Source organism: Malaclemys terrapin, chromosome 25, assembly GCF_027887155.1.
Source record: "Malaclemys terrapin pileata isolate rMalTer1 chromosome 25, rMalTer1.hap1, whole genome shotgun sequence".
NCBI classification, from domain to species: domain Eukaryota; kingdom Metazoa; phylum Chordata; order Testudines; family Emydidae; genus Malaclemys; species Malaclemys terrapin.
Window position 1 is genome coordinate 3,032,819 of NC_071529.1, and position 143,238 is coordinate 3,176,056.

The 143,238-nt window shown below is 50.9% G+C and overlaps 1 protein-coding gene across 1 annotated transcript; it reads right to left on the reverse strand.

Moving 5' to 3' along the window:
• Positions 1 to 795: 795 nt before the first annotated feature.
• On the reverse strand, positions 796 to 115,639 carry SCN4A (sodium voltage-gated channel alpha subunit 4). The gene is made up of 25 exons (XM_054014154.1): positions 115,359 to 115,639; positions 103,764 to 103,882; positions 98,163 to 98,252; positions 97,245 to 97,373; positions 95,673 to 95,764; positions 90,725 to 91,009; positions 89,070 to 89,133; positions 81,812 to 81,953; positions 80,431 to 80,643; positions 77,243 to 77,407; positions 76,583 to 76,706; positions 74,263 to 74,501; positions 68,050 to 68,223; positions 67,041 to 67,397; positions 55,903 to 56,331; positions 27,645 to 27,774; positions 25,964 to 26,118; positions 22,879 to 23,052; positions 19,649 to 19,771; positions 18,113 to 18,391; positions 16,888 to 16,941; positions 14,895 to 15,032; positions 12,137 to 12,241; positions 8,023 to 8,293; positions 796 to 5,523 (listed from the first exon to the last, which is right to left on the reverse strand). Exons 1-25 carry the CDS (start codon positions 115,620 to 115,622, stop codon positions 4,328 to 4,330), a joined length of 5,511 nt encoding a protein of 1,836 aa, XP_053870129.1. The 5' UTR covers positions 115,623 to 115,639; the 3' UTR covers positions 796 to 4,327.
• Between the last annotated feature and the right edge of the window lie 27,599 nt (positions 115,640 to 143,238).

Consider the following 143,238-nt stretch of genomic DNA (forward strand, 5'->3'; position numbering starts at 1 on the left):
TGCCGCTGCCTCACCCTAGAACCACAGGATATGACTACACTGCATGGGAGCCCAGGGCTGCGGGACCTGGGCTTGCGCGTCCACACTGCATTGCAAACCTGGGTTTACAGTCGCAGGTCTCACATCTGTGTGCTGATGCGTTCACATTGCACAGTGCACTGCTGCGTAGGGTCTGCGGCTCCAGCTGCATCCACACTGCACAATGACAGGGCTTGGACCTGAGTCACAGCAGGACTTGGACTCTGACCTCTCCTACCCCAGCAGGGGCCCAGGAGCTGGCTGACCCAAGTCAGACTGATTTGTGTGTGGACAGAAGTGGGGACTTGGGCTCAAACCTGAGTCAGTCCTGGGCTTAGTGTGCCATGTAGACACACTGAGCCCTGTGCTCTGGCCTGCGTTAGGGACTCTGCAGGGTGGGCCCCTCTGCAGCTGTGCACTGGGCTGTGCTGAGCCAGGGGCTGGCTGAGGGGAGGCGAGGAGCTACCGCAACCAGAGCTCAAGCATTAGCCATGCAGGGGCTGAGCTGTCCTGCTAGTTCCAAGCCCTGAAGAATGAAGCTACTTCTCTAGTCCCCCTGCCCTCCCCAAACCCTTTCTCTTTTAAACGGACCTGGCAAATTAAAACACTCTGCTAATGCTCCAAGTATCCAAGCTAAGTAGCTCAGGGGGATGGGGGAGGCCAGCTCGGGTTAGCAGGCCAGCAAGTGATGTGTGGTGGATTGGACCCCAAGGGGTTAATGGGAATGTTGGCAGCCGATGTAACACAAATCAGACACGTTTCTAAACGGGATTGAGCATTTCCAGTTTTTATTTTAAGAAATATACAAAGAGAAATTGCTCTAGCGCATTGACTGAAACTCCTTGGTATTCTCCCACCCCTGCCCAACACGTATGTACAAGCAGCAGTGGCTGTAAACCAGGCTTGGGGGCCAGGACCGCACCCCCTTTCTCCCCGGACGGACGTTCACAGGTAAACACACTGGAACCCATCCTCTCAAGCAGTGAATAGCCCCAGCGCCCTGCGCATGCCGACATCACAGAGTGCTGCTGATGAGCGGAAAACGTTATTGTCTGCAGCAAAGATGCTCACCCTGCCACCCCAGCCCCCAAGAGGATTTGAACCCTAACCGTCTGCTGCTGGTTTGAGGCAAGTACACTCAGAGGAAGAGCCTGCAGGACCAGGGGCAGCAAGTTATATGGGTCCGTGATGCCTGTGCTCCAGGAATATTCAGAGCACGGGGACCCAGCTCCCCCAATGTTTGGGACTGGGTCTCTCCCCTATCCCCGCCTGCTGCCCCTGCATGCCTTCCCCTGGAGCATCTCCCAGCCCCACCTGCCGCCCCCAGGCGATTTAAAAGGGCAGTGCAGCGGGGCTAAAGCGGCTTCCTGCCCGCCCTCGCTTCACATGGCGCGCCACTCCCGGAAGCAGCCGGCACGTCCCTGCAGCCCCTGGGGGGAGGGGTGTCTCCACGCGCCACCCCCGCCCCAAGCGCCGACTCTGCCATTGGAACTGCAGCCAATGGGAGCTGTGGGGGCGGTGCCTGCGGGCAATGACTCATGGAGACCCCTGTCCCCCCATCTAGGAGCCGCTGCCAGAGGGATGTGCGGGTCCTTTTCGGGAGCTGCCCAAGGTAAACGCTGCCCCCCTCACCCTCTCCTGCATTCCAACCCTCTGCCCCAGCCCAGAGCCCGCCCCCAAACTCCCTCCCAGAGCCTTAGACATGGGGGGGGGGGGCAGGGGGATGGGATTTGGACCGTTCTGGGCACCACCAAAAATTACACAGCCCTGCGGCTCCTGCGCAGAACCCTGCATTAGGAGAAATCGCCCTTTTGCTACTGGACAAGCCCTTGGGAAAGTTATTGGGGACAATAACCCAGACAAGGCCGGGCAGAAGAACAATGCCTGTTCATTAACAGCAGGTCTCTACTGTGGGCAGCTGGCTCCCAGCCTGGTTGCTGCATACTCTGGGTGGAATTGCAGCCCTAGTTAAGTCAGTGGCAAAACACTGATTGGCTCCCACAGGCCGGGATTTCCCCTTGCTTGGTTCCTGAATCGCAGTCACAACATCCACCCGACGGGAAGGAAGAACAGTTCTATCAGCACAGAAATCATGCAGGGCCAAATCCCTGCCTGCCTCCAGAGGGGCTTCCAGCTTCTGCCTGGGGACGCAGTCCTGCCTCGTTCCATGCCATGACGCCCCGGCAGAGTCCCTCTACAGCTGCTACAGCCATTGGAATGGACGCACCAGCAGCCGCACGGCCCTGTGCAGGGGACCTGTGAGCAGGGCCCTTGTGCTCAGTGAATCTTCAGGTTATGTCCCTGCCTCCCCCAATCCACCCAGCCTGGTGCTCCGGAGGGGCTGGCTCTCCACCGCCTTCCACCCTCTGCAGCAGCACCATTCCCTTTGCTCTCAGGCTGTGCGCGCCCACGCCAGCGGGGAGGGAAGGGCAGGAGTCATGGCTTGAGCCTGCACCAATGGAAGCTTTTGCCATTGGCTTCAGTAAGGGCAAGTTCAAGTGATACAGCTCCAGCCCAACGCGTGCGTAACCTTGAGCCTGTGAGCGGTCCCATTGAAACCCACTGAGCGACTCCCAGGCTTAAAGCTAAGCACGGGCTGGGGCGTGTTTTGTGGTAGCAGGGGAATGCAGCGAGACCCGTGCTGAGTGTGCCATGCTGCCCCCATGCTCACTGCCTGCCAGGGAGTCGCTAGGAGCTTGGCCTGAGCTGGGGCTGCAAGATCAGGCCCCCACTTCCACAGGAGTCTGGAAAACAAATCTCAAGAGAGTGGCCCAGCTGCCCAGGGCTGGCTAGACCCAGGACCCTTCGTGATGGCCACTGGTGATGCTCAGTGACCCTTTGGCACCTCTGACACTTCATCTGAACAGAGCGAACAGAAGAGCGTGATTCCATTAGCCAAAGCTGAGCTGGTTACAGCTTACGTTACACAGCGCGACTGCTGCTCTAGTTCACAGCTCGACACCAGATGGTGCGGCTCTGAGCGAATCCACAGACCGATCAAGACAAAGGCTTCGGAGTCAAAACTAATCAGATAGGAAGGCCTGTTTTGAAACTCTACCCCATCTGTTTCCACAGCAGAAAGTCCAACTCCACACTAAAGAGATGTGATAGAAAAGTCTCCCCGCCCAGTCAGAGGTCACTGTGTATCGGAGGAGTTGGCAATAAGATTTAGAAAAGGGAAACAGTATTTCTAAGGTGACTTTTTGCTTTACTATTTTAGACTTTGCACATATGTTTTGCCCTGATATATACTGTCCTCCCGGAGGACTGTTAATTCATAAGGTGGGAGGAAAGTATTGATCACCAAGAAAGCACAAGGTTTTCCACGAGTAGATAGCAATTCTGTAAATGTACCTGATCAAGCAATTCATTATAAATATTCCAGTGCAACCAAACTGTTTTATCACCTGATCTGGCTCCACATGGCAGCCCGTGACCTGATGGGAACAAAGATTTCCTGCTCCAGGAGATGTGCATTAGTTAAGATTTGGTGAAGCTGGACTAGAGGTATTTCTGTAGAGAGAAGTGGGAATATTTGGGAACTAGTCCCCATACACCATATTTTGGTAGCTATTTTCCTTTCACATAATCTAGTTCCTAGACTAAATGGGAACCCAGAAAAGCAGCATGGAAATAACTAGTTGACGTTCCTACTGTTCAGAGCTGAATGCTTTCTGGTGGAGATGAGTGTTAAAAGCTGGCATTTCACCCTGAGAATAGAGCTGCAGATTATTTTTACTATGCAAACAAATCTTTAAGACATAATTGCACTTTTACTGTATATAACAAAAATCCTTAACGCCTATTCAAAAGAAAGGTGCTACTTTTAAGACATTGGAGATTTTTGTTCACAAAACCTTGTCATTTCTGCAATTATTTTTAATATTATTTCACTTGGCTCATCTCTCTCCTCGAATTCATTGCACTTCAGGAACAATAATGGGGCAAATACCTCAAGTGTGAAATAATATTAAGAAATAATTTTGAAAATAAAAGGAGAGCCATACCCAGTCGTTAACTTCTGAAACACATCGCTACCATGGTTCTATCGTTTTCAAACGTACAGTGCTTCTCTTTCACCAGCAATAGAGAGATTTCACATTTACCTCAGAAGAAAAATACTCAATGCCGCAAGTCGCGGTGAATTATAAAACCTGTGATGAATATGAGGTTCTGGTTAAAAAGTTGAGATGGGTCTGAAATACGGTACTATGGCGTTAGCTGTCTACAGAGAGGGATATGGAAGCGTTCTTGCAGAAGAGATACAAATGGAGTCTTTGCAGGATAGGAAGATGAAAAGTGCTTTCTGTTATACTAATGACTCTTTCACCTCTCGCTCCCCATCCCGTTTTTTTGCCTCACTAGGAGCAGCTCGAGTCTCTGGGCTTGCAACTGGTGCTGCAAGAGCCAGGCCTGAGGCCATTTCCAGGTGCGTATCACCGTTCCCATAAATCTTGTTCATTTTGTCTACAATTAGTCCTTCTTTTTCTGGTGCTCCCTCTGCAAAGATGCCCTCCTCTTGACTATGCCTGTACAGATAAGACGCCTGTTTCATCGACCGCTTTAGTAAATACCTTCGGAAGGCTCTTTGGATTTTTATGGCACAGACTTCTTCGTGCTTCCTTTTCAAAGTCGTAGTGATGGGTTCATAGGAAACCTTGGATGGGTTGGCAGCCATGAATTTCTCCTCCATTGTGGCTTTCAAGCCGTCCATTTCCCCTGAGTCACCCAGCACTTCTTTAGTCAGCGCAAAGAGAATATCCAGACAGTGGATTTTATCTCCGACAACCATCGGTAAATCCATGGTGATTAATTTAATCTTGTTTGGTTTGGCAATCTTGAGTGGCTCTTGCAGGGTGTCTACAAAATCCGACAACACGCTGTACGTGATAAACTGGGTGGCATCTGGATCAAACTTCTCCCACGTTTCATAGAACATTTCAAAGTCATCTTCACAGAGCGGTTCGCTGCTCTCCTCTGTAGCCACATTGAAGTTCTCCAGGATGATGGCGATGTACATGTTCACAACGATCAGAAAGGAGATGATGATGTAGGTGCAGAAAAAGCAGATGCCAATAGACGGGTTGCCACAGTCTCCTTTTACTGAACTTCCGGGATTCTCCAAGTTAGGGTCGCAGTCCGGTGGGCCACTGTTCAGGATAGGGTTGAGGAGACCATCCCACCCGGCAGACGTTGTGATCTGAAACAAACAGATGATGCTGTTTCCAAACGTCTCGAAATTGAAGATGTCGTCGATCCCAGACTCCTTCTTGACGTAAGCAAAGTTGGACATCCCGAAGATGGAGTAGATGAACATCACCAAGAACAGCAGGAGGCCGATATTGAACAAAGCAGGGAGAGACATCATTAAAGCAAACAAGAGAGTCCGGATTCCTTTTGCTCCTCGGATCAGCCGCAGAACACGCCCAATTCTTGCCAACCTGATCACCCTGAAGAGGGTGGGGGACACAAAGTACTTCTCTATGATGTCGGAAAGGACAATACCTGAAAAGGGGTGAAAAGAAGGTAAGCGTGGCTCGCTCCATGAGCTGAAGTAGTGAAGCAATGGGTAACCTGCTCTGGGTCTATATGCACCCTCTGTGCTGGAGAACTGAGGAGGTGAATGCATGTGAAGGCAAGGGTGCTTAGCAGAGGACCATAAACTCACATGGGCTGGAAAAGGCCTCAGGAAAGTTCCCTAGCCAGTGCTGCTGCACAATCCTATGTTCCCTGCGATTTGCCATCCAGCCACCATCTAAGAATCCACCATGTCCCATTGCTACTTGCCCCATTGCCTGGTGTGTTTCATGGTTGAAAGGTTTTGCTTACTGCTCAGTCTAACCCTTGCTCTTTTCTGTTGCCCCCGGTACTTCTCTCTTGCTAAAGGTGACAATCATGCTTTAGCCCCTATTCTTCCACACAGGGAGAACAGGAAGAGGCTGGTGAGCAAAGATAGTGTGGCAGTTAGGGCAGTCGCATTCTGGCTTCGAATCCCAGCTGTGCCACAGACGTCCTGTGTGATCTTGGCCTCATCTGCCTGTCTGTAACGGGGGGAATTGCCCTGCGCCCCAAGGATGTTCTGAGGATACTGTGGGAACAGGCAGCCCTTATTATTTTGAATGTATGAGTTTATCTAAAACAGCCTTGTAGTGCACATGCAAAGATTAAAATGTAGCCAACTCGTCGCTAATGAGACGCCCTCCCAGAAACAACGAGCCCCCCTGAGCCCTTGCTGCACCCCAGTCCATGCTAGAGGGGTGTGCCACACAGTTCCTCCTGAAGGCTGAAAGAGGGGAGCAAGGGAGCCCTCTGCGAGGTGCCTGGGGTTGCAGACAGACCTTAGCCCCTTGGAGAAGGGGAGGTCTGCCCATGTAGGATCCCTTTATGCATGGAACCCAGGGAGTTGCTTGCGGTGAGAACGTGGGGTAGGATTTGCAGGAAGCACTTTAGGGTGCGCGCTCAGGGAAGGTTTTAGTGAGCACACAGGAAGGAGTTTTTTAGGGGGAGCACCTGGGAAGCAGGACCTAGGGTTACCATATTCAAACATTTAAAAAAGAGGACACTCCACGGGGCCCCGGTCCCGCCCCCGGCCCTGCCCCCAGCCCCACCCCAACCCCACCCCTGCTCCGCCCCCATTCCAACCCCTTCCCCAAAGTCCCTGCCCCAACTCTGCCCCCTCCTCTGAGCACCCCGCATTTCCCCCTCCTCCCTCCCGCTCTGATCTTGGTTGGGGGATGCTAAGTGCTTCCCTGCTCCCCACTTGCCCTGCAGCCTCTATGCCCTTGCCTGCCCTGCTCCTCCTCACCTTGCAGCCTCTGCACCCCCCCGCCCCTGCAGCCTCTGTGCCCCCTGCTCCCCACTCGCCCTGCAGCCTCTGCACCCCCTGCTCCCCACTCACCCTGCAGCCTCTGCACCCCCCCGCCCCTGCAGCCTCTGTGCCCCCTGCTCCACACTCGCCCTGCAGCCTCTGCACCCCCCCGCCCCTGCAGCCTCTGTGCCCCCTGCTCCCCACTCGCCCTGCAGCCTCTACACACACCCCCGCCTGCCCTGCTCCCCCCACTCACCCGGCAGAGGGAGAAATGCGAGCTCCACGTGGACTCAAACACTTCCACGCTGCTCTGTGGGGGAGGAGGCAGCGGGGGAGGGGGAGGGACTCTGGCTGCTAGAGGCCCTAGTGGCTGCGAGCGGCTTTCAATCAGGCCAGGCGTCCAATCAGCCGCGCCGCACTTCGCAGGAGGGGAAATCCCGGACATTTCTACTTCATTAGAAATCCCCCCCGGACGGCCATTTAAGGCTGAAAAAGCCGGACATGTCCGGGGAAACCCGGACGGATGGTAACCCTACAGGACCAGGTTAAGGCATAAGCATAGTGGGCCCCTGCACCTGGAGTCATGTGAATCTCAGCTTTAATATATATAAATAATCATGTTTCTAGCTCTCCTGGTTGTGAAGAAAGTCTTGAAAACATGCACTGAGCATGACAATGCAGCAACAGCTATCTGAGTCTAGAGACAGCCTGAGACAGTTGCTCTAAAAGGGTTGAAATGTCCCATGCATCCCTATGGGCTGTTAACTCTGAAACCTACTGCTTTGGGGGCCCTGCCACCCGCCCACCTCTTCTGGGGTGACTGATGTTGGTAGGGTCCCCCCACACTGAGTCCTCTATCTGGGGAGGGAGGCAGGGTGGAGATGTGTCCTCCCTCCTATGGGGTGGACTTCTGCCCATCTGAACAGTGCTCAGGGAGGCCCAGTCTGTCCAAAGAGGAATGGTGGTGGGTTTCTCGAAGTGGCTCATAGAGAGTGTCCACACCTACCACCACTCTAGCAGGCACAGGAACAGTGGCAGAGCTAGGGCTCCAAGGCAGGGCCATGGGTCTCCCAGGTAGGGAGTGCCACCAAACCCATATTTCCCATCTAGGCATTTCTTCTCTATCTTGATTGCTACAGAACCCACTTGGAGGCTTGCCTGAGTCAATGGAAATGCAGCTGGCGTCCAGTGCTTACCTCCGATGGAGAGGATGACCACCACAAAGTCGAAGATGTTCCAGCCAATGGTGAAGTAGTAATAGCGCAAGGCGAACATTTTGAGCAAGCACTCGCCCGTGAAGATGACGATGAAAATCATGTTGATGTTGTAGAGGACGTTGATTTTGGTTGGGCTTTGGTCGTCTGTTTCAACCATCATGGTCACCATGTTAAGACAAATCAGGACCATGATGATGATGTCAAAAGCTTGCTTTGTCACAAAGTCAAAAACCAGCCCCTGACATTTGTTCTTTAATTCATGGAACGTGGGTGAAGATGGAGGCAGAAGGGCAAGCCAGGAGGTGGAATGGACAGACAGGGCACAGTGGAGAATGAAGACAAAAATGGAAAGAGAGAGAGAGAAACAGTGTTTAGAAGAGGACAGAGACCCATCTGTCTTATCCCTCGTGCAGTGTGATCATGCAACAAGGATGTGGGCCCAGAGCCTCCCATGGGAGTTAGGCACCTAAATATCTTTGAGGATCTGGGCCGTGCTGCCTGGAGTGCTGTGGGCCCCTCACCTGCTGCTTAGGTCAGTGGGTGTTGCAAGATGGAGCCTAGCTGGCACATGCCAACGTCTCATATATTATGGTGTAATAATGACATGTCTCCCAAGCGCCAGGCTCAATGACTGGGCCTCCCCACGATGGATCATTATTGAACCCTAATTAATGCCAGTTGCTTATCATGGCAAAAATGGGAAAGGTCATCATTTGAGTTAAGGGGAGGGAATGTCTTTTATTGGACCAAGTTGTGTGGTGAAAGAGACAAGCTTTCGAGCTACACAGAGCTGTGACACTCTCAGGACCTTTCCCAGACCTGAAAAGGAGCTCTGTGTGGCTCCGAAAGCTTGTCTCTTTCACCAACACAAGTTGGTCCACTAAAAGACAATCCTTCCCCTACCTTGTCTCTCTAATATCCTGGTACCGACATGGCTACAACAACACTGCAAACAGCATTTGAGTTGTACCTGTTCAAAAAAGTCAAAGTCACAATCGTCTAATTATTAACCACCCCCATTTTCTATTCCAGGACTGTTAACAGCTGCCAGGAATAGGGAAAAGCTGGGGATTTTCAGAAGAGCGGCCACACTGGGTCAGACCAATGGTCCATCTAGCCCAGTATCCTGTCTCCAAGAGCAACCAGTAAAGAGCTTCAGGGGGAGTGCACAGAACAGGCCAATTCTGGAGTGATCCACTCCTTGTCTTCCCCTCCTGGCTTCTGCCAGTCAGAGGTTTAGGGAGACCCAGGGTATGGGGTTGCATCCCTGGCCATCTTGGCTAATAGCCATTGATGGACCTGTCCGCCATGAACTGATTAATTCTTGTTTGAAACCAGTTATACTTTTGGCCGTCACAACATCGCCTGGCAATGAGCTCCACAGGTTAGTTGTACAATGTGGTGAAAAAATCCTTCCTCTTGTTTGTATTAAACCTGCTGCTTATTAATTTTATCGGGTGACCCCTGGTGTTTGTATTGTGGGAAAAGGTAATTAACACGTCTCTCTTCTTTTTTGCTACACCAGTCCTCATTTTATAGACCTCTGTCATATCCCCTCTTAATCGTCTCTTTTCTAAGCTGAACAGCCCAAATCTTTTTAAACTCTCCTCGTATGGTAGCTAGGCCAGACCCTTGATTACCTTTGTTGCCCTTCTCTGAACTTTTTCCAGTTCCACTATCTCCTTTTTGACATGGGGTGACCAGAACTGCACGCAGTATTCAAGGGCTGGATTTAGATAGTGGCATTGTGATATTTTTGTCTTGGTTTCTATTCCTTTCCTAATGGTTCCTAACATCCTGGTCGCTTTTTTAACCGCTGCTGCGCACTGAGCAGATGTTTTCAGAGAACTCTCCAGTGACTCCAAGATCTCTTTCTTGAGTGGTAACAGCTAATTTAGACCAGTGGTTCTCAACCAGGGGCCCGGGGCCCCCTGGGGGCCGCAAGCAGGTTTCAGGGGGTCCACCAAGCAGGGCCAGTGTTAGACTCGCTGGGGCCCTGGGCAGAAAGCTGAAGCCCCACCGCCTGGGGCTGAAGCCAAAGCCTGAGCAACTCAGCTCTGCAGGGCCTCCTATGATCTGGGTCCCGGGCAATTGCTCTGCTTGCTACCCCCTAACACTGACCCTGGCTTTTATATGCAGAAAAACCAGCTGTTGTGGCCCAGGTGGGCTGTGGGTTCTTATAGCATGTTGGGGGGGCCTCAGAAAGAAAAAGCTTGAGCACCCCTGATTTACACCCCATCATTAGAAGCACTTGACTATCCTCGGCACCTTTGAAAATCTGAACCCGAATGCTTGGCAGAGCCAAATGTGTAGCAATTCCTGGGGAGGTAAAAGACCAGAGGTGAAATGCTGCTCCCAGGGAAATCAATGGGAGTTTTGCCTTTGGCTTCAATGTGGCCAGGATTTCACCCCAGGCCCATGCCTGAGCAAACCCTGAGCGTTGTCACAAAACTCACTGGCCATTATGAACATCAAGCTGTAACACTGACACATATCTGGGAGTGTGACAGGAGGCTCACGCAGAAAGGAAAATACATGCACTACGAGAAATGACAGTTCGAAGATGGAGCAGTGACAGAATTGTGTTTGCTAGAAGGAGAACTGCCGCGAGCCGTTTGGAAGTTTTAAGGAAAGGAAAACTTAAAGAAATCCAAACGAGCAAGTGATTTATAAAGCTGAAGTAGAAACTGCTAACAGGAAAAGGGGATTTGGGAGGTGGTGTCACAGGAATAACAATCTCTCAGAGTGCTTTACAAAGCACATCAGTATCAGTATCATTATCCCTATTTTACCAATGGGAAAACTGAGGCACAAGCAGGTGAAGTGACTTGTCCAAGATCGCCCAGCAGGCCAGGGTCAGAATTGGGACGAGAACTGGGTCTCCTGAGCCCCGGTGACTGCTCTAGCCACTAGACCACGCTGCCTCTTCCCCTCACAGAGCTGATGGGCTCAGCCAGATTCAAAATTCAAAGAAAGTGGCATTTTTAAAACCGCTGCCACTCTCACCATTCCAACAACCAAGGGGCTGTGCTCGCAGTCCCAGCAGGGCCCTTCTGTCCTAGCAGCATTTGCAATGGCTGGGGACATCTAATGCGCTCAGCATGCGCTCTCCAGCATGTCCTGTCAGATGCCCACCCGTCCTGGCTCGGCCTCCAGAACAGCATGGGCTAAACTGGTTTTTTTCTGCTTTGCGGGTTTTGAGCCTTCTGGGGGGAAGCTGCCTGCTTTCCCACAAGTGCTCCCCTTGGCTGCTCAGAGGGGTCACCACATGCCTTCCCCTGTCTTCTGGGCTGGGGGCTGCCTCTCCACCATTAGCCATTGTCCTCCATTATCACTGCCCTGCCTCCTCCCCACACCTTTCTTCCTCCCTTTCGCCTAGGAACCACGGGCAGGGGGATGGAATCACCTGGGCTGGACGGTAACCAGGGCACGGGGCGAACACTCGGTTATGAAAAGGGCTATGGGACGACAGGTGGGCAGGACGTTGGGGCACGTCTCAGCCGAGAGACAGCAGCAGGAGGACTCTAGCGCCATGGGGGACCACAGAGGAACCCCCCACCTAGTTTCCTGGGAGGTTTCCTCTCCACAGGGCTGATTCTGGGAGATGCTAAGCGCCCCCCTGCGACACGCTGAGAACGCTCAGCTCCCAGCGAGGAAGTCAGTCCTTGGCGCTTCTCAGGGTCAGGCACTCGGCAGTACTCAGGGTACCTGGGCAAATACTCAGGGTCAGGTCCTGGTCCCTTGGGGGTAAGCCCTCAGTTAGAGGCAGTTCTCCTGAAGTCAGAGCAGGAGACCATAACAAAAAGAAACCAGTCTATGGTGCATTAAATACTCCACTAGTACTGTATGGCTAAAGGGCTTGGTTTCCCAGGGCGCTCACCCAACACGCTGCCACTCTGAAACTCCATCCTGGCTGCTTGTTGCCAGATGTAAAAGCATAGGAGCTCTATGTGGAGCGGAAACAGTGATCCGAGGCGCATCACAAAACCTGATTCGCCCGCTGGACACCTGGCCCCGGCTCATGCTTGTCGGCACCATTTCTGTTTCTAAACACCCCCCCTACTAGCCCGCAAACGCTTTTAACATGTCATACGTGGGGCCTGGGGATTGGCTTCTGGGGCTTCTTTGATCCAAGCTTTTTCATGGCGTTGTAGTATTTCTTCTGCTCCTCCGTCATGAAGATGTCCTTCCCTCCAAAGTATAAAAGGAATCACAATTATTAGACTTGGATACATTTTGGTTTTTAACAAGCATCTGCACCAGCTTCCAGTAACACTGGGAGGAATTTGCAGCTCCTGGCAAGTCTTGGGGCTTGGCTGCACTACAAAATTAAGCTGACTTAAGTCAAAGTACAGCCACCGCAGTAATTATGTCCACACTACGCTCCTTCTGTCAGCGGTGCCTGTCCTCCTCAGGAGTGCTTCTACCGACTGAAGGGAGGCATTGTGGGGAACTGACAGCTGGAGTCTCCCTGCCCCAGTTGTCAGCCAGGCGCATGGCTCACAGTTGCCCCCGCCCTGGCGCTGACAGCCAACAGGCGATGTAAGTAATGCAATCTCTACACGGACACTGCATCGCCCTGACTACATTGATCTAAGCACTACACCGCTCACAGGGTGGAGTTATTAGGGCGGGGTAGTGGGTGACTTACATCGCCGGGAGTACCGTTGTGGTGTAGACACTGACACAGTGAGGTTGACGTTAGCTGCCTTACGCCCACCTAGCTCTGTAGTGTAGACCAGGCCTTGCTCTGCTGGGGCAGCTTCTCCTCGAGCTCAGACTCCCTGTCCTCTGGCTTTTAGAGTCTTTTCTGCCCTGCTTTTCTTTACTCCACCCAGGAATGGAGCTTGCTTGAACTGCAGCCATGTTTTAGCCAGAGCTACCCGCAGTGGCTCATGTCTCTTTCCTTGGAGGATCCCATCAGCTCAGCAAACACTGCTGGCTCCTGAATCCCAGCTGCCCTGGTGCTTCCCCGTAATCCTCTACGTCTTTTCCTAATGGAAGCAGCTCATTGTCATCACCCATCACCCGGCCCCTCCCTCCCCGCTCCGCGTTTCACTGGAGTGCAGGGGATCCATGGGTGCTATGGCTCTGTCCTCCTAGGGGCTCTGTGCCTCCACAACACCCCTGCCCAGGCCCAGGCCCCTGGCCCCCCAGCGACCCCAGCAGAGCACGGCGGGCCAGGCGTGGCAATGCTGATGCTTCTGGGGTCAAAATCGAATAGAAAAGAGACTCCCTCCCTGCACCTTCTTTGGTTTTGCTGAGTACTTCCCAGGCCCCCTTTACACACCGTACATGAGAAACCCCCAGGCACAAAGCCCAGGATGTGACTTCTCAGGTTCCCATAGGGAGCTCATGTAGCAACCCCAGTGATCGGGAAGCGTGGGCGCCGGCACGGCAGGGAACTGCCCAGGGGATTCTCAGCTCATGCACGGCAGCTTCGCTGCTCCTAGGCTGGGTCTGCTCCTATGTCTGACCTTTCACTGTGACCCCACGCCCCCGGTCTGCGCCCTTGCCCAGGCAGGGCCGGCTTTAAGCCCATTCACCCAATTCCCCGTGCCGAAAAGGGCCCGTGCCCACGCCTAAGGGGACCCCGCTCCGGGGGTCTTCGGCGGCATTTCGGCGGCGGGGGGTCCGCTCCGGGAGTCTTCAGCGGCATTTCGGCGGCGGGGGGTCCGCTCCGGGGGTCTTCGGCGGCATTTTGGCGGCGGGGGGTCCGCTCCGGGGGTCTTCGGCGGCATTTCAGAGGCGGGGGGTCCGCTCCGGGGGTCTTCGGCGGCATTTCGGCGGCGGGGGGTCCGCTCCGGGGGTCTTCGGCGGCATTTCGGCACTGGGGGTCTTTCGGTGCTGCGGAAAACCCGGAGCGGATCCCCCGCCGCCAAAGTGCTGCCGAAGCCCTGGACTGCTGCCGAGTATTCCAATCGGGCCCCGCGGGTTATAAAGCCGGCCCTGCACCCAGGAGCTGCAATTCACCGCCCGCCACAGAGCGCTCTTTCCTGGCCTGCCTCCTGAAGCTCTGTGCTAGGAATGACTGCGGGGCAGTGCTCTGGGTTATGCAGGAGGCCAGACCAGGGGCGGCTCTAGCTTTTTTGCTGCCCCAAGCATGGTAGGCAGGCTGCCTTCGGTGGCATGCCTGCGGGAGGTCCCCGGTCCCGCGGATTCGGCGGCATGCCTGCGGGAGGTCCGCCGGTCCCGTGGATTCGGTAGCATGCCTGCGGGAGGTCCCTGGTCCCGTGGATTCAGTGGCATGCCTGCGGGAGGTCCCCGGTCCCGCGGATTCGGTGGCATGCCTGCGGGAGGTCCGCCGGTCCCGTGGATTCGGCGGCATGCCTGCCGGAGGTCCCTGGTCCCGTGGATTCAGTGGCATGTCTGCGGGAGGTCCCCGGTCCCGCGGATTCAGTGGCATGCCTGCGGGAGGTCCCCGGTCCCGCGGATTCGGCGGCATGCCTGCGGGAGGTCCGCCGGTCCCGTGGATTCAGTGGCATGCCTGCGGGAGGTCCGCTGGTCCCGTGGATTCGGTAGCATGCCTGCGGGAGGTCCCTGGTCCCGTGGATTCAGTGGCATGCCTGCGGGAGGTCCCCGGTCCCGCGGATTCGGTGGCATGCCTGCGGGAGGTGCGCTGGTCCCGCGGATTCGGCGGCATGCCTGCGGGAGGTCTGCCAGTACCGCGGATTCGGCGTACCCGCCACAGAATTGCCACCGAATCCGCGGGACCAGTGGACCTCCTGCAGGCAAGCCACCGAAGGCTGCCTGACTGATGCCCCAGCCAGACTAGCTGATCCCAATGGCCCCGTCCAGATCTCCAGGGCTACGGAAATGCCAGGAGCCCAGGCGGGCCAGAAGATACTTATCTTTTTCTTTTGCTGGTTGAAGTTGTCGATAATGACGCCGATGAAGAGGTTGAGGGTGAAGAAGGCGCCGAAGATGATGAAGATGACGAAGTAGATGTACATGTAGAGGTTGGTCTCATACAGTGGCTGTTCTTCGATCTGAGTGAGGAGAAGGGGACGTGTGAGTGGCAGGGCACAGCCCACTCCCTCCCCCCCAGGCATGGGGTCACTGCTGCACTGCAGGAGACTGGGAATGCTGACAACCCAGCCTCCCCCTGCCCTGACACTGGGGCCCTGGCACAAAGAACAAAGAACGCACTGCTCCTCCTCTTCCCCCAAGGCCCTGCCCTCTGGCCAGGCTGGAAGCTGGAGCCAGCCTGTGGTAAATGCTGCCCAGGGAGCCTGGTCCACTCTGGGAGCCCCGGACCCTCCACCTGCCCTGGAGACGCTCTGAAAAGCTCCGTGCCGCAGAACGTCAGTCTGCCCCCAGCTGCAGATGTCATGAGGGAAGGTCAAGAGCAGCTCCCGGGACAGACTTGGCTATGGGAAAGAAGTGGGAGCATAGGGTGGGGGGACAAAGCTTCTGTCATAAACATACAGCTAAGAATAGCATAAAATCCCTCCTTTACCTGTAAAGGGTTAAGAAACTCAAATAATCTGGTTGGCACCTGACCAAAAGGACCAATGAGGGGAGAAGATACTTTCAAATCTGTGGGGGAAGGTTTTTGTTTTGTCTCTCTTTGTGTCCTCTCCGGGTTAGTGAGAAACCAGGGCAGGGAAAATACATCTCTTAAAGCCATACCTGAACTAAGCATGTAAGATTACAAATTGTAAGTATGGAATATCAGGGTTAGAAGGGACCTCAGGAAGTCACCTATTCCAACGCCCAGCTCAAAGCAGGTCTAATCCCCTGACAGATTTTTGCCCCAGATCCCTAAATGGTCCCCTCAAGGACTGAACGCATAACCCTGGGTTTAGCAGGCTAATGCGCAAACCACTGAACTATCCCTCCCCTGAGAAAGAGAATGCATTATAGCCCCTCTCCTTAGGAAGGAAATGACCACCCCGCCTTAGGAAGGAAATGCATTATATTATCTTTTGTTTTAGCTTGTGAATTTTCCCTAGGCTAAGAGGGAGGTTTATTTCTGTTTTTTTTGGTAACTTTAAATTTTTGCCTAGAGGGGAATCCTCTGTGTTTTGAATCTGATTACCCTGTAAAATTACCTTCCATTCTGATTTTACAGAAGTGCTTCTTTTTACTTTTTCTTTATAATAAAGTTTTGCTTTTAAGAACCTGATTGGTTTTTAGTGTCCACTTTGTTAACCTATTTGGTTGGTATATTATTCTCAAGCCTCCCCAGGAAAGGGGGTGAAAGGGTTTGGGGGATATATTGGGGAAACAGGACTTCCAAGTGGTTCTTTTCCTAAATCTTTGTCTAACTCACTTGGTGGTGGCAGCGATACCGTTCCAAGGACAAGGAAGAATTTGTGCCTTGGGGAAGTTTTTAACCTAAGCTGGTAGAGATAAGCTTAGGGGGTCTTTCATGCGGGTCCCCACATCTATACCCTAGAGTTCAGAGTGGGGAGGGAACCCTGACAGCTTCTGTCCCAGAAAAGAGGGGGAGATCTGACAGTTTGGGGTCAGTGTGGAGTACTTTTGGGGGGTCTGGTTTCTGGGGGGCGCTGGCAAGGCAAAGGGGGAGGGTGGCGCTTGCAGAATGTGTGATCAATGAAACATCAGGCCATGTCCTGTTCCCATGGTTCACTGCTCAGCTATGGGACAGGGTGAGAGCTCCACCCCTCGACCTGCCCAAGCCCCCCAGCTGGGTGAGTGGGGCCTGGATCAGTCTGTCAGTGCCAGGGAGCAGAGCACAGAGAAAGTGCCCCTCAAAGCCCTAAGCCGGCCCCAGGGCCATGCTGAACCATGCAGGACAGGGCTCCTTGTCCCAGCATGCCCTGTAAGCATGTTGGCGAGACAGCTGCAGTACACGCTCCTTGCTCTGTGTCACCTCACCTCGCGGGAGTCCACGGCCGCATACATGATGTCCATCCAGCCTTTGAAGGTGGCCTGCCGGGACAGCACAGAGCAGTGGAGTCAGTCCCCAGGGGAGCTCAGCACGTTGGCTACTGAACATCTGGCCCCTGGGCTGTGGAATAACCAGGCTTAAATTCCTGCCCTAACTCAGGCAGAGCAAGGATGTAAGCCTAGGGCTCCTGCATCCCTCAGAAGTGCGCTAACTACGGGGCGCTCATAGGGTCTAGCACAGCCTCTCCCGCTTGGACCAGAGAGTCCAGCCGAGATGTGAGGAGCCTTCCCAATGAATGGGTCACTGAAACCGAGACATTTCCAGGGGAAGTTCCCCCTTCGACGAATCGCCATTTGGACAAAAAACCTCATGTTGAAAAATTCCCAAGCAGCCTGCCGTGGAACAACCAACCCCCCCCCCACTCCATTCGGGGGAGAAGCTACACTGATCCCTGGAGATGGTGCTTGACGTCGGGCTGGGGAGCCCAGAAAATTGCAGTGTCACGCGATGGGGCAGGCTGGTGTCAACCACTGAGCTGGGCCAGGAGCTATTTCTAGCTCCAGCTTTGCTAACCAGAAGTCTAGCTGACTCCTTGGCTTCCCAGTTAGCTTCCGGGCTGCATTTGTACAACACACAGCTAACTGATCACTGCCTAGCTATTAACCTGTAGCACCTGATCCTGAGTCTCTGGCAATCGGGGGGGTTGGACCATTCACTCCACCAGGAGCTGGCGTGGGCTTGGTGGTTGTGACTGAACAAAAGAGGGTGCATGTCTCGTTTCCTGCATTAGATGGCATGACACCACTGCAGGGGAAGCTGAGCACCAGACTGGTGATCAGCTAGGGCTGCACTGGGTGCCAATCTGACCTGGAGGGGGTGACCTTGGGCAAGTCCCTTCCCCTTTCTGTGCCTCAGTTTGCCCCACCCCCTTCTGTAAAATGGGGCTAATCATTTGGTCGTATCTATTTTTCCTGTAAGCTCTTTGGGACAGGGACAGTCACTCACTCTGCACTAGCACAGCAGAGCCCTGATCTTGGTCAAGACTCTAGGTGCTACTGTCAGGTACATAATGATAAAATAAAGCCCAGCAGCCTGGTGCCTAGGGACTGCAGGGGAGCCTCTCACTCGGCGTCTGGCAGCTGCTCTATCTGGGGAGCTGTGCCAGCCTGGGGTTCCCCCGGGCCAAGAGCTGCCGCGCGGTGGAGTCCTTACCACCTGCAGCAGGGACAGGTAGCCCAAGCCCACGTTGTCGAAGTTGACCTTGACGTTGACCCAGCGCGCCTGGTTGGTGTGGAGCAGCGCCAGGCAGTCGCTTTTGTTGTTCACCTCGCTGATGTCAAAGAGCTCGTCCGTAGTGGTGTTGATGCACCGGTAGTACTTCCCCGCAAACAGGTTCACCCCCATGATGCTGAATATCAGCCAGAAGATCAAGCAGACCAGCAGGACGTTCATAATGGAGGGGATGGCACCCAGCAGGGCGTTCACCACCACCTGCAACGGGAAGGGAGAGGGGGCTGGGTTGGCCTGGGGGAAACAGCTCAGGACCTGGTGAGTGGCAGTTCTGTGGCTGGGTGCTAGCTCTGCTGCTTGGATGGAATTACAGCTACCCCTCACCTGGGAGCAGATGTGTCTCCTCAAAGCCACCTGGACAGGTTACTGTGCCGCAGGTGCAATTACCTGGAGTTCCTGTGTGAGGCACACCCCACCACGGCCAGATTTGAGCCTCCCCACTCCACATAGCCGAAGAGCACACGGGATGCGCCACTCGGAAGAGATGGGACCTCGTCTAGCTGGAACAGGATTGTCAGGGACTGTCTACACTGCAGTCAGAGGTGTGATTGCAGCATGTGTAGACATACCCACCCTGGCTCTGCTGTAGCTAGATCACTGAGTGCCAAACAGCAGGAAAGCCATGGTAGCACGGGCGGTGGCACAGGTTAGTACCATGGCCTCCTGGGCCTGCCCCCTCCTCTTCCATTTCGAAGCTCTAGGCCGGCACTGCGGCGGAGAGAGGAGCGGGCAGCAGGCCAGGCACGGACCAGGTGTGGTGCAATCCAGGGCTGCACTTTGAGGGCATTAAAGTCCCTCGTTGGAGCAACTGGGCTTCAAAGAGTGAGGCCCAGAGGAGAACATCTACCCAGCAGGCTGCGTTACCTCCATGCACCACCAACGCCAGCTGGAGACCAAGCCTGAGTCTACTGAATACAATATGGGGGCCTGGCCTCTCTGTGCCCACCCTGTCCTTCCCTCAGCTCTGTGCAGGTAGCCACAAGCCAGGCAGGAAGTCCTGTCCCTTGCCCTCTGTGAGCACTCCGCACTCCCCATCGCTGGGTCTGTAAGGGAGCGAGTCTCAGGATAGTTGAGGATCTTGTTAAAGTCCCAGCTCCTGGAATCTGGTGATTTCATGAGAATTCTCGGCTTTCAGTAAAGAAGCAATGTGTCTAGCCCTTGTGATTGCAGAGGAAAGCTTCCACACGTGACCCCAAAAGACCAGCAAAGGAACTTGCCAAAGTTACTAGCTTTAGAATCTCATGATTTTAGGCCGATCTCCAATTTCCGAAGGCTGGGCTTTGGCAACGCGGGGCACCCATTTCCTCTGAAAAGCCCTTTCTAGAAGCACCGGGGCACAGCTGGCTCTGTGTCCAACACATTGGTTCCCTTGGCCCTCACACCGAGAAGTACCTAGCGGTTCTGGGTCTACCAGGTGCCAACGTCACACCTAGCCAAGAGTCCTGGCGAAGGACCTACCCTCATGCCTTCGAATCTTGACAGAGCCCGCAGTGGTCGCAAAGCCCTCAGAGTCCTCAGTGATTTGATGGCACCCAGTTCGGAATAGCCCAGCCAGTTTGCTGTCAAGCTGATAATGGAAACCTTGGGAGAAACCCAGAGCCGTTAACAGCGGCACCGATAGACCCAAGGCAGCTCCAGAGGAGATGGCAACCTACATAGGCGCTGATATCCTCTGTTCCCAGGGAAGTGCTCGACCCCTGCTCTGCCCCAGGCCCCGCCCCCACTCCACCCCTTCCCCCAAGTCCCCACCCCGCCTCTTCCCACCCCTGCTCTTCCCCAGGCCCCGCCCCCACTCCACTCCTCCCCCCAAGCTCCCACCCCACGTCTTCTGCCCCCTCCTCTGCCTCTTCCTGCACCTGCTCCTTCCCTACCCCCCCAGCGCCTCCTGCATGCCACTGAACAGCTGATCGTGGGGGGTGAAGGTGCTGGCAGGGAGGGGGTGGAGCTGATTGGTGGGCCGCTGGCGGGTGGGAGGCGCTGGGGCGGGGAGGAGGCACTGATCCATGGGGCTGCCGGTGGGTGCTGAGCACCCACTACTTTTTTTCCATGGGTGTTCCAGCCCTGGAGTACCCATGGAGTCAGCACCTATGGCAACATGCCCTCTTCCCCTGCAGGGCCTGCGCCTCATTCCCCATCCCTGATGGACATTTCCCACCAGGACTGGTGTTCAGAGGCTCAGCCCACTGGTTACAGGGTGAGCCTGGGGTTCAAGGGACCCTGCTTCTTTGCACATGCCCTGGGTGACCGTGGGCCAGTCCCTTGGGGGCGATCTACATAGCCTGGGCACCATAGGTGGTGCATGACTCTTGTGTTAGGGGAGGCTGGGTGCGAGCGCTGGAAGCTCCCAAGAAATAGGGGAGGTCACTGGCACCTGGACCATGGCCCCACCTCCTGCTCCGCCCTGAGGCCCCTCCCAGTCAGCCTTTTCCCCTGAGGCCCTGCCCCCACTCCGCCTCTTCCTGAGGCTCCCCCACCCGCCGCTTGCTCCTCTCCTCCGCGAAGGACCCCCTGCCTGCTGCTTGCTCCTCTCCTTTCCTGAGGTCCCCCCTCTCACCCACTGCTCACTCTCTCCTCTCTGCCCCCACCCCAAAGACTGCCCCACCCGCTGCTCATGCCTCATCACCCCCTCCCCCAAGGCCCTGCCACTCGTGTCTCTCTGCCTCCTCCCCTAAGGAGGCGTAAGCAGTGGGCAGGGGGGTCTAGGGGGGCAGAGGCAGAGCAGGGGCAGGAAGAGGTGCAGCGCGGGCGAGGCCTCGGGGCAGAGTGCAGGCAGGGCCACGGTCCGGGCACCAATGATGCCCCCACTTCTCAGGAGCTTCCAGCGTAGGGTTACCATATTCTGTGCCTCCAAATGGAGGACACTCCACGGCCCCCGGCCCCGCCCCCAGCCCCGCCCCCTCCCCAAAGTCTCCGCCCCCTCCCCTGCTTCCCGCGAACATTTGATTCGCGGGAAGCCTGAAGCAGGTAATGGGGGTGTGGGGGGAGGCGCGGCCCAGGCTGGCCCCCCCGGTGTTTCCAGCCTGGGTCGGCTCGGGCCCTGGGGTGCCGGCCCCAGCCCCCGGCCGACCACCCCCGGCCCGCCCAGCACTGCCGGCCCCCGGCGGCCCGGCGCACCCCCCGGCTCCCCGCCCCGCGGGCTCGGCTCCCCGCGGGCCCGGCTCCCCGCGGGCCCGGCTGACCAGCTCCCCGCGGGCCCGGCTCCCCGCGGGCCTGGCTGACCGGCTCCCCGCGGGCCCGGCTCCCCGCGGGCCCGGCTGATCGGCTCCCCGGGCCCGGCTCCCAGCCCGGACCCCGGCCCGGCACCGCGCCCCCGGCTCCCCGTCCGGCCCCGCGCCCGGCCCGGCACTGTGACCCTGGCCCGGCACTGCGCCCCTGGTTCCCGGCCCGGCACCATGCCCCCGGCACCGCACCGCCGGCCCCAGCCGAGCACCACCAAGCCCTCCCGATTTTCCCGGACATGCCCGGCTTTTGGGGATTTCCCCCTGGACGGGGATTTGAGCCCCCAAAAGCTGGACATGTCCGGGAAAATCCGGACGTATGGTAACCCTATTCCAGCGGAAGCGCTTCACAGGCAGTGGGCCCACATCCGCCATTTCTTCCCTCTTATACCCACTGCCTATGCCAGGCAACGAGCCTCTGAGCTGGGGCCGACAGACTCAGGCTTGCTCTGCCGTGCTAAAGAGCTCTGTGGATGCCGCAGGCCGGGCTCTGGCACCTTGGGAGGGCTTCACAGTCCAAGCCCTGCCCTGAGCTGCCGCTTCAGTGCCGGGGTTTGTGGGTAGAAGGGGGCCAGTGCTGGGTTTGGGGGAGAAAAGGGGTCAGTGCTGGGGAGGGGGAAAAGGGGGGCCAGTGCTGGAGATGCAAGGGGGGGGATCAGTTCTGGGTTTGGGTGGAGAAGGGGGGTCAGTGCTGGGTTTGGGGCAAAGGGGTTCAGTGCTGGGGTTTGGGGATGCAAGAGGGGGCAGTGCTGGGGTTGGGGGGGCAAAAGGGGAGTCAGTGCTGGGGTTGGGGGGAGAAGGGGGTCAGTGCTGGGGTTGGGGGAAAAGGGGGGGTCAATGCTGGGGTTAGGAGAGAGAATGGGGTCAGTGCTGGGGTTAGGGGGAGAAGAGGGGTCAGTGCTGGGTTTGGGGGTGCAAGGGGCAGTCAGTGCTGGGGTTTGGGGGGAGAAGAGGGGGTCAGTGCTGGGGTTTGGGGGTGCAAGGGGAGTAGTGTTGGGGTAAAAGGAGAAGTCAGTGTTGTGAGTGTCACTCTTAGGGTGGAAAGGCCTTTTCGAATGGAACGGTTTTCAGTGCTCCCTATAGCCTCCACTCTGCATTTGCCTGCTCTCTGGACGCCTGTCCCACAGCCAGGTCCCCAAACGTGGATCTGGGCCATGTCAGAGCACTATGTGCTGGAACCGCATTGTAAAACTGCACCATGGAACACTGCTGGGAGCACCCCATCAAGCCCAGGCCCCCATCCCACTCAGTGTGGGAGCAGCCTGGGCTGCGGCCTCTTTTAGAGCCTGCATGGAGCAGAGATTCTGCATTCACAGACCCAAATGGCCCTTGACCCAGAGATTGCTACATTTCCCATGCCCCAGAGCTGTCCCTTTGCCCTTTGCTGCAGAAATATCTGCTGATGGCTAATGTAAAGCTCCAAATCATGGAGATGCTCTTTCCTGCTCCATGGCTCGAGCAGCAACTTACATCCACGATGAGAAAATCGAGCCAGCACCAGGCGTTGGTGAAATACACCTTGAAACCATAGGCCACCCACTTGAGTAGCATCTCGAGGACAAACACGAAGGAGAAGACCTTGTCAGCGTACTCCAGGATTGTGCGGATCACCTTCCGCTGCTCAATGTAGATGTCTTCGAAAGCCTAGAAGAGATGCAGAGCGAGATGAGTCGGGCTTCTGTGAGATGGGCTCCAAGCAGAGGCATTCACGGCTACAGTGGGACAGGAGAGCAGCAGCCGGACTGAGGCCTTTCTCCTTTTGCTACATTTAAAGGGTTCTGGTGGTTTTAAAGGGCAAAAATTTCCAAAGCACTTCAGTGACTTAGGAGCCTAGAGCCCATTTTAAAAAGTGACAGACACTTAGTGCCGGATTTTGAAAGGTAGTTGAGCACCCAAAGGTGCCAATGAAATCAATGGGAGATAGGCGCAGAGGCAATTTGAAAATCCCACTGAGTGCCTATTTGCATCTTTAGGCACCTAAATACCTCTGAAATTCTGAGGCCTTGGAGCCTATGTCCATTGACAGTGGCACTCCTAAGTGCTTAAACCACTTCTGAAAATTGGACTCAGGCCCCTAAGTCACTTAGACACATATGAAAATGTTACCCCCCGAGTTGCAGGGAGGAAGGTCTCAGGAATGTAAACAAGGTCTGATTTTTGCAGCCCAGATGTATTCAGTCCAAATATTTAAAGGGGAACCAAAACCAAGCTGATCCATGACTTACTGTCTGACCAACTTCAAACTCAAGCACTAGGATAGCAAAGCAATAACCAGCTGCTAATGCTAATACAATAATCTTGTCTAATGAGTGTCCCCTGACAGCCAGGGCCACAGAGCTGATGAAAAGTGATAAAACCATCCCCGTAAAATCAAGCCACCATTACGAAAAAGTTCTCTGGCAATGTCGAAGAGTGGGTGGTATTTGCCAAGGGAGAATTGACTATACGCCCTGCAGCCCGGCCACCCGAGCAGACCCACAGTCATTTAAGACATGCGAGGGGGATGGATCTGCAAAAGCTGTGATTTGGCTCTGACACCCTCTTTCAAAGAGCAGGGTCCTGGCACAGTGGGGAGGAAGGGTGTTTCCCAGAGCATTGGGAGTCCCTAGGAATGGCCAATTTTGGGGCCATTCGAGGCTTTTATACTCTAGTTTGCAAATCTTTGGGAATTATAGAAATCCCTTCCAAATGGGAACAAATGAAATGAAGTTTCCTGGAGTGGGCGGGAGTTGTGAACAATCTCATTTATTCATCTAAATGAATCATTAATACTGAACATAAGAACATAAGAACGGCCACACTGGGTCAGACCAAAGGTCCATCTAGCCCAGTGTCCTGTCTTCCAACAGCGGCCAATGCCAGGTGCCCCAGAGGGAATGAACAGAACAGGTAATCATCAAGTGATCCATCCCCTGTCGCCCATTCCCAGCTTCTGGCAAACAGAGGCTAGGGACACTCTCTCTGCCCATCCTGGCTAATAGCCATTGATGGACCTATCCTCCATGAATTTATCTAGTTCTTTTTTGAACCCTGTTATAGTCTTGGCCTTCACAACATCCTCTGGCAAGGAGTTCCACAGGTTAACTGTGCATTGTGTGAAAAAATACTTCCTTTTGTTTGTTTTAAACCTGCTGCCTATTCATTTCATTTGGTGATCCCTAGTTCTTGTGTTATGAGAAGGAGTAAATAACACTTCCTTATTTACTTTCTCTACATCAGTCATGATTTTATATACTTCTATCATATCCTCCCTTAGTCGTCTCTTTTCCAAGATGAAAAGTCCCAGTTTTATTAATCTCTCCTCATACGGAAGCCGTTCCATACCACTAATCATTTTTGTTTCCCTTTTCTGAACCTTTTCCAATTCCAATATATCTTTTTTTGAGATGGGGCGACCACATCTGCACGCAGTATTCAAGGTTTGGGCGTACCATGGATTTATATAGAGGCAACATGATATTTTCTGTCTTATTATCTACATCTTTCTTAATGATTCCCAACATTCTGTTCACTTTTTTGACTGATGTTTTGACTGATGCACTGAGCGGATGTTTTCAGAGAACTATCCACAATGACTCTAAGATCTCTCTCTTGAGTGGTAACAATTAATTTAGACCCCATCATTTTACATGTATAGTTGGAAGTATGTTTTCCAACGCGCATTACTTTGCATTTATCAACATTAAATTTCATCTGCCATTTTGTTGCCCAGTCACCCAGTTTTGTGAGATCCTTTTGTAGCTCTTCGCAGTCTGCCTGGGACTTAACTATCTTGAATAATTTTGTATCATCTGCAAATGTTGCCACCTCACTGTTTACCCCTTTTTCCAGCTCATTTATGAATATGTTGAATAGGACTGGTCCCAGAACAGACCCCTGGGGGACATCACTATTTACCTCTCTCCATTCTGAAAACTGACCTACTCTTTGTTCCCTACCTTTTAACCAGTTACCAATCTATGAGAGAACCTTCCCTCTTATCCTATGACAGCTTACTTTACATGAGAGCCTTTGGTGAGGGACCTTGTCAAAGACTTTCTGAAAATCTAAGTACTCTATGTCTACTGGATCCCCCTTGTCCACATGCTTGTTGACCCCCTCAAAGAATTCTAGGAGATTGGTGGGGCATGATTTCCCTTTACAAAAACCATGTTGACTCTTCCCCAACAGATCGTGTTCATCTGTGTGTCTGATAATTTTGTTCTTTACTATAGTTTCAACCAGTTTGCCCTGTACTGAAGTTAGGTTTACTGGCCTGAAACCTACTGATGGCATTTTACTGTTCAACATTAAGTATTTTGCCACTGATCAAAGCAAAACATCCCCAGTTGTGGTGCTTAGCCCACAGCCCCAAACTGCCTCCCTCACCTGGCCAGGTGCCAAAGCACTGAATGCTGATCCTTTAGCTTAATATCCAATTCACCCCTCCTTTTAGGGAGTATCTGGTGCTGCCACAAAGCCTGCATGCAGAGTGCCATTCCGGGGCCCCACAATCCAGGGGGCTCGGTGCAGGGCACATGGGGGCTTCGGTGAGGGACTGAAACCTGTGACTCACCAGTGCTCCGCTACTGAGCAGGATCATGAAGATGATAAAGGTCTCGAACCAGTTGTGCTCGACGATCTTGAAACAGGTTTTCCGAAGGTTCCACCAGATCTTCCCCTTGTCGGTTGTGATGTCGACATAGAGGAAAGGAAAGCGCCGCACGCAGGCTGGGAGGGGGGTGCAGAGAGGCACCTGTTAGCGCCTGAGCCACAGCGTGGCACACGCAGACGCAGGGCCAGCACCCCCTCTGGGGAGCTGCAGGTGGCAGAGTCGTCTTCCGGTGCAGCGAGCCAGCCAGGTGCTGCTCTGCCAGGGCACACAGCAGGGCAAGCTGGGCCTGGATGGGCAGAGCCGGTCCAGCCTGGAGACAGGGGAATTCGACTCATCTGCCAGGAACCTGCCCAGCGGGACGGACTAGGCCAGGGTGTCAGGACGCTGTGGCATTGCCGCATGCCCTCGCCTGGGGGAGCACCTCCTCTGGGGCATACGGCCCAAACCCATACACCCTATCAGCTCCCTGCTGCTCCCCTCCACCGGCCCCCCTGGCTGCTCCTCTGACCTCTCCCCTCCACCGGCCCCTGCCCTCCACCCCTCCTCTGCACCAGCCCCCTTGATCCCTCCCCTGCACTGGCCCCCCGCCTCTCCCCTCCCCTCCACCAGTCCCCGCCCCCATCCCTCCCCTGCACCAGCCCCTCTGACCCATCCTCTAGGTGCCCCCCACCCCACCCTAACACCAGTTCTTTCCTCACTCCACTCCCTCTCATGCCTCTCTTTTCTGCTCCTTAACACCAGCCCCTCCTTTTCTTCCCTCTTTCTTTCTCTGTCCCCCACAACAGCCCCTCCCCCCGCTTCCCCTTTGCCTGCCCCCTCCAGGCCTTGCCTTCCCCATCGTTTTTCTTTGACCTGGTCCATGTACAATTCCTGACCCACTGCAGGGCCCCTGCCTCCCACCACCATCCCTGGCTAGCGCTGGCCATGCTGCACCCTCCACCCCTGGGAAAACTATCAATGGAGGGGGCTGGTGCCCTTTGGGCCAGGGGCCTGTCTCAGCCTGGGAAGCATTGTGCTTGTGAGTTGCCATGTGAGTTCTGGGGTGGGATCTGGTGTGGCACTGCATGAGTTTGGGGTGGGATTCCTGGAGGGGGGTGGGATCCCAGGGGGGTTGGGATCCCTGGAGGGCTGTGTGAATTTGGGATGGAATCCCATGGGTGTTGGAAACCAGAGGGGTTGGGATTCCATGGGGGCTTTGTGAGTTTGGGGTGTGATCCCAGGGGGGATGGGATCCATGGGGGCTGTGAGTTTGGGATGGGATCCTATGGGTGTTGGGAACCAGAGGGGTTGGGATTCCATGGGGGCTCTGTGAGTTTGGGGTGGGATCTGACCATGTTAGACCTTTCTCTGCTACATTGAAGAGCCCATGATTAAATATTTGTTCCCTAGGTAGGTACTTATAGACAGTGATCAAGTCACCCCTTAACTGTCCCTTTGTTAATCTAACTAGATTGAGCTCCTGGGGTCTATCACCGCAGGGCTAGTTCTCTACCCTTGGCCCATTCTCTGTTGGTTTCAGGGCAGTTGTGCTGTGTTTTGCAGGCACAGCTGGTGCTCTGGGACCGTACCAGGACGGGGTAACCCTCCACCCTCCTGCTCCCCTGGTGTCTCTCTCTACAGGGTCACTGCGTGGCTCCCTTACCCTCGGTGAAGCACTCCTCAGGCCCCTGGCCATCGGCAGCCTCGTCTGCAGCCTCCTCTGCCTCCACCTCTGGCGCCTTGTAATCCACAGTGCTGCACATGGATGACGTGCTGCCGCCAGACAGCGGCTTCTGTGGAGAGCAGGGACAGAGACAGGCTCAGCCCAGGGCTCCAGCAGGCACCAGGGACAGATTCACAAACAGGAGACACCCTGAATGCCGGGAGTGGCTAATGCACCAGCAACAAACAGCTTCACAAGTTGGAGACCAAATGCTTTCAGGGAGTAATAGAGGCCTCATCTTGGGCAGGGACGGGGGTGGCTACAGCACAGGTCGGGCAGGGCTGGGTTAGTGCAATTCTAAGAGACGTAGTTAAAACCAACCTAAGCCCTGAGGTAGACACTGGGAGGTCAGTGGAAGAACTCCTCCTTTGACCTTGCTACTGTCTCTCAAGGAGGTGAACTAACTACAGCAATGGCCAAACCCCTTCTGTCTCTGTAGCAAGTGGCTACGCGATAGTAGCGAAGCTGCCGCAGTGCCACTGTAGCACTTGTAGTCTAGACATGCCACAATTCCATGCCCGGGCATGGCAGGTGGGCGGCGAGGAGCCCTGGTGGGGTGTGCCGTGGGGTCTTGCCTCCCCAAGGCAGGGCTCGGGGAGTGGTTCTGGGTGAGTGGGCTGCACTAGTGGCTCTCCACCTTTCCAGACTACTGCACCCCTTTCGGGAGTCTGATCTGTATGGTGTACCCCCAAGTTTCACCTCACTTCAAATCTACTTGCTTACAAAATGAGACATAAAAATACAACGGTGTCCCAGCACACTAGTACTGAAATATTGCTGACTTTCTCCTTTTTACCATGCAATTAGAAAATCAATTGGAATATAAACATTGCACTTACATGTCAGTGCATAGTATATAGAGCAGGATAAACACGTCATTGTCAGTATGAAATTTTAGTTTGTACGGACTTCGCTAGTGCTTTTCATGTAGCCTCTTGTAAAACTAGGCAAATATTTAGATGAGTTAATGTACCCTCTGGAAGACCTCTGCGTACTCCCAGGGGTAAACGTACCCCTGGCTGAGAACCACTGAGCTGTGCTACGCCCAGGGGGATCAGGGATAGGGTGACCAGACGTCCCGATTTTATCAGGACTGTCCCGATATTTCCTTCTTTGTCCTGGACAAAAAAGCAATTTTGCCCCCCGCTCTGGCGCTCACCCCCCCACACACCCTGACTCCGCCCCCTCCTTCCCCCATTGGATCCCTCCATGGAGGGAGAAGGTTAGGAGGAGGCCCTGGCTCCCACCCGTTGCCCAGCCTGGAGCCCCGGGGAGCCCCTCGGGAGACCGGCCGCCGCTGTGGCTCGGCTGTGCCAGCCCCGGTCCCCTGCATGCCCGCGCTGCACCGCCCCCGGGGTCCCCGGCTCACATGCACCGCCACTGCCCCGTGGCCAGCCCCGGGCTCGGGGGCTCCTGCAGCCACTTCCATGGGAGAGACAGCTTTATCCCTGCCCGGTCCTGCTACAGGGCTCTGCCTCCATGCACCCATCCAGCCTGTGCCCTGCCCGGGTCCCCACTGGAGCCGTACGCCCTTGCCCTTCTTTGCTTCCCAGCGCTTCTTATCGGTCCCCCCCCCATGCCCTCTTTATCCCCAGCCCCCTCTGTATCGGGGCCACCTTTTGCCCTGGGGTGGGCAGGGCGTGCGGCCGGCGCGGCTGGGGCCTGCTAATGCCCCCCGCCCCTGTGAAACTGCTTTTTTTTGCTCCGCCGCCATTTTTTTTTGCTCCGCCCCACCCCCGTCCCCCGCGTCCCGATATTTCATCCCTGTGATCTGGTCACCCTAATCAGGGAGTGGGGGTGATTGAAACTTTTGGAAACAGGAGTTTGTTAGTCCAAAAATGGCAATTTTTAAAATGAATATTTTCACCAAAAATTGTCATTTTAAATAAAAAGTTCTTGGAGAATTTTCTCGGGATATTTTTATTCACTTTTGTTTTTAATCAACAACATGATGGAAGTGGATACTGATGTCTGCAAATGATTTTTTTTAATTTTTATGTTTTGGATAAAAATGGCAATAAACATTTGTTGCAAAAAATGTGGAAACCCACAAAACTGCTGGGAACTCTGCAAAACGAAAACCGCCATGAAATGCCCATGCTGTTGGCCATGTTCTTTTTCTGTGTATTGACCAACTCATTCAAAGACCCGCTCTGTTGCCCCCGCAGGCAGCTACAGGATCAGACTTTTTCAGTTTAAATCGAAGTGGCCACCCACTTCAGCTTCAGGTGAGATGTTACAAGTATCTGAAGAAGTGGGCAGTAGCCCACGAAAGCTTATGTTCAAATAAATTTGTTAGTCTCTAAGGTGCCACAAGTACTCCTATTCTTTGAGTAAGAATCAGGAAGCCAGAAGCTGCAGAATCAAAGGAAGGAAGCAGCACAATTCCTGGTGTGGCTTGCATCAGAGAGCTTGTCCCAGAAATGGTGGTGCAGGGGGAGAGCCGTGTCACAGCCCATGGGGGCACTGATCATATGGAGAGAGCTCACCCCTGCAAAGGGGTTGCCACTTTTGATGAGCTGTGTTTCTCGAGCATTTCCCAAGTCCCAAAACGCCAGCTGGTCGGGAATTTTCTAAAGAAACATTATTTTCATTGGAAAAATGCTGATTTGACAAAAGCGAAACTGTTGGTGAGAAAGGGTGAATCTCCCACTTAGAATTTTTTTTGAAAAAATAAACAAACGTTTGGAAGTGTCAAAATGTCACGTTTTGATAATTTCGAGTCAAAAACCTTGGTTTCCCAGTTTAAAACAAGTTGTCTGCTTGCAATTTTAGTTACTTTATACTAAAAAAAAATGAAAAAAGGTAAAAAAATTGAAACATTTGAAATGAGCGAAATGACACGTTTCATTTGACCTTGTCCGGATTCTTTCTGGGATGATCCGTGTGCAAAATTTGTCGAGATTCTGCTTTTTGTTCCAATGCAGAACAGAAAAACTTCCAAAAGCTCACAAGATCTTGCAGGACGGAAAAGCCATTTCCCACCCAGTTCTATCCAAAATCTCCGAATGCTTCTCATTGCCCTGGTCCTGTCCCTGGGCTACCAACCCCACTGAAATCCCCGACAAATGCCCTTTGTTATAATTAGACCAGCAGAAACCTGGGCTCCCGGAATTCTGTTTATCTCAAATATTTCTGGCTCCTCTTACTCTGAAGAGCTTTTAGGACAAAGTTCACTCCAGTGCAAAACCTGGATTCCAAATAGTTTTCACCCAGTAGAACTGACTCTGAATCTTGACTTGGCTGGGCTCCCAGAAAGCACTCTGCAACCTCCAGTGGGTTAGATAAGAAGAGAAAAATCTTAGCAAATCTCCAGGGATCCTCCTATTTTTATCTGTCTTTCCAGCTTGAATAGCCAGCTTTATCCAATGTGCTGAGCAGCCATGTGGTAGGTAGAGACACATCTACAGACCTTTACATTCTACACAGCAACAAGAGACTCCACGACAAGGACCTGATATGAAGGGGTATCTTGTGTGCAATTGGCATGTGCACTGTAGGGCTAATCTCCCCCAAGGTCACTAGCAAGTGTCAGTGCATTCAATCAATCACAGATGAGACACAGATTCTGGAGCCAAGGGGCGCAGGTGGCAACTTCTGGCCCCAAAAGTTCCAGTCATCGCTCATACAGGGTATTGTATCCACCAGGGGGTGAGATACGCCAGCTGATCTACGTTGATTCACTGGACACCGCAGCCAACAAGGTAGCCAGTAGCCAGCCAATTTGGCCATGTTGCACTGTGGAACTAACATGCCCCAGTCTCCCACTGGGGCTAAACTGGAGTTCAGAAAGGGTGGGAAAGGAAGGAAGCAGAGGGGGATCAGAAGAGCTGGGACAGAGCTAAGCTCACCCATGCTCCCACATATGAGGGCCACACATGAGCCATTTGCCACAGGAGCTAGTCCGGCCAAGGTACACGGTGAGATATACAAACTGTTCCGAATGCCTGTGAAGGGATCCAGAAAGGCAAGAGAGATGCATGAGCCAGGCTGGTGAGACTGACAACAGATGTCTCCATCACAGCCAGTGCTCCAGCCAATGCTTGGAACAGCTTCTGAATGTGGGTCACTAGAATACCCAGCTGCTCCAAACACAAGTAGAAACAATTCCCTTCCAGCAGCCGCAGCACTTCCCGCTCTCTACACTTTGTTAATAAATTTGTTACAATTTGTTAATAAATTTGTTATGCTCTAATAAATTTGTTAGTCTCTAAGGTGCCACAAGTACTCCTGTTCTTCTTTTTGCGGATACAGACTAACACGGCTGTTACTCTGAAACTTCTCTACACTTTGCCGCCAGTAGGCAGAACCCCACATGGAGAGCTGTGGTTGGAATCACATACATGGCTTCAGAGAATGCTCGGTATTGTTCTGTTCTTCCCTTCCCTATCCCCGTTGGCTGCCTTGCCCCAGTGGCTCGAAATGTTGAAAAATTTCATTTTGGCTATGATCGACATTAACCCATATCCTCTGAACTGCCCCAGTGCCTCATGGGAATTGTAGTATCTATGTAGACTAGCACAGAACAGAATGCTTCTTGCCCCCATTCACTTACGTGAGCCAGGATCCCTGGCTAGACTTTATCTCCCTTGATGCACTACAGTCATGTGACTCCCAAGAGGCACTGCAACCATTCAAACAAACGGAAGGCTGTAGTGCATCATGCATGATGTAGTCCAGCCAGGGAGCCTTCCCCATAGAGGAGAACGGGAGCATGAGGTATCTGAACTATACCTCCCAGGAGTCACCTGCATATTTTGTTATCTTGCTGTTTATTTCCTCTCTAGACTGCTCATGAAAATGCTACAAAGAGCCCATGGGAGAGCTGCCCCAGCACACTGCAGTTTAGAATGACCCTTTCTTTAGGACTTTCTGGTCAGCTTTCAGTCCCCTGTTTGAATGGATTTTTCAAGGCAGATCCTGTGAGACGCAGTATCCAATGCTTCTCCTATACTAATGTATACTTACATCACAGTTACTATCGAAAGTGTAATCAATGTAGAATGCAGAGTGTATTATAAGAGAGGCAACAGCCACTCCATAACTAAGTCTCCTGCAAGATCCCCCTGTGCAGTCCCTATGATAACTTTGCCTTGGAACATGACTTTGCCTCGGAAAGTACCATATTTACTGTGAAGGCAAAGAAGAATGTTTCTGCAAAGTTTGAGAAAAATCTGTCAAGTATTTTTGAGTAACAGCCCATGAGCAAATTCCCTCAGCTGTGAAATAGCCTGGTAGCCTAATGTTCCCTCTGGCTCAAAAGCAGCTGATCCTGGAACTAACAGATTGTAAGTGAGAAAAGTTATTAATGATTTTTGTTGAGGTTCAATCCTGTTCCAAGATATCAGTGGGAGTTATGGGGCTAATCCTGCTCTTGTTGTTTTATCCCTGAGAGCTGGAGCGGGCTGTGTGATCAGAATTTTCAAAAGTGGATGCTGAGGATTTTTGAAAACTTGGCCCCGGTTTAAATATTTCTAACTTTTATTTTCTTTTATTCTTCGGCTCCTGTCTCTAGTTTTTAAAGTGGAACCAATCACTGTTATTCTAAAAGCAGCTTAACCATCAAATAATGATAACAACATTTCAGGTTGAGGAGCAGGGTATGAGTTGGAGACACAAGGGGTCAAATTTTCAAACGTGCCTAAGTGACTTAAGAACCTAAGAGCTATTTTCAAATCAATGGGAGTCAGGCGCCTAAATGGGACTCATTAAAAATCAGTGGGACTCAGGTTCTTAAGTGCCTAAAGCACTTTTGAAAATGAGTCTCAGGCTCCGAATCATGCAGATAACTTTTGAAAATTTGACCCAAAGTCTTTGTCTTTACAGCCCCTTTAACTGTTCACAAATTGCCTGAGATTCAATGGGATTCTGACAGATCTGTTCACAGTTTGAGATGATTTGCCAGGTATTTTCTGTGATCGTCCATCAGGTGGTTGGTTGCTCACAGGCTATCCTGATAGCTTTGCTTTGAGCACTTGATATTCACAGTACAAGGGCCAGACTGTGATATCCTGATTTCCAATAGCTCAGACCTTGCTGGAGGAGAACTATTGAAATCTATGGGGCACAAGTGGCCACAGATGCTGTTCGATGTGAGAAAAGAGAGCACAGTCCATCCTCCAGTGCCAAGTTCTTTCGACTGGACACCTGCATGCAATGCTAAGTGTAGAAGAGCTGAGCTAGGCATTTCTTGAGTCATTCCTTGTTTCTGTTCCCTGATTGGATGGCTTACTTTTAAACCAAGGCCCCTGGTGTGTTAGCAATACAATTCCAAAATGCTGTGCTTACATGTCTGCCACTAGATGTCATCCTAACACAGTGGGAGAGCCCTGGACTTCGAATTAGGGCTCATCTACACTGGAAACGCATAGCTACGTCTCCGCCGTGTGAAATCCGCGCCGCCCAGGGATGCAGATATGCTGACCTCACCTCCAGTTCTTGGACGACCTGTCGACCGCCTCTTGGGAGGTGTCTGAATGACAGTGATGGGAGAACCCTACCCATCACGGTAGTGACTGTCTACACAACCGTGATGCAGCTGTGCCACCGTAGTGTTTCAGGAGCAGCCTTTTAGAGTCACAGGGGTTAAAAAGGCCAGCCAGGACCCCCAGATCACCTAGTCCCTGCAAAGCACAGGCCACCGACACCACCCAGCACCCGCACACTGACCCCCAACAACCAAAATGAGCCCAAAGCATCACAGCCCTCAGGAGACTGGACTATGACATGGCACAGGCAGAGACCAGGAGGCACTGAGGTGCACCAGTGCCCGAGGGCAGGGGAATGATGAAGTGAGATACACCCAGTGACCTGCCCCCCACACTCCAGGCGAAGGCAACACCCCCTGCCCCAAGCTCACTGCCAACCTGACCTGGGGGGAAATTCCTGCCCCACCTCACATACAGCACTCGGTTAGACCCTGAGCTTGTGAGCTAGACTCACCAGCCAAGCACCGGAAAGAGAGAGAATGGCCCTGGCCTGCCCCCAGTACTGGGTTTGCAATGGTGCCAGTGGCGCCAGGCCCACACCTGCTTGGCTTCCGCCCCCTGAGGCCCTGCCTGACGCTCGCCCCTCTCTGCCCCCTCCTTCCCATGACCCCCGCTCACTCCTCTCCCCAGGCCAGGGCCCACAAAAGGTTAATCCGGCTCTGTCCTTCAATCTCCAGCCATGCCCCTCTCTGATGCTTTAGGAGATCACCCCCTGCCCCCAAAATACGCTGGAGGGAGGGAGCGAAATCTCTTCCTGACCCCTGCAGATGGCTAGCTAAAGCCATGAAGCATGAGGGTTCTTTAGTTTATTGTTGGTGCCACCACCAGAATCCATCCATAGAACTGGAGATGCAGCAAGTAGCATGGAGGGAGAAAGACATGGGCACTGACCATGTTAGTGACCATTGAAGGCCACCTACTTCAATCCTACAGCCAGGCTACGGCAGTGAGAATAGTGCCAGCCATTATTTCAAGGGTGAATAACCCCCAGCTTTGGGAGGGAAGTAGCCATCCAGGGCACTGCCAGAGAAATAATGACTCAAACTGAGCTACTGAGTTTCTCAGAAGCAGTAGAAGAATCTGTTCCTTGTGTGGAGTAACAAGGAGAAAAGCTTAGTAGCTGATCACACCCATTCCTTGTAATTCCCCCACCGGGAACTGCAGCTATTCAAGGCTAAGGGCAGGGTGAGTAGCCCAGAGAGCATGCAGGCCTGGTGCACAATTTGAAGCTAGGTCAGTGTAACTAGGGAGCTAAGGTGGAGAAAAAGCCACACTCCTGAGCGCAGTAGCTATGCTGACCGAACCCCGGTGGAGATGCAGCTATGGAAGAATGCTTCTGGCTCCCTTCCTATCATCACTCGGGGAGGTGGATGGAAAAACAGTGATGGAAAAATCCCTTCTATGCTACTGAGCTTTTAGGTCACATGTGGGTCATGTGAAGTCCAGCTTTTCTGTGCAATTACAAGGGCTAGAAACGTACTTCTTTAAAAACGTGAAAGCAGAGATTCTCACCTAACCACATGACTCCAGGAGCTGGTGCTTTAAGACATAAAATATGATGGGACTCTTGATAAAAATTGTGACAGTTGGCAATACTGAGTGCTGGAGGCAGTTTTGCCTCTTGGCGTTCCCATGTGCACACTGCTTCGTCCCTTGTAGAGGCACCGTATACCCCTGTCCCGCTTGGTTGCTCAGCTCCGCTGCCCTGTCCCGCCTCTGGAACTCAATGTCCGCCTGAGGCAGCCTCGGTGCAGGGTCTGCAGTTCTCCCCAGCCCCTACACAAGCCACACAAGGTGGGGAGGATGTTCTCTTGCTCCTGCCATCTTCTGCTCTCTAGACCCTGCTCCCACAGATGCGCTTGGCAGACTCTAGTGGCAGTGATGAAATCCATGATGTGTCTGCCCCTGAGAACGCCTGCAGGAGAAGCAGGTGTGCCAATGGATGGTGGTTGTGGGCTCCATGGGTGTTGTGAACTGTCTCCAATCAATTTCTCCCGCTGTCACAAGTACTATTTGAAATAGGTCATGAATAGCGGGCTGGGGGCAGGAACCTGTCACTGGGGTTGGGTGAGGAGGCAGGAGCAGAGAAGCAGCCCAAGGCACCTGCTAGGTGTCCCAGGCACAGGGCCTGGGAGCGAGCACTGGTCTGACAAGAGAGGAAGGAGGAGTCAGTGGTTAAGGTGTCTGCCTGGGGTTAAATCCCTGCTCCACAGCAGAGCCTGGGGCAGATCACTGAGATTCTGTGTACAGTAATGGCCTGCCCCACCTGGCAGGGGGTGGGGAGTGTAAAGACATTAGAAGACTGTGGGGTGCTAAGACCCCCTTGGCAAAGACGGGGCTGTAAAAGTACTGGGCGCAGGGCCTGGGGAGAGCGTTCTGGAGGGTCATGCGCAGTGGGTGTGAAGTGCTGTTCATTTTTGTGGTGGAGGCAGATTGGGTGCAGGTGGGAATTTATTTCTGTGCATGACATTCCTCCCTTCCCCAGCCAGTCAGCCAACCAGTCACACCCGCAGCGGATTAAAGTCCACGTGTGCTAGGCAGGGGCCATGGGCCTGGTGTCCCAGGAGGGGGTCAGAATCTCAGTTTTCATTACAAAGGAAAACTTGAACCTCAGCCCCGAGTGGAACTGCTCTGGGGATGTCTTCCTGAGTCTGCAGACAGCCTGAAGCAGTAGCTCTGAGGGGGGGGGGGGGGGAACGGCCCTATGCATTGCCATGGAGTGTTAGCACTCAGACCCCATTGCTTAAACCAGTCCAGTATGTGTATGTTTTTTTTTTGGGGGGGGGGGGAATCCACTGCCTCCCCACATTGGCCCTGCTGGGGTGGTGTCAGCAGGGCCTCATCTGCTTGGGTGGGTGGGAGCTGAGTCCTCCCTCCTCTGGGACAGCCCCCAGTCCGCCTGAGATCGGGGACACTGGGAATGGTGGGAGGTCTTGGCTGGCCCAAAGAGGAGTAGAGGTGAGACCCATGCTGGCCTATGGCTCTTCTCTGTGTGTGTTTGGGGTGGGACTGTCGCTTTCCACCCTCACCCCAAGCAGGGAAGGGACCATGAAGTGTGGGTGAGGGGCACAGAGCTTCTATCCGAGCTGCTGCCTCATGCAGCACCCCAGACTCTGCTCCGCTCCCCCACACGCTGGCACCACCCACGCATTCGCCCATCCATCATGTACATGGGGGGCCTGTGTCTGTCAGGAAGCAGAGCCTGGGCTGGGATTTGCGGGGGTCCAGGGAGCAGCAGATGGAGAAACTCTGGGGTGGTGTGTCTGGGGAAGTCTAGAAGCTGGGGAGGGGCTAGGAGAAGTCACAGGGGGCATGGATCCTCCAGCACCGGTTGCAGTTCCTTGTAGGGACAGGCTCAGAGCGGCTTTGACAGAGCCAGGCCAGTGGGAAGGGACGGGCAGGTGGTGGGGGCAATATGGGAAGTAGTGGGGATGGGAGGGCAGAGGCAGCCCCATGGGCATGGGCTCCGGGGACTCAGACTTCCCCAGCCCCACTGTCACTGTACCCCCAGCCCCAGAGACACTCCCAAACCTACTGACTCCCACTGCACCTCCAGCCCCCTATCCCCAGAGAGACCCCCAAATCACACAGACTCTAAGCCCCAGAGAGCCTCCAAACCTCACTGCTATTTCACCCCCAGAGAGACCTCCAAACCCACTGAATCTCACTGCACCCCAGCCCCCTATCCCCAGAGAGACCCCCCAAATCACAAACCACAAATGCCAAAGAGACCCCCAAGCCCATTGAATGCCACTACACCCAGTCCCAGAGAACCCCAACCCCACTGAATCTCACTGTACTTGTATCCCCAGAGACCCCCCAGCCCCACTGAATTTCATTGTACCTCTATTCCTAGAGACCCCCCAGCCCCACTGAATCTCGCTGCACCCCCACCCCATATTCCCAGAGACCCCCCACCCCCATTGAATCTCACTGTACCTCTATCCCCAGAGACCCCCCAGCCCCACTGAATTTCACTGTACCTCTATCACCAGAGACCCCCCAACCCCACTGAATCTCACTGCACCCCACCCCATATTCCCAGAGACCCCCCAACTCCAGTAAATCTCACTGTAGCCATATCCCCAGAGATCCCCCAGCTCCACCGAATTTCGCGGCACCCCCATTCCCATATCCCCCTCAACTCACAGGATGTATTTAATTTTAATAATTTGTATGAAGCCTGCAGCCTCTTTTAAAACAAATATGTGCAAATGGCTTCATGAGTGAAAGGTTGAAGGTGTTGATGTGATGTGTTTATCAAAGAACTTGTGAATTGTCTGTATCAAGTGTGTAAAACTTTAAATCGGCTGGGTTATGACAGACTCCCCCCCTCCTTTTCTCCAGGCCGTGTTAAGCTTAGGAAGGAAAAATCAGTTTCACACATACAGAATGGGAAGAGACTGTCTAGGAAGGAGTACGGCAGAAAGGGATCTAGGGGTTATAGTGGACCACAAGCTAAATATGAGTCAACAGTGTGATGCTGTTGCAAAAAAAGCAAACATGATTCTGGGATGTATTAACAGGTGTGTTGTGAGCAAGACACGAGAAGTCATTCTTCTGCTCTACTCTGCTCTGGTTAGGCCTCAGCTGGAGTATTGTGTCCAGTTCTGGGCGCCGCATTTTAAAAAAGATGTGGAGAAATTAGAAAGGGTCCAGAGAAGAGCAACAAGAATTATTAAAGGTCTTGAGAACATGACCTATGAAGGAAGGCTGAAAGAATTGGGTTTGTTTAGTTTGGAGAAGAGAAGACTGAGAGGGGACATGATAGCAGTTTTCAGGTATCTAAAAGGGTGTCATAAGGAGGAGGGAGAAAACTTGTTCACCTTAGCCTCTAAGGATAGAACCAGAAGCAATGGGCTTAAACTGCAGCAAGGGAGGTCTAGGTTGGACATTAGGAAAAAGTTCCTAACTGTCAGGGTGGTTAAACACTGGAATAAATTGCCTAGGGAGGTTGTGGAATCTCCATCTCTGGAGATATTTAAGAGTAGGTTAGATAAATGTCTATCAGGGATGGTCTAGACAGTATTTGGTCCTGCCATGCGGGCAGGGGACTGGACTCGATGACCTCTCGAGGTCCCTTCCAGTCCTAGAATCTATGAATCTATAAGCACTGGGGAGCCGGGCTCTACCATGGAACCGGAGCAAGGGGGATATTGATGGGGCACAACCCTGAAAAGGATTCCTTACAGAAATGGCCAGTGTCTGCCACTGCCCAGCTCATGTGGGCGGAACTTAGCCCCATCCTTTACCCTACTCCTGCCCCAGCTTGACATGTTTGTTTAAGGGGGGAGCAGCTCTGTGTGGCCCTTCTTGCCTCCATCCCCCCCCAGGTTCATTAGCTTGGCATCAGACGCTGGAAGAAAACAAGCCCCAGCGTCCAGCCAGTTACGAGAGATTCCAATTCTCCAGGTGAAATCCTGGCCCACTGAAGTCAATGGCAAAGCTACCAATGACTTCAACGGGGACTTCATCTGGAACCTTTATCTCTGGGCCAGTGTCTGTATGACTCTTGGCATGGCCCAAGCTTCTCAGAAAGGCTAGCAGGAATATGGGGATCTCCCTGCTGGGTATGGCGTGTGGCTGCCTGTGATTGGTTGGATAACAGAACCCCGCCCCCCCGGGAGCTGCCGCCCGATGTACCAAGACTACTTCTGCCCCCTGCTTTCCCTGCCAGCTCGGGACCCAGCACCCTGTCTTGTTGATCCAGACACACCCATCTGCTCCAACAAAGACCCAGGGTCTGAATTACTTGCCCCAAAGCTGCAGGTTTACCTGAAAGCAGCTAACAGAAGTGTTCCTGAGTAACCAGATCACACATCCCTTCGAAGCTTGTAATGCCTTTCCCCCGCACCCACTTATCTACCAAATCTCTCATTTCATTGGCATAAACCACATTACTCAATCCAGATCCCCTCTTAAGACTTCTGAATTTAACCCTGTAGGTTTCAGGTGTAACCTGAAACTGTTTCAAAACCAGATCCTTAAATTTACCATAGTTTGAAGCATCATCAATAGACATCTTATTGAATATGTCCAGAGCTCTGCCAGTCAATTTTGCTATCAATGTGGTCATCTTCTGATCTTCAGGGATGGCATGGATGGTGCACAGTCTCTCAAAGGTGATGAAATATTTGGCAATATCGCTGGACTTATACTGTGGACATAGTCGCTCCGATTTGTGGATTTTTGGGGAAGTGGAGCCAGCAGGTGGAGGGTTTTGTCTCTTCAATTCCCTAACAGACAGTTCATGTTTCTGGGCCTCCATAACTCTCTTGTGGGCAGTTTCCTCTGCCTCCACCCTTGCTGTCTCTGCCTCCATAGCTCTCTTGTGGGCAGCCTCTTCCCTGGCTTTTCCTGCCTCCACAGCATTAATTTCTAATTGTCTTAGTTCTAGCCGTCTCTTATGTTCGTTTTCTTTCTCTTTTGCTTCCAGTCTAGCCAGCTCTAGTTTATTAGCGGCGTCACTGGGTACTCATTTTCCTGCTTTCTTGTGCTGGGCCACAACCCCCCTTTTGCGAACAGGGGCTGCTAACAGGGAGTTTCGCAAGGGAGTTCTCCAGGTGAAGGAGGAGCAAATACAGGACCCTTGGGGTAAGTGACTGTCTGTAGTGTGTGTGTGTTTGTGTTTGGGGGTTACTTGCTGTGTGCTGAGCTTGTGTTTGTCAGTCTGTTTGTTTGGTTGGTTGTTTGAAGGACCGTGTGCTGTGGCTGGCAGTTGGAAGCTGTGAGCTTCAAAGGAAGGTCTGAAGGCTAGAAGCCTCTGGTAATTGGCTGAGCCTTAATCAGTGGGCGGGGCATTAACCCAGGCCAGGGCTTTATAAAGCAGCGCACAAGCGACCAGGGTGCATTTGCGAACAGGGACTGCTAACAGGGAGTTTCGCAAGGGAGTTAGGAAGGGAGCGGGGTCCCTTGCCGGTTCTGTCTTAAACTCTTTATTCCCCTTAAAACCTATAGCCCAAACTACATTCAAAACTTCTTGCTTTAAACAACCCCTTCATTAACTAGGAGAAAATGCAGGCAGAAGCCCAGCTGCAGAGTGGGGGCTATCCAGTTTATTGCACTGAGTGTAGCATGTATAATTACCTGCCCCGTGGGCGGGTGGCGTATGTGTGCATTCGGTGCAAGGAGCTCTTGGCCCTCAGAGACCACGTACGGACTCTGGAGGCAAGGGTGGCGGAACTGGAGGAGCTAAGGGAGGCAGAGAGGTATGCTGATGAGGCTTTCCGGGACACTGTAGAATTGTCCCACCTCCGGTCAGACAGCCCCTGCGCTGTTGAGGAGGATGAAAGGCCTAGGGAAGCAGAGCAGTCAACGGGAGCAGAGGGAAACCTTCCCATAGTTGGGACCCTCCTTCCAGACGGTGCTGGGGTTGCCTCTCGCACTGAGGTTACCTCTCCGGGGGAGGGATCTCCAGTTGCTAGGAAAAGGCAGGTATTAGTATTGGGAGATTTGATCATTAGAAACGTAGATAGCTGGGTTTGTGATGACCGGGAGAACCGTATGGTGACTTGCCTGCCTGGTGCGAAGGTTGCGGATCTCTCGAGGCATCTAGACAGACTTATGTGTAGTGCTGGGGAGGAGCCGGTGGTCGTGGTACATGTATGTACCAATGACCTAGGGAAGGGTAGGAGAGATGTCCTGGAGGCCAAATTTAGGCTGCTAGGGAAGAGACTGAAATCCAGGACCTCTATGGTGGCATTCTCAGAAATGCTCCCAGTTCCACGTGCAGGGCCAGGTAGGCAGGCAGAGCTTCAGAGTCTCAATGCGGGGATGAGACAATGGTGTAGAGAGGAGGGGTTTACATTCATTAGGAACTGGGGAAACTTCTGGAATGGGGGGAGCCTATACAGGAAGGATGGGCTCCACCTAAACCAAAGTGGAACCAGATTGCTGGCACTAAACATTAAAAAGGTTGTAGAGCAGTTTTTAAACTAGGAGATGGGGGAAAGCCGACTGCTGCAGAGGAGCATGTGGATCGGACAGAGACTTCTCTTAGGGGAGAGTCTAATGATAGAGATTCTCCAGGTTATAGTCAGGAGCAGAGGATGGAAGAGGATAAAGTAGGGGCCAGATCAGATGATAAACATTCACATAAAAAAGAATCTAACACATCAGAAAAGGGCAGACAAATAAACAGTGACAAGTTTTTAAAGTGCTTGTACACAAATGCTAGAAGTCTAAATAATAAGTTGGGTGAACTAGAGTGCCTTGTGATAAAGGAGGATATCGATATAATAGGCATCACAGAAACCTGGTGGACTGAGAGCAATCAATGGGACACAATCATTCCGGGGTACAAAATATATCGGAAGGACAGAACAGGTCGTGCAGGGGGGGAGTGGCACTATATGTGAAAGAAAATGTACAATCAAATGAAGTAAAAATCTTAAGCATATCCGCATGTTCCATAGAATCTCTATGGATAGAAATGTCATGCTCTAATAAGAATATAACATTAGGGATCTATTATCGATCACCTGACCAGGACGGTGATAGTGATGATGAAATGTTAAGGGAAATTAGAGAGGCTATCAAAATTAAGAACTCAATAATAGTGGGGGATTTCAATTATCCCCATATTGACTGGGGGAACATTTCACTTCAGGACGAAATGCAGAGATAAAATTTCTCGATACTTTAAATGACTGCCTCATGGAGCAGCTGGTACGGGAACCCACAAGGGGAGAAGCAACTCTAGATTTAGCCCTGAGTGGAGCGCAGGAGCTGGTCCAAGAGGTAACTACAGCAGGACCGCTTGGAAATAGTGACCATAATACAATAGCGTTCAACATCCCTGTGGTGGGAAGAACATCTCAACAGCCCAGCACTGTGGCATTTAATTTCAAAAGGGGGAACTATGCAAAAATGAGGGGGTTAGTTAAACAGAAGTTAAAAGGTACAGCGACTAAAGTGAAATCCCTGCAAGCTGCATGGGCGCTTTTTAAAGACACCATAATAGAGGCCCAACTTCAATGTATACCCCAAATTAAGAAACACAGTAAAAGAACTAAAAAAGAGCCACCGTGGCTTAACAACCATGTAAAAGAAGCAGTGAGAGATAAAAGTGGAAGTCAAATCCTAGTGAGGCAAATAGAAAGGAGCATAAACGCTGCCAAATTAAGTGCAAGAATGTAATAAGAAAAGCCAAAGAGGAGTTTGAAGAATGGCTAGCCAAAAACTCCAAAGGTAATAACAAAATGTTTTTTAAGTACACCAGAAGCAGGAAGCCTGCTAAACAACCAGTGGGGCCCCTTGATGATCGAGATACAAAAGGAGCACTTAAAGACGATAAAGTCATTGCGGAGAAACTAAATGGATTCTTTGCTTCAGTCTTCACAGCTGAGGATGTTAGGGAGATTCCCAAACCTGAGCTGGCTTTTGTAGGTGACAAATCTGAGGAACTGTCACGGATTGAAGTGTCACTAGAGGAGGTTTTGGAATTAATTGATAAACTTAACATTAACAAGTCACCGGGACCAGATGCCGTTCACCCAAGTGTTCTGAAAGAACTCAAATGTGAAGTTGCGGAACTGTTAACTAAGGTTTGTAACCTGTCCTTTAAATCAGCTTCTGTACCCAATGACTGGAAGTTAGCTAATGTAATGCCAATATTTAAAAAGGGCTCTAGAGGTGATCCCGGCAATTACAGACCGGTAAGTCTAACGTCTGTACCGGGCAAATTAGTCGAAACAATAGTTAAGAATAAAATTGTCCGACACATAGAAAAACAAACTGTTGAGCAATAGTCAACATGGTTTCTGTAAAGGGAAATCGTGTCTTACTAATCTATTAGAATTCTTTGAAGGGGTCAACAAACATGTGGACAAGGGGGATCCAGTGGACATAGTGTACTTAGATTTCCAGAAAGCCTTTGACAAGGTCCCTCACCAAAGGCTCTTATGTAAATTAAGCTGCCATGGGATAAAAGGGAAGGTCCTTTCATGGATTGAGAACAACTGGTTAAAAGACAGGGAACAAAGGGTAGGAATTAATGGTAAATTCTCAGAATGGAGAGGGGTAACTAGTGGTGTTCCCCAAGGATCAGTCCTCGGACCGATCCTATTCAACTTATTCATAAATGATCTGGAGAAAGGGGTAAACAGTGAGGTGGCAAAGTTTGCAGAGGATACTAAACTGCTAAAGATAGTTAAGTCCAAAGCAGACTGTGAAGAACTTCAAAAAGATCTCACATAACTAAGTGATTGGGCAACAATATGGCAAATGAAATTTAATGTGGATAAATGTAAAGTAATGCACATTGGAAAAAATAACCCCAACTATACATACAATATGATGGGGGCTAATTTAGCTACAACAAGTCAGGAAAAAGATCTTGGAGTCCTCGTGGATAGTTCTCTGAAAATGTCCACGCAGTATGCAGAGGCGGTCAAAAAAGCAAACAGGATGTTAGGAATCATTAAAAAGGGAGAGAATAAGACTGAGAATATATTATTGCCCTTATATAAATCGATGGTACACCCTCATCTCGAATTCTGCGTACAGATGTGGTCTCCTCATCTCAAAAAAGATATACTGGCATTAGAAAAGGTTCAGAAAAGGGCAACTAAAATGATTAGGGGTTTGGAACGGGTCCCATATGAGGAGAGATTAAAGAGGCTAGGACTCTTCAGCTTGGAAAAGAGGAGACTAAGGGGGGATATAATAGAGGTATATAAAATCATGAGTGATGTGGAGAAAGTGGATAAGGAAAAGTTATTTACTTATTCCCATAATACAAGAACTAGGGGTCATCAAATGAAATTAATAGGCAGCAGGTTTAAAACAAATACAAGGAAGTTCTTCTTCACGCAGCGCACAGTCAACTTGTGGAACTCCTTACCTGAGAAGGTTGTGAAGGCTAGGACTATAACAGCGTTTAAAAGAGAACTGGAAACATTCATGGTGGTTAAGTCCATTAATGGCTATTAGCCAGGACGGGTAAGGAATGGTGTCCCTAGCCTCTGTCTGTCAGAGGATGGAGATGGATGGCAGGAGAGAGATCACTTGATCACTGCCTGTTAGGTTCACTCCCTTTGGGGCACCTGGCATTGGCCACTGTTGGTAGACAAGATACTGGGCTAGATGGACCTTTGGTCTGACCCGGTACGGCCTTTCTTATGTTCTTATGTTCTTATGACAAATTAGAGGATTGGGCCAAAAAAAACCTGATGAGGTTCAACAAGGACAAGTGCAGAGTCCTGCACTTAGGACGGAAGGATCCCATGCACTGTTACAGACTAGGGACCGATTGACTAGGTAGCAGTTCTGCAGAAAAGGACCTAGGGGTCACAGTGGACGAGAAGCTGGATATGAGTCAACAGTGTGCTCTTGTTGCCAAGAAGGCTTATGGCATTTTGGGCTGTATAAGTAGGGGCATTGCCAGCAGATCGAGGAACGTGATCGTTCCCCTTTATTCGACATTGGTGAGGCCTCAGCTGGAGTACAGTGTCTAGTTTTGGGCCCCACACTACAAGAAGGATGTGGAAAAATTGGAAAGAGTCCAGCGGAGGGCAACAAAAATGATTAGGGGGCTGAAGCACATGATTTATGAGGAGAGGCTGAAGGAATTGGGATTGTTTAGTCTCCAGAAGAGAAGAATGAGGGGGGATTTGATAGCTGCTTTCAACTACCTGAGGGGGGGGTTCCAAAGAGGATGCAGCTCGGCTGTTCTCAGTGGTGGCAGATGACAGAACAAGGAGCAATGGTCTCAAGTTGCAGTGGGGGAGGTCTAGGTTGGATATTAGGAAACACTATTTCACTAGGAGGGTGGTGAAGCACTGGAATGCGTTACCTAGGGAGGTGGTGGAGTCTCCTTCCTTGGAGGTTTTTAAGGCCTGGTTTGACAAAGCTCTGGCTGGTATGATTTAGTTGGGAATTGGTCCTGCTTTGAGCAGGGGGTTGGACTAGATGACCTCCTGAGGTCCCTTCCAACCCTGATATTCTATGATTCTATGAAACTGGGATGCACTCAGCTCAGGGGATGCTTAGTTAACAGAGCATAAGAGTGCCCAGTGTTCAGCCTTTCTGGATAATTTGCAACCAGTGCAGTTTTAGCTTCTTCTGACCTTCAATCTTATTTATTTTGCTTCCTTTTCTGTCCTTACTTCCCTTACCCAAAATAAGCAAACAGAAAATAACAAACCAGTAACCACTTTGTCTGTTCTCCAGACACCACACTTAAAACTCACTTAAAATCACTACCAGTATCTCAAAGCAATCAGCTGTGCACAGATCCTGTCGACTATGCCACTGTGACGGGTTGGATCACAGAAACCCACTGGGTGCTGCCACCTGATGTGCCAAGACTACCTCTGCTCCCGTTTTCCCTGCCAGCTCAGGACTCCAGCACCCTGTCTTGCTGAGCCAGACACTCCCATTTGCTCCAACAAAGACCCAGGGTCTGAATTACTTGCCCCAAAGCTGCAGGTTTACCTGAAAACAGCTCACAGAAGTGTGCTTGTCTTTAGCACTCAGATGCCCAAATCCCAATGGGGTCTAAACCCAAATAAATCCCTTTTACCCTGCATAAAGCTTATGCAGGGTAAACTCATAAATTGTTCGCCCTCTATAACACCGATAGAGAGATATGCACAGTTGTTTGCTGCCCCAGGTATTGATATATACTCTGAGTTAATTAATAAGTAAAAAGTGATTTTATTAGATACAGAAAGTAGGATTTAAGTGGTTCCAAGTAGTAACCGACAGAACAAAGTAAGTCACCAAGCAAAATAAAATAAAATGCGCAAATCTATGTCTAATCAAACTGAACACAGATAAGATCCTCACCAGTTCCAGAATGCTTCCTTTTACAGACTAATCTCCTTTTAGCCTGGGTCCAGCAATCACTAACACCCCTTTGTTCCAGTTTCTTCCAAGTATCCTGGGGGGTGGAGAGGCTCCCTCTTTAGTCAGCCGAAGACAAAATGGAGGGGTCTCCCAGGGGTTTAAATAGACTTTCTCTTGCAGGTGGAGACCCCCTCCTCACTCCTATGCAAAGTCCAGCTCCAAGTCCATGCATGACTCACAGTCTTTACAGGTAGAAGCCATTGTTCACATGGTATCTTGTATGTCTCCAGGAAGACTTCTTATGTGGATTGGAGCATTCCAAGATGCATTGTTCCCCAAGTGCTTCCTGATCGGGTACTTAACCTTGCGAATTCCTTCCTAAAGAAGCTGACCAAATGCCTCACAAAGCTTACTTAGAAATCAAGCAAGCATACAGCCAACATTCTTAACCTCAAGTAGAAAATGAGATAGATGTACAAATAGGATGAATAGATACAGTAGACCATAACCTTTACAGAGATATGTTACATGGCACCGGCAGTACAAAACATATTCCAGTTATGTCATATTCCCATAAAGCCTCATGGGAAGTACCGTCACACGGCCAATGACAGAATTACCCACTGGAGCATCCCTCTTGCATGGGTCTCACAAGTGCCAGGGACACTCGGCAGCAGCTGCACACCTGGAGCATGTCATTGCCCAGAGATTCGCCTCCCAACTCTGCAGCAGTGAACAGTCAAGGAGTAGGCTGCAAGTGAGAGACTCAGAGGAAGCGTCTCTGATATCTGGGCCTGGGGAGCTTTTTGCACCCAGCTCCAGGCTGTGCCTACAGGATCAGCACCATGTGTAGTGCTGGCTGGAGAAACTTCACCGGAACTATAGTCCATGCAGGCCCGGTGCAAGGATATTTTGTGGCCTAGGCAAAACTTCCACCTTGCACCACCTCCCCATCCCCCAGAGCATCGCTTATTATAAACTTTCAAAAATGAATACAGTGGAGTCACATCTTACGCAGGGGTTAGGTTCTAAGGTCAGCGCGTACGAGGAAAATTGCTTATAGTGAAAATTACCATAAAGTACAGTACACACAGCATACACACAGTATACACAGTACACACAGTATACACTAGAACAGGGGTCCTCAACCTACGGCACGCGTGCCACCTTTGGTGATTTTTTTTTAATGGCAGGCTGCGGGTCCCGGACGCTGCTGAGCCCGCTGCCGGCCTGGGGTTCCGTTCACTCAGCCAGCAGCGTCCAGGGGACGTTACTGAGCAGCAAGCTGGCGTGCTGTCAATTCACACCCTGGCTTGCTGCACTGTACCTTCCCAAGAAGCCAAGCCCCACGTGGGACGTGGCTAACGCTACAGAGAAGCAACAACTGCACACAAACAAATGAGCACAGCGAAGGAACTGGACAGTGATTTGGAATGTGAGCTGAAATCAAACAAAACATTTTGCTCAACCTGAAGCAATTTTTTTTCAGACATTTCAGAATTGCCAGTGAACTGGAAAATCCATGATTCACTCACCTGCACATCTCACGTAGCCAACGGAAGCCCTTCAAAGGCCTGGTATACAGGTGTGAAAATTCGATTGACCTAGCTATATTGCTCAGGACTATGAAATGTGGTTAGGTTGACACTGGCATCCGATGAAGTGGGTTTTAGCCCACGAAAGCTTATGCTCAAATAAATTTGTTAGTCTCTAAGGTGCCACAAGTACTCCTCATTCTTTATAACCACCACTGTAGATGCAGCTGGATGGGCAGAAGAATTCTGTCGACCTAGCTACTGCCTCTCGGAGAAGTGGATTACCAACCCCTCCTGTCAACGTAGGAAGCAGGGTATGGCCTCTGTAGTGTAGCCATACCCTGAGTCTCCAGAATGCACACGTCGTAGCTGTTCACTCTCTTGACATAGGCAAACCCCTCCGTAACACTGATCAGTCCAGTAGCTTTTCTCCCTGCACAGCAGATATGGTGGACCAAATTCAGTGCTCCATGAAAGCGGTCCCTGTTATGATCTGACAGACTGGTATAATTTCTAGGGCTGTCAAGTGATTAAAAAAATGAATCGTGATTAATCGCACTGTTAATAATAGAATACCATTTATTTCAATATTTTTGGATGTTTTCTACATTTTCAAATATATTGATTTCAGTTATAACACAGGATTCAAAGTGTACAGTGCTCACTTTATATTTATTTTTGATTAGAAATATTTGCACTGTAAAAAATAAAAGAAATAGTGTTCTTCAATTCACCCAAGACGAGTACTGTAGTGCAATCTCTTTATCATGAAAGTTGAACTTATAAATGTAGAATTATGAACAAAAAATAATTGTGTTCAAAAATAAAAAACAACGTAAAACTTTAGCGCCTGCAAGTCCACTCAGTCCTATTTCTTGTTCAGCCAATCAAGTTTGTTTACATTTGCAGGAGATAATGCTGCCCATGTCACCTGAAAGTGAGAACAGGCGTTCGCATGGCACTTTTGTAGACGACGTCACAAGATATTCACGTGCCAGATGAGCTAAAGATTCATATGTACCTTCATATTTCAACCACCATTCCAGAGGACATGCATCCATGCTGATGACGGGTTCTGCTCGATAACGATCCAAAGCAGTGCGGACCGATGCATGTTCATTTTCATCATCTGAGTCAGATGCCACCAGCAGAGGGCTGATTTTTTTATTTGGTGGTTCAGGTTCTGTAGTTTCTGCATCAGAGTGTTGCTCGTTTAAGACTTCTGAAAGCATGCTCCACATCTCATCCCTCTCAGATTTTGGACAGCACTTCAGATTCTTAAACCTTGGGTCAAGTGCTGTAGTTATCTTTAGAAATCTCACATTGGTACCTTCCTTGCGTTTTATCAAATCTGCCATGGAAGTGTTCTTAAAACGAACAACATGTCTTGGGTCATCATCCGAGACTGCTATAAAATGAAATATATGGCAGAATAGAGGTAAAACAGCAGGAGACATACAATTCTCCCCCAAGGAATTGAGTCACAAATTTAATTAATGCATTATTTTTTAACGAGCATCATCAGCATGGAAGCATATCCTCTGGAATGGTGGTCAAAGCATAAAGGGGCATACGAATCTTTAGCATATTTGGTATGTAAATACCTTGCAATGCTGGCTACAAAAGTGCCATGCGAATGCCTGTTCTCACTTTCAGGTGACGTGAATAAGAAGCAGGCAGCATTATCTCCCATAAATTTAAACAAATTCATTTGTCTTAATGATTGGCTGAACAAGAAGTAGAACTGAGTGGACTTTTAGGCTCTAAAGTTTTACATTGGTTTCAGAGTAGCAGTCGTGTTAGTCTATATCCGCAAAAAGAACAGGAGTCCTTGTGGCACCTTAGAGACTAACACATTTATTTGAGCATCAGCTTTCGTGGGCTACAGCCCACTTCTTCGGATGCATAGAATGGAACATATATTGAGGAGATATATATACACATACAGAGAGCATGAACAGGGGGAGTTTTACCTTGCTTTGTTTTTGAGTGCAGTTATGTAACAAAAAAAAAATCTACATTTGTAAGTTGCACTTTCACAATAAAGAGATTGCACTCCAGTACTTGTATGAGGTGAATTGAAAAATATGTTTTCTTTTGTTTATCATTTTTACAGTGCAAACATTTGTAATTAGAAATAATAATATAAAGTGAGCACTGTACACTTTGTATTCTGTGTTTTAACTGAAATAAATATTTTTGAAAATGTAGAAAAACATCCAACAATATTTAAAAAATTTCAATTGGTAGTCTATTGTTTAACAGTGTGATTAAAACTGCGATTAATTGTAATTAATTTTTTTAATCACAATTAATTTTTTGAGTGAATTGCATGAGTTAACTGCGATTAATCGACAGCCCTAGTAATTTCCCCTGGGCTTGTTTATTAGACTCATTTTCATGCAGGCTCAAATCTTAATAGGATTTTTTCCTTGCTTGTCTCTCCATTGTTATGTTACTGCAGCCCATGTGATTCCCTGCGTCGCACTCGCTGTCAGTGCCTTCTAGGGCATTAGCCAGCAACACAGACATCAGAAACCTTGTGACTTTTAGCTCTAAGATGCATCGTTTAACGATTACCCATGTTAAACTTCCTCCGCTTCGTCTCAGGCCCCCGCTGCCCCCATGCCATGGGAGCCTGGCTACAGCTGATCCTTTCTAAGGTATTAACAGTGGATCCAATTTTAGTGGCGTCAGCAAATTTCACCACCTTCCCCCAAGTCATTTATAATCGAATTGGAAAGCTACATCCCTGGCACTGACTCTGCGGCCGCCCACTGGTATCTGCTGATATCAACAACGACCTGATGTCCTTTCAACCAGGTAGCTTTCGGGTTTATATCCCTGTACTCCACAGCAGCAGGGGTTCTCTGTGTATTAGTTAAATCACACTGTTTACAGGGTGCCATAATCACAGTCTATAAGTATTTACATGAGGAACAAATATTTAATAATGGGCTCTTTGGTCTAGCAGAGGAAGATCTAACACGACCAGCTAAGGAGAGAAGAGAAGAATGAGGGGGGATTTGATAGCAGCCTTCAACTACCTGAAGGGGGGTTCCAAAGAGGATGGAGCTCGGCTGTTCTCAGTGGTGGCAGATGACAGAACAAGGAGCAATGGTCTCAAGTTGCAGTGGGGGAGGTCCAGGTTGGATATCAGGAAAAACTATTTCACTAGGAGGGTGGTGAAACACTGGAATGGGTTCCCTAGGGAGGTGGTGGAGTCTCCTTCCTTGGAGGTTTTTAAGGCCCGGCTTGACAAAGCCCTGGCTGGGATGATTTAGCTGGGAATTGGTCCTGCTTTGAGCAGGGGGTTGGACTAGATGACCTCTTGAGGTCCCTTCCAACTCTGATATTCTATGATTCTATGATTCTATGACCCCATGGCTGAAAGTTGAGGCTAGACAGATTCAGACTGGAGATAAGGTGTATGTTTTTAACAGGGAGGGTAATTAACCATTGGAGCTGTTTAGCAAGGGTCATGGTGGATTCTCCATCACTGACAATATTTAAATCAAGATGGGATGTTTTTACTAAAAGACCTGCTCTAGTTCAAACAGCAGTTATTTCAGGGAAGTTCTCTGGGTGTGTCGTACAGGAGGCCAGACTGTGTAATCACCGTGGCCCCTACTATGAATTTCCATTTGTAACCCATCTCCTTAGCAAGTCCCACTGGGCTGCAGTTCATAAGAGATCCAGAATCTGACTTGGGGGATGGGGGTTCCTGGGTTTGTATGAGCCAGAAGCTCACACAGGAAAAAGGGTTGAAGTCTAAGAGGGTGTAAATGTCAAGGAGTCCAGGAGGAATTACCCAGAGTGTGAAAGGGGCCCAGGAGGGGGTTAGGATGAGAAGTGATGGGGAAAGGAAAGAAGGGAACATGTGGATCATCCCCAAGGGGTGGAAGCCCCCCGTACTGCAACATTAAAAAGAAGCCAGCACCAAGCCAGGGGAACTGACTGTGCCCTTGGTTCTCACAGCTCCCGCAGGAGCCATGCTGCCAGGGGCTCCACGCAGCCCCACATCACAGAGGGGTGAGGAGCACAAAGGGCTGGGGAGGATGGGGCAAGAAATTGTTGGAGGCTGGATGAGCACTGATGAGGCAGGGTCTAGTGGAAAAAACAGTCTGTGATCATGTAATTAACGAGTGTCTCATGGTGTCTTCGCACAAGAGGGATGAATGAAAGTAGCACAAGCAGCCTTAATTCTGTCATTTACTAATTTCTGAGTGCTCGACATTGCAACCTGAATTGCATTTTTAACATAGGGCGTTTGTGTTTTAATGTCATTTCTTAAGTTTTTAAAAAAGTAAATAGAATAAACAGAAATTCCATCATGCAGAACCACGCTGTCACCAGTACAAGTAGTCATCAGGGCTAGAACTTTTAGACCCTCCAGCACTCAAGCTAATAGAATAACCGGTAGCAGTAGAAGGCTTGCCGGGGGATGAGACACATGCTTTGTCAGTAGGTTTCACAACTGCTGGCTGACACCAGAGGACTGTTGGGACTCAGGAATGTTGGGTTTGATTCCAAGTTCTGGAGAGGAGTGCGTTCTAGTGGTTATAACCTTTCTGCCCATGCTCCCTGCCCTTGCCTCCTCATCTGCTCCTATTCCTGCTCCTAGCCCCCATTCCTTATCCCTCTGCCTTAAAGAGAAGCTACTTCTTCCTTCATCTCCATGTTGCCGGGGCACCAGCTGGAGCAGCAACTTGAAGAGCACTGAGAGATGGTCTGCCTTCCTTCTTTCAGTTTCAGTGGATCAGCAGCTTCCAGCAGCCTGGAGGACCAATTGCACATAAAGTCTGGCTAAGCCCCTGCAGCCCTAGAAGGGAGCATGCTCAGTCACTCTGGGGGGATGGCACATGTGCAGCTAGGGTGACCAGATGTCCTGATTTTAGTGCAGTCCACTCATACCAAGGAGGCGTGGGGAGCTGGAGCATGCTCAGTGTGGACGGAATATTTGGGAAATGTAGCTGCCAAACTAAGAAACCATTAGTGAACATGTGCTTACTGTATTTGTCAGGGGCTTATCACTTGCCTGATTTTCATCGGGATGGCAAAAGGCACCTTGCTGACCTTAGGGCAACTCCCCTTACCAAATTTCAAGTTCAAAGCACAGAGGCCCTGGACCTTCTCAATGAAACAGTTGTAAGGATTTTTTAACACGGACAAACTGATGTATTAGTCCCTAATCTTATTCTTGGAAATGGCTGAACATTTTTTTGCAGAACTGTTCCAGAATAACTCCTCCTGAGGCATATGCCCAGCATGGAAAACTTTAGCCAGAAAGGTCACATTTTGGAACAGTTAGAAGCAACTGAAAATAGGGTCTTCTTACGGAGAGCGTCAGGCAACTTCAACTGTAGGTGGCACTACCAACTTTTCCTATAATGAGAGTCATGTGGCCAAATCCCAGTTCATTGCCTATCACATGGAGAACTTCTACCTTGGTCTTTTAGGGCTGAGAAAAGAGGAATTTATCCCTATGAACAGCAATTGGGGGGAAAAATAAGGCCAAACATTTTGAGTCTGTTGCTTAAAGTTAAGCACCTAAAGAAGTGGCCAGGTTCTCAGAGGAGGAGCCCCAGCAGTGGCCACTGACTCCAACGGGGCCAAGTGTGGAAGGTGGTGGGTAAAAGCCACAGTCAGTGAGCACTCATCCTTGCCTAGTGACAGGTTGTCACATCCCACAGAGCCATCCAGAGGCAGCACTGCCTTTGTGGTGAATGGAGTTAAGAGGTAGATGGATATGGCGGAGTGTGCCCCTAGAGAGGACAATAGCTGAGAGCTGTCATATCCCAGTGGTTCTCTGCTGCTGCTGTAGAGTGTGCAACCTCTACAGGACAATTTTTTCCACCTGATTGTACCTAAAAAGGGGAACAACCTGCTAAACTGCCCCCATCCCAAAACAGGATGTCGGGATAAACCTTCCTTCCACTCACCACTGTCTCTCATCCTTCTGACTTCTACTGCCGTGGGTTTGACCCAAGTACCAGTGGACTCCCAGTTGCAGACGCACTGGCATAAATAGACCATCTAACAGACATGCAGAATACTGTTCAATTGTATTGCTATGTTCCTATGCTGCACCCATCCCTGTGGGATCTGGGATCATGCAACACTAGAGCCGTGGCTTTCATAGCATAAAGCACAGCTCATTTTCCCACAGGGAGATGAAAAAAATGAAAGAAGAAGGAGACAACAAGGGAGCAGATGTTTCCATTTGGTTTTAGTCCAGGACTTTAACCACTGCAGAGACATATACTCCCTGCTCCCATCCCCACCCCAGACTGCAGAGCCGGAGACAGCCAGATGTTGCCATCACAAAGAACGTTCCTTTGGCCAGAAATGGCTCATACTCAGGGCTGCATAGCTCTGCCAGTTAGGAGTGAGATTTTTTGCTGATATCATTATGCTGGTAAAAGCTCTCTTGTAGATGCACTTAATCCAGGATAATGGTGCTTATACCAGGATAGCTTAGGACAGATCTACACTACACAGTTTTGGTGTCATAGCTATGTTGGTTAGGAGTGTGAAAAAATTACCCCCAACAGACAGGGCAAACCCCCTCATTTAGATGCAACTTACCCCTAGAAAGCAGAGTTGTTTGCCAGTGCAGTGCATGGCATTCAGGGCAGTGGTTTAACTAGATCGGCAAAGGATCTCCATGGTTAGAGCTCAACTGACAACACCACTGACGAGAAGACTAGCCCCCACTCCGGTTCCTCAGCTTCCATCAGTCCCCTGGCCTGAGCACTTCTACACCAGTATCATGGCGTCTGCACCAGAGGTGGGGCTTTGCTGCTTTCTCTAGGCTGGTATAGTTAAAGCAGCAACATTTGTAAGTATAGACGAGGCCACAGTCTCACGTACCGAGTGACTTTTATAGACAGAGTTTCAGCCAAATGGTGACTAGCCATTGTTGAGTATACCAGTGGGACAAAGATCCTGACCAAATGCTCCTCTTCCGTCTGCTTATCTGAGTGGAGGAGGGGGCCCAGTTGGGGGCTGGTGAGTGGGGGGGGAGGTTTGGTTTGAAGTCTTCAGCATGATTCCTTCCTCCCCCACTTCCCCATGGTTGCCACTTAATGTTCAAAATGCAGGAAGAGTAAAGAGCTGCCTGGGGCAACTGCAATGATTTAGCAAACCTAGTGCATCTGCTCCTTTGTCTGCAGCACAGACCACTGACATCCCAGTTTGGGCAACTGAATGTGCATGCAATTCCCATCAGGCTTGTCGCTGCAGCCCTAGGAAACAATCCTGCAACATGCAATGCAACTCCCACTCCAGTCCCCCCTCTGCCTTGAATGGGAGTGCTGGACAACAGGACATGGCCCATTACCATCCGTGAGGCTGGCTGGCTAAAGCAAAGACGGATATGCCTACCTTGGTGTCTTCTGTGTCTGACTGAGTGCTCGTTTCTTCATCATAGAGGTCGGACTCCTCCGAGGCAATGGGCACTTGGACAGTCAGGTTGGGATTGTTAATGAAATTCATGTGGTCCAGCTCATCCACAAACAACTGCTCTTTCCCAGCTACTCCATCCATATACTCCGACTTGGAATCCTGGCCTGAATCCATGTGGTTTAGCACATAGTTGTCTTTCTTATTATCCTCTTGTTCCTCGGCTGGCTCTCTCTTCTCCTTCCACCGCAGGTGAAGTAGCATGAGGACAGTTCTCTTTACAAAGTCAATCGCCCTGGTGATCCTGCCAATAGCAATCTGCAAATTGTTCATCTCGCCATCATCATCAGAAGCCGCAAGGCTATCGGCGCTGAAGGAGCTCAGCAGCAAAGCTAAGAAAAGGTTCAGGACCTGGAGGGGACAAAAGCAAACAACAGGTTTCGTGTCAGACATGAGCACAGTCCTAGGGTCTAGATCAGGTGGGGATCTCAATATTTTCCATGGTGTGGACCACGCCTTACTCAGACAAAATCTCATATGAACACCACCCTCCCGTTTGTGACTGTGTGGACCTGACCCTCCCATCCACAATTGCATGTGGCCCTGACAGCAATTGCTACCCTCTGGAGGAGTCACAGTAGGAAACTGCAGATCCATTTGTAAGGGAAGGTCTTTGCAGCTTGGTTGACCCAGGTGATCAGCACCCAGGTCTGAGCATCCGGTGAGCCTAGCCCAAGAGTGAGCATCCCGGCTGCAAAGTGACGTGCCCTTCCTTGGCTGAGGCGCCCTGGAGTCTTTCCCATGCAGGTATCCATTGTGGGAGAACTCGTCTGTCCTGAGGGAGCGGGGGATTGTGAGAAGATAGCGCACTATTTTCCTGTGTCCTCACCGCAAAGCGGGTGGGTTCCAGCTCGAGTTAAAGCAGAGCCCAGGTTAACTGCACTGTGCAGATATAGCTTCAGTATCTGTAATGCAACAGTGTGGTGTTGCTTCTGTAAAAAGGTCTGTCACCCCATCACCTCCTGCTGTTCTGTGCTGCTATTTCGTCTCCATGCCCAATCTCCCCTGCCTGGTCTGTTCCCAGAACTGGTGCCTTTCTTCCCATGTTCCCTTGGACATGCTGCCCAGCTGCCTCATTCCTTCCTCCCTAGTTGGGAATTGGTCCTGCTTTGAGCAGGGGGTTGGACTAGATGACCTCTTGAGGTCCCTTCCAACCCTGATATTCTATGATTCTATGATTCTCCCCTGCTGGTGGCCACCATTTCTCCTTCTTGGTTCCATCTGCCTTTCCAGCCCCACAGGCTCTCCTCTGCAGTGAAGAGCCTGAGAGCTGTAGAAGCAACTGGAGATGAAGGGAGAAAAACCAGCACCATGTGACCAGACAGCTCTCCACAGACCACTGGCTCCATGTGTAACACCAACAGATCCCGGTCGTCATCGGGCGGGATTGATCTGGGACCTCTGGAGCTTAGTGCATGAGCCTCTACAGCATGAGCTAAAAGGCAACTGCCTCTTCGCTAAGGCTGCAGAGCAAACTCATTAATCTCTCTAAGTGAGCTTGGTGCCACCAGATGGGATAGAACACCACACCCAGGAGGTGTGTGGGTTACACTGGCACCACACTTTGGCTCCCTCCTGAGCCAGCAGAAGTAACATAGGCCCTGAGTCAAGCATGTGTCTGACATTCAGTATGTGAGTGGTTCACTACTCTACTAGAACTATTCACAGAGTTGTAGCAGGGTCACCAACTCTCACGATTTTATCGTGATTCTCACGATATTTGGTGGTTTTTTGTAAATCCCCAGCTCCTGGATCACGTGATTACATGGGAATCTTGGCTTTTATTTCAATGAAAGTGAGCTTCTAGCCCTCATAGCTACAGAGAAAAGCTTCAAAATGTGGCCCGGGTGCCTCCACTGAGCATTTTTGACCCCATCAATGAGGACTAACAACTTACTTTTCATTTTTTGTTTGCAATGTTGTTGTAGCTGTGTTGGCCCCAGGATATGAGAGAGACAAGTTGGGTGAGGCAATACCTTTTATTGGACCAGCTTCTGTTGGTGAGAGAGACAAGCTTTTGAGCTGCACAGAGCTCTTCTTTGCTGTCTCTTTCACCAACAGAAGTTGATCCAATTAAAGATATTACAGCACTCACCTTGTATCTCTTTTAAATTTTTGTAATACAAGCTGAGATTCATGTGGACTCACGTGACTCCAGAAGCTGGAGCTTACAAAACCAAAACCAATAGCGTGAGACTCATGATAACTCAACTCGGGAGAGTTGGTAATGCTGCAGTGCTCAAGGACCGCCCTGGGTCATCCATGGGAGACTGAAAGTGTGAGAGTTTTCAAAACAGGTGAATGTTGCATGAACCTTTTGGTACAAAGAGGCTTTTCCTTGCACTGGGCACAGAACCATCCAATTCATGCATTCATCTGTTTCTTTATGGATCTGCACTACTGGCAACCCCTAGCATTCAAAAATCCTGAATTAACCTAATGGGAGCAAGCTCCATGACTTCCCACCATCCTTGTCTTGACTCATCACCTTGGGTGGAGCTTTGGGGGCTGAGGAGCTGTGCCCCAGGCCCTAATCTACTGGTGATTGCTCCCCTCCACACTGCGCAGTAGTGAAGACCCTGGGGCCCTGCGCACGGACCCTCTCATGGGATGCCCTGCCTCAGTCCCATATTGCACTGGCTGCATTCCCACCATTGTCTTCGCTCCAGAGGACGCCCCATTGCACAAAGAGCTAATTGGTCCAACCACAGCTTTTGCACCAGTATCGTGCATGGGGCCGAATCCAGTGACTCTGACCCTCCGCAGAGAAAGGCTAGCCTCGCTGCGCAATGGGAGTGGCTGGTGCTTTACAGGGTACAGCATCCGAAGAAGTGGGCTGTAGCCCACGAAAGCTTATGCTCTAATAAATTTGTTAGTCTCTAAGGTGCCACAAGGACTCCTGTTCTTTTTGAGGGTACAGCAGCATCGCCCAGAACGTGAAATGCATTTGCTGTGAAAAACTGACCCCTCCAGTCCAGCCCCCACAGCTGTTGATATTTGTGCCTCCCGGTGCCAGGAGCACATTTGAGAAGGGAATTAGCTGCTATTCAAGGTCACTGCTGTTTTCGCATGGCTCATGCCATATGACTTAAACAGAGTCTTTAAATAAATCCTGGGGACCACACCAGTTTAATACTCACGTTAAGTACCAATTACAGCTAATCATTTCTGTTGCCGTTGTCTCCGGAGTGTTTCGGCAGGAGTTGATTACCTTGTCACCTGAGTGACTTCCTCCCTTCCCCCTTTAATAATGCCAAAGGAAATGCCCAAAGGGTCATTACTAGTAAAGGGCAATGGCATTATCTGGGGGGAGGGCTCCATAAATATACATCACTGTAGCCAGAATGCTTAGTTTATACATCCCCTGGTTTACGCTCCAGGACCTGAAACACAGTACTGGGCTGGTTTCCCTACGCACAGAGAGGGCATGGAAGCGGGCCCAGGCTGCGCCCCTTTCCCTGGGACTCTGCAGAAGTGTCTGCTCGAGCTCGGTGGGCTGTTGTGGGTCTTAAGCGCGGAGCAGCCACCCTCTGAGGTTTGGTCTCCCACGGGAAATCAGGTTGATTGCTAGTGGGGCTTAGGGTGACCAGATGTCCCGATTTTATAGGGACAGTCCCGATTTGGGGGGCTTTTTCTTATATAGCCACCTATTACCCCCTCACCCTCGTCCCGATTTTTTACACTTGCTATCTGGTCACCTTATGGGGCTTCAGTGTGAGCACTCTGCAACCTGGGGAAGGGGCATCCTGCCCCCTCTCCATGCAGTAATAAGGCACAAACCAGTGAATCGAAATTCAGGATTCAGGAAAAGCCATGACATTGCAGCCCCTCCCCTGCCTCCAGCACTGCCCTCTGCAGTGTCAGCACCCAGGCCTGATGGCGCTCGTTATGCATCTCACACCCTGTCTCGCACTGATCCACCGGCCAGCTCTGGGGCTGTGCCTGGCATGGAACCTGAGCTGTGACTTTCCATCCTGGAGGTGAGCTCAGCCACACTGACAGATCCCAGAGCTGCCCAACCCCACTGGCCTCCAGGGCCTTCTCCCTTCTTATACCAGGGTTGAATTTGGCCCCCGGGGAGCTGTGGGGGCCCCAGGATGGCAGGAACATCTTTAGTGATGCCCACAAAGTGCCGTGACGCAGAAGGAGATGCAGTCAGCTCTCTCCTAGATAGTTTTCAAAGTGAATTCCAACAGGCTTACACAATTCTGAGAAGTAATAGAAGCAATTAGACAAGCCACCAGGATGCCTGCTGCCGCCTTGCTCCTTTGGAGGAGAGAACAGGACCCATGCAGCCAGTAAAATAACTTTCAAAGCCAGCGGGTAGAAGGGGACCAAGGTTAGAAAGGATTTCACACTTCCCTGGAACTTAGGGGTTACGTGTGCAATTCAGGAATGTTATCAGGGAAGTGAGCAGCTCGGTCATCGAGGGAGGTAAACAGGGGGGCGGAGGAGATGCAGCCTCTGGCTGCATGGCTCCCGTGTGGAAATCCAACAGAAGGGGGCGCTGTGGAGAGGAGGAAAATGAGGGGAAATACAGGGTGTATTGGGGAGGTGTCAGGATTTGTCATGTGGATGAGGGTGGGAAGGAGAGCAGGTGACATTTCTGTGCTAATCGTTTTTTTACCAAAAAATGCAATTTTAGGTTGAATTCAGTGACTAGTTTCTGCCGAAACAAAATGGAAAAACCTGTAAATGTCCAAACGAAACATTTCAACATGTCACTTCGGAAAGCCGTTTCGTTTCAGTGTTGACCTACATTTTGTTTAAAAAATATCACAAACATTTCAAACCCTTTGAAAATTAAATGAAATGGTTCATTTGACCCCAGAGTAAATCATTTGGAGTTTTGTTTCAGCCCAAAAAAACAAAAATGTATCATTTTGGTTTCATCCAGAATGCCTTTTAAAAAAAACCATTTCAGTTCGCCCAGTAAGTGAGAAAAGCTGGAACTCGCCCAGCTCAAGAGCAGAGGGAAGGGAAGGCAGGGAAGGACCTGCCCATTGCAAAGGTATCTAGTGCCTCGGGGGGATGGTGATGCTGTATGGAATATGGGCGACCATTTATAATATTATCAATACCAAATTGCAATGACTCTTATACCAGATATGCCACATAAGGTAACCGTGGAAAAGGTATGATTTCCTAAACATGATAAGCTTGTTTATATGTAAGAGAGAAGTATGATTGCTCAGAGCTCCAGTATGAAACTGGAGAAAATCCTGTTGAGAGTCTTTGGGTTAAGTTTAGAGGTGAGAGCAACAAGGGTGATGTCGTGGTGGGCGTCTGCTATAGGCCATCAGACCAGGAGGATGAGATAGACGAGGCTTTCTTCAAACAACAGACATTTCCAGATCACAGGCCCTGGTTCTCATGGGGGACTTCAATCACCCTGACATCTGCTGGGAGAGCAATACAGCAGTGCACAGACAAGCTTTTGGAGAGTGTTGGGGACAACTTCCTGGTGCAAGTGCTGGAGGAACCAACTAGGGGCCGTGCTCCTCTTGACCTGCTGCTCACAAACAGGGAAGAATTGGGAGGGGAAGTAGAAGTGGGTGGCAACCTGGGCAGCAGTGACCATGAGATGGTTGTATTCAGGATCCTGACAAAAGGAAGAAAAGAGAGCAGCAGAATACGGACCCTGGACTTCAGAAAAGCAGACTTTGACTCCCTCAGGGAACTGATGGGCAGGAACCCATGAGAGGCTAATATGAGGGGGAAAGGAACCCAGAGAGCTGGCTGTATTTTAAAGAAGCCTTATTGAGGGCACAGGAACAAAGCATCCCAATGTGCAGAAAGAATAGCAAATATGGCAGGCGACCAGCTTGGCTTAACAGTGAAATCTTCAGTGAGCTTAAACACAAAAAGGAAGCTTACAAGAAGTGGAAACTTGGACAGATGACTAGGGAGGAATATAAAAATATTGCTCAAGCATGCAGGGGTGTAATCAGGAAGGCCAAAGCACAACTGGAGTTACAGCTAGCAAGGGATGTGAAGGGTAACAAGAAGGGTTTCTACAGGTATGTTAGCAACAAGAAGACGGTCAAGGAAAGTGTGGGACCCTTACTGAATGGGGGAGGCAACCTAGTGACAGGTGATGTGGAAAAGCTGAAGTACTCAATGCTTTTTTTTGCCTCGGTCTTCACAGACAAGATCAGCTCCCAGACTGCTGCACTGGGCAACACAGTATGGGGAGGAGATGAGCAGCCCTCAGTGGTGAAGGAACAGGTTAAGGACTATTTAGAAAAGCTGGACATGCACAAGTCTATGGGTCCGGATCTAATGCATCCAAGGGTGCTGAGGGAGTTGGCTGATGTGATTGCAGAGTCATTAGCCATTATCTTTGAAAACTAGTGGCGATCAGGAGAGGATCCCAGATGATTGAAAAAAGCAAATACAGTGCCCATCTTTAAAAAGGGAAGAAGGAGAATCTGGGGAAATACAGCATCACCTCAGTCCCTGGAAACATCATGGAGCAGGTCCTCAAGGAATCCATTTTGAAGCACTTGGAGGACAGGAAGGTGATCGGGAACAGTCAATATGGATTTCACCAAGGGCAAGTCATGCCTGACCAACCTGATTGCCTTCTATGATGAGATAACTGGCTCTGTGGATATGGAGAAAGTGGTGGACATGATATATCTTGACCATAGCAAAGCTTTTGATACAATCTCCCATAGTATTCTTGCCAGCAAGTTAAAAAAGAATAGATTGGCTGAATGGACTATAAGATGGATAGAAAGCTGGTTGGATCATCAGGCTCAATGGGTAGTGATCAACGACTCGATGTCTAGTTAGCAGCCGGTATCAAGTGGAGTTCCCCAGGAGTCGGTCCTGGGGACGGTTTTGTTCAACATCTTCATTAATGATTAGGATGATGGGATGGATTGCACCCTCAGCAAGTTCCCGGATGACACTAAGCTGGGAGGAGAAGTAGATTTTCTGGAGGTTAGGGATAGGATCTAGAGTGACCTAGACAAATTGGAGGATTGGGCCAAAAGAAATCTGATGAGGTTCAACAAGGACAAGTGCAGAGTCCTGCACTTAGGACGGAAGAATCCGAGGCACTGCTACAGACTGGGGACCGAGTGGCTAGGAAGCAGTTCTGCAGAAAAGGACCTGGGGATTACAGTGGACAAGAAGCTGGATATGAGTCAGCAGTGTGCCCTTGTTGCCAAAAAGGCTAACGGCATATTGGGCTGCATTACTAGGAGCATTGCCAGCAGATCGAGGGAAGTGATTATTCCCCTCTATTTGGTACTGGTGAGGCCACATTTGGAGTATTGAGTCCAGTTTTGGACTCCCCGCTACAGAAAAGATGTGGACGAATTGGAGAGAGTCCAGCGGAGGGCAACGAAAATGATTAGGGAGCTGGGGCACATGACTTACGATGTGAGGCTAAGGGAACTGGGCTGATTTAGTCTCCAGAAGAGAAGAGTGAGGGGGGATTTGATAGCTGCCTTCAACAACCTGAAGGGGGGTTCCAAAGAGGATGGAGCTCGGCTGTTCTCAGTGGTGGCAGATGACAGAACAAGGAGCAATGGTCTCAAGTTGCAGTGGGGGAGGTCTAGGTTGGATATTAGGAAACACTGTTTCACTAGGAGGGTGGTGAAGCACTGGAATGGGTTACCTAGGGAGGTGGTGGACTCTCCATCTTTAGAGGTTTTTAAGGCCCGGCTTGACAGAGCCCTGGCTGGGATGATTTAGTTGGGGTTGGTCCTGCTTTGAGCAGGGGGTTGGACTAGATGACCTTCTGAGGTCTGTTCCAACCCTAATCTTCTATGATTCTATACGCTTATATGAATGTATCATCTTTGTATCATGAGTTATAAATATGTGTGGTATATTGATATCTCAAACTTGTGCTGTGCAGCTGGGTGACACCCACAGACAGATTGGCATCAGCACTGTCCAGCCTGTTCGATAGCCCATCATGGGAAATCATCTATACAATGAACCCATTGAGAGAAGCCAGGGGCTATGCCTATGAATCAGCAGGACATGGCCGTGGACATGGGACTCCATGTGCTCTTCCATGCCATGTGCTGTGAGCTTGTGTTTGGGACAAAGGATGCACAAGCCACATGACAATTGGCAAAGATATAAAAAGGCAGCTGCATCACCTCCTTTTAATCTTCAATCCTGCTTCTCAGCTCTCGAGTAACTTCTCTACAAACTGAAGCTTTGAACGAAGGACTGACAGACCTATCCAAGCTGTGGATGTGTTCCAGAGGGACTTTACAAGCCAGCAAACTCACCAATGCTGCTAAGAACCTGATATGTGGACTCTGAAGTCATATATATGTATCTGATTGCTTGACTATTTAACAACTCTCTTCTCGTTCTTTTCTTTTATAATAAAACCAGGGCCAGCTCCAGGTTTTCTGCCGCCCCAAGCGGCGGGAAAAAAAGAAAAAGGAAATCAGCGGCAGCACCATTCTTCGGCGGCAGTTCGGCGGTGGGTCCTTTGCTCCCTCTCTTCCTCTTCGGCGGCACTTTGGCAGCAGCTCAAGGTGAGGGACTGAGGGACCCGCCGCCGAATTCCCGCCGAAGACCCAGATGGGCTGCCCCAATGGCGGACAGAGTGCCACCCCTTTGTATTGGCCGCCCCAAGCACCTGCTTCCTTCGTTGGTGCCTGGAGCCGGCCCTGAATAAAACTGTTAGTTTTAGATACTAAAGGATTGGCTGGCAGCGTGGCAGCTTGGGTAAGATCCAAACCAATTTGCTGATTGTGAGCTGGCGACTGGAATGTAATAAAGGGGGCTGTGTGATTTCTTGATAACCAGTGTGGGGGATCAGGGGCACAGTCTGCGACTGGTTGGTGAATTTAACTACAGTGTTAACCACCAGTTTTGGGGGAATCAGCTCTCCTTTTTGAAGCCTGCCTTGGCCTTGGCATTTCCAGTGTGGGCTACTCTAAGCACCTCGGGTCACAGGGATATCACAGAGTTTAAGGCCACAAGGGACCACCAGATTATCCAGTCTGACCTCCTATACATCGCAGGTCACTGACACCACCCAGCACCCGCATGCTGAACCCAGTAACCAAAATTAAACCAAAATATCACAGCCCACTGGAGACTAAGCTATTGTGTGCCCCAGGCAGAAAATAGAAGGGACTGAGATGCGCCAATGTTGAAGGCCCCTGCAGTGGCAGGGAAGTGATGAAGTGAGCTACACCCAGAGGATACAATCCAGGCCTAGCTTTAAACCACAGCACCTGCCTGCCATGTGATGTGCCCAGCAGCTTGAGAGAACGTTTAGAGCAGATGGAGCCTCCGTTGCTTTTGCTAGAGGAGAGGCTGGGGAATGGCACAAACGAAACACCCAGGCTGGATGAAACCAGGAACCTCGGTGCCCTACCAGAAGAGGGATGGTCCGGGAAGACCCAGCTTGGTGAAGATGAGCACAAAGAGACCACCCAGACAAAGGGGCTTGGTGGAAATAGACACGGGGACGCACTCATCTGCCTCACCACAAGGGGTCACAAAAAGGGGCAGGTAGGCTTTAAAATTCACCCAGGGGGCGGAGAGGGGAGGGAACAACTGCTCATGGGATGTTCTTTTCTGCCCCCGAGTCCACTTCTAGCCACCCTTGCCCCAAAGTCCACCATCCCCCCCTGCAAAACAGACTAGACCCCTCCCCAGCCCTAGCCATCGTGCACACACCCAGCTGTTGGATGGGGGCTGCCCAAAAGCTGCCAGGCCCCTTACAGCGCTTTTGTCTACCCATACGTGGACTGAAGCCAGGCACTCTGAGACACAGCCTCTCCTTGTGTGCCGCCCCCAAAGCTCTGTTCAACAGGGACATGGAGATCAACAGAGCCCAGGGGCAAACCTGAGGAGGCGGGAGGCAGGGCATTCCCTGGGCTGTGGAATCCGCTGCTGGTCCTGAGCAGCTGAGCCAGAGTCCTGCCCCCAAGGGGTAATGCCCCAAACTCCTGCCATTAGATTCCAAGACCAGAAGGGACTGTTGTGATCACCTGTATAGCCCAGGCCAGGGGACTGACCCAGAATACATTCCTAGAGCAGATCTTCTAGAAAAGCATCCAGTCTTGAGATTGCCACGCCCTTTCGCCCACAAGCCAATGCTGCAACATGGCCCCAGTCAAGTGCTGCTAGAAATAAACAGCCTGGAGCACAGGGCAGGAGTTAGGTGGTGTGGTCATGGGATGGAGCCCTAAGTTCTAGTCTTGGTTCTACCAGGAGAGAGATATCTCAGTGGTTTGAGCATTGGCCTGCTAAACCCAGGGTTGTAAGCTCAATCCTTGAGGGGGCCCACTTAGGGATCTGGGGCAAAATCAGTACTTGGTCCTGCTAGTGAAGGCAGGGGGCTAGACTCAATGACCTTTCAGCTCTATGAGATAGGTATATCATGGGGATGGAAGGGACCTCAGGAGGTCATCTAGTCCAACCCCCTACTTAAAGCAGGACCAATCCCCAGACAGATTTTTGCCCCAGACCCCTAAATGGCCCCCTCAAGGATTGAACTCACAACCCTGGGTTTAGCAGGCCAATGCTCAAACCACTGAGCTATCCCTCCCCCCCAATAGATGGTATCTCCATATATACCACCCTAGTCCTGGTTCTTTCTCTAGGACATTGGCAAGTCCTGTCTCCCTGTGCCTTAGCTTTCCCTCTCTTTGTTTGAATTGTAAGCTCTTCAAAGCAGGGACTGTCTTTTGCTCTGTGTTTGTACAGCAGCTAGCGCAATGGGCCTGAACCCCAGCTGGTGCCTGTATGGGCTACTGTAAGATAAGTAATGCAGGACTGTTGTACTTCTGTACATTTGTAATGGGGCACAGATCCTGTAGGGATGGCGCCTTGGATATGTTTATCCTAATAACAATACTAACTGGTGGCTGGGCAGCTAGAGAGTGAGGAGCCGAGAGCGAGTATTTGATGGCTTGGGCGTCTTCCTTACATGGATTTCAGATAAGAACACAGGAACATAAGAATGGCCATACTGGGTCAGACCAAAGATCCATCTAACCCAGTATCCATTGCTCTCCCTTTGGTCCCATTTTATCAACGGACGCTACCATGAGCCAGCAACTCACCACGAGGTTCCCGATGACCATGACCATCAAGAAGACAATGAGGCACATGGGCTGGCCAGCCACCTGCATGCAGTCCCACATGGTCTCGATCCACTCCCCGCACAGGATGCGGAAGATGATGAGGAAGGCATGGAAGAAGTCGTGCATGTGCCAGCGGGGCAGCGTGCAGTCCAGAGAGATCTTGCACACGCACTCCTTATAGCTCTTCCCAAACAGCTGCATGCCCACCACGGCAAAGATGAAGACGATGATGGCCAGTACCAGGGTGAGGTTTCCTAGAGCCCCCACGGAGTTGCCGATGATCTTTATGAGCATGCTGAGGGTCGGCCAGGACTTGGCAAGCTTGAAAACTCGCAACTGCAAGGAGATGGAAACAGAAACCTTGATTGGCCTGTGGAACTCATTGCCACAAGATATCACTGACATCAAGAGGATGCAGGATTCTGAGTGATAGCATTCAAATAGTATCCAGAGTGATAGTGGTAAATACTAAAAACACAAGTGTTTTGGAAGGGGTACAAAGCTTCCACGCCTAACCCAACCTCTAACCACTGTGGGTTAGGAGGAAACTGTCATGGGGCAGATAGCTAACTACCTCCTGCATGGCTTCCTGCATCTTTCGCTGTAGCATCTGGTGCTGGCCTCTGATAGAGACAGGACACTGGTCTGGACGGACCTCGGGTCTGATCCAGCCAGCCTGGCTGTTCCTATATTAGCTCAGAGGGAATGCAGATGTCCCTGTGAGTTTAGCTACTGCCCCAATAAGGCTAGGGGAGCTGCTGTTGCCATTTCATCTAAAATGGACAGTACAGACATGCCTTCCTCGCACCCGCCATGCTAACAGCTCCGCCAGGGCACGCGGAACGTTCAACCTGGGCTGCACCAGCCTCATCTTTGAACCCAATGTGATTCAGTGAGCGTCACCGCCCGGGAGTTAGAAATGACCCTTCTCTGGATATGGCACTTGCCATGAAGCCCCTCAGCACAGCAGAGCCACTGGGCAACCTACCAGGCGGAAGGATCGGAGCACAGAGAGCCCCTGCACATTGGCCAGGCCCAGCTCCACCAAGCTCAGGGTGACAATGATGCTGTCAAATATGTTCCACCCCTGCTGGAAGTAGTCGTAGGGATCCAGGGCTATGAGCTTTAGCACCATCTCCGCGGTGAAGATCCCAGTGAAGACCTTTGAAAACAGACCCCGTTAGTGCTCATCACACAATCTGCACATCACAGTGCCCCGAGGGAGGGGGATGGGCCCAAGGGGGATCTAGCACCAGAGCCCACCCCGGCATAGAAAGCAGCAGTGGGCAGCTGACTGAGATCATGCCACGGCACAAGAGGGCCTGATCCAAAGCCTACAGAGTCTGCGCTGCTGCCAATGGACCCTGGCTTGGGGCCTTAATGCAGTGCACTCTGGCCCCCGGTGCCGACCACCCATCACATGAACATTCAGTGCTTTTCCTTTCAGGGCATATGATCAAAGCTACAGGTGCTGCTGCAGCTCCCCCTGACTTTGTTGTGTAAAAGTACGGGCTCAGGGCCATCTCCTGCATCGCCTCCAGGCTGGTTTCGGGGTGTGCTGAACAAGGCAGGACTGGGCCAGCCCTCGCCCACCCCGTCCCCAGTTATGATAGGGATCACAGGGCTCGCCATAGGCTCGGCCTCACACATGGATGGGAAAGCAGGTTTGCGTTTTAGCACGTCTGAGGGCATAGAAACAGCACAGATCCAGAAGAGGGAGGCTCCATCCTGCGACAGCCCCTTGGCCCTTACCCAACCTGGGAACAATTCCCCCCATGCGGTCCCTGGCAATGGGGGCAGGCCAATGGCAGGGCCAGAGCACACAGCGCTGTGGGGATTCTGAGCAATGGCAGAGCTCCTCCGAGGCAGCCCAGGCAGGGCGGAGGTAACTTACAGCAGACCTCCAGGGGCTAGTTACACTGGGGGCCGGTCACTCCCAGAGCAGCCCAGGGTTAAAGAGCTGCAAGTTTGATGCTGTGCCTCTGAGAGTCTGTCTGCACTGCTGTTGGGCGGTGCGACGGCAACATGCATCAACATATCCGAGTCAGCTTCGCTCTAGCTTTGCCAGGGGCTGTTGTAAAGGACCAAAGTGTAACTGAGTTAAAAAAAGAATTAGGTAAGTTGATGGAGGATAGGCCCAACAATGGCTATTAGCCAGGATGGGCAGGGATGCAAACCCATGCTCTGGGGTCCCTAACCTCTGACTGCCAGCCCCTGGGAGTGCATGACAGCAGATGGATCACTTATAATTGCCCTGTTCTGTTCACTCCCACTGAAGCAACTGCCTCTGCCTACTGTCGGCAGACAGGTTACTGGGCTAGATGGACCATTGGTCTGAGCCAGTGTGGCCATTTGTATCTTCTCTAGCTAGATGAAAGCTACCTCAGGTAATAATAGCAGTGAAGCTGTGGCAGCATGGAGGGTGGCGTGGGCTAGCCCTGCTCACCCAGGCCCCTGGGGACAGAGTGGAGCAGCCGCTGCCCATGCTACTGCCGTTGCACTGCTATTGTCACTCAGACAAAGCTAGCTCGGCTATGTCTCCACACTGTGCATCACACCCCGAGCGCAGTGTAGACAGGCCCTAACGGCAGAGCATAAAATGGCACGCACCAGGCATGACAGCACAGGAAAAGTAAAACTAAAGCAGATAGTCCAAGAGCCTCAGGAGACGCAGAGCCCTGGAATTCTCTTCCTGGGAGCCCAGAGAGGCCGAGTGCACTGGAGCTCTTTCGCTGGAAGCCGTGTGGGAGTGCGACGGGCTCCAGGAGACCCCGAACGAAGGTAGTGTCGCTGCTATGCGGCAGCTCTGGGCTGACTGGGAACGGGAGAAAGAGCACTATTGTGTGTGAGCCCTGGGTGAACGCTTTCGCCACCAATTGCCTTCAGAAATACTTGGGATGCGGGGATGTTGTCACAACAAAATAAAATCCAGTTGACCAAGTAGCACCCTCAAGTTACTTTCAACTCAGGAGGAAACCCAGGGGTCCTGTCCAGCGCTCTGCCTCTGTCATTCCTCCTGAGGTCAGCTGCTGGGTAAAGCGATCTGGCTTTTACACATTACTGTCTTATTGGGACTATAACGATGCTCTGCATTATCGCATTACCTCAGTACAGTAGCAATTATGTGACAATTAGCCACCTACTACAAGTGTTTGCATTTCATGGCCCTGAGTTCTGGGTGTGCAGAGCTGGGCTGATGGTAGGTTGCACACACGACATGTGTTCAGCTCAGCAATGCTCATTTTGCTGACTTTAGTTTCCATTTGTATTTGACTCCTGCTGGGCTTCATCTCCTCACCGGCCAGACTGATTATAATCATATTGTCTCGTCGAGCCACAGGGTGCTGGGCCAGATGCAGGAATTCCTGGGTGAAATCCGCTGGTCTGTGCTAGGCAGGAGGTCAGACAAGATGATCATGCGAGCCCAATGAGAAGGTCTCTTCATTCTAACTCCCTTACCTCTCTCTCCCACAAGGTTTTCTTCAGAGATTCTGCCTGGGCTCAGTCCAAAAGGGAGTTTGCTGGGAAGGGGAGGGAGCGTGGGTCTTGTGGAATCCATTCGGCTGCTTTCTGAGCTGGAGACAAACACTTTCTCTTACAGTTCTGACTGAGTTTGGCACTCAAATGGCAGCAAGCGTTACCGTCACCATGGGCCAGATTTTCAAAAGAGTTCTGTGCCCCAGTGTGCTGAGCTCTGGCAAATCTGGCCACTGATTTTGGTGCCCAAACTGTAACCGAGCTCTGAGGATCCGGCTGCATGAGGCTGGGAGAAGCTATCTCTGATACGTTTAAATCAGCGAATCCGTCTCTGAAGGGCTAGTGGGCTAGCTGACCTTTCCGCTCATGCTCAATACCCGGTTTCCCCCTCATCCCAAGTGTCTACAGCAGGAAGAGGTTTTATTCCAACTCTCCAACTTTCGGTCATGGCCCACAAAGTCACGTCTGTGCCCTGAGTCTAGGCACACGGTGTATGTAACTCCCGTGGGCAATCCACCAGCGGGCGGAAGCGCTGGCTTCCTGCCATGCTCCCCCACCTCGGAATTCATGGACCATCCTTCACTGGAGTTCCATAAGGTCGGGGGGAGCAGGATGGGAGGGGAGAGAGTGAGGAGCAGCTGGGGTCCCTGGCAGGCCTTGGTCTGGAGCAGGATCACATCCTGCTCTGCTGCTGGAGGCAAGCGGTTTGCAAATGTGCTGAGGTCTGATCCTTGAGAGAATGGTTTGAATCCCTGGGCTCCCACGGCACGAATGACAGGCACGAGGTGCAGGCAGGGGGCAAGGCCGAGTGGGTGCTTGGCAGCAGCAATGTGGATGCTTAGGCCATTGGGAGCATGCTCACTCTCTCTGCATGCACAGCCCTGCCTGGGGAAGGCACTGGCAGGGCTCTCTGCCTCCCCCACCCCCCGCTGTCCTCCTGGACTTAACCTCTGCAGGAGGATTGTAAATAGACTAAAGGAAAAGCCAGAGCTGGTTTTGTGGATAGCCTGTGCTAAACCCAATAGTCTATTAATCCCCTTGTATTTCCTGAATGAAATCAGATACAAAGCCGGTATGTGACTAGCGTCATTCTGCCTAGGGCTGCTGGCCCCCACGCCGTGTCCGTTCAGCAGCTATGCACAGAGGCTCTGGGAGTGAGACTAACCTAGCCATGTGAGGGAAGGCGGAGAAGGTTGGGGCCTGCTTTATGTTCCAATGCAAAGGGAAATGGAGTGAAGTCATAACATACTGGGTCCCCTGCATGGAGGGAGAGCCAGGGACAGAGAGTGCCTGGACACGCACAGTCTGCTCTGGGGGGTGAGATGGCAAGGGTTGTGCACACAAAGGGAAACAGGTAGATATTGACCCCAGTTCCCTTCGGCTCCCCCCGGTCTTACGGCAAGGTGACAACAAGAATTGCTGGGTGCTTGCCTCTCTGCCATGTAGCACCTAATGCAGGCCTGCTCTGCTCACGCTGAAAGCCACGGGGCAGGGAGGGGGAGCTAATGCAGGCTTTGCAGTGACACACGTACAGGATATGGCTACCTTGCAATGGGGGGTGACTGCGGCATGCATCGCCCAATAGCAGTGAAGCCGCGGCAGCACAGGCCTTAGTGCGGGCAAGCTGCCCAGGGTCTGGGCTGGGCTCGTATCAGATCTAGCTCAGGGCTGTCTGCCTGTCCTGCCCTCCCGCCCCAAATGTCGCACTCACACAGCGCTGGCTTCTCATCTCTTTGCCGTTTTGGGATGGTCTCTTCCTCACTCTCGATGCCCAGATGACGTTTCCTTCGGCCCAGGGATCAGAGCCCCCTGGCTGTACCACTCAGTTGTGCCCCATTCTCTCAGGCACCTGGCCGTCTCTCACCTTCGGCATCAAGCTCACAACCTTCTTGGCCAGCATAGTGCGATCTTCTTCCATCTCTGCTACACCTGCTCCTGCTCCCCTTTATCCAACGCCAGCCTCCTGTCTCACCGCTCCTTCTTCCTCCTCCTGCCTGGTGCTCCCTTCCCCTCCTGTTGCCTGGACCTGGCAGTTCCCAAGGAGTCTGCCCTTACAGTCACACTTGGACGCTGTTCTCGCCGCCCTGCCCCTCAGTTCTGAATCGATTTCCGGGGCTGCTGTCTTGAGCCCTGCATGAGCTGGGAGCTGCGCTGTGCTGCGCCCTGCCCAGAGAGCCAGGGGTCCAGCTTCCAGGCTGTTTATTGAGGCTGCAGCATTTCCAAAAGTGGCCTCCAATCTGTCTGCCTAGAACCTGATTCTCCAAAGAACGGCACACACAGACCCCAGGGCATTTGTGGGGCTGTGGGCACTCAGCGCCTCCGAGCATCACACCAATTGGTTTCAAGGCAGGCTCCCAGAAACAGTGGTATGTGTGCCTGACAGCTCCCCCTCTGTGCCTGATCCACAGAGCCTGTTACAGCCCAGCTCTTTAGCACCAGCTGGGACAGCTCTTGAGGTCCCCAGTTTGTCTGGGTTTGCTACGACAAACAATGGGCTGTAACAGACTGACCTGCTCTGCAGATCGGGCGCAGAGGGCCACCGGTACCACACCCTCACGAGTGGGCTGCAGGGCCACCAGGATCAGTAGCCCCCTTTAAAATGATGGGCCTTCATTGGCCTCTTGAGGAGTTTGTGAGAACATGGCTGGGTGAAACATGCATCCTCCGCTGTATGGCAACATTTTAACCTGGGGTTCAGGGGAGCCAAGGGGAGTTAGCAATTTGATGGGGGCTGGCCATGCCCCAGTGAAATTCCCAGGCAGGATGGCAATTGTGTGGCACGTTCCAGTGGTCTGTGAAGAGCTACAGGAATGTTAACATTTGCCCCTCAGCAGGGCCCCCCCATACCCAGCAAAGTGCCTTGGAGTCTCCTGCTTCTGCTGACAGCTAAGAGGATCCCGTGTCCAGATGCAAGAGTTCAAATGGCCCTGTGCAGCCCAGCGAGGAGAAAATACCCGATTCAGAAGACACAAGGGAATGAAATCATCATTTTGCCCCCCGGGGCCATGGGGACACCTCGCAACATGTAAACAGAAGCGGCTTGGGCTCAGACTCCGGCTTTGCTGGGGAGGAGATCACAGCTAGGTGACAAATACGGAGTCTTCTCAGGCTTGGGATTACCAGGGAGCCAACAGGAGTTAGGTGCTTACTTCACAGATTCCAGTGGGATTTGGGTGCCTATCTCCTTTCGACTCCTTGGGAAATCCCACCTGCACAGCCACGTGAACACCCAGACGGGTAACAAGCAAGGCCGGTGGCTGACATCCAGGATTTGCCAGGGCAGAGAACAGGCTGGTAGGACCAGTCTTCAGGGCTGTGCCTTGATGGACAGCCTGGCTGTCTGGGGTCTCATCTTCACTTGGAATTGCCCATGCTGGCAGTGGTCTTTTTGACCAGGCTCCCTACAGTGGGCTGGGACTCGTCCACAGGGCTGTGATGCACAGTTGCATCAAGGATGACAAGGAGGTGTCAGGCCACATGAGCTTCTCCAGGGAAGCTCCAGCAGGAGAAATGGGCGGCCCCTGGTCCCCTTCTGCCTCTCGTGGTAGCTTTCCTTGAGTTGGTGCAGTCACGCTGCAATCCAACCCTGCTCAGCACCGTCCCTGCAGTACGGCAGGGGGCTGTCCACACGCCCGCAGTCACTGCTCATACGTCCCTCGCCGAGCTCTGGAGCAGAGCTGTAAAGGGTGATCAATGGAAAAATCAAAGCCAGGCAATTTCCTACCAGGTTCCCCACAGTTAGCACGTTCTCAAACTCTTCGGTCATCGGGTAGTGCTCCATGGCCATGAACAGCGTGTTGAGAACAATGCAGATTGTGATCCCCAGGTCAACAAACGGGTCCATCACGATCAGCCGTACAAACGCCTTCAGCTTCAGCCAGAGAGGGCAGCAGTCCCAGACCAGGAATGTATGGGCGAATTTATACCACCAGGGCGGACATTTCTGGTGAGCTTCCTCTAGCTCTGAAAACAAGAGACAAAGACCCCGTGTCATTGCCCAGGTGCCTCCAGAGAAGAGTCACATGCTAAGTCAACAGATGGGAGCTTGGCTGAGGATTCTTGATCCAGTCTAGTGGTGGCAACAAGACTAGTGCATTGGGACACTGGGCATAGAGTGGGTGCAAAAGGGTGCCAAACTCTTTGTTATGGTTGTGCAAAGGACTGTTTGGGGCACACAGATGTGGTAGGCGTCATGAAGGTGTAACAGAAACACAGGCATCTGTGGGACACAGGCATTATCTTCGTCCTCGAGAATGTGCTCATTAGGCTGTATGCAAACCCACTGGCAGACACCTGTCTGCTCCTGTCCAGGATGTGACGTTTCCCAGCGCAGCACAGGAAAACAACTTGGTGGAGAAAAGTGTCTGAACCCAGCTTGGCTGGGCTGACATTCAAAAATGCAGCTGATCTAAGCTGGGGCTTCCAAATGAGCCGAGAGTTCAGTACCCAAATCCCACTGAACTGGTTATTTATATATTTATTTGTATTACCGTAGCAACCAGGAGCTCCACTCCTGGCCCTGAACCCTATTGTACTATGTGCTGAACAAACAGATGATCCCTGCCCTAAGTGGCTTACAATCGGAGACAGCCATTGCAACTGAGTGCCTAACTCCCTTGGGCCTCTGAATAGCCCAGCCCCAATGATTGTTGAACAGCTGCATCTCTGATGGAACAGATCCAGGGGAAATGCAGCTGATCCACTAAACCAAAGAGGACCGGAAAGGGCCAGGAGTCAATGAATAAACTATTCCTGGTCTAGCAGACCTTTCCTGTGCTTTGGATCTTGGCTATCTTCATGGGGGCCCGTCCCCCAGGGCACGTGGGGTCAGCTGGAATGCCCGAACTGACAGTGCCTTTGCTGGACCAGCTTGCAGCTTTCCTATTGATGTTCACAGATGGGATTGGCTAAGGGCTGGCGTCGAAGAGACATGCCTTAGCCAGGAGGGTAAATCAGTGAATGAATAGAGTGCGCTTTTATTTAGGAAGTCACCGAATCACTCCTGGCTGCACTTGCTATAAAGACTGAATAGCAGCTCTGGCTGGGTCCATAACGCAAACCGTTGCCGAGGAGTCTATGGGACATCTTACTCGAGTCAAGAAAAACGTCCCATGTGGGCCTGGCCGTGGAACCAGGCGGCCAGGAGCTAAGAGATGAATCTGGGGTTTGAAGTGATATTATGACTGTTTGCAATCTCGCTGTGCTCATTTTCTCATCTCTTTGGAATCCTGGCCACAGCCACCAAAATACACAGCCTCTGCCTCAAAGGCCTTGGGCAACAAGCACTGTTCACAGGTTATCAGCAGGGATTGACAGCACGCTTTTCTGTGGAGAGCATGCACTACTGTCACCTAAGCTAAAGGAGCAACTTCTTGAGCAGCTACTTTGGGGGACCAGGCACTAGAGGAGATTGGACCTACATGGACCTACACTAAACAGTCTTACAATCTAAGACAAGCAGCAGACAAAGGATGGGGAAGAGGGGAACAGCATAGCATAGCTAGATTGGAGCTGGGATAGCACTGAATTGTGTTGATAGCAAACCTTGGGGGGGGGGGGAACCCCAGGGAGGGAGAATGTTGGCACAAGAACTAAAGGGGAGAAAACTGTCTGGGAATAAATTTAGCCTAGAAATTAGAAGAAGATTTCTAACCATCCGAGGTGGGAGGGTCTGGCACAGCCCCTCACCCCCACCCCAGTGGGCGCAGTGGGGGAAGCCAACCTCACTAATTTTAAGATGGAGCTTGCTAAGTTTATGCACAGAATAAAAGGTCGGGTTGCGGGCGATATAGCGAGGGCCGCACTCACTGACCCGACAGGTCCCTTCCAATCCTATGTTCCTATTCTCTGGTTTATATTAAGCAACATTTGTCCTGAAAATCCTTTTTGCTTCTCAGAGTCTTTATGGATCTGACATTGATTGTCAGCATTACAGTCAATCCATACTGAGCTCTCTGTGACACATGGGAGCATGTCCTCAGCTTGGCATTTTCCAGCTGAACAGTACCCAGCACAGCCCCTGCTTTATCAGGGCGGGAATCTACCTTCCATGGTGTTAGAGATCATGCTGACTGCGCTCTCTGCTCTCTGCTGGAGACCAGGCCCGTCTTGGCTGCCTGCTAGCACGTGATCAGGATCGGACTTGCCTTGCTCATCCACAGGACTTGGCTACAAAAAGGAGAGCAGGTCATAGTATGAGAACATGGGTCACAGCAGTCCGTTAAATGCACTTCGAGGGAGGGCAGCATAACAAATAACATGGGTCCTCGTGGCACAGCCTGGACTGTACTAAAAGGAAGAACTAGGTAGGTAATAACCAGATGGGTCTGGGGCTACTGTGGGAAGCTCCTTAAACCATCAGATAACTCTATGGCTGCAGTAAAGGCAGGTCATTAGTCTCCTGAGGGATGTCTTAGGCTGAAAGCTGTATAAAAGGGAAGTGATTGGAGCTGGGGACAGGACAGGGTCTTGGCTGGAGTGTTAGCCCCAGATGTTCTGCTTGCTGCAATGGCTGTGATGGACTGTTACAGCCCAGCAGAACAAGTTGGAGCAGCCCTCGGACAGTGGCTCCCTTCAGCCCCAGGACAGACAAGTCCAACCTCTCCCCACTTGGTCCCTCTGCTGGGCTCTGCAGCAGTGCAGAGACAAATCCAGCCCGCCATGCACAGACAGCACCAGAGAGAGGAAACATAACCAGTATATACTTCCTCAACCGTCGCCGAGCGCTCCAGCATGACCCTGGGTATGACTCGCCCGTTGCAGTCTTTGGATTTGCCTTGGTTGTTAGCCGCAGCTGGGGCAGAGTCCCCTGTCTTCTTCTCCACTGCGCTGCTGCTCTGGGAGCTGCCGCTTGATTTACGGTCTCGTAACTGCAAAGAAACCAGAGACTTTTGGGGTGGGAGCTTCCTCAGTGGGATGCAGTGTGTGTGTGTGTGTTGGGGGGAGGGGAGGGAATCTTTCTGCGGAGACTGAGGCAATGGTTTGATAACACATTTCTCTTTGCTTAATGCTTAGTCTTTCCTCATGTAAACAGGTCAGGATGCACCTTGGAAATGACGCAGCCCGTGCTGCCTCCCTGCCAGTTCCACACAGGAAGGGACATGGTTATCTCCTTGGGGAATGGAAATGGTGCAGCCTCTCCCACTGCTGACGTGCCTTTTCTCCTCGGGCCCCAGAGCTACCGCTGTGGGCAAACAGTTCTCCCCTCTCAGCTGAGGTGACCAGAGAGCAAGTGTGAAAAATCAGGACGGGGGTGGGGGGTAATAGGCACCCATAAAAGGCAAAGCCCCGAATATCGGGACTGTCCCTATAAAATCGGGACATCTGGTCACCCGACTCTCAGCACATTCTCAGATCAAAGCAAACCAAACTCAAAGCAGAGTGACTTAGACAAATTGGAGGATTGGGCCAAAAGAAATCTGATGAGGTTCAACAAGGACAAGTGCAGAGACCTGCACTTAGGACGGAAGAATCCCATGCGCCACTACAGGCTGGGGACTGACTGGCTAAGCAGCAGTTCTGCAGAAAAGGACCTGGGGATTACAGTGGATGAGAAGCTGGATATGCGTCAGCAGTGTGCTCTTGTTGCCAAGAAGGCTAACGGCATATTGGGCTGCATTAGTAGGGGCATTGCCAGCAGATCGAGGGAAGTGATTCTTCCCCTCTATTCGGCAATGATGAGGCCACATCTGGAATATTGCGTCCAGGTTTGGGCCCCACATTACAGAAAGGATGTGGGACAAATTGTAGAGAGTCCAGCACAGGGAAATTAAAATGATCAGGGGGCTGGGGCATATGACTTATGAGGAGAGGCTGAGGGAACTGGGATTGTTTAGTCTGCAGAAGAGAAGAGTGAGGGGGGATTTGATAGCTGCTTTCAACAACCTGAAGGGGGGTTCCAAAGAGGATGGAGCTCGGCTGTTCTCAGTGGTGGCAGATGACAGAACAAGGAGCAATGGTCTCAAGTTGCAGTGGGGGAGGTCTAGGTTGGATATTAGGAAACAGTGTTTCACTAGGAGAGTGGTGAAGCTGGTAGGAAGAGAAGCTGGATATGACCTTTTGGCAGGACATGGATTAGCCACTTCCTTATCTGAATGAATGTGGGGGGAAAGCAAGTTGGGGGTGTATTTAATGATTGCACACTTGGCCCTTATGAAGGTCTCTTGCCAAAGGTGGGTGAGCATTAGAGTTCAGCTATGAACTTTGCACCTTAGGCCCTCCCTGCAGAGAACAATGATGGGCAGACACCAAGGTCTTCAAGAGAAAGTGAACCATCTCCACGTAGGACACAGTAGCTAAACATGGGCTGGAAACAGACATCCTGGTTCAAATGCTGGGGGATCAGAGGCAGATGACTGAGACAGCAAAACACAATTTTGCATTTTTCTTGATCAGTGAGGAAGTTGGTCATTTGCCCAACCAAAAATTAGATTTTCAGGGATGGGTCATGGAGAAAAATCGGAAAGAAGCCAGCAAGGGCCAAAATGGTGATTAGAGGATATTAAAAATGACAAGTACCTGGAGCAGACACAGGCAAGGCAGCTGTGTCAGGTGCTGGAGAAGCTTTTGCCCATGTTTTACAGGCTTGCTATGTTTAGGGAGTGGATGAAGGGATGGGCTCGCCGAGGGGAAGGGAAGATGAGGAAGAGCAGAGGGAGAGAGGCTCACTGGGCAGAAGAGTGAACTGACCCAGTGGCAATGGTAAGGGGAGGTGGGAACTAACAGCCAACAGCAACACAGCAAACGAGACAAGAGATCCTAGGCTGCAGCTAAGGAGACCTTGTCACAACAGAGGACGGGGGTTCAAACGTGACCTTAAGCCACCTCCCCGCCCCCAGGTCCTGGGCCATTCCTTCAGAGTAAGATAGACCTGTCTGAGGGTCACTCTGACGTGCACCTGCTGCAATGCCTGACAGCACCAGGATGCCTAGGCCACACCCCTATTGCTCTGACCACACCCCTATTGCTCTGACCACACCCCTATCGCTCTGACCACACCCCCTAGGCGAGCTGCAGGGCAGAGCAGCCACAGTGCAACCAGTAAGGTTGCCAACCCTCCGGGATTGTCCTGGAGTCTCCAGGAATTAAAGATGAATCTTTAATGAAAGATTATGTCATGTGATGAAACCTCCAGGAACACTTCCCACCAAAACTGGCAACCCTACAGCCCAGGATTGGAGCCCCAGAGGCTGCATTACAGAGCGGAGTGAAGGATGGTGCCAGAAGGCCGTGAAGGCCCTTCCCATCTGCTGCTCACAATGTGGGCAGGACCCCTGAGGCTGCTGGGCCTGGTGCCTAGGGGTGGGTCCAATGGGGAGGTGGGAGGAGGTAGGACTGGACATCCCTAATTTTACTTCCTTCAGGTCTGCCTGGCACTGGCTGCTTTGAGAAAGGAGCCATGAGGATTTGGGGACTTCAGCCCAGCCCTGCAAGCTCCTCCCAGCTCCGGCAGGGAATGGCCATACAGAACTGCCAGGCTTCTTCTGAGCCACGTTTGCACCCTGTCCTCTGTTGTGCCGGGGGCTCCTTAGCTTCAGTGGAGGACCCCATAGCCTGGATCTCTCGTCTCATTTTTTGGGATGACGTTGGCTGTTAGTTATCTGTAATCCCACCCCTCCCTACCACTGCCACTGGCTGAGCTTGCTCTTCTGCCCAGTGCCTCTCCTCTTCCTCATCTTCCCTTCCCCTCGGTGCCCCCTTCCTTTGATCCTTTCCACCCAACCCCCTACACTTGGTAGCCTGAGCTGCAGAGTCCACTCTGGCACTAGTTCCAGCCCTGCCCTGTCGACCTGGTCCGGGTGGCTTGCTCCCAGCTTCAGTTCAGACCTAGACTCCGGCCCCACATTCTTAGTGCGCCCAGTCCCCATGGCAGCCAGGCCCCCGTAGCACTGACCAGTTTCTCTTGTTCCTCCTGATGTTTCTTCAGCTGCTCCAGGAGCTGCTGAAACTCCTCCTCTCTCTGCTGCTCCTCCAGCATGGTAGCATCGTTTTGCTCGGCGTAGGCCATTGCTACAACAGCCAGGATCAGGTTGATGAGGTAGAAGGAACCAAGGAATATGACCACCACAAAGAAGATCATGTACGTTTTCCCAGCGGCGCGGAGGGTCTGTGGAAAGAAGAGGCATGTTCCATCATAGAAGGTCAGACCACTAGCCTATTTACTCTCTAATTGCTAGGCTACCTGCCTAGCACGCGTCTGACAAAGTGGGTATTCACCCACGAAAGCTTATGCTCCAATACTTCTGTTAGTCTTAAAGGTGCCACAGGACTCTCTTGCTTTTTACAGATCCAGACTAACATGGCTACCCCTCTGATATTAGGCTACCTTAGTGCCTCTTCCTAGTGATGGGTGTGGCTTTGAGTGACGTTCTCCACACATAACTGAGAGGACCTTACTCCCAGCTAGCCCTCACCTCATCGCTTATGCTGCGGTGAGTGTCAGTGGGTTGTGAGTTATGCTACAATCCCCAGAAACCTCAGCACAACTGGGCTCTCCTCTGGCATGCCCACTGGGATGGCATGCGTGGTGCTTCCACCACAATTACAGCAGTGGTCTGAGGGATGGCCGTGAATGAAAACAACAGATTCTCACGCTCCTGAGGGGCTGAGAAGTCGAACCTGGATATGGAGAGCAGACTCTGATCATCACAACAGGCTCATCCAAACGTCCCTGGCCCCGGGAGGTCTCAGACTCTGGGTACAGATACAAACTGGCGGGCTCAGTAGAACGTGAGTATACCTGTGTGATCTTGCCCTCTAGTGACGCCCCAACAGAGAAGATAGAGGACCTGCTATTCCCACCAGCTGTGAGTCCTCCTTCAGCGCCAGCCCCTATCCTTGCAACTAAGGGCAAAGGTTGCAGTCCCAGCTCCCAATGTGCCTGGGAGGGATTTATTTAGTGGATTGTGATTATGTCTGTTGTCAACTGTAGCATGTGGACTGGTTACATCAGGCCCAGCTCCATGGAAAATATGCCCCATTGCACTCAGCCAGGTGCTCCCTTTCAGCCCAGATGCTTTTGGATGAATATCTATAAGCAACAAGCTCCCACGTGCTTTACACTGTGTTACCAGAGGCACGTTTTAGATCTCCCAGCCCACAGATGGACTGGACTCTCCATCACCACACACAAAACAAGAGGAAATTAAAAAAAACCAACCCCACAATGACCTTTAATTCAAAGGACCCCTGCCATGTGTGGGGACGTGCAATCGAACGCAAGCTATTGCCTCTGCCAGTGGGAAAACCCAAATAAAAGGAAAGAAAGGGCTCACCAGCTGGAAGAGATTCTCCCAAAAGTCCTGAGTCATGAGGCGGAAGAGGGAAAGGAAAGCCCAGCTAAAAGTGTCATAGCTGGTATAGCCATAGTTCGGATTCCTTCCTGCTTTCATACACATGTATCCTTCAGGGCACTTCCTGCCAGAGGGAGCAGAGAGGAGAGGGTATGTTAGTGCCGGGTTCAGCCCCTGCCTGGCCCAGGAAGGGTAAGCCAGGGCAAAAGGGAATCTAGTTTTATGTTCAGAAACTCGAGGAAGGTGCAAGGTGCAAAGGGCCCAGTTTTACCTGCACAACCCCAGTGAAGCAAGTGGGCTTGCATAGAGGTGACTCAAGGCCAGATGGAGAAGCATTCAATTCAGAGTCAGATCTGCTCTCACACACATACACACACACACACACAGCTTGCACCAACACAGCATGCACCAACAGCCATGCACATTTGCAGACAATTAAGCCAAGACTTTCAAAACTGGGTGCCGGGGAAATGGGGTCAGGGTGCGGGGGATTGCCCCCCCCCCCGACCTGGCGTGCCTGGAGTTGAGGTGCGGGGGCAGCAGGAGTGTTGGGCAGGTGGATCAGACGCGGGGGAGCCCATTTTTCTGGGTCTCCCCAATTGGCCGGGGCCCCTGGGCACGGGCCCTGTTGGCCCAGTGGCTAATCGACCACTGCCTCACACTCCCTAGCTCCCTCCCAAAAGATGGCTGCTCTAGATCTTTGTTCGTGGTCAGGGTCGGCTCCAGGGTTTTTGCCGCCCCAAGCAAAAAAAAAAAAAAAAAATTGCTATCTGCGGCGGCAATTCGGCGGAAGGTCGTTCGCTCCAAGTGGGAGTGAGGGACCATCTGCCGAATTGCCGCCGAATAGCTGGATGTGCCGCCCCTCTCCAGAGTGGCTGCCCCAAGCACCTGCTTGGCAAGCTGGTGCCTGGAGCCAGCCCTGTTCGTGATGCTGTGTGGAAAACTTGACTGTCCACCGCGGCTGTTACAGGAAGTTTGAACAGCCACTAACACATTCTATTGACTTGGCATTTTAATCTGCACAGTCCCAGCAACCGGAGCCAGCAACATGAGGAGGTGCCATTTGAAGAACTTGTCTTGCTTGCACTGTCACTTCTGTTTCAGGAAACGGGCAGAACTTCCATGAGACTCCAGTGGATGTCCCGGCAGCATTTTCTGGCCCAAAGAGCTAATGATGGAGCAGGAGGAGGACACAGACATGGCTGATGCTGCTCATGACTCTTGGCAAAGCTGCTGCTGAAGCAGGGCCACAAACACGGACTGGTGGGATCACATCACCATGCAGTTTGTGAGCAGCTTGCCCTGCCCCTCCAGCATAAAGACATGCATGATGAAGGCCACGCCGGCCCAGAGGCGGGTTGTTATACCTGTCTGGAAGCTGGCTACTCCAGACTGCTATAGGGACATTATTAACCAGCTTGGTGTTGGAAGGTCGGCTGTGGGTAAAGTGGTGGCAGAAGTTTCTGAGGCAGTCAGGCGTGTGAGTTACTCCCAACGTGGAGTTATTGCTGACTTTGAGAGAATGGGGTTTCCAGACTGCACTGGGGCTATTGATGGGACTCATGGGCCCATCGTTTGTCCTCCTCAAGAAGCACATGAGGACATGAACTGCAAAGGGTACTGCTCCATTGCTATGCAGGCCCAGGTGGACCACAGACTCCAATGGATGCCGGCGTGGGCTGCACTGGACAGGTCATGATGCCAGGGTTTTCCGCTTATCGGGGGGCTACATTCAAGGACAGGCTGGGACACTATTCCCACCAAATGACATTGTCAAAAGTGGAGCTACTGTCTCCCCTGTTTTCTTGAGGACCTCACGTGCCCCCTTTTGCCTTGCCTCATCAAACTGTCCCCTGATCTCAGAGGCCCTGGCAAGAGGAGGTTGAATGACATGCTCCGCCGGCGTGGAATGTGCTTTTGGAAAGCAGCCACATATGCTACCAAAGTATTCAAACGTATGGCGAGTGAACAGCACACCTATGAGCGGAGTGGGCTGCTCAGCTACCAAGGTGGCCCCCGAAATGGGGCTGCCTATCTGGAGTTCCTGCGATGGGAAAAGTTAGCAGCTATCAGCACCCGGGATTGGGTCAAAAGTCATGAGGGAATGAAGAGGATGCTGCGTTAGCACACACATGGCTCAGTGCTTCCTCAAGGCTTCCGACATAGCTTGTTATGGCTGGATGCAAACACACAGACCTGCACTGCCATGGCCCTTACATCCCCTCCGGCACATTTCTGGACTGAATTCAAACCCCCAGTCGTATTTGGGAGAAATGATTTCGTCATCCATGGATGGCATGGACTACATTTAACAGAAATGGGTGAGATTTGAAAATGGATTACAATTCAACCACCTGTTTGGGTGGCTTGTCACTCCGGTGGGGTGCGGTGGAGCAGTGTGCATACATGGAAGGCAATTTCATAGAATCATAGAATATCAGGGTTGGAAGGGACCTCAGGAGGTCATCTAGTCCATCCCCCTGCTCAAAGCAGGACCAACCCCAACTAAATCATCCCAGCCAGGGCTTTGTCAAGCCTAACCTTAAAAACCTCTAAGGAAGGAGATTCCACCACCTCCCTAGGTAACCCATTCCAGTGCTTCACCACCCTCTTAGTGAAAAAGGAGGTCCTAATATCCACGCTAGACCTCCCCCACTGCAACTTGAGATCATTACGCCTTGTTCTGTCAACTGTTACCACTGAGAACAGTCTAGATTCATCCTCTTTGGAACTACCCACTTAGCCCGATGATCTAGCCAGTTTTCTATCCACCTCATAGTCCATTCATCCAGCCCATACTTCTTTAACTTGCCGGCAAGAATATTGTAGGAGACCGTATCAAAAGCTTTGCTAAAGTCAAGGAATAACACGTCCACTGCTTTCCCCTCATCCACAGACCCAGTTATCTCCTCATAGAAGGCAATTAGGTTAGTCAGGCATGACTTGCCCTTGGTGAATCCATGCTGACTGTTCCTGATCACTTTCCTCTCCTCTAAGTGCTTCAGAATTGATTCCTTGAGGACCTGCTCCATGATTTTTCCAGGGACTGAGTTCCCTGGATCCTCCTTCTTCCCTTTTTTAAAGATGGGCACTACATTAGCCTTTTTCCAGTCATCTGGGACCTCCCCCGATCACCATGAGTTTTCAAAGATAATGGCCAATGGCTCTGCAATCACATCTGCCAACTCCTTTAACATCCTCAGATGCAGCGCATCCGGCCCCATGGACTTGTGCTTGTCCAGCTTTTCTAAATAGTCCTGAACCACTTCTTTCTCCACAGAGGGTTGGTCACTTCCTCCCCATGCTGTGCTGCCCAGTGCAGCAGTCTGGGAGCTGACCTTGTTTGTGAAGACAGAGGCAAAAAAAGCATTGAGTACATTAGCTTATTCCACATCCTCGGTCACTAGGTTGCCTCCCCCATTCAGTAAGGGGCCCACACTTTCCTTGACTTTCTTCTTGTTGCTAACATACCTGAAGAAACCCTTCTTGTTACTCTTAACATCTCTTGCTAGCTGCAACTCCAAGTGTGATTTGGCCTTCCTGATTTCACTCCTGCATGCCTGAGCAATATTTTTATGCTCCTCCCTGGTCATTTGTCCAATCTTCCACTTCTTGTAAGCTTCTTTTTTGTGTTTAAGATCAGCAAGGATTTCACTGTTAAGCCAAGCTGGTCGCCTGCCATATTTACTATTCTTTCTACACATCGGGATGGTTTGTTCCTGCAACCACAATAAGGATTCTTTAAAATGCAGCCAGCTCTCCTGGACTCCTTTCCCCCTCATGTTATTCTCCCAGGGGATCCTGCCCATCTGTTCCCTGAGGGAGTCAAAGTCTGCTTTTCTGAAGTCCAGGGTCCGTATACTGCTGCTCTCCTTTCTTCCTTATGTCAGGATCCTGAACTCGACCATCTCATGGTCACTGCCTCCCAGGTTCCCATCCACTTTTGCTTCCCTTACTAATTCTTCCTGGTTTGTGAGCAGCAGGTCAAGAAGAGCTCTGCCCCTAGTTGGTTCCTCCAGGACTTGCACCAGGAAATTGTCCCCTACACTTTCCCAAAACTTCCAAGATTGTCTTGTTGTCCTTGTTGTTTTTGTAGATACAGACTAACACGGCTACCCCCTGATACTTGACAAGATTGTCTGTGCACCGCTGTATTGCTCTCCCAGCAAATATCAGGGTGATTATTGTCTCCCATGAGAACCAGGGCCTGCGATCTAGTAACTTCTGTTAGTTGCCGGAAGAAAGCCTCGTCCACCTCATCCCCTTGGTCTGGTGGTCTATAGCAAACTCCCGCCACGACATCACCCTTGTTGCTCACACTTCTAAACTTAATCCAGAGACTCTCAGGTTTTTCTGCGGTTTCATACCAGAGCTCTGAGCAGTCATACAGCTCTCTTACCTTTTCTCCCCCACCTTTTCTGCCCTGCCCTGCCTGTCCTTCCTGAACAGTTTATATCCATCCATGACAGTACTCCAGTCATGTGAGTTATCCCACCAAGTCCCTGTTATTCCAATCACATCATAGTTCCTTGACTGTGCCAGGACTTCCAGTTCTCCTTGCTTGTTTCCCAGGCTTCTTGCATTTGTGTATAGGCACTTAAGATAACTCGCTGATTGTCCCGCTTTCTCAGTCTGAGACAGGAGTTCTCCCCTCGTGCACTCTCCTGCTTGTGCTTCCTCCCAGTATCCCATTTCCCCACTTACCTCAGGGCTTTGGTCTCCTTCCCCCGGTGAACCTAGTTTAAAGTCCTCCTCACTAGGTTAGCAAGCCTGCTTGCGAAGATGCTCTTCCCTCTCTTCATTAAGTGGAGCCCGTCTCTGCTTAGCACTCCTTGTAACACCATCCCATGGTCAAAGAATCCAAAGCCTTCTCTCCGACACCACCTGCGTAGCCATTCGCTGACTTCCACGATTCGACGGTCTCTACCCAGGCTTTTTCCTTGCACAGGGAGGATGGACGAGGTTTAAGGTTGTTATTTTTAACAAACCAGAATGTCCTAAGAAAACGTGCGCCTTTCTAATAAAACTTCACTTTTCATTGCTTGCTTTCCTGTTTGTGTTTCCTGAGCTCCATGTTGAATTCCATGTGGTGGGAGGGAGGTGGGGGTGCCAATGTGCTCGCATGCCATCTGCCATTAGCGGATACAGGATGCTACCCAGGGCTTGCATTGGTTCAGGGACTGGAAATCCCTCCCATTTCTAATTCCTATTTGAATAAACACCAAAATGGAGCCGGAAGCTTGCCAGCGGCTTCTGCCTCTTCACTGTCTGCAGCCAGTTCTGCAGCGGCCATTTCTCCGGGGCGGAGGGGGACATCAAAAAACTCCTCTCAGCGCGGCCTCAGGCAGAACCTCCTCTGGGGCTGGTTTCGTCAGCAGAGTCACTTTGTTTGCCTTCTTCGGCAACTGCTGCTGGCTCCCCTCCGTTCCCATGTTGGATTCTGGGGCCAGCAGGTCGCCATGCTGTCTGACCAGGTCATCCTGCACTGCCAGGGGCTCTGTGCTGGGTGCAGTACCTCCCAGAGCCCGAGCTCCAGTCCACACCCAAATATGTGCCCCGCAACCTCCTAGCCCCGCAGCCTGAGCCAGACTCAGCTGGCCTGGCCAGCCGCGGGTGGTTTATTGAAGTGTAGACATACTCTGAGTGGCGGGATACTCAAGTGTTGAGCACTCAGCAATTCCCACTGACTTCCCGGGAGCTGCTGAGTGGACAGGACATTGGAAAAGGTGGCCACTTACTTAGGTATCTAGTCAGGATTTATGACCAAGATTTTTGCAAGTGACTAGTGATTTGGGGTGTGTCATCTTGGGGGTGCTCAATCTAAGGTGCCCCAAGGGGCTTGATTTTCACAGGGCAGGTGCTCAGCACTTCCTGACAATCAGGCCTCATGGGGCTCTGGACACAGACCCTCACTTTAGGCATATAGGGCTGAAAACCTCAGCTCCAGCTCTTACCAGGAGGCTACTGGTCCATTGGAGTCATTTCACAACAGCCAGTCGGGGAAAGACAGGAGACTTGACAGGCCAGAATTCACACCCACCGCCCCTCCCCACAAAAACAGTTCGTCAGTCTCAGCATATTATAAGCCGAAAACCCTGTGCTCGGAACAGGCCTGGGGCTGAACTGCCTAGAAGAACCTCTGGGGAGTGACAGGGCGGAGGTGTTCTCCAGCACCGATGGCAGGAGGCAGAAGGAGGCCGCAGCTGCCTATTTAGCTAGCATCAGGGCTTCCCCTTTCTCCCCATCATATTCCCCTCCCCCCACCCACCCCAGTCTGTGCCGTCATTTCCTGTGCTACCCTGGGGGATCTGCATTCACCAACCAGGTGTACCCGCAGGGAGGGTGAACAGGGCGGGCAGAGACCCACAGTTTGGCCAATAGCTCTTCAGACACAGAAGAAGAGTCAGCCCCCAGGCACTCCCAGCAGAACCTCCCACAGGGTCATTTCTCAGGGGGAGGTACAAATACGTCAGATTCCTTTTCCCTCCTGGTAAAGAAGGCATCCCCCGGCAGTGGGGGTGCAGCTGGGCTAGGGGACCCTGGAGCCCAGAGGGGTGTGCTTATGCATCAGTCAGCACTTCTACCGGCACGAAAACTCTTCATCCCTGTGAGGAGTGCTGGGAGTCAGCAACCAAGCCAGCACTCTGGTCACTGTCTAGCCAATGAGGCCCCCAAGGAGGGCCTCATTAAGGAGAGGAGCTCCTGATTACCAGATCAGATTGGGGCTGGGTAGCTAACGAGCTAATTAGCTTAACAAGGAAACTGGGTAAAAGAGCCCAGGAAGGAAGCGCAAGGGGGTTGGGAAGCAGAAGAGGGAGAGATGCAAGGGTAGCTGGGGCCTGATCCAGGAGATCTCTATGTGGAGAGACCTTTTCCCACCCCCGTCCCTTGGGAGAAGAGCTAGTCAAGCTTAATGACTGTACATAGGGTGGCTGTGCAAGGTGAAGCACTGTCAGTAAACTACACGGTGGTGTCTACAAAGGAAGGTCTCTGAACGGTCTGTGGGAGAGCAAAGGAGACGAGAGCAGAGGGTTCCCTTCACAATCCCCAAAAGATTTGTGCCCAGACATACAATGGGAATTCGTGCCCACAATCCTCTTCTCCAAACTCACACCCGTCACTTCTCGTTGGCTGGTCTGGCTGGGTGCTATCCCTAGACTAAGCCACGGCTGGCCTCTTTGGTTCCCTCCCCAGGGTCCGCCCAGGTCTGTCTGTGCCAGTCAGAACAGACCCCACTCACCCGGCGTCACTGCTGTTCCCGCAGAGCAGAGCATCCAGCGAGCCCTCCAGAAAGTAGAAATTCCCTTTGCAATTCAGGAAAAAAGCAAGAAGTGAGAATTGCAGACGTTGATTTGCACATGTTTGTTTATCATTTGCAATTCTTCAACAAATGGCTAATTGGATTGTGTCCCAGCACAAAGCATTCGCCACAGCTATTGCTTCCTATATTTGCTATTTCTAATGTGCTAATTTGCATAGGTGACCTTAGTCACACGGTTTTGTTTCACTTGCCCAACTGACTGACTCCCAAACCCAGCGACAGCTCTAGAGACAGCCAGCAAGAGTGGCCAGTGCGAATGCTTGTGTGAATACATGTTAACGTTCTCTTTCGCGCAAACCAAGGCTTGCTGGTGAGAACGTTCATGGAAAGGGACTGAAAAGACTGGAGAAAGGCCAGCGCCGTGGCTCTGCGGGTTTTCAGCTGAGTGAATTTTTGCACATGCCCTGCTGGGAAACTGTGGAAAATAACAAACACTCTCAGGCCAGCACCAAACTGAGCCCACTACGAGACCGGGAATGCATCAAGCTCATTCCTCTTTGATGTTGCCAGTGACCCACCCAGACGAGAACCACAGCAGCTGCTGAAACATGGCAAAGAGGGAATTTCATTTCATTTATGGAGAACATGCCCCTGCGGTCAGGCCCTTCTGGAGGGTGCGGATCAGCAGCCTGAGCCACCTGCATGGAGAAGCAATGAGTACCCCGCCTTGGGTGTTAGTGATTTGGACTTTGCCCTCTGAATGGCCTGGAGGGACCTATCTGGAGCCTGTTCTGTGCATCCCAATCAGTGATTCCTTCCCAGCCCCCATGCTTCTATTTAACTAACCAGTGGAGTGTTGAAAAGCCACCCCACATATGGCATTTCAGGCCAGGATGTGTTGCTCTGGTGCGAGCAGCTGTTAACCTGAATGCATGGCCAGAATGTGTCGCTGCTGTTTGCATAGATTTCAGGCGTTCGTGGATATTGACTTTAACTCCCCTGCTAAGGAGCCTTCTTGTGGTTAACCTCACAGCCACTTATGCCGTTGGAATAAAGCACCTCAGGCAGCATGTAACGTGACCTGCCGCTGAGTTCTGCTGAGTGCTCTAAACAAGATGTGAAACACTCCAGCCCACTGCAGCGTTACTTGGCAGCGACAGGCTGACTAGCAGCTGGTTCTGCCTCTTGTATAAATGTGCCTGCACTGTGGAAGGACTCTGGATATGGAAGCAGTTTCAGAATTCTCTCTTCACTCTTGGTGTGTGTCTCCATATTCAATAAAGGGTTCTGCCCTTTTGTTTTAAATGCTTTATTTTTTGCCAAAACATTTTGATTTTCTCAACATTTTCTGGTTTTGGACAAAAATATTCATTTGTCGTTTTTGGATTCTACCTCCAGCTTTTGATGTTTGTGGCCAATTTTGATTCGTCATTGGCTTAGTCACATGGTTCAAAATTTTCCAAGGATGGTGGACAGTCCTGGATGTTGATTGGCTTAGGAGTGGGGCTGTGAATAGTGGCCAATCCTGGACGTTGATTGGCTGAGGAGAGGGGCTCTGAATGGTGGCGAGGAGTCAATCAGGTTGTTTACTTGGGCACATTTTAACAGCAGAGAGAAGGCACACAAGTATTTACCTTCATCATTGATGTAAGAATCCCAGTCAAAAGTCCCATTACTCAACCCAGTTGTGTTGCCGTAGAGAGTTGAGTTAGTGAACGTGTCATTGTCCATTCCAAAGAAGTCCTCTTGCAAAGTATCATTTATAGGGGGCGGCCACCTGACACATTTTTGCCGAAGGTTCCCCATGAACAACTGAAGGCCAACCAGTGCAAAAACACTCAGACAGAAGACGGTGAGAATCATGACGTCAGAGAGCTTCTTCACGGACTGTACCAAAGCCCCAACAATTGTCTTCAGCCCTGAGGAGGGAGACATCATTATTGGTGTAGTTATTAATTTGTTAATCATCGATAATGTTCTAATGTTGCTATGGAGCTCATGCGTCCCATAAGAGTTGCCCAGTGCCCTCACTACAGCAGAACCTGGATTTCAGTGTAAGGCAAGACCCCTTCCCATAAAAATTCACCTGCCCGTGGTGCAATGCTATTATCCAAAGGGTTGGAAATAAAGTGGGATGAAATTTTTCTGCCAACACTTTTTTTTCTGGCACAAAATGCAGATTTGGCAACACCAAAGTGTTTTGCAAATTGTTTCAGATAAAACCCGCCCCCACCCCAAAAATAAAAAAAATGAAAACATTTTGTTTCAACATTTTAAAAATGAAATGTTTCAATTTTTCAGTTCAAACTTTTTGTTTACAAATTTCCTTAGGTTTATAAAACAAACAATTTAAAACATTTTAAAATGGTCAAAATCAAAACATTTATCAGAATCAGAAATGATTTTTTTAACTATTCATTCAGTTCACCAAAAATTTCAAAAAATGTCATTTTCTATTAGTCCTAAAATGTTTTTTTCCTGAGTTTTTGGAATTGCCAGTGAACTGAAAAATCCCTTATTCACAGAGCTCTGTCAGTTCTTTCCTGCCCCTGCTAGACACCAGCACATGCCCTGACACATTAATTACACCATGTAATGAGGCCTGCTGCTCCTGAGGTTTTGAATCACTCTGTGCCCACAAATGGTCCTTTTGATGTGCTAGATCACACAAAAGAACAGGTTTCAGAGGGGCAGCCGTGTTAGACTGTATCAACAAAAACAACGAGGAGTACTTGTGCTACCTTAGAGACTAACATATTTATTTGGGCATAAGCTTTCGTGGGCTAAAACCCACTTCATCAGATGCATGGAGTGGAAAATACAGTAGGAAGATATACATACACAGTACATGAAAAGATGGGAGTTGCCTTACCAAGTGGGGGGTCAGTTCTAATGAGACAATTCAATTAAAGTGGCCAAACTGGACAGTCGCTATGCAAAAGAATAAATGGGCACAAATCAGATGTCAAGAATGATAACATTCAAAAATCAGTCGGAGAACACTTCAACCTCCCTCGACACTCAATAACAGATGAAAAGTGGAGATTCTTCAACAAAAAAACTTCAAAAACAGACTCCAATGAGAAACTGCGGAACTGGAATTAATTTGCAAACTGGACACCATCAAATTAGGCCTGAATAAAGACTGGGAGTGGATGGGTCACTACAAAAACTAAAAACTAATTTCCCCATGCTAATTTCCCCCCTACTAAAACAACAAGGAGTCTGGTGGCACCTTAAAGCCTAACAGATTTATTTGGGCATAAGCTTTTGTGGGTAAAAACCTCACTTCTGCATCTGAAGAAGTGAGGTTTTTACCCACGAAAGCTTATGCCCAAATAGATCTGTTAGTCTTTAAGGTGCCACCAGACTCCTTGTTGTTTTTGTAGATACAGACTAACACGGCTACCCCCTGATACTTTCCCCCCTACTGTTACTCACACCTTCTTGTCAACTGTTTGATATGGGCCACCCTGATTACCACTACAAAAGTAATTTTCCTCCTGTTGATAATAGCCCACTTTAATTGAATTGTCTCTTTAGAACTGACCCCCCACTTGGTAAGGCAACTCCCATCTTTTCATGTACTGTGTATATATATCTTCTTACTGTATTTTCCACTCCATGCATCTGATGAAGTGGGTTCTAGCCCACAAAAGCTTATGCCCTAATAAATATGTTAGTCTCTAAGATGCCACCAGGACTCCTCGTTGTTCTTACAAAAGAACAGGTTTCACCGACACATTTAGATGGATACTATGGAAACATCCCTAGACTGGCCCTAAAATCTTTCCATCACAGAAGCCATTACTGTTTTCCCCTGATGGTTTCTAACTCCCTTTCATTGTGTGTTTTTCCTCTCATTTGAAATTTGCCAAATAAAATCACAGTTAGGTTCAAATAAACAGGAGGAGGTTCCATGCTGTTGCACCTGGGATGAATTATTTGCTAACCCTGATCTCAGGGCAGAGAATTCTGCTGCGTCCAAAGGAGTGTCTCTCTTCCTGTAACCACCGGGAGAACTTTGAGCTCTGCCACACCCTTCCGCTCTGCTCCAAACCCTCTGACCCAGAGAAGTCTTTGTGCTTCTGAGTACAGGCGATGGAGTGACAGTTGGCATTAGGGGCTAGGTTACCTCATCTTTTGCTCTGAAAGTCCAATGGTAGCTTCCTGTCCCAAGCGGGAGCAGGCTATTGAACAGACCCTGAGAGGCCCTTGGGATGTGAAGATATTTATTCCTCTCGTGTGACGCCCAAATTAGTGATGGGACCAAGCCTCAGAATTAATCTCTGGAGCCCAAAACAGTCCCCAAGCACAGGAGTGCTCAGATCTGGCATTTGTTTTGGACCTATTTCATGTCCAAATGTTTGTCCCAGTCGCCGTGCCAATATTTCCACCTGTTGAGGTAAAACTCCGATTCTCTAAGGACCCGTCTACATGGAGAAACTGACTGGAATAACAAGAGGAGAATAAACCACTCCAGAATAACTGCCGGTGTGGTGGAGACTCTAGACCAGATAAAGAGATCACATTCCAGATTAATTACTCCGCTTGGGAAGTACATTGATTATCCTGGAATAAAAGTGACTTTCATTGTCTCCGCAGATCCCCCACCCCAACAAGCCAGCTGGCCCTGCCGTTGGCCTTGGCACCCATTTGAAGCTGTTAGCCATTAGGGGAGTGGGCACATGCCCATTTGACTCCCACATTGTGGAACCGAGGGAAGATGCAAACCCCAATAATCCTATTCCCGTGCCAGGGGCTTAGGGGAGTCATTGTTTGGTTTTGCTTTTAACCCTTTGTCTGGTAGGGAGTTCATAAGGGGCTCCCCCACATTACTGTATTTTGGCTGAGGAAGGACTAATCATGTGAGTAAAACAAGCAGGCCATAGCTGGCGTTAGGTCCCTTCTGCCTTAGCAGGCGGTGAAAGAAGCCAGGGCACAAGAGTTCTTGTCCTGACGAAATATCCCCAGAGCGTCTTTGACTTGGCCACTCCTGTGATGCCAGGACACTCTCCTGGGTCTTTGCCCGAGGAATGTTAGGATCCATTGGACAAGGTTGGCAGCCACCCTTGCCAGACACCCTGCTTGCCCAAAGGGTTCTGCACTGTGCCAGCGAGGCAGCCTCCCCCTTTGAACCTGAGCTCTTGGTGTGCTTCTACCTTATCAAAACATAGAGCTATGTGTGCTCAGGGTGAGGGCCCAACATCTGGCTCATATTTGGGCACATAGCCTGGTAGTTTGAATTTACATATAACCTGGCACCATCTAGAGGCTGGGATAAGGTGACCATCAGGAGTCCCAGACCGCATATATTTGCAAAAGTGGCCTCTAAGGGTATGTCTACACTGCAATTAGATGCCCACAGCTGGCCCGTGCCAGCTGACTTGGGCTCGCGGGGCTCAGGCGAGGGGGCTGTTTAATTGTGATGTTGATGTTCGGGCTCAGGCTGGAGCCTGGGCTCTAAGACACTACGAGATAGGAGGGTCCCAGAGCTTGGGCTGCAGCCTGAGCCCGAATGTCTACACCGCCTGTTAATTTCATTGGGTGACCCTTGGTCCTTGTGCTATGTGAGAAGATAAATAACACTTCCCTATTCACTTTCCCCACACCAGTCATGATTTTGTAGACCTCTATCATATCCTCCCTTAGTCGGCTCTTTTCCAAGCGGAACAGTCCCAGTCTTATTAATCTCTCCTCATGAATAGCCCCATTGACTGAATGGGACTCACTCACATGTGTAAAAAGCACCTAAAGGCTACATCTACGCTTGGAGCTAGGGGTGTGAGTCATAGCTCATGCAGACACTCTTGTGCTAGCTCTTTTCAAGCTAGTAAGCCAAAAGTAGTAGTGTAGCCGCACTAGCACAGTCAACGGCAAGTGGTGGCCTCGCTTAGCCACCGCCAAGACGCGCCTCCGGGGTCCAGACAGGTTTGTGCACTGGGCAGCTAGCCTATGCCTCCGCTCACCATTGCCTGTGCTACTGCAGCTACTCTACTGTTTTTAGCCCAATGAGAGTGAATGCGAGTATGTCTACATGAGCTGGGAACACACGCTGGGCTCCAAGTGTAGACAGTCAAAGTCTGAAACGTATTACTTTTTTTTAAATACAGAAAATAATGCAAAACAATTACATGCATTTTCCTCAAAGTTTTCCAAGGCAAAAAAATTACTTTGGGACATGGAAAATGTCAGCTCAAAAGGCCATTTTTTTGCAAAGTTATGCACGAGCAAAAGCAGGGTCTTATATTTGGGCTGGCAATGCTGCTGGAGCTTTTAGCACTACCAATGCCATAATGCCCCCAACTCAAAGAAAAATGCCTTCACCTCTCAATAGGCAAGGGGCCTTTTCTCCACTATCCTCCAACCTGTATAGTCAGTTATGCCAGTGACAGCGAGTGCAAAGTGGGTATAAAACACTGTCACACAAGAACAGGAGTGTTCCACACTCACTTTGCACTGATGCATGGGACAATCCAAGGTCCAGGGCAAAGATCTGAAAGCCGGCTGGTTTTTCAAGTTAAAGCTTAAACTGTGGAAAGGAACGGAGATGGTTTAGAAGGCAAATGCTCCTTGACCTACCTGGAATCACGGTGATTGTTTTCAGTGCGCGGAGGACACGGAACGTTCGTAGAGCTGAGACATTTCCCAAATCCACAAACTCTGTGGTGTAACTGAGGGAGGGGGGAAAGAAGGATTCAGAAGGATTCAGACTTTGATCTGCTGCAGTGACTGGAGGTGAGGGGTGTTTTCACAGCACTCTAGGTCATGGTCATTTTCAGAGACAAAAGCAGTAGGGCTGCCAACCTGCAGCGTTACCAGGAGGGAGCCTGCAGGCTGTGTGCTGCTGTGAGTGCCTGAAAAGGACTCATTAGCATTTCACAGCTACTTGCAAAGACTAAGAGGGGAAGGTCTGGAGCTGTGTTTCCTTGCGGTTTTGTCTACACTGGGAAGTTTTACACCAGGTGAGCTTTACTGATTGATTCCTGTTGATGATGATAGCATCCTTGAGCACCAGTCTTGTACATGGCCCCACTCCGCTAGGTGCTGTATAAACACAACACAGAGATGCCCCCTGCATTCATCGGAGGTTTTTAAGAGCAGGTTGGACAAACACCTGTCAGGGATGGTCTAGCTAATCCTTAGCTGTACCTTGAGTGCAGGGGACTGGACTAGATGACCTCTCAAGGTCCCTTCCAGTCCTATAGAAATAGAAAGAAATTAATGAAGATATCCCATCTCCTAGAACTGGAAGGGACCCTGAAAGGTCATCGAGTCCAGCCCCCTGCCTTCACTAGCAGGACCAAGTACTGATTTTGCCCCAGATCCCCAAGTGGCCCCTCAAGGATTGAGCTCACAACCCTGGGTTTAGCAGGCCAATGCTCAAACCACTGAGCTATCCCTCCCCCAATGAAATGCCTCATGTCCACATGCTGCACTGGTGCGTCTTACTCTGGTTTCAAGCCAAGGAAGATCAAGGCCCTTATTATATTGGTGCATAAGATGTCCGCTCCACCTTCCCTCAACACCGGACATTCCGGTACTTCTGGGAATGGTGTGACCCTGACCCCGCCCCCGCCAGTGTTAACTCTGCCCTCACTGGCATGGTGATGGGTGCGAGGTCATGCCACATGCGGAGGGGGCACCATCTTTCAGAATGGGCCGCCTCACCCCCACCAGTGTGACTTTGCACACACGGTGCATGCAAGGTCACCCTGCATTCCAGAGGTGCCATTTTTAAGAGCGGGCTGGGGCAGAGCCATCTGATACGGGACAAAACCATGTCCAGTTTTGTCCAAGTACCGGGCCATCCAGTTTAATTCTGGACTAGTGGCCTCCCTACTGTGCACTAGCCTGTGCGGACAAATCCTAAGATGTGGTAGTCACACTGTCATGAGGCCACTGTGGATGGCACTGGGGTTAGCTCCATCGATGCAATCACAGCTCTCCCTGTCTACATTTGGAGTGTGGCTACTTCAGTGACTGGCCATCAAGTGCAGGAATTGGGGTATATACCCAGTGTAGATGATACCATCTCCAACATCTCTGGCTATTTTCCAGACATTTGATTCCAATTCATCCTATACCACCAATGTTACAACTTGGTTAGCTAGGCTTCCTGCCTGTGCCATGTCCCTTACTGAGTATACTTACGCCATAACGATAACACTGAAATCCAGCCAGTTCCATGGGTCGCGTAGGAATGTAAATTGGTCAATGCAAAATCCTCTGGCTACTATCTTTATCATGGACTCGAAGGTGTATATCCCAGTGAAGGTGTATCTGAAAGCCGAAACAGTGACTTATGATAAGTAGACAAGACAAGCAGCTCAAAGGGAAAACTATCCAAGACACTTGCAAAAATGTTATGTGTATGCAGGAAAAATGGGTCCTGAGACCTTCATGGGAAAAGGGTTGGAAAATATGTCTTATCAGTCATTTCCCATGGCTGCTGACAGCAGTCGAGCTCTGCTAGCATTAGTCAAATTGGGAGCCTTAATACAGATGGGCCACTCACTACCAACACTGCTTTCAGCACCACGGGCCAGATTTCCAAATGAGCTCGGCATGGTGAGGGCAGGCGGGATCCGGGTCATTAGTGTCACCACTGGGGCTGCTGGGTGTTTTGAAAACGTCAGCCCCTGTTTAGGCACCTAAATGGGAGGCTCTTTGGAAAATCTGGCACTGATAGTGGGTGCTGAGCCATGGTTATCTGGCCCCAAATTGTGGGTGCTGAGCCCTCAAAAACCTGCTGCCTGCTCGGAGCCCTGTCTGTCCTGTAGCTGAGGCGCGGTGAGTAGTGGAGGGAGGCTGTTCAGAAATGTGCCCGTGGTTGCAAAGTCTAGAGGAGAACACAAACTTGGGTTCTGAGATCACAAACGTGGTGACAGCTCAGTCCGGGGGGTCTCCAAACTACACATGCCCATTTCCCAAGGCCCCTCCACACCTTTCCCTCAGGCCCCTGTCTGATAAGCAGGACAGATTTCTGTAAGGAACAGCCACGCAGCGAAGGGAGCCACCCTCTCCAGAGCCATCAGGAGACCAAGCAGCGAATGGAGGAAAGGAACTTACTCCACGTTCTTGGCCCATGGTGGTGGGTCGCTCATTGCCATGAACACACAGTTGGTCAAAATGGTGATCATGATAAACATGCTGAATAATTTACAACCAGGTCAAGGAAAATCTCTCTGGGCTTGTCACAGGCTCCCCTCCTCCCCCGAGTCCTTGCCAAGGCCGGGCACAGCGGTAAGAGCACATGCAGCATTTCCCTCCACCCCAGCCCTGGAGTGCGGCTCCCAGAAAAGCCGCCTGGGGCTTGTTATTCCTTTCAGAATGACGCAGAGATGGAGAAAGCTTAAACTATTCCACCAATGGCCCCCTTCACTATGGTCACACCTCTGCCTCCAGCCACACCCACAGCCTGCGCTGAGCCCCAGCCCTTCCTGGCATCCCTCAGCCCTCCTCTCTCGCCCTCCCCCAACCTCTAGCCACTTTGCAAACAGGATCTTGCCCCCCGCCTCTCTCCCTAGCAACCTGCCCTCACCTATGTCTCCACTGGCCCAGAACCCTGCATGCCTCTGATTCTCCCCACTTCTGGGTACTGGGCCCTTCACGCAGCTGAGATGAGCCCTCCCCACAGGCACTAATGGGCCCCTTAAAGAGATGCTCAGGTTCAGCTACAGCTATTTGCCTCGAAGCAGGAATGAATGTGTTGCCTGGGAGGTCAGACTTAGTGATCATGGTGATCCCTTCTGGCCTTAAAAATCTCTGACTCTCCTGGCCAGAGCAGGTGAACACTTCTCTGTTCATATTCTCCTTGCGCTCCCTGCTGCCCTCACTGCCCTGACCTCCCTCACCCTATCTCCTCCTTCCCGTGACCCTTCAGCTCCTAGTACACGCTGCACCCCCTGGCAGCTGGAGAACTCCCTCCTAGACAGGGCCGGATTTATACCTTGTGTGCCCCTAGGGGCAGGGTCCCCAAACTGCTCCTGGTGGCTGGGCAGCTGCGAGGGCCCCGGTTCCAAGTTCAGAGCTCCAGGGTCCCCTGCCGCCTGTGTCTCACCGACCGCGGTGACCAGGAGCTGTGGGGTGGCCTCCTATGGCGGCCAGGAGCTGTGGGGTGGTCTGCTGTGGCGGCTGGGAGCTGTGGGGTGGCCCCCAGCGCTCACAGTGGTTCAGAGCTCCAAACCGCCACTTTTAACTTTTAGGCACCCCACTGCCCAGCGCCCCTCTGCCCACAAACCCCCCCACTGCCAAACACCCCGAAACACACAAACCTCCTTCACTCCCCACTGCCCAGCATCCCACACAAACTTCCCACTGCCCACCGTCCTCCATCCCCTCACTGCCCAGAGCCCCCCCACAAATCCCTCCAGAGACCCACTCTCCTGCGTCCTGCCCCCTGGCCACACTCACTGGCCCCGCTGGGAGGTGACTCCAGCAGGGCTGTGTGGCGCTGTCTTCCCCTCAGCCGGCCCCGCCCCCTGCCAGGACCCGGGAGTGGCAAAAATTGAATTTTTAGGCAGCCTTAGAATGCCAGCGGCCCTAGGCACGTGCCTACTGTGCCTAATGGGAAATCCAGCCTTGCTCCTAGATTCCCTTCAGTCTGGCTTTTGTCTCCCTGCCCACCCTCTGCACCATCTCTGCTCCCCTTCCTGGCTGGGCCTCATGGCCTGTTCCCCATCCCTCAGTGTCTCTGTGGCTTCTGATGCTCTCGGTCACGCTCTCCTTCCTTGGCCTCTCCTGGTTCTCTTCCAATGCTCCTTTCACATCTCAGGCCTGGACTCCCCCTAAAGCTTAGGTCTCTCCAACTATGTCACTCAGGGGTATGAAATGTAGATCCAAGTGCAGACAACACTTGGCCGATGGAAGAATTCTTCTGTCGCCCTAGCTACCACTTCTCAGGGAGGTGGATGAACTACAGTGACAGGCGAACCCCTCCCGTCGGCATAGTGTCTATGCTACAGCGCTACCATGGTATAGGGCAGCATTTCTAGTATAGACATGCCCTTGGTGTCTCCTTCCATTGTTCCTTGTCCTTTCCCTTCTGCCTGTCTGCTGGCGACCCTCTCCCTGTTCCTTCTTCTTGCTTGGGTGACCTAATTCCCCCCACCCGGTGTCAGCTATCCCTCTGCAGCAGGGATTCCAAACCCACCACTCCACCCAGCCCCTCCTCTTCTGTCCAGTCCTGCATTTGGAACCGACACCTCCTTTTAGATGTTCCACCGTCTGCTCACAATCACTCTTTGCAAACCTGAGCTCTGTATCTTCTCTCCTGGCTCCCTCCCACCATCTCCCTACTCCATCCTCTACATCTCCAGGACCTAGGAGATGGTGTTATCTCGGACTCTGACCCCGGTGACTCCTGCCACTTCCTCCTCTCTCACATTGCCTCCCCTCACCCTCCACACTGCTAAAATCCCTCTCTGGCCGCTCATCATCTCTTGCCCCGATCACTATAATTCTCTTACCCATGTCCTGCCCTTACTGCCCTGGACAATCCAAATCATTGCTGTGGCTCTGGCCGAATTACTCCCCACTCCCCAGCCCTACCTCACACTCCTGGGACTCTGGCTTCCTGTCTCTTACTCCTCCATCTTCTAGGAGCTCTATTCTCAGTTTCTCCTATTCTCAGTTTCTCCTGCTCCCCAACCTCCTGCAACCCTTGAGCACCCCTTGGTCTCTCCTCCCCTTGCTTCTCCCATGGTTTCTGTCTCTCTCTCAGTTTTGTTCCCTGGTTCACACCGTCCCATGTTTGGAGCAGTCCCTCTTGTCCCCCAAGCAACCGCTCTCTCTTTCAAAACCCGCCCTAAAGCACTCTCCTGGAAAGGCTTCCTGCCCAGGTCTTCACACCAAGAATCTCTCCCCACCCTACTTTAACTGGACTATAGTGACCACGGACATTGGGGGCCTCACCACTGGATGCCCCCCAGGAGCTGACTAGGGGCCTGAAGCTGAGCTACCAAGAAGCTGCCAAGCTTACCTGTCGCCAGCTACCCAGAGGAGCTGCCAAGCCTATCCCTCGCTAGCTACCCGGAGGAACCCATGATGCTTGAACCCTCCAAGGACACCACCCAGACCCAGGTATCGTACGAGGGGGAGTCTGGAAGTAGCCCGGGGGCAGCCGACCCCAGTCTGGCTGCAGCACTACCAGAGCCAACGTCAGTGTGTTGCGGCCAGGATCCCCATTGACACAGCAGCGGGTCTTCTGCTGCTGCTAGGGCCCCGGGCTGGGACACAGTGGAGTGGGTGGACCTGCGTCCCCCCGCCACCAACTTGAGGGTGGCCGTCTCTCCCTTCCCCGGTTGCTCTAAGCCAGGGCCTGGACTTATATTGAACTATTTGCTCAGTTCCTGCCTGAGGGCCTGAGCTCCTGACTGTTTGTTTGCTGCCCGCCCTGACCTAGGGCCTCGGCTTACCTTGTAGTGCTTACTGGGCCCTGCCAGGGCCGCCCAGAGGATTCAGGGGGCCTGGGGTCTTTGGCGGCGGGGATCCTTCCACTCCGGGTCTTCGGGGACACTTCGGCGGCCGGTCCCAGAGCGAGTGAAGGACCCGCTGCCGAATTGCCGCCGAAGACCCGGAGTGGAAGAAACTCCAGTTCTTCGGCAGCGGATCCTTCACTCGCTCTGGGTGTGTTCGGTAGCACTGAAGGACCTGCCACCGAAGACCCACCCAAAACTCTCGTGGGGGCCCCTGAAAACTCTCGTGGGGGCCCCTGTGGGGCCTGGGGCAAATTGCCCCACTTGCCCCCCCACCCCCCAGGTGGCCCTGGGCCCTGCCTGAAGGTCTGGGCTATATACTGGGTATTCCCCAACCCAGCAAAGAGGATGTAGCGAGGCAGTGTAGTGCCCAACCACCCTGCCGTGGCTCGAGTCCCCTACACTCCCCCACTGCAATTTGAAACCATTGCTCCTTGTTCTGTCATCTGCCACCACTGAGAACAGCCTAGCTCCATTCTCTTTGGAACCCCCTTCAGGTAGTTGAAGGCTGCTATCAAATCCCCCTTCACTCTTCTCTTCTGCAGACTAAATAACCCCAGTTCCCTCAGCCTCTCCTCATAAGTCATGTGCCCCAGCCCCCTAATCAAGTGATCCATCCCTGTCGCCCATTCCCAGCTTCTGGCAAACAGAGGCTAACGACACCATCCCTGCCCATCCTGGCTAATAGCCATTGATGGACCTATCATCCAGGAACTTATCTAGTTCTTTTTTGAACCCTGTTATAGTCTTGGCCTTCACAACATCCTCTGGCAAGGAGTTCCACAGGTGACTGTGCGTTGTGTGAAGAAATACTTCCTTTTGTTTGTGTTAAACCTGCTGCCTATTCATTTCATTTGGTGACCTCTAGTTCTTGTCTTATGAGAAGGAGTAAATAACACTTCCTTATTTACTTTCTCTACACCAGTCATGATTTTATAGACCTCTAAAAGGATTAAGAGCAACTTAGGGAGGCTGGCGAGGTAGTTGGCCCAGGTGTGGCTGGCTTAATCAGGCCACAGCTGGCCTGGATAAAAGGGCTGTGGGGCCAGTAGACAGGAGTCCCATTCAAGCCCTGGAGTGGGAGGCTAGCTGCCTGGGCACAAGGTACCTGAAGTGGAGCAGTGCTGGGGAAGGGCAAAGGGAGCTGGGAAGATCCAGCCTGGTAAATCCCCAGACTGCAGGCCTTGTTAAAGGCCCAAGGTAGGTACTGGGGTTAAAGAGGTGTAGGCCGGGGATAGGCAGAGGCAGCTGGTCCAACCCCCTTGCCAATGATGAGTGGCCATTACAGACTGCAGTTTGCCCCAGAGAGCGGGGGCTAGATGATGACTGGCAGTAGCCACTGAGGCAAGGTGGGCTTAGAGGGTTGGGGGTTCCCCTGGGAGGGGAGACCCAGAGTGTGGGGTAGTGCTGGGGCAGAACCCAGAGGTAAAGGGGCACCGGGGTCCGGGAGGGACACGGGGCCTGAGGCAGGCGAGTCACCAGCCAGCAGAGGGAGCTCTGGAGCTGGAGTTGAGCTAATTCTCAAGACGACCAGCAGGAGGCGCCTCACCAGTGAGTCTCACCGTGCTACAGACTAGTCCCAGTACAGACCCTTGGGGGACACCACTATTTACCTCTCTCTATTCTGAGAACTGACCATGTTTTTGTTTCCTATCTTTTAACCAGTTACTAATCCATGAGAGGACCTTCCCTCTTATCCCATGACAGCTTAATTTGCTTAAGAGCCTTTGGTGAGGGACCTTGTCAAAGGCTTTCTGAAAATCTAAGTACACTATATCTACTGGATCCCCCTTTCCCACATAATTGTTGATCCCCTCAAAGAATTCTAGTAGGTTGGTGAGGCATGATTTCCCTTGACAAAAACCATGTTGACTTTTCCCCAACAAATTACGTTCATCTATGTGTCTGACAATTTTGTTCTTTACTATAGTTTCAACCAGTTTGCCTTGTACTGAAGTCTAGGCTTACCGGCCTGTAATTGCCAGGATCGAGGCAATCCTGGATGGAGCCTTTTTTTAAAAAAGGGTGTCACATTAGCTACTCTCCAGTCATCTGGTACAGGAGCTGATTTAAGTGATAGGTTACATACCACAGTTAGTAGTTCTGCAATTTCATATCTGAGTTCCTTCAGAACTCTTGGGTGAATCCCATCTGGGCTTGGTGACTTACTACTGTTTAATTTATGAAAGGATATGAATGTATAAGCACTTTGATGGCACCTCTCCTGAGAGGATTGAAGGGTCCTAGCATGTATAGGGCCGGGGTTGTGCTGAACCGGAAGATTGCTTTTCCTTTGTTTAGGACGATGAATGTCTGAAAAACAAAGAGAGAAGGAAGATTCATTATTCCCTTCTCACAACACACACACAAGCCAATCAAACAAAAACATAAAGCTACCCCAAGCAGAGCTTTTATGTCCAAAACTAAATCAGCAGCTCCATGAATCTCACTAGGGACTATGCTATTGCTAATACATTTCACTGGATGGTGCTCAGATCCTAGGCAGATAGGCAGAAGGATAAAACCTTAAGATAGAATGCTAGATGTTGGTGGATATCTGATTGATGGGCCTATAGCTTTAGCTTCAACTGATTATTAGCATGGATGCTAGTGGTGTCATCTATAGGTCATGTAAAATCAAGTTTCCACAATAGCTTCATGTTTTGGGATGTTCATAATTTCTGAGATCTCCAGAGATGAAATTTTCCATACTTGGTCTCTTTTCAAACGAGAATATTGGCTCGTGCCAATGATAATCAATGGTAATGACTATTGCTTAATCAGGGCTATATTAGCATAATTTAGCTGGTATTGAGTGGTTCAAATGTCAAACTGCTTCTACTGTGAAAAATGTCTTTATATAAAAAGTATTGAGGAGGTTTCCACATCTATTATGTCTCAGTTCAAATGTGCTGTTTACATATTAAAAGTTGTTGTTTTTTTCTAGCTGCCAGCCTTGCAAACTCAACCTAGGATCTGAGAGTCAAACTGGGTTCTTCGGGGGCCACTCTAGCTTTAGGCAAACTAAGCAGTTGCCCAGGGTGGCAGATTTCTGGAAGAAATGATTTTTTGAGCGGCGTTGTGAGCAGTGTTGTGAGCAGCGTTTGATCAGCGTGCTCCCGGCCACAACACTCGCTCAAATTTGACCCAGATGCTCCTCTGTAATGGCGGAGGGAAGGTTTAGGGGCCAAGGGCAGCACCTGTGTCCCCCCCCACCTTCTTCAGGTTCTCAAAAGTGGGGGGGGCAGTGGCCCTTGGTGCCCCCCGTCTCCAGTGCCTACGAAGAGGGGGGTGGCACACTGAAGTTTTGCCTAGGGTGGCAGATTGTCTTGAGCGACAAAGAGTCCTGTGGCACCTTATAGACTAACAGAAGTCTTCACTACTTCTCTTAGTCTATAAGGTGCCACAGGACTCTTTGTCGCTTTTTACAGATCCAGACTAACACGACTACCCTGAGATTGTCTTGAGTGAACTCTGGGGTTCCTTCCATCTTTCTCATCACCCCCAGTAATAAAGAATGTGTGCATCAAATTCCTCCATCAGTGACATCTGTGCACCTTGTTAGCCTCCCGGGCATCTATTTCCCATGAAGGACAATATAATAGCACGTCAGTTTTCCTACAACTTCAGATGCAGGTGGGTAGCGCCTTACTGTGCTGGAGGCTACTCAGTGTGTGCCAGGCAAGGAGAGCCCATGAAAATCATTCACAGAGCTGGTCAAATATCAGAAAAAACTAGTCATAGATTTTAAGGCCAGACAGGACCATTATGACCCTCTAGTCTGACCTCCTGCTGGACACAGGCCCGGAGAACCCCGCCCAGTAATTTTTTCAGCAAGCCCATAACTTCTGTCTGAGCTATTCATGGAAGTCTGGCATTTAAATAGGGAAGTTCACTCCTTTCTGCCCCCCTGCACTGTGGTCCTGAGACTGGAGAAGCTCTGTCCCCTTGCCAGGGCCCGAGGCTACAGCGGGGAGTGAGAGCTCCTCCAGTCCCGGGGCCACAGCTGGGGTCCTGGTGCTGGGGCTTCCCCTGCCCACCCCGTGGCTTCTGCCACGGCTCCGGGCTTCCTCCATCCCATGGCGGATTTCTGCTGGGGTGCCCATTTTTTGGGGCCCCTGAGCATGGACCCCGTGGACCCATTGGATAATCCACCACTGGACAGGAGGGCCTGTGATGCTGACAGGCCAGGTGCCAGCTCTTGCCAAAGCTTTAGGCCTCAGCTGAGCACTGACAAATTCATTGCTGGAAACCAGTCTGTTTCCCCTGTGTGTTAGGGCTTGTCTACACTGGCACTTTCCAGCACTGCAACTTTCTCACTCAGGGGTGTGAAAAAAAAACAACCCCGAGAGCAGCAAGTTTCAGCGCTGGAAAGTGCCAGTGTATACAGTGCAGCAGCGCTGGCAGCTACGCCCCCATGGAGGTGGGTCTTTTAGAGCCACAACTACACAAGCCACGTTTAATTCAGGCCTGATTTAATGTTGTCAAGTTTGCAAATTAATTCCAATTCTGCAGTTTCTTGTTGGAGTCTGGTTTTGAAGTTTTTTTGTTGGAGTATTGCGACTTTGAGTTCTGTAATCGAGTGACCAGGGAGGTTGAAGTGTTCTCCGACTGGCTTTTGAATGTTATAATTCTTGACATCTGATTTGTGTCCATTTATTCTTTGGCGTAGAGACTGTCTGGTTTGGCCAATGTACATGGCAGAGGGGCATTGCTGGCACATGATGGCATATATCACATTGGTAGATGTGCAGGTGAACGAGCCCCTGATGGTATGGCTGATGTGATTAGGTCCTATGATGGTGTCCCCTGAATAGATATGTGGACAGAGTTGGCAACAGGCTTTGTTGCAAGGATAAGTTCCTGGGTTAGTGTTTTTGTTGTGTGGTTGCTGGTGAGTATTTGCTTCAGGTTGGGGGGCTGTCTGTAAGCGAGGACTGGCCTGTCTCCCAAGATCTGTGAGAGTAAAGGATCATCTTTCAGGATAGGTTGTAGATCCTTGATGATGCACTGGAGAGGTTTCAGTTGGGGGCTGAAGGTGACAGCTAGTGGCGTTCTGTTACTTTCTTTGTTGGGCCTGTCCTGTAGTAGGTGACTTCTGGGTACTCTTCTGGCTCTGTCAATCTGTTTCTTCACTTCAGCAGGTGGGTATTGTAGTTGTAAGAATGCTTGATAGAGATCTTGTAGGTGTTTATCTCTGTCTGAGGGGTTGGAGCAAATGCGGTTATATCTTAGAGCTTGGCTGTAGACAATGGATCGTGTGGTGTGGTCTGGATGAAAGCTGGAGGCATGTAGGGAAGTATAGTGGTCAATAGGTTTCCGGTATAGGGTGGTATTTTTGTGACCATCGCTTACTAGCACTGTAGTGTCCAAGAAGTGGATCTCTTGTGTGGACTGGTCCAGGCTGAGGTTGATGGTGGAATGGAAATTGTTGAAATCATGATGGAATTCCTCAAGGGCTTCTTTTCCATGGATCCAGATGATGAAGATGTTATCAATGTAGCGAAAGTAGAGTAGGGACGTTAGGGGACGAGAGCTGAGGAAGTGTTGTTCTAAGTCAGCAATAAAAATGTTGGCATATTGAGGGGCCATGCGGGTACCCATAGCAGTGCCGCTGACTTGAAGGTATACATTGTCCCCAAATGTGAAATAGTTGTGGGTGAGGACAAAGTCACAAAGTTCAGTCGCCAGGTTTGCCGTGACTTTATCGGGGATACTGTTCCTGATGGCTTGTAGTACATTTTTGTGTGGAATGTTGGTGTAGAGAGCTTCTACATCCATAGTGGCCAGGATGGTGTTTTCTGGAAGATCACCGATGGATTGTAGTTTCCTCAGGAAGTCAGTGGTGTATTGAAGATAGCTAGCAGTGCTGGTAGCGTAGGGCCTGAGGAGAGAGTCTACATAGCCAGACAATCCTGCTGTCAGGATGCCAATGCCTGAGATGATGGGGTGTCCAGGATTTCCAGGTTTACGGATCTTGGGTAGCAGATAGAATACCCTTGGTTGGAGTTCTAGGGGTGTGTTTGTGGAGATTTGTTCTTGTGCTTTTTCAGGGAGTTTCTTGAGCAGATGGTGTAGTTTCTTTTGCAGCTCTGTCACCTTTTGGGACCACAGAGTGTAACTCATCAGTGTACATATGTTTGCTTGTTTTAACCATGTAATAACTCTCTCATTTCTTTTCTTAGTTAGTAAGCCCTTAAATAGCTTATGATAGGATTGGCTACAAGTGTTGTCTTTGGTATGAAATGGGAGGTACAAATTGACCTGGGGTAAGTGACTGAGTATTTTGTGAACGTTGGTGTATAGCACCAACTATCACTAAGTCCAACTTGCCTGAGTGGCAAGATAGACTGGATTGCCCAAGGGGACAGGTAAGACTGTAATAGTACTTTAGGAGGTCACACTTGTTACTGGGTTGGTGAAATCTAATTATAGAATACAAAACCAGTTTGGGGGGTCTGCCCTGCTTCTTGACAGGTTGGCACTCACAGTCGTGAGCCATTCCCAACAGCGTGACAGGGTCATAGCATGGAGGGGCTGAGTGGACCATTAAGAGTGAAGAAAATCATACAAAATGGAGAGGGCAAAAATACCTTGTGCTCAGTTGTCTTCCCACCCGTATCTTTTGTCTGTGTGGTGCGATGTTGTTACACTTGTGAGCGCCCTAGGAACAGGGGCCCTGACATACTATAGATCTGTAAAGTGCCTAGCACACTGAGAGCACTAAATTAAAACTAGGGCGGGTCAGACATTTTCCATCCAAATCGCTTTGAGATGGAAAATTGAGTCTTCAACAAAATGATTTTTTTTTCATAAAAAGTGTCCACTTCAGTGGAAAATTTTGACTTTTTTCTAAAAAACCAAACATACAGAAGCTGAAAAGTTAATGTCTGAAATGTTGCCACAATGCTTCATGGGAGTTGTAATCCAGGTGCTTCATTCAGTGGTGTTCTCGTCCATCCTAGTGGTGTTCTCGTCCATCCTCCCTGTGCAAGGAAAAGGCCGGGGTAGAGACCGTCGAATCGTGGAAGTCAACGAATGGCTACGCAGGTGGTGTCGGAGAGAAGGCTTTGGATTCTTCGACCATGGGATGGTCTTCCAAGAAGAAGGAGTGCTAGGCAGAGACGGGCTCCACCTAACGAAGAGAGGGAAGAGCATCTTCGCCAGCAGGCTGGCTAACCTAGTGAGGAGGGCTTTAAACTAGGTTCACCGGGGGAAGGAGACCAAAGCCCTGAGGTAAGTGGGGAAATGGGATCCTGGGAGGAAGCACAAGCAGGAGAGCGCAACAGGGGAGGACTCCTGTCTCATGCTGAGAAAGAGGGACGATCGTTGAGTTATCTTAAGTGCGTATACACAAATGCAAGAAGCCTGGGAAACAAGCAGGGAGAACTGGAAGTCCTGGCACAGTCAGGGAACTATGATGTGATTGGAATAACAGAGACTTGGTGGGATAACTCACATGACTGGAGTACTGTCATGGATGGATATAAACTGTTCAGGAAGGACAGGCAGGGCAGAAAAGGTGGGGGAGTTGCGTTGTATGTAAGAGAGGAGTATGACTGCTCAGAGCTCCGGTATGATACTGCAGAAAAACCTGAGAGTCTCTGGATAAAGTTGAGAAGTGTGAGCAACAAGGGTGATGTCGTGGTTGGAGTCTGCTATAGACCACCAGACCAGGGGGACGAGGTGGACGAGGCTTTCTTCTGGCAACTAGCAGAAGTTGCTAGATCACAGGCCCTGGTTCTCATGGGAGACTTTAATCACCCTGATATCTGCTGGGAGAGCAATACAGCGGTGCACAGGCAATCCAGGAAATTTTTGGAAAGTGTAGGGGACAATTTCCTGGTGCAAGTGCTGGAGGAACCAACTAGGGGCAAAGCTTTTCTTGACCTGCTGCTCACAAACAGGGAAGAACTAGTAGGGGAAGCAAAAGTGGATGGGAACCTGGGAGGCAGTGACCATGAGATGGTCGAGTTCAGGATCCTGACACAAGGAAGAAAGGAGAGCAGCAGAATACGGACCCTGGACTTCAGAAAAGCAGACTTTGACTCCCTCAGGGAACAGATGGGCAGGATCCCCTGGGAGAATAACATGAAGGGCAAAGGGGTCCAGGAGAGCTGGCTGTATTTTAAAGAATCCTTATTGAGGTTGCAGGAACAAACCATCCCGATGTGTAGAAAGAATAGTAAATATGGCAGGCGACCAGCTTGGCTAAACAGTGTAATCCTTGCTGATCTTAAACGCAAAAAAGAGGCTTATAAGGAGTGGAAGATTGGACAAATGACCAGGGAGGAGTATAAAAATATTGCTCAGGCGTGCAGGAGTGAAATCAGGAAGGCCAAATCACACTTGGAGTTGCAGTTAGCAAGAGATGTTAAGAGTAACAAGAAGGGTTTCTTCAGGTATGTTAGCAACAAGAAGAAAATCAAGGAAAGTGTGGGCCCCTTACTGAATGAGGGAGGCAACCTAGTGACCGAGGATGTGGAAAAAGCTAATGTACTCAATGATTTTTTTGCCTCTGTCTTCACGCACAAGGTCAGCTCCCAGATTGCTGCACTGGGCAGTACAGCATGGGGAGAAGGTGGCCAACCCTCTGTGGAGAAAGAAGTGGTTCGGGACTATTTAGAAAAACTGGACGTGCACAAGTCCATGGGGCCGGATGCACTGCATCCGAGGGTGCTAAAGGAGTTGGCGGGTGAGATTGCAGAGCCATTAGCCATTATTTTTGAAAACTCATGGCGATCGGGGGAGGTCCCAGATGACTGGAAAAAGGCTAATGTAGTGCCCATCTTTAAAAAAGGGAAGGAGGAGGATCCGGGGAACTACAGGCCAGTCAGCCTCACCTCAGTCCCTGGAAAAATCATGGAGCAGGTCCTCAAGGAATCAATTATGAAACATTTAGAGGAGAGGAAAGTGATCAGGAACAGTCAGCATGGATTCACGAAGGGGAAGTCGTGCCTGACTAACCTAATTGCCTTCTATGATGAGATAACTGGCTCTGTGGATGAGGGGAAAGCAGTGGATGTGTTATTTCTTGACTTTAGCAAAGCTTTTGATACTGTCTCCCACAGTATTCTTGCCACCAAGTTAAAGAAGTATGGGCTGGATGAATGGACTGTAAGGTGGATAGAAAGCTGGCTAGATCGTCGGGCTCAACGGGTAGTGATCAATGGCTCCATGTCTAGTTGGCAGCCGGTTTCAAGTGGAGTGCCCCAAGGGTCGGTCCTGGGGCCGGTTTTGTTTAATATCTTTATTAATGATCTGGAGGATGGTGTGGACTGCACTCTCAGCAAGTTTGCAGATGACACTAAACTAGGAGGCGTGGTAGATACACTAGAGGATAGGGATCGGATACAGAGGGACCTAGACAAATTAGAGGATTGGGCAGAAAAAAACCTGATGAGGTTCAACAAGGACAAGTGCAGAGTCCTGCACTTAGGACGGAAGAATCCCATGCACTGCTACAGACTAGGGACCGAATGGCTAGGTAGCAGTTCTGCTGAAAAGGACCTAGGGGTCACAGTGGACGAGAAGCTGGATATGAGTCAACAGTGTGCTCTTGTTGCCAAGAAGGCTAACGGCATTTTGGGCTGTATAAGTAGGGGCATTGCCAGCAGATCGAGGAACGTGATCGTTCCCCTTTATTCGACATTGGTGAGGCCTCATCTGGAATACTGTGTCCAGTTTTGGTCCCCACACTACAAGAAGGATGTGGAAAAATTGGAAAGAGTCCAGCGGAGGGCAACAGAAATGATTAGGGGTCTGGAGCACATGACTTATGAGGAGAGGCTGAGAGAACTGGGATTGTTTAGTCTCCAGAAGAGAAGAATGAGGGGGGATTTGATAGCAGCCTTCAACTACCTGAAGGGGGGTTCCAAAGAGGATGGAGCTCGGCTGTTCTCAGTGGTGGCAGATGACAGAACAAGGAGCAATGGTCTCAAGCTGCAGTGGGGGAGGTCCAGGTTGGATATCAGGAAAAACTATTTCACTAGGAGGGTGGTGAAACACTGGAATGCGTTACCTAGGAAGGTGGTGGAGTCTCCTTCCTTGGAGGTTTTTAAGGCCCGGCTTGACAAAGCCCTGGCTGGGATGATTTAGCTGGGAATTGGTCCTGCTTTGAGCAGGGGGTTGGACTAGATGACCTCTTGAGGTCCCTTCCAACTCTGATATTCTATGATTCTATGATTCTATGATTCTATACCCCCATTCTGCCCTATAAGCCAGGCTCCCTAGTCGGACGGTGACTCCCATGATGCACTGCAGTCACTCAGCAAGAGTGGAGTCAATCTCTGACAAAAACTACCTATAAGAACAATTCTGCCTTATTTTCAGGAGATGGTGTAAATATTGCACCATTCACTGTTAACTGCTATTTCCTGTGACAGTTTAGAGGATCCATTTGGAGATGCAGCTAAAATTGTGGTTGCTTCTTCAAAGCAGATTTGAATTCCTTTGCTGTGGAGATCCAGTCGGACATTTCAGGAGGTCCCCCATAAACTTTTCCAGGGTTTCCTGATTTTATCCTGGGTCAGACACATAACAAATCAGCCTCACTCCTGCTGTTTCTTCCCTTCTGGTCATAAAACCAAGAAATGCAAAGAAACTAGCCACACCACATGCCACACAAATCAGCTAAGGGGACATACTAAAACAAGATGCCATGGCTTAAGAGATGGCTCAGAGAACATGCTGTGATGGGTGCTGGAGAATGTGCCACAGAACATAGAGAACGTACCAAGCCATGCCAAACTAAGGGAATTCTCCACTCTCTAGAATTAATTAAAAACTCCTTGGACTCTTCAGAAGATATTCTGAATGCAAGGGACCATGTCCAGAAAGTCCAGTTCACTCAGCATCACTAAGAACACCCACAAGCAAACAGCAGAACTATCCTACAACTCTATGAGAAACTCAGAAACTACACCAGCCTTATGGATTCGATCACATGTGGAACAGGCCTTTATGCAAGATGTAGCATTGAGCAAGTGATGGACAAATGGGCAGTTTCCTTTAGGTGGGGAAAAGCTGATGATATTCGCCATGATTTTATTGTGACTCTCACAATATTTGATGTTTTACTTCAAGCCTCAGCTCCTGCAGATACCCACAGGAGAATCTCGCCCTTGTAGCTGCAGAGAAAAGCTTGAAAATGTGACATAAATGCACCCCAAAATGCTCAAAAACCAGAGCGCAAAGAAGAAGACCCCAGATTTATTATATTTTTTAAAATCTCGTGATTTTTTTCAGTCCTGACTCACGTTTTTTGAAAGTCTAGCAACTTAGGACTTCAAATATTTTCAGGCTGTCTAGGGACCTGCTTGGACTTTGGCGTAAGTTAGAGCCTCAAAACATCTCTATCTCGTGTTCTGGCTAAAATGGCTGAGAAAAATTGGGAGTGCGGCACACAGCACACAGCCCATGTCAGGAGTGGGACTTGGGAGGGAGTCAGGGGAACGGTTTTGGGTTTTTGTTGCATTCTGCAGTGTTTTGCTAAAGAGGCTTGATAATATAAATAGCCAAGGCCCTGCCCTGTATGTCAGAATACTCTGCAGCCAAACAAAGGAGAAAATTGATAACATTATTTATTTCCAGTTGTGCCCATGATGTGCTTTCTAATCCGAAAAGAAGGTAGATCCCTGCCTGAGTTCGCTATCTAACGACAAACAGACACAGTCATGGGAAGGAGGACGATGTTAAGATATGTCCAAGACAAGTCATGAGAAGCATTAGCTAGAGTGTTTCGGTGGTGTGAAGTGTGTGGGAATCATTTTGTGGGAGAGACGCTCAAGACAACAGTTAGTTGGCGTGTTTATTGAGTTTAGAGTTGAAGAGAATTACAGAGATGAGGCAGTAGTCGAAGAGTTCAAGCTGACAGCAGAGCAGAGACTCTTTGAGAATAGTTGAATCTGGAGAATGCTTGTATTGCAAAGGAAAGGAGCCAGAGGTCACCATAAAAGATCTGGAACCGGCAGAAATAGGAGAGGAGGAGTCCAATGTCTCACCTGCTCCCTTGGGAATGATTGAGGTGTGAGATGTGTAATAATGTAAAAACACCATGATGGTGCACAGCTGACAGAGCTGTGTCAGCCATGGGGGTACCATGTTTCTGTGAGTGCCAGGACATGGGGAAGGAGTTGAAAGTGCTGTGAGGGTGGTGGTTCTTTTCAAGATAGCATGGGCAGAGCAGGGGTAGCAGGAAAAGCAGAATGGTCTTGATCATTAGCTTTTAAAGTCTTCACCTGGCAATACTGGAGAATGGAGGAGTTACCCAGCCTGCACCTTCTCCATGGTGGGATGGGATGTTATGTGGGGGGCAGAAGTTCCATTCTAGAGGTGCCATATGATAATCGAGAGCCGATGAAAAGCATTATGTGCTGGCACAGATGGATGTTTATAGTTAAATTAGCTTGTTCAGTGAGCCCATCACTGTTAATGGCGTTACATGGATGGATGGTTGAGTGAGGGAGAGGTGAAGCCTTGGAGAGGCAGCCAGACTTACAAGGGCTCATCCAAACCTAGAGCGAGTTGAAAAAATGTCGACGTAACAGTTTTCCACTGAAAAATGCAGTTTTGTCAAAATTCTAATGTGTTGCGGGAATGTGTTGGTTTTAACAAAAAATTTTTGATGTGAAAAAGTCAATATTTTGTTTCAAAGGTGTCCTATTTATTTATTTCATTTAGATGATTTATACAATAGTAAAATAATTGTAATATATTTATATATATTTAATGTTGTGTCTAGATAATCTAAATCAAAATGAAATGAAAAGTTTCAACACCATTGAAATGGAATGTTTTGGTGGTCCTGAACCAAATTGTTTTTGCAATTTTTGGTTCATGGAAAACTTTCAAGTTTTGGCTTTTTGTTCTGATCCAGAACAACATTTTTGGTAAATGTCTTGATTTCCTGCAGAAGGGAAATTCCAGTTTGTAACCAGCTCTTTCCAAAGCCTTGTCGTTACTCAGACTCTCACCCCCTCCATGGCATCAGCTCCTGCCCCTGCTCATGTTTTTGAGGAATCCCCAATCCAATGGGCAGCTTCAAAACAAACTTGTAGGAGCTCAGTGGTGAGATGCTTGATGCAGGCTCAGAACATGTGGTGGGGGAAGCTCCCAGCAGCTAGATTTGCAATGCCAGGTACTGATTCAGTGAGAGCCCCTGAAGATTATGTGGAGTGACCTAGAGCAAATCCCTATCAACTTTGCCTGCTCCAGAAGGTGGAAATGTGACAGAAAAGGCACAAATCAGTTCTGCCATTTAGAGATGGGGCCACGGTGCAAACTTTGGATTTGAACCCGGGTTTGGATTCTGGATGTCCCAAAGCTCAGTGGTTTTGGGAGCAGGGCTGGCTCTAGGCACCAGGAAACCAAGCACGTGCTTGGGGCAGCACAATTTCAGGGGTGGCATTCCGGCCACCTTTTTTTTTTGCTTTGGCAGTTGCACTCCCAGAGGTTTTTTTTTGCATGGGGCAGCAAAAAACCTAGAGCCGACCCTGTTTGGGAGCTGGGATTTTGGGTTATACACAGCAAAGAGCCATTGGCAGGATTTGGCTCCATTCTGGGTTTGGGGAAGAGCTGGATGATTAATGAATTTTTTGGGTCGCTGGCAATTCACCAAAGTAATTTTTTTAAAAGTTTCATTTCAGGCTGTTCCATCTTTTACAGATAAAGAGTTACCGGGGCTTGGCAGCCCCTGGCCTGAGCAGTTTGGGTAGGACCCACCTCTCTGAGAAGGTGGCTGTCTGTCCCACAGCCCTTTCTCAGCAGGGCCTGGCTCCTACTTTCCTACCTTTTTATCATTGTAGAAGGGGTCTAGGTCTTCCAAGGGCACCCCGATGAGTTCTGGAGGCAGGTCCCCGTAAATGCGTGGGAGGGGTTTCCCAGCTTCCAAATCGCTGCTGGCCTTCAGCTCTTCTTCCTCATGCACTTCCACATGCTGCCGTTTGATCTTGAGCGCTTCTGCCTCAGCAATCCGCTGCTCTATGGCAGCGAGGGACTCGCGGGTGAACGGGCGGAGATTATCAGGACCAGGTACATGTGGCGGGATTGCCATCTTCTCATTCTGCTCTCAGAAACCCTCTGCCTGGCCTCTTGGGAAGGGAAAAACCTGAAATGACAGAAAGGAACAGATCTGTTTCACACCACATCAATTTCACATTCAGCTGAGTTTCCTCCTTCTGGGATGTGATCCACATTGTGATGTTCTTGTTTCCTTGAGGCGAGCGACTGTCGCTGAGTGCTGAATTCGAATCCTACCAGAGCGTGTAACTGACAACAGAATCCAGCTGCTAATTCTGCACTATCATAGAGCTATGGTCAGTAACATGATGTACCATGCACTCTTACATCTGCGTAACTGGTTAGTGTATGTTCTGTGTCCCTCTCTGTGTCCAATCCACAGAGGATATGAGTCTGTTACCACTCCAATTAGTGAGCATGGCTTTTTTGCTCCACCTGTAGCACCTCAGGTTTTTAGTTCTAGAGATCCCCAGTTCAACCAGGGTCTGTCAGCCTAGCTGGCAACCATCACACATGCATTTCCTCAAGGTGTTCTAGGAGTTGATCTGCTAATGATCTCTGGCATCAGCTGGGACATTTATAAATAAATCTTTAAAACTGAGATCCATATGTTAAATAAACCACTCCCAACATCTGTCCCTGCCTCGTCCCCTCCCCTCACTCAATACACTGCCAGCTGCATGACCCGTGGACTTAGCTTTCAGTCCTTGTGGCACTGTTCAGATCCAAGTTATTGTTATTTATATATTAGGGAACTAGACCCCAATCAAGGATCAGCACCCCACGATACCAGGCGCTGCACAGACACATAACAAAGACAGACCCTGCTTCAGGCTGGATCCCGCAGGCACATAGGTGGAGACACACAGATTCATAGATCCCAAAGCCGGAAAGGAGCACTGTGATCATCTTGTCTGATCTTCCTGTATAATACAGGCCTCAGAACTTCACCAGAATAATTACCAGAGCAGATCTTTCAGAAAAACATCTAGTCTTGACTTTAAAATTGCCAGTGACGGCAAATCCATCACATCCCTTGGGAAATTGTTCCAATGATTAATTACCCTCCCTGTTAAACATTTACACCTTATTTCGAGTCTGAATCTGTGTAGCTTCAACTTCCAGCCATTGGATTGTGTTAGACCTTCCTCTGCTACATTGAAGAGTCCCTTATTAAATATTTGTTCCCCATGTAGATATTTACAAACTATAATCAAGTCACCCGGTAGCCTGCTCTTGGTTAAGCTAAATAGATTGAGTTCTTCGGGTAAAGAAAAGACCTGCGGCATGGCTGCGGCTGGCCTGAGTCAGTTAGTATGCAGTGTAGGTATGCAGGCTCGGGCTGGAGCCCTGGCGCTGGGCCCCTCCTCCCTTGTGGGGTCTCAAAGTTCAGGCTCTGGTCCAAGCCCAAACATCTACACCACAATTAAACAGCCCCATAGCCTGAGCCCTGTGAGTCCAAGTCAGCTGACCCAGGCCAGTCACGGGTGTTTAATTGCTGTGTAGATGTACCCCTTGAGTCTGTTACTACAAGGCAGGTTTTCTAATCCCTCAATCATTCTCGTGGCTCTTCTCTGAACCCCTTCCAATTGATCAACATCCCTCTTGAATTGTGAGTTACATCCGAAGAAGTGGGCTGTAGTCCACGAAAGCTTATGTTCTAATAAATTTGTTAGTCTCTAAGGTGCCACAAGTACTCCTGTTCTTAATGTAATCAAGATGATGAGTTAACAATGAAATGAACAGGCTTTAGCATGAGAGCAGAAGTCCCAGCTGGTCAATGAACGAACGTGGCCGGAAAGATCTTGTTTGAGATCATCAAGCTAAAGATCTATGGTGTTTGTTTTATGGCACCCTGCCCGTCCTGTGCTTTCTGCACACACAGTTAGAAATAAATGACAACAATTAGCAGCAGTATCCCCCTTTATCAAACACTTCCAAATCTCTGCATCGCTGTACGGTCCAGACCCGCCCAACTAGCCACTTCCCCACTCCTTCTGGGAGGCTGGGATCTGCAAAACACAAATCGAAGGTCAACGGGTTCAGGCTCTCATGACCAATGAGAAAAGACCAGTCAAGGGGCCCACATACATCCTCCTTCCAGCCCCTTCACACTATTACCTTGTGCATGTCTGCCACTATCACTGGGCCCCGAATCATTTATTTTGACTGCCTTCCTTCAGTCACCTGTTCTATATTATTCAATTAAAAAAGCTGAGCAGGTTCTCCTGATGTGATGTCTTCTTTACAAGCCCTCAGTGCTGCTTCCATCAGCCCCACCCAGGGCCGGCTCCAGGGTTTTGGCCGCCCCAAGCAGCCAAAAAAAAAAGCCGCGATTGTGATCTGCGGCGGCAATTCAGCGGGAGGTCCTTCGCTCCGAGCGGGAGTGAGGGACCGTCCGCCAAATTGCTGGACGTGCCGCCCCCCTCCGGAGCGGCTGCCCCAAACACCTGCTTGCCAGGCTGGTGCCTGGAGCCGGCCCTGGCCCCACCATCTGCTCCATTATTTTATTGGTGACGTTACATGACACAGCCCATATGCTGCTTCGGAGTGCTCTGCTCCAAGGACAGCAGTATATGCAGCCACCTGCTCTGGGGGCTAGGAGACCAGATCCCAGGGATCCTGCAAAAGCCAGAGAATTTCAAAGGTGGCCTTATGGATTCATGCCTTGAAGACTAAAGCACAAGTATAAACTGGGAACTAGGAAACATCCACTGCTCCGCTTTCACCTCAGCAGGCACCTGTAAAATGACTTTCTGCTTAGCAAGAGGGTGTTTACCACCCTGTAGCTTCCCCTGGAGGAAGAAGGCAATCTGAGACCACTTCATCCCCCTGCAGCCTGCAGCCCCCTTGTCCGGTGAAGCAGAGAGAGGCCAGGTTTCAAGGCATATTTTGAAAGGGGAACAGAGCTGTTTACTCCTTCCCCAGTGCTGCCTTTTTTTAAATCAGGTCCCTGAATTCTGCCCTGGGATGGGAGTGCTGTGGTCTGCCCATTTCAGCTGAATTGCTTCCATTTTATGCTCTGCAAATTGTGCATAGAAACAACGAAGACTGGGATTCTATTTCCTGCCGGTAAACTTTGTATAAAAATCTTAATCCTTCAGTAGTCTGCCTGGTTTAGCCTTGGCCCTCTGTCAGGATTTCTTCTGCAGTAGAGCTGTGGACAGAGCTATGGCCTCTGGACACTACTTATAATATAAAAACTAACTAATACCTTGTTTGAGGTCCTATAGTTCCTATAAGACAATTAGCCCTGGATGAACCCTCATATGACAGGGCAAATGGGCCCTGATGCTCAGCACAAGTGGAGCTGGCCCACATTTTCCAAATTTGGATTTTTCAATGACATTTTTCAACAAATTCAGAACTTTCACCAAAAATGGGATGATTTTTTTCTCACACACACAAAATCCACATCAACGATCATCCTGTTTTTCAGTCTGTCGGAACTGGTCAAAATAATCTGAATTCTGAAATGTGGATAACAATTTTCATTCAAAGTTCAGATTTTGATGGCAAAAAAATGGCAGGGTTTTTTTGGCAAAAATATTCCTGAACAATGTTCCCATGTTTTGACCCACTCTAGCACCAACACAGAACAGAGCTTTATTAGCAGTAACCCAGCATCACAGAGAATGATGCTGCCTCGGGGTTCATAGATTTGAAGGTCTGAAGGGGCCATCATGTTTATTTAGTCCAGTGGTTCTCAAACTTCTTTGATCCTGCCCCCCTTCTTTGTGTCTGTAGTTGTTTTGCGCTCCTCCCAAGTACATACACCGCCACCCAGCTCTGAAGGCAGAGTGGAGAGCAGCGGCTGTTGGACGGGTGCCCAGCTCTGAAGGCAGCACTGCACCAGCAGCAGCACAAACGTAAGGGTGGCGATGTGAAAACGGATATTTGTCAATATCATTTTTCACAGCCGACTTAATGCTCCACTGCCACCCTTACTTCTGCGTTGCTGCTGATGCAGCCTTCAGAGCTGGGCAGAGCTGCCGCCCTGGAGGTTGACAGCCAGAGTCCCACTGCCACCAGGTGAGGGATTTGGCTGGGGGGAGAGGAGAGCCCGAGCCCAGGCTGCCTCCCGGTAAGGGATTCATGGGGGGAGAAGAGCCCGGGGCTCCAGCCATCTCCTTTTTCCCGCCTTCTGGGTCTATGGCCCTTCTGCAGGAGCCTCAGCCATCGGGAGCTGACAGCCAGAGCTCTTAAAAATCCCACACAGCTCATGCCTCTCTTGACACATTCCCGCACCTCCCATGGGAGGCTCGCCCCATAGTTTGAGGACCACTGATTTAGTTTAACTCTTGCATCACACAGGCCAAGGTATCTCACTCAGGGATCCCTACAGCCAGCCCATGACACACCATTTGAGATCAAGTTTGTCACTTAGAAAGAGACACCCAGTCTTGACATAAAGACTTCAAGTGATGGAGGATCCACCACATCTCTAGGTGAGTTGTTCCAATGGTCAGTTGCCCTCCTTGTTAAAACTCCCCGCCTGTACCTAGCCTGATGTGATGATGCAAGACCAGAAGTACTAACTCTTAAACTGCCACCTTGGCTTCGGAGCAGGACAGTGTTAAGCTACTGATATTTTTGGCGCAGTTCTCAGTACTTTGTTTCAAAGACTGCACTCTTGATAAGGTTTATTGAATTGGTTCTTGACAAATTAATTCAAAGTAAAGGATCTGCAGACCCTTCACTCTGGCACTTCCTGGATCCACTGTTCTATTCTTTATGGGCCAGGCCCTCAGCTGGTACAACTCGGCACAGCTCACATCTAATTCTGTTCTCTTGGGGTTGTTTAGATGATGATGAGTAAATTAGATGAGTGACTTAGGCTATTGGTAGTCAATGGAACACAGGCTCCTAAATCATGGAGGTGGCTTTGAAAATTTTGTCCCAATCCACTTACGGATGCACCAGGATCACTGGAAGACGGGGGGAGAATCCTTCACAAACATAAGGTGTAGTTTTGTGGTAAAGCATCCATGGATCAAGCTTAGATCAATCCTGTAGCCCGTGTACACTAGAACCAGACAAATAATGGAATTTTCAGTTTACTGGCAACTCCAAAATCAAAGAAATTAACTCTGCTGCCAGGTTGAACTGAAAATGTTTTTGTTTGCTTTTTAAATTTTCAGCAAATCAAGAAGTTGAAAAAATTTCACGATGGGTCAAAATGAAACATTTTGGTTTGACCCAACTTGAAATAGTTCATTTAGATTTTGGGCATTTTGACAAAAGCAATGGCAGTCTAAATTCTCGAGCTGGAAGTGGCAGTGTCCCTTATAACCATTAGCCCGGTGGTTAGGGCAGAGCCGAATTACCCCATCTCGGGACTCCAGGCAAGCATTCAGTGCTGGGCCCCTACCTTCCCCTATGAATAACACAAACAAAATCCCATGCACTGCTGCAGACTAGGGACCAAATGGCTAGGCAGCAGTTCTGCAGAAAAGAACCTAGGGGTTACATTGGACGAGAAGCTGGATATGAGTCGACAGTGTGCCCTTGTTGCCAAGAAGGCTAACGACATTTTGGGCCAGCAGATTGAGGGACATGATCATTACCCTCTATTCAACATTGGTGAGGCCTCATCTGGAGTACTGTGTCCAATTTTGAGCCCCACACTACAAGAAGGATGTGGAAAAATTGGAAAGAGTCCAGCGGAGGGCAACAAAAATGACTAGGGGGCTGGAGCACACGATTTATCAGGAGAGGCTGAGGGAACTGGGATTGTTTAGTCTGCAGAAGAGAAGATTGAGGGGGGATTTGATAGCTGCTTTCAGCTACCTGAATGGGGGTTCCAAAGAGGATGGAGCTAGACTGTTCCCAGTGGCAGAACAAGGAGCAATGGTCTCAAGTTGCAGTGGGGGAGGTCTCAGTTGGATATTAGGAAACACTATTTCACTAGGAGGGTGGTGAAGCACTGGAATGGGTTCCCTAGGGAAGGGTGCAATCTCCTTCATTAGAGGTTTTTAAGGTCAGGCTTGACAAAGCCCTGGCTGGGATGATTTAGTTGGTTTTTACAGATTCAGACTAACACGGCTACCCCTCTGATACTTGACTCCATTAATTAAATTAACCCTGATATTCTATGAACAAACCTGAGCAGTGCTGCCACCCCGCACACCAGGTCACCATGCCACTCACTCACATTTGGCCCAGTGGCCCCCGCCATGATGGTGGGGCAACTGGGCCAAACCTGAGCACTGCTGTGATGTGATGCTTAAAAGTGGCTGGAGCATGGCCTGGGAGGTCCCCCAGCCTGTGATTGAAATGGTTGGAATGTCAGTGAGCTATGGTCTTTCATTTTGCATGCAGACCTGCATGTGTTAGAAAAACCAAACCAGGACACGTGCCATGTTTGTGTCGATGTTAATCTGTATTTGAGTGAGGGACCTCAGTTCTCCCCTTGGCGTGATAAGGGGAAGGGGTTTGAACACAGCTCTCCCCCATTGCTGGTGGGTGTCCTGGGCATGGCAGAGGCTGCACTGGGTTTATCTCAATCTCCCCTTGTGAAGCTGTTTCACTTTTTATAAATAATTAGTCACTGGCACAGGGACTTGAACTTGGATCTGCCCCCTGCTAGGTCAGTGTGTGACCCACCAGGCTAAAAGTCACTCCCCCACGCCGCTCCAGTGACTGTCCATTGCCTTCACGAACAGCTATGAATTGGGTCTAAATTAGCTGTTACCACTCAAGAAAGAGATCTTGGAGTCATTGTGGAGAGTTCTCTGAAAACATCCACTCAATGCGCAGCGGCAGTCAAAAAAGCGAACCGAATGCTGGGAATAATTAAGAAGGCGATGGAAAATAGGACAGAAAATATCATGTTGCCTCTATATGAATCCATGGTACGCCCACATCTTAAATACTGCGCGCAGATGTGGTTGCCCCATCTCAAAAAAGATATATTGGAATTGGAAAAGGTTCAGAAAAGGGCAACAAAAATTATTAGGGGTATGGAATGGCTTCCGTATGAGGAGAGATTAATAAAACTTTCAGCTTGGAAAAGAGACAGCTAAGGGGAGATATGATTGAGGGCTATAAAATCATGACTGGTGTACAGAAAGTAGATAAGGAAGTGTTGTTTACTACTTCTCATAACACAAGAACTAGGGGTCACCAAATGAAATGAACAGGCAGCAGGTTTAAAACAAATAAAAGGAAGTATTTCTTGACACAATGCACAGTCAACCTGTGGAATTCCTTGCCAGAGGATGTTGTGAAGGCCAAGACCATAACTGGGTTAAAAAAAGAACTAGATAAATTCATGGAGGATAGGTCCATCAATGGCTATTAGCCAGGATAGGCAGGAATGGTGTCCCTAGCCTCTGTTTGCCAGAAGCTGGGAAAGAGCGACAGGGGATGGATCACTTGATGATTACCTGTTCTGTTCATTCCCTCTGGGGCACCTGGCACTGGCCACTGTCAGAAGACAGGATACTGGGCTAGATGGACCTTTGGTCTGACCCAATAGGGCCATTCTTATGTTCTTATGAATTGCTTCCACATTTCCATTTTAGCTTCAGTTTCATAGACTCAGAGAAATGTGGGGCTGGAAGGGACCTCGAGAGGGCAGCTAGTCCAGCCCCCTGAGCTGAGGCAGGACCAAACTAAACCTAGACCATCCCTGACAGCCTGTTCTTAAAAACCACCAGGGATGGGGACACCACAACCTCCTGAGCCTGTTCCAGAGCTTAACTACCCTGAGAGTCACAAAGTTGTTTCTAATATCTCACCTGAATCTCCCTTGCTGCAGATTAAGCCAGTTGCTGGTTGTGCTACCTTCAGTGGAGATGGAGAACAATTAATCACCCTCCTCTTTATAACAGCCCTTAACACATTTGAAGACTGTTCTCAGGTCCCTTTCTCAAGATTAAACATGCCAAATTTTTCCCTCCTAGGTCAGACTTTCTAAAACTTTGATCATTTTTGTTGCTCTCTGGACCCTCTCCAGTTTATCCACATTTTTGTTTAAGTGTGGCACCCAGAACTGGACACAGTACTCCAGCTGAAGCAACACCAGTGCTGAGCAGAGCAGGAAAATTACCTCCCGGGTCTTACATATAACACTTCTGTTAAGACACCACAGAATGATATTAGCCTTTTTTGCAAGTGCATCACACTGTTGACTTGTATTCAATTTGTGATCCACTGTAACCCCCAGATCCTTTCCAGCAGTACAGCCATGGAGCCAGTTGTAGCTGTGCATTTGATTTTTCCATCCTAAGTGCAGTACTTTGCACTTGTCTTTATTGAACTTCATCTTGTTGATTTCAGACCAGTTCTCCAGTTTGGCAAGGTCATTTTGAATTCCAATCCTGTCTCCAAAGCACTCACCACCCCTGCCAGCTTCAAACCTAAAAAATAAATACAGTAGGGTAGATCCACTGGGCTACAACAATTTACACCAGCCTGGGGATCTGCCCCAGCATGAACAATACAAAAGCAGTTTCTCCTCCCTTGGTGTTCACACCTCAACTGCTAGCAGAGGGCCTAATCCTCCCTGATTGAACTAACCTCATTATGTCCAGATTGATTCTTCCCTGCATATTTATACCTGCCTCTGGAAACTTCCACTTCATGCATCTGACGAAGTGAGTATTCACCCATGAAAGCTTATGCTCCAATATGTCTGTTAGTCTACAAGGTGCCGCAGGACTCTGTCATTTTTTACAGATCCAGACTAACACGGCTACCCCTCTGACACTTGACACCATGCAAGGCACTGCATTTAGCTGTATGGAATGGAAATCCATCAACCTCATGAAGAAACTTGCCTCATAACCTAAGTTGTGCAGAACGCAATGCCATCCACAGCCTCAGAAACAACCCTGCCATTATAATCAGAGGCTGATAAAGGAGGTGCTGTTGTCATCATGAACAGGTCTGACTACCAAAAGGAGGCTGCCAGAGAACTCTCCAATACCAAATTCTACAGGCCACTTTCCTCAGATCCTACTGAGGAATATACTAAGAAACTGCACCATCTACTCAGGACACTCCCTACACTAACACAGGAACAAATCAACATACCCTTAGAGCCGACTGGGGTTATTCTACCTACTACCCAAGATCCACAAGCCTGGAAATCCTGGACGCCCCATCATCTCTGGAATTGGCACTCTCACTGAAGGACTGTCCGGATATGTGGACTCTCTACTCAGACTCTATGCCACCAGCACTCCCAGCTATCTCCGTGACACCACTGATTTCCTGAGAAAACTACAATGCATTGGTGATCTTCCAGAAAACACCATCCTAACCACCATGCATGTGGAGGCTCTCTACACAAACATCCCACACACAGATGGAATACAAGCTGTCAGGAACAGTATCCCTGATGATGACACAGCACAACTTATTGCTGAGCTCTGTGACTTTATCCTCACGCACAATTATTTCAAATTTGGTGACAATCTATACCTCCAGAACAGTAGCACTGCTATGGGCACCCGCATGTCCCCACAATCTGCCAACATTTTTATGGCTGACCTGGAACAATGCTTCCCCGCTCTCGTCCACTCATGCCCCTTCTCTACCTACACTACATTGATGACATCTTCATCATCTGGACCCATGGGAAGGAGACTTTGGAAGAATTCCACCATGATTTCAACAGCTTCCACCCCACCATCAACCTCAGCCTGGACCAATCTACACGGGAGGTCCACTTCCTAGACACCACGGTACAAATAAGTGATGGTCACATTAACACCACCCTATACCGAAAACCCACCGACCGCTATGCCTACCTTCATGCCTCCAGCTTCCATCCCGGACACACCACACAATCCATCGTCTACAGCCAAGCACTGAGGTACAATCGCATCTGCTCCAACCCCTCAGACAGAGACCAACACCTACAAGATCTTCACCAAGCATTCTCAAAACTACAATACCCGCACGAGGAAATAAGGAAACAAATCAGCAGAGCCAGACGTGTACCCAGAAGCCTCCTGCTGCAAGACAAGCCCAAGAAAGAAACCAAGAGAACTCCACTGGCCATCACCTACAGTCCTCCGCTAAAACCTTTCCAACGCATCATCAGTGATCTACAACCCATCCTGGACAACGATCCCTCGCTTTCACAGGCCTTGGGAGGCAGGCCAGTCCTCACCCACAGACAACCCACCAACTTTAAGCATATGCTCACCAACAACCACACACTGCACCATAGTAATTCTAACTCAGGAACCAACCCATGCAACAAACCTCGATGCCAACTCTGCCCACATATCTACAGCAGCGACATCATCACAGGACCTAACCAGATCAGCCACAACATCACTGGTTCATTCACCTGCACGTCCACCAATGTAATATACGCCATCATGTGCCAGCAATGCCCCTCTGCTATGTACAGCGGCCAAACTGGACAGTCCCTACGTAAAAGAATAAATGGACACAAGTCAGATATTAGGAATAGCAATATACAAAAACCTGTAGGAGCACATTTCAATCTCCCTGGCCACACAATAGCAGATCTAAAGGTAGCCATCTTACAGCAAAAAAACTTCAGGACCAGACTTCAAACAGAAACTGTTGAGCTTCAGTTCATTTTCAAATTTGACACCATCAGCTCAGGATTAAACAAAGACTGTGAATGGCTAGCCAACTACAAAAGCAGTTTCTCCTCTCTTGGTGTTCACACCTCAACTGCTAGAAGAGGGCCTCATCCTCCCTGACTGAACTAACCTCGTTATCTCTAGACTGATTTTTGCTTGCATATTTATAGCTGCCTCTGGAAACTTCCACTACATGCATCTGACGAAGTGGGTATTCACCCATGAAAGCTTATGCTCCAATACGTCTGCTAGTCTATAGGGTGCCACAGGACTCTCTATCGCTTTTTACAGATCCAGACTAACACAGCTACCCCTCTGATACTTAATACTAAGAGAGACGCCTGCTCTCACAATCTGCAGGGTTTTCGGCTGAGATGTGGATACCTACTGCCCTTTACAATTAATTAGGTCTGGGCATTCAGATTCCCTAGGTGGATTGAAAATCACCATTTGGATGTATAATTCAGATCCACCCTACATTCCTGAGCTGATTATAAAAACCTGGCGATTAAAAACAACAACAGCTAGAGATATTGATTTCAAACATCACCAGAGAATTCCACCGAAAGAAACCAGAATCCTTCAATAACACCATAGAATTGACTCACAACAAGCAAGATATATTTTCCTTAATCTCTATAATCATGCTACGAGGCGATGTTCTCCCTTGTGCAAATTGTAGCACAAGGATTATACATCATTTAAATCCCACTTAAACCCAGTTGTGAAGCTATAAATGGTGCCTACGCATTGTGCTTAGATTGTAAGATCTATGGGGCAGGGACTGACGTTTTGTTCTGTGTTTGTACAGTGCCTAGTGCAATGAGATCCTGGACCATGAGTGGAGCTCTTAGGTGCCACCACAATACAAATAATGAATAATAACAGTAATATGCTGGCCTTCTGCATGGGGGCAAATTTAATCCACGGTACATAAAAATCAAGTTGAAAGATTGCAGAATTCATCACACAAATGAGAAGATGTTTCTGAGGAGGGAGAATTTTGCCCTCACTTAACCTTGTAGGTTACATTGGACCAGTTCAATGTGACTCTTGTTTTTTCTTGGTCATTGTGGTCCAACTAAGTCTCTTGTCCTTACAGTTGCAAAGAAAACCTTCAAAATCTAAACCATGTGATGCAGTGATGTCTGCCTGAGTCTCCAGGCCCCCTGAAACAATATCTCTGAGAGGTGTGAACTGCCCCATTCATCTCAATGAGACTGTTGACTCTGAACTCTAATGGCAATCATTTATAGACCAGCTGATCAAAATAGGGATGATGATTGTATGAATTGCTACACAAGTGGGTGGAGCTTGGGAGAGAACCAATACTAGGTTCTCCCCTCCCCCCCAATCTAGCCTTTGCTGTAGGAAATCTGAAAGATGAACAGGATCATTAGACATTTGGGGTGTGATTCACTTCACAATTGTACTCCTGATTCACATCAGTATAAATGAGCCCAGAACCAAGCCTATACAGCCTGCGTTCCAGCTATGCTTGACAAGAACTGGCAAACAGCAGTTTAAATTCACTTTGAGCAAAATTTTCAGCAGTGACAGGTTATTCTAGCAGCTTCCTTTTCTAGGTGTCTGTGGTGGGGCCGCTGCCCCACACCGGGCAGAAAGGTTAAGGCAGCCTTACAGAGGCTGTGCAGAACCCTGCCAATCAGGAAAAAGCTCACTGGGAGAGCCAATCAAGAGAAGGCTTGCTGGAGCAGCCCATATATAAAGGGCTGCTCAGCAGAGCAAAGGGAGTCTCTTCCTGGAGGGCAAAGGGGAAGAATTGTCTGCCGAGGAGCACCGGAGATACTGCAGTGCTGGGCAGGATAGTGGAGCAATAGGGGAGCTCTTGGCTGACCATGGTCAGACTGAGGCTCTGAAGCAAGGGCAGGGAAGATGCTAGGACTATGGGGGAAGTGGCCCAGGGAAAGTAGGCAGCGGGAATAGATGGAGGGGGCAGCAGGAATAGGAGTAAGTGGCTGCCATCTATAGGGACCCAGATTAGTGGGCAGGCCTGGGTCCCCCGCCCCCTTTAATCATACTTGCCAATGAAGAGAGTGGCCTAAATCCAGACTGCAGTTTGGCCCTTAAGCCAGGGGCTAGACTAGAGACTGCAGTTGGCTGCTGAGGCAAGTAGAAGAAGCTGAGGACAGATAAGAGGGAGACAGCAGGCTGGGGCACAGCCGGAGGGCCGTGTCCCAAAGAGGACGCCGCAGTCCGGGAGCAATGTGGGTCCAGATGGTGAAGACCGTGGAGGAAGTGGAAGTAACAATGAATGAGACACTGCTAATAAAAGGCGCCCTGGTGGTCCAAGAGAGCTAATTCCCAGCACGACCAGCAGGAGGCGCTTCAGCAGTGGGTCTGCACCACTACATTGTGGTGGAGAATGCAGCCACGCGGTCGACCCTGATACAAGGGGCAAGGCAAGGACTGTAGGACTATTGCCCAGATCCGAGACTTGAGAACTGGAGGGTGGAGAAAATGGTGGACTGCTACTGGAGAGCCCGTGTGGTCTGGCTAGCCAAGCTGCAATGGGCATTGGTTAAGCTGCTACGGGCGAGGGCCCACAGACAATACGAGCCAGGCACCAGGGGCGGGAGGCCGGTGTCGTGACCTGGACAATGTTTTGCCTGTGGGCGACAGGGACACTTCAGGAGGGAGTGCCCCTACTGGGATGGGGAATGGAGATCCCACCCAGAGACTGGACAAGAAGAACCTAAGAAAGCCCCCCCCCCCGCCCCGTCCCCAGTGAAGAGAGCAGGGAGGTGGTGGACTTCTTGGGCCTGTGGGGAACTGGGGCACGAGAAGAGGGAGTTCCCAAACGGGACTTGCAAGGCCCAGGCTAGCTCGGAGGGAAGGACTAAGCCAGAAATAAACTGCGGGAGGACTGTGGCCAAGGGAAGGCACAGGAGGTGCTTCTGGTGCCACAAAGAGGGCCATATAAGGTGGCATTGCCCCCGGAGATGGAGGGGGAAGCCGGATAGTTGGGGTCGGTCAGAGACTGCTCAGAAGGAGGGGGCAGTGAGGATTGAGGCCCTAGCAGAGGGAGTGTCTGGGGCAGAGGGGTCCCAGATCAAAAGGGGAACCCATACGAGAGTGAGACGAGCTATGGTGGGGACCCAAATGGAAAAGGGACCCCACGTGGGAGCCAAGCAGGCTACGATGGGTACCCAAACCCTTGAGGAGGGAGACCAGTCGCTCCTCATGCTGGAGAGCCTTCAGCAGGAAAGGGATGTCCTGAGGGCCCAGCTGAGGAAGAAACTGGGGAGATAGACCCCCTCCCCTGTGTGTGGTCTTAAGGGGGAGGGTGTGGGGTGGGGCAGCTGCCCCATACTGGGGAGCAGAGTTATGGCAGCCTTAGAGAGGCTGAGTAGAACCCCGCCAATCAGGAAAGGGCTTATTGGGAGAGCCAATCAAGAGAAGGCTTGCTGGAGCAGCCCATATATAAAGGGCTGTTCAGCAGAGTAAGAGGCAGTTTCTCCCTGGAGGGAAAGGGGGGAGGGGAAGGACTGTCTGTCGAGGAGCACTTGAGATACTGAAGTGCTGGGCAAGGTAGTAGAGCAATAGGGGAGTTCATGGCCAGACTGAGGCCCTGAAGCAAGGGCAGGGAAGATGCTAGAGCTATGGGGGAAGTGGCCAGGAAAAGTGGGCAGTGGGAATAGGGGGAGGGGCAGTAAGTGGCTGCCAGCTATAGGATCTCTGGGCCAGGACCCAGAGTAGCGAGTGGGCCTGGATCTTCCCCCACACCCTACAGCTACTTGCCAATGAGGAGAGTGTCCTAAATCCACACTGCAGTTTGCCCCTGAAGCCAGGGGCTGGACTTGAGACTGCAGTTGGCTGCTGAGGCAAGTGGAAGAAGCTGAGGACAGCCTGTCCCCAGAAAGGACGGAGAAAGCAGGTTGGGGCAAAGAGGACGCCGCGGTCTGGGAACGACGTGGGTCCAGATGGTGGAGGAAGTGAAAGTAATGGCGAGTGAGACGCCGGTAGTAAAAGGTGCCCTGGTGGTCCAAGAGAGCTAAGTCCCAGCATGACCAGCAGGATGCGCTGCGGTGGTGAGTCTCGCACCGCTAGTGTCCAACTGATCTTCAGAAGGTGCCGAGTACCCACCCTCTGAAAATCAAGCCCCTTAGAGGTGCCAGGAGAGCACCCAAAACCCTCTTGTGAACCCTCACACAGGCTTGCCTGAAGCTGGCTCCATATTCACCAAACAAGATACAATACAAGGGCCTGGTCTGGGTGAGCTATTGACTTGGGAGCCATCTGGTTCATTAGCAAGTGATCTTCTCCCAGAAAACGCATGTGCCTGAGGAGGTGGGGGACACACAGAGGCCCACTGGCAGAAGGGGGCAGTATCTGGTGGTCACTGAGTCCTGTGTCCAGCCTGGCTCTTTGTAGGAAGAGAGAATGTCGTGACTTGAGGACCTTATAGACTCATAGACTCATAGACATTAAGGTCAGAAGGGACCATTATGATCATCTGGTCTGACCCCCTGCATGCTGCAGGCCGCAAGACCCTTCCCTGGACTCTACCGTTGAAGTCCCCAATCCTGTGTTTTAGTGACTTCAATCGGCTGAGACCCTCCTGCTAGTGATCCCTGCCCCATGCTGCGGAGGAAGGCGAAAAACCTCCAGAGGCTCAGCCAATCTACCCTGGAGGAAAATTCCTTCCCGACCCCAAATATGGCGATCAGTAATACCCCGAGCATATAGGCAAGAGTCTCTAGCCTGACCCTTGTTGGCCATTATGCTGTTCATGTACCATTGCTTGGTTTTCCTTGGCTACTATGTTTTATCATTAAACCATTCCCTCCATAAACTTATCCAACTTAATCTTAAAACCAGACAGGTCCGTCTGTCACTAGTTGCCTCCCTCATTCAGTAAGGGGCCCTAGGGGTTACGCGAGGTGGTGGAATCTCCTTCCTTAGAGGTTTTTTAGGTCAGGCTTGACAAAGTCCTGGCTCGGATGATTTAGTTGGGGTTGGTCCTGCTTTGAGCAGGGGGTTGGACTAGATGACCTCCTGAGGTCCCTTCCAGCCCTGATATTCTGATTCTATGATTCTCTGGGCTGAGCTTCCCTGGGGAAATACGCCACACACACCCGTGCAGCCAGGTGTGAGTTGGGTCCGAGGCAGGTGTGTTCTGTGACTGAGTTTCTAGGCGTCCATCAGACAAGCAAAGAGCATTTAGCATTTTGAGATGCCACCTCTTTGGGTCCCGTTTCATTCCTTGCTGCTGTTTGGACTGGACAGGTACCTGCAATGCAGCCTGGAAAAGTCAACCCTGCCCTGGGGCTTATCCTGGCTTTCCTTCATCCATTGACCAGGCACTTTCTTAGGGGTGCTCTCTCCGTCTGCTCTGTGCAGGACATGTTGAGCCTGTGCATGGGCAGGGCATGTTCTGCCCTGGGAGGTGTGAACATTTCAGCCTTAGACCTTCTGATTGTTAATCTCCATGCTGCCATGTACTGCTGGGGGGACAGCACTGCCAGTGCAGCCCCCTAGCACTGTCCGATTGATAAAAGCAAGGGACACAATACATGCTGCCCCACCCTGTCCCAGCCCTGCACATACACATAGGGCAGGTTCCAAGCAGAGCATCTTCCAGGTCCTACATCACACACACCAGGCAAAGGTCAGGGAGTAGAGAAGAGAGGAAATGACCAGGGAACCGGTGAGAGGTGATTACAAAGTAGAATGGAATGGGGATGGGGACAGAGGGAGGAGGGAGGAGATAACTCTGCCTCTGGGTCAAAGGGGGAGAGCAAGAGGCATGTAGCAGGATCAAAGCAGGGCAGGTACAGAGGCGGGTAGGGTTGGTTTCTCCAGGCTGCATCAGGATCGGTGCAAACAGCAGCAGGGAATGAAAATGGGACACAAAGAGGCGAGTTCTCAAAATGTGAAATGCGCTTTGCTTGTCTGATGATTACAAAGAGCTCGTGATGTGCACTGCCCTGAGGAGAGGGGGGCTGGGTGATGCCGCAAGGGGTGCATTCAGAGAGATGCTGGCAGTGGTTTTCATTCTAGGCCCAATCTCAGGATTAACGGCAGCTGGATACATCTGACTGTAGGGACGTCTGCAATCAGCCATAGGAGTGGCCAAGATGCAGTGAGCAGGGCTCCAAAGGCTCCTTGCAAGAAAGAAAGGCCATTGATTGTTATTACAGTATCCATGAAAGGCTGTCTGCAAGCTCGCCAAATTACAGGCTCCATTCCTACCCGGTCACCTCACCCAGCTCTACAATGCACCCCTCTGGGGAGGGATGCAGCAGCATAATGGTACCAGTCACCCCACAGAACATATCTTAAGGACAGGATGTGGAGGAGAATAGAACAGCAGTGAAAGTGACAGGGAAATTCAGGTAGCTGGATGTGACCTCTCATGTTGGACTTTAGCCAGGACATGAGGTTTAATAACAACTCTGCTCAATCCAAGTGTTCGATTGCCTCTGCATGGGTTATAACGTATGCCATATACACAGGTTGGAGAGCACAGGACCAGCAGGTGTCAGAAGTGAGAAGTACATCACTGCCTGGCCTTGGTGAGCATTGTGCAGCAAATCCTAGAGACAGCCCCGCATTGGGCAGGCTGCAGATGCATAGTGGCTCTCTGGGGTGGTGTGTTCCTGACGCCACCCAGGAAGAGATGTCTGTGTACTCATCCTCTACTCCCCATGCCCCTGCCTTGGGGATTCCTGGGGCCTCTTTCCCTTTCACTGGTGGTCCCCCTGGCTCCCCAGCTGTAGTTCCTCTAGGGGTAAATGAGATGAAACTAAGAACGTGGAGATTGGAAGACCAGGAGAGCTCCAGTGATGAGAGCTCTGGGACAGTGGAGTGGCTCCCCAGGGACATGGGCAGGACATGAGGGGATCTCGGCCTGGGCATCGGTCTGAATCACAGCACACTGATCCAGACCCAGACTTCCCCACAGTTTGGGAGGGGTCTGTGATCAGGCCCCACTTGGGTGGAATCCATATCACCTGGGCTGAGCAAGGCACTGGCCACCACTGGTGGGAAGGGTCCTTGCCCTGGCCTCCGGGGATGGACTAGCAGAGTTAACAGGCTTGTCCCCCTCTAGTTTCGGTGATACTCTACCACAGCACAGATCCCCCAGCACTGCTGGGGCCAGCAGAGAAATGCCAGTCCCTTTCCGCCTCATTGTGTGCCCAGGTGTGGCTGTTGTGGATTTCACGGAGGCCCTGGTTTATAGAGGAGCAGCCCCGAGCCAGTGTGGGGCCATCCTTACATGCTCTGCTGCTGCTAGACCAGGGGACTTTCTTCCCTCTGACTGAGTACCCACAGCTTGTTTGGGCTTTTCAAACCGGCGTCTTCATAGCCACAAAGGCAAATCCCCAGCATGGTCACTGGTACGTTAAAAGGAACAGTGTCTCCAGCTCCCCAGCCACCTCCAGACCCTCTCTCAAGGAAATGAAAGGGCAGGCGGGGCGATCTCAGAAGCTGAGCCAGACCCATGGTGCCTGCCGCTAGGTCTGTTTTCTTCTTTCTATCGCTCCCCATGAAGCAGTCCCTCCAGGAGCGTTGCTATTATTATTCTCAGCCTCTTCTCTGAACCCCCCTGCAATCTGTTGGCATCTTTCTTCTAGCACCTGCTTTCAATGCCCTGGGGACGGAATCGCAGGAATTCAACTGCAGGAAAACATCACGTTAAAGAGGGAAGCATCCCAGCTTCCCACAACCGGCCTACGCCCTGGGTGGACTCCAGAGCCACAACCGGCTGAAATGGCTCTTTTATTATCCCTCAGGAATTCACACAGACGCCTGGCCATGGATTCCCCGTACGGCAGGATTTGGCACAGGCGTGGGATGGGGCTGTGCTGCTGCTGCCTCTGGGGGTTACGTTGCACTCCATAGGATTTTATGAAAAGATGCTAATAAGTGTGAATATGATGTCACTGGGATATGCTTCATGCAAAGGTCTCTTGTACGGTATCATTACAAAGCTTATAATCTACTGAGTGTGTTCATCCTATTCGTATGACTGTATCATTCTTGTATCTGAAACTAGAAATATGAAATAGAACTCCGAGGTCCTATTGTAATTATGCAAAGTGTGGGCCATTAATGGTGGTTTGGAATCTTGATGGTTCCCATTAACCAGGACAATTGACTGTAGAGGGCTCTGTTTACTTGCAAGCCTTCCTGTGAGTCAAGCTGGGAAGAATGAAGGCTTGGGGGTCTCACAAGACATGTGACCATGTCACCTGGTATTGGAATCCATCTTAAACCTGGGGGTTTTCCATTTAGAAGGAGGGGTGGGGACCCAGAGACAGGAGACCTAGAGAGACAGGGACCCAGAGAGACAAAAGATTCCTACCTTGTGCCAAAGCTATATAAGGGGGTGGAACAGAACAAAGGAGGAGTCATGCTAGAGCTTGTTCACACCTGGAGTTATTCCAGTATAGCCGCTGCTCTTGACTTTTCACACCCAACCTTAATCCGAATTAACTTTCAAGGGTCAATGAGCCCCTGCTCCAGAAGGCAGCCTGGAGCCCAGAAGGCATTTCAGGCTGGTTCTGGAGGGGGAGAATGCATTGATAAGGATGAGCAGAAGGACATTAGTGGGCCACGCGCTAGCCAGTTAAACCTCCTGTCCAAAGCCCTCCCAGAGATAGCTTTGTTTATATTTATGAACTTGCATGCAGCCCTTAGGCTGGTCTAACAGGGGGAATCTTCTCTCAGCGCCAGCAACCTGCCAGCCACGATCCACCGCGCGCTTCTACCCTCCTAACTGCTTCTGCGGAATGTATGGCTAGAGAATCCCGAGCTGGGCAGGTCGGGGGGATTCCAGTGAGAAGGTTCAAGGAAAAGTCCTGCCTCAAGCAGCGGCAGAGGTAAAATAGAGTTGGGGGGGGGGTAAGCTCCCCCCCCCCGGCATTGTGAGGCCGTGTTTAACTCTTTCCAGTGATGAATTATCCAAGGGCGGGGGGCTAGTTGCTGTTGTTGGCTGTCGAGGCCAAAGGTCGTCCACCAGTTTGGAGGGCGGGGCTCCAGGCTGCAGGGGGCAGAGCAGGCTGGGGCAGCTCACAGCAGGTCCTTGTTGCTGTATATTTGAATAAAGACAACAAAGTCTTTATTCAACAGTGCAAGTGCCACGCGCCTCTGTGAGAAAAACAAGCCGCCACTTGCTCTGCTTGAGGCTGTATTGCTCCTGTGGCTGTTGAGCTGGTGAAGCCTGCTGACTTGCCGTACAAGTGCTCTGGCTGTCTCACATTGGTCCTGCAGTTCATGTGGTTATTATTACAGGGGTAGCTGGTACCTGGGCTGCTTAACACTTCCCAGCATAAAGGATTCTTGCACCTTTTTCTTTGAGACGCTTTCCTACCTCCATTGTTAACAGTGGGACTTTGATATTTGGCAACGGGAATGCCCTTGGGCTAGGAATGTGTCTTTTCTTTGTCCCAGGAAATTCCATTTAGGTTTTGCTGAGATCTAAACGGTTAACAATCATCACTTCCCTTCTCTCACTTGGGTTACTTGGAAAATGTTGGCAGCCTGACAAAATTATAAGGAAACTCGAACATTCAGATGTCCTGGGCAGCAACAGCCACTGTCCTGGAAGCAGCTGGAAGCTGCCAGCCTAGCCGTAGTGCTGTGCAGGAGGAAGAGAATCAGGCTGCTCACATTGCCCCAGTGGCCCATACCGTAGACATGGGGCAGGAACTTTGCCAGACTCCCTTCAGTAAATGCCATAGCCCTGGAACCAGCACCAACCTTCTCCCACTTCCAGCTGATGCTCTGTAGTAGCATTCTGAGTGGTGATGCTGTGAGTTCAGGGTTCAGACCCTCTTCACGAAGCACTAGGGGTCAGTTCTCACTTGCACATCCCAGAATGGGTCTTGAATTCTTTCCCCCCAAAGGAAAAAGTTATGGACAAGCACAAGTCCATGGGGCTGGATACGCTGGATGGTGAAGCACTGGAATGGGTTCATAGAATCATAGAATATCAGAGTTGGAAGGGACCTCAGGAGGTCATTTAGTCCAACCCCCCACTCAAAGCAGGACCAATTCCCAACTAAATCATCCCAGCCAGGGCTTTGTCAAGCCTGACCTTAAAAACCTCTAAGGAAGGAGATTCTACCATCTCCCTAGGTAACCCATTCTTGGCAACAAGGTCACACTGTTGACTCATATCCAGCTTCTCATCCACTGTAACCCCTACTGTTTCTGCAGAACTGCTTCCTAGCCATTCGGTCCCTAGTCTGTAACAGTGAATGGGATTCTTCCGTCCTAAATGCAGGACTCTGCACTTGTCCTTGTTGAACCTCATCAGGTTTCTTTTGGCCCAATCCTCTAATTTGTCTAGGTCCCTCTGTATCCTATCCCTACCCTCCAGCGTATCTACCACTCCTCCTAGTTTACTGTCATCTGCAAACTTGCTGAGGGTGCAGTCCATGCCATCCTCCAGATCATTAATGAAGATATTAAACAAAACCAGCCCAAGGACCAACCCTTGGGGAACTCCGTTTGAAACCGGCTGCCAACTAGTCATGGAACCATTGATCACTACCCGTTGAGCCCGATGATCTAGCCAGCTTTCTAGCCACCTTATAGTCCATTCATCCAGCCCATACTTCTTTAACTTGCTGGCAAGAATACTGTGGGAGACCGTATCAAAAGCTTTGCTAAAGTCAAGAAATAACACATCCAGTGCTTTCCCATCATCCAGAGACAGTTATTTCGTCATAGAAGGCAATTAGGTTAGTCAGGCATGACTTGCCCTTGGTGAATCCATGCTGACTGTTCCTGATCACTTTCCTCTCCTCTAAGTGCTTCAGAATTGATTCCTTGAGGACCTGCTCCATGATTTTTCCAGGGACTGAGGTGAGGCTGACTGGCCTGTAGCTCCCCAGATCCTCCTTCTTCCTTTTTTAAAGATGGGCACTACATTAGCCTTTTTTCAGTCATCCGGGACCTCCCCCAATCGCCATGAGTTTTCAAAGATAATGGCCAATGGCTCTGCAATCACATCCGCCAACTCCTTTAGCATCCTCAGATGCAGCGCATCCGGCCCCATGGACTTGTGCTTGTCCAGCTTTTCTAAATAGTCCTGAACCACTTCTTTCTCCACAGAGGGCTGGTCACCTCCTCCCCATGCTGTGCTGCCCAGTGCAGCAGTCTGGGAGCTGACCTTGTTCGTGAAGACAGAGGCAAAAAAAGCATTGAGTACATTAGCTTTTTCCACATCCTTTGTCACTAGGTTGCCTCCCCCATTCAGTAAGGGGCCCACACTTTCCTTGACTTTCTTCTTGTTGCTAACATGCCTGAAGAAACCCTTCTTGTTACTCTGAACATCCCTTGCTAGCTGCAACTTCGAGTGTGATTTGGCCTTCCTGATTTCACTCTTGCATGCCTGAGCAATATTTTTATACACCAGCTTTTCAGAGAGCCACACAGGGACTGCCAGGCTGGTTTACACCAAGGACCATGGAGCGCCCCACTTCTGAGAGTGGCCAGCACCAGATGCTGCAGAGGAAGGTGTGGGATAACTTGCCCCCAGGAAACGTTATTCCTAACCCCAGTAACTAGAGGTTGGCTCATGCCCATTTAGCTCCCTCACTCAGGTTCCTGCATCGTCTCCCTGACTGAGCGGCACGAGGGAACCATGCAGTCTCACAGGGACTCAGAAGAGAGCCCAAGCTCTCCATGGCTGCAGTAACCCGTAGGCTGCATGGCCTCCCCAGGAGAGAGGCCCTAGGAGGGATCATTTTCACTCTTCTTTTGCTTCATTATTGGCTGTGCCAGATTTCCTGGCAATCCTGATCCTCCTGCCAGAAATGGGGAGTTCTGCCGGGGAGGAGGAAGCTGCTGTCCTTGCACAGATGCCTCGGTGACCAGCCATGGGCTTTGGCCATGACACAGACTTTGCCCTCGCGCTCAGACATGGCCTCCATTTTGAGCAGCAACAGCAATTGCCCCCTCAGTGAACGGCAGGTGCAAATGGTAGAGGACAGACCTCCAGCTACCTCTTGTGCCCACTGAGCAGAGAGCCGGGCATTTGACGATGGCGCTAGTCTCTGTGCCTGCAACGAGCGGCAGGGGCAGAAATCGCAGCTGCAAGAAGAGAGGCTGCTTGAGGCCTGGAGCCCGAAGCCTCTCCAAGTCGGCAGACATGCAGCTGGGGCATTTCCACGAGCTAAGCTAACCCAAGAGTGCCTCTCTCTCTGGCAGCACCAGGCATTTCAGCACCGCATCCGTTCCCCAGGGGCAAGTCTGCAGCTGAGGCAGCACAGGGCTGCACATCCCACAACCGGCTGCACCTCCCCATGGCACTGCAGCCCACTGAGGAGAGGTACTGAGAACGTTGCCCAACGGGGTGGCTCAGACCAGCGGATTCGAACCCTGGCCCAACCCCTCAGCATTTCCAAGCAGCTCCTCTCATTCTGTCCCAAGGATGGGCTGGACTTAGGGCCTTGGCTCAGGTCCTTGAGTCAGAAGGAGCACGTGGCTGCCGGGTTAGGTTCCCTCCTGTGTCTCCAGCCCTGAGACTGCTTCTCCTCCTCCTCCTCCTCCCTTGGCACCTCTCTGGGCCCTTCCCTTAACAGCCTGCCTGCTCAGAGGGCATCCTGGCCCTACCTCCTGCTGTGGGAGAGGGGGATGGTTTCCCTGGCAATCACACACCATGGAACAGTTACCAATAGATTCAATGGCTGGCCGAGGCAGCCGCTCCCTGCCTTGCCCTGGCTCTCCTGCCACTGGGCTGGCAGGCCTGGAAGGGCTATCCTGGAGACTAAGTGCCTGCTGATCTCACTCAGAAATGTCTGCAGAGCCCGCAGCTCCCTGGGCTGCTACCCCACAGCCAGCCCCATTCCGCTCCATCCTGCATGCTTGGGATGGCTGTTTCTTCCCTGAGAGCCTGCAGGTGGGAGCTGCCCCTGGGCACCGTGGCTGTGCCCCTGCCCCCAGGCAGAGCCCGGCTGTGACTCCTGGGACGGGCTGTAACTTTAGAGAGGGGCTCTGATCCTCTTCCAGGCAGAGCGGCCCCCCGCCCTGCTGGAGATTGGCTGCTCCTCCAGCTGCTGCCAGGGATCACTGAAGGAGTCAGGTTTCGGCAGCGTGATGACTCGGCTCATTCCTTCCAAGGAAGGGGCGAGAGCAAGTAGCGTGGAGATGAGACAGAACTCAGGGTGCCTCGCTACGGGGGCTTCTCCATACCACCGCCTCCTCCCTCCCCTCCTGCTGCTCCATGCAGGCAGAAATTCGCTCACTTCCGCTTTCTAGGCAGAATCCATCGTGCCAGTTAATCTCTCTCCTCTTGGCCGGATTAGCTGCCAACAGATCACTTCCCACTGACATTGGAAACTGGCTGGTGCTTTTCACACCCCGAGTCCCGGCGCCTCTCACTCGGGTCTGTGCAGGCTCCAGATCCCATTGCTGCCAGAATGGGGGGGACTGGACTCAGAGCCCCAGGGGCAGGGCAAAGAAAGAGAGGAAGCTGCTAGTCAGCCCAGTAGCACTGCACCCCCCAAAAAGGGAGGAGCTCTGGTGGGCTGGGGGTGCCTGCCCTGCACAGCGACCCAAGAAGGTAGCTGTGGGGGAGGGAGCATTACATCTGCAGTATGGGCCTGGTTCTGCTCTCAGCTCCCCCAGCGTGGATAGAATTACACCATTGGGAGCGAGAGCAGAATCAAGCCCGTAACCCAGCTCTCTGCCCCACCCAGGAGCTCGCTGGCCTCCTGCGCGCCGCAGACCCCCAGAACCAGCAGGATTCCCAGATCAGATGGGAGCGGATGGACACTTCTCCACCTGGAGAGAAGGGCTGGGGAGCCTGCCGCCCACAGGGCGGATCCCATCTCGCCTTGCCTGGCCAGGCATCCTGCTTGGCCCCAGGAGCAGCTCAGTGCCAAGCCCAGCGTCTCTGACAGCGCTGAGCAAAGTGCTCTCCAGCTGAGGGTAGGAATTGCCGCCCCCCCCCATTACCACCCTCACCTTGCGGTGTAGCTGCTGCAGTGAGCCGGGACAACACCCGCCTGCGGCCTGTCTCCCCCACGCTGTGCCGTCTCCAAACAGGAAACTAATCCGGCTCTCCGTGAAACGTTACGTCAGGGGCTGCCAGCAGAGACTAACAAACAGCCTCTTGCCCCTAGTACAAGTTCAAAGCAGATGGCCTTCCACCTCTCTCCCTGTCGGCAGATCCGAGCATGAAACCATCCCCTATAAATAACCCCCGGCGCAAGGGGTTTGATCTGGGATAGGTGAGAGCAGTTAGGTCGTAGCAACAGGTGCAGCTGGAGTCACAAATGTGCCCTCTCCAGCTCTCCCCCAGTGCCACAGGGAAATCAGCAGCAGAGGAGCCCTGCCCTCCTCCAGCCTTCTGCCACCAGCTGAACAGGGTCAAATCTGCCCTCGGGAGCCTGCTGGCTGTGCCATGGCTCCCTAGCCACGCTGTTGCCTCCTGGCCGTCAGTCCCAGAGGCAGGGCCCCAGGAGGGATTCATGTGTTCTGGCACTGTGATGTTCTTTCCTGGGCAGGTACGTGGATTCCGGCCCAGCAGGGTCACTGTATTCAGAGTTCCTTGGGGCTGGATTTCCACCCACAGTTGGAGCCAGGAGCCCAAAGCGCCCACCGTGCAGAGCAGTGTGCTTGAGAAAAACTGGCTAACTGATTTTCTTGCCTAGGATAACCAAGCGGATTTGAAAATGCTGGGCTCCAGGTGTGCAGGACACCGGCCCAGAACGTCTTTGTTCACAGGAGTATGGACCCACAGTTCACCTGCCTACTTGCTAACTTAACCCCCAAATAGTGTAACGAGTGCAGCTGGGCCCCAACTGAGCTGCTTGATTGGCCAACCTCCCCTCACCCTCTCCACACCCCATAGGCTGAGGGGGTCAGGAGCCCTGCGCTTTTAGAGCAGAAGCAGGGGGCTGGTTGCTCAAAGCATTTACCTGTGGCTGTAATAGCATCTGTGTGTGCTTGGCCCCAGTCCTGCCTCAATCTATGTCTGACCCTTGGCTCTGATTCCTGAGCTTTGACCCTTGGCTCGGGGAGCTGGCCTGTGACGCTGCGTCTACACCGCAATGAAAACCCCCATAGCAGAGTCTCAGGGCCCAGCTGACGGGCTCGCAGGGCTCAGGCTGTGGGGCTAAATCTTGCAGTGTAGACATTTGGGCTCAGGATGGAGTTGGGGCTCTGAGACCCTCCCCCTCGCAGGGTCTCAGAACCCCAGTTCCAGCCCAGGCCCCAACATCTACACTGTAATTTCATAGTCCCACAGCTGAGTCAGCTGACCCAGGCCAGCCGTGCCCGTGCCGTGGGTCTTTTATTGGAGTGTAGACTCCAGCCCTGAGCCTGGGCTCTGATTTTTGGCTTCCGACTCCTGCTCTGACCATTAGGCCTGACTCTTGCTCCAGTCGCTAGGCATGACTGCCCTTGGCCTGGACACCGACACAGGCTTGGGAGGATTTCATTTTTCTCTAGACAGTATCGATGATCATTGCCAAATGTTGCTTTTAAAATGGAATTAGTTTTGCCCTGTAAGGAAATTAAATAATCTCAGATAGACACTAATTGCTATTTTGTCTAAATGTGGTGACTGTAAAAGCGGGGATTCAAAACAGGGCAAAATCAGTGTTTCCCTGTTTTCCTTTCTTACTATTTCATGTTTAAGTTGTATGGGACACTGGATTATTTTGCTACAGCCACTCATAATGCACTCCCAGGAGCAGAGACAACCCATGCCTGCTGATAGTGGGGGGACACAAGCCCGGAACAGCTTGAGTCACACACACACCTCCCCCCCGCAGGCAGGGCACCTCCCGTCCTAGAAAGCAGTGGCCCCTCCCTGCAGCTTCCAGATGTTCCTCCTACCTCTGCCTCTCCCTGCCCAGTGCAGCTCACAGCTCCATAGCTCAGCTATCAATCAATGTGATTGAGTAATCTGGTGGGGCACATTACCCCGCATTCCCCACACACACGTCGCCTCTGTCCATGAGTGACCAGACCGGAGTTGGGTCAGAGTTGGGGTGGAGGTTAGCTCCTCAACGAAACCATTGAAGGTTAGGAGATTAGGTCCTCAAGGAAACCATAGGGCAGGTCCTCAAGGAAACCATTTTGAAGCACTTGGAGGAGAGGAAGGTGATCAGGAACAGTCAGCATGGATTCACCAAGGGCAAGTCATGCCTGACCAACCTGATTGCCTTCTATGATGAGATAACTGGCTCTGAGGATATGGGGAAAGCGGTGGACGTGATATATCTTGACTTTAGCAAAGCTTTTGATACGGTCTCCCACAGTATTCTTGCCAGCAAGTTAAAAAAGTATGGATGGGATGAATGGACTATAACAGACATGGGCAAACTATGGCCCACGGGACCGTCCTGCCCGGCCCTTGAGATCCCGGCCCCTCCTCTGCTGTCCCCTCCATCCCCACAGCCTCAGCTCGACATGCTGCCAGTGCTCTGGGCAGCGTAGCTGGCAGTCCTGGTGCCCTGAGCAGCATGGTAAGGGAGCGGGGAGCGGGCGGTTGGGTGGGGCGGAGGTTCTGTGGGGGGGATGGTTAGGGGACAGAGAACAAGGGGGGTTGGATAGGCGTGGGAGTCATGGTGGGTCGGGGGTGTGTGTGGGCAGGGGTCGGGGCAGTCAGGGGATAGGGAGCGGGGGGGGGTTGGATAGGGCGTGGGGTTCCAGGGGGGCGGTTAGGGGCAGGAGGTCCCAGGAGGGGGCGGTCAGAGAACACGGAGCGGGGGGAGGGGGGTTGGATAGGTCGGGGATTCTGAGGGGAGCAGTCAGGGGGTGGGAAGTGGGAGGGGGCCAGGCTGTTTGGGGGGGCACAGCCTTCCCTACCTGGCTCCCCTCCACAGTTTCAGAACCCTGATGTGGCCTCAGGCCAAAAAGTTTGCCCACCCCTGGAGTATAAGGTGACTAGAAAGCTGGCTAGATTGTTGGGCTCAACGGGTAGTGATCAACGGCTCCATGTCTAGTTGGCAGCCGGTATCAAGCGAAGTGCCCCAGGGGTCGGTCCTGGGGCCGGTTTTGTCCAACATCTGTATTAATGATCTGGATGATGGGCTGGACTGCACCCTCAGCATGTTTGCAGCTGACACTAAGCTGAGGGAGAGATACCGT

Bases quoted from the DNA above. Each gene is read 5' to 3' on its own strand.
- SCN4A (XM_054014154.1), bottom strand. From the start codon at position 115,622: ATGGCAATCCCGCCACATGTACCTGGTCCTGATAATCTCCGCCCGTTC. The intron at 89,134-90,724 runs GTAAATACTTGT...TGAATTGCAAAG, and splicing joins TTCTTACATCAATGATGAAG to GGAATTTCTACTTTCTGGAG. The intron at 8,294-12,136 runs GTATGACATGTT...CATGAATTAAAG, and splicing joins AGCCAATCCCCAGGCCCCAC to AACAAATGTCAGGGGCTGGT.